At 38.6% G+C, this 131,731-nt stretch overlaps 4 protein-coding genes, 2 long non-coding RNA genes and 1 pseudogene across 10 annotated transcripts; 4 read left to right on the top strand and 3 right to left on the bottom strand.

Annotated features, from left to right (window-relative positions):
- Window positions 1-25,717: 25,717 nt before the first annotated feature.
- LOC113064932 (uncharacterized) lies at window positions 25,718-33,934 on the top strand. The gene is made up of 3 exons (XR_003278912.1): window positions 25,718-25,950; window positions 26,800-26,950; window positions 29,224-33,934. It is a non-coding gene; the product is annotated as an uncharacterized LOC113064932 (long non-coding RNA).
- A 154-nt stretch (window positions 33,935-34,088) lies between these two features.
- LOC113064931 (hepatocyte nuclear factor 6-like) lies at window positions 34,089-48,020 on the bottom strand. Its single transcript, XM_026235948.1, has 2 exons — window positions 46,633-48,020; window positions 34,089-35,904 (listed from the first exon to the last, which is right to left on the bottom strand). The coding sequence occupies exons 1-2, from the start codon at window positions 47,675-47,677 to the stop codon at window positions 35,600-35,602; spliced, it is 1,350 nt and encodes a 449-aa protein (XP_026091733.1). The 5' UTR covers window positions 47,678-48,020; the 3' UTR covers window positions 34,089-35,599.
- Window positions 48,021-66,814: 18,794 nt separating this feature from the next.
- On the bottom strand, window positions 66,815-68,071 carry LOC113064640 (hepatocyte nuclear factor 3-beta-like; annotated as a pseudogene).
- A 3,444-nt stretch (window positions 68,072-71,515) lies between these two features.
- Window positions 71,516-79,186, top strand: LOC113064930 (E3 SUMO-protein ligase PIAS4-like). The gene is made up of 11 exons (XM_026235947.1): window positions 71,516-71,620; window positions 73,014-73,395; window positions 73,502-73,586; window positions 74,048-74,089; window positions 74,178-74,268; window positions 74,856-74,984; window positions 75,092-75,197; window positions 75,460-75,533; window positions 75,626-75,786; window positions 75,861-76,012; window positions 76,120-79,186. Exons 1-11 carry the CDS (start codon window positions 71,567-71,569, stop codon window positions 76,386-76,388), a joined length of 1,545 nt encoding a protein of 514 aa, XP_026091732.1. The 5' UTR covers window positions 71,516-71,566; the 3' UTR covers window positions 76,389-79,186.
- Window positions 79,187-81,743: 2,557 nt separating this feature from the next.
- Window positions 81,744-89,255, top strand: LOC113064928 (dual specificity mitogen-activated protein kinase kinase 2-like). The gene is made up of 11 exons (XM_026235946.1): window positions 81,744-82,277; window positions 82,401-82,611; window positions 82,706-82,852; window positions 82,925-83,002; window positions 84,015-84,066; window positions 85,442-85,566; window positions 85,763-85,976; window positions 86,094-86,158; window positions 86,279-86,340; window positions 87,054-87,099; window positions 87,605-89,255. Exons 1-11 carry the CDS (start codon window positions 82,195-82,197, stop codon window positions 87,713-87,715), a joined length of 1,194 nt encoding a protein of 397 aa, XP_026091731.1. The 5' UTR covers window positions 81,744-82,194; the 3' UTR covers window positions 87,716-89,255.
- Window positions 89,256-89,912: 657 nt separating this feature from the next.
- Window positions 89,913-109,421, top strand: LOC113064927 (zinc finger and BTB domain-containing protein 7A-like). 5 transcript variants are annotated; one of them, XM_026235940.1, is made up of 4 exons: window positions 89,913-90,004; window positions 97,890-98,426; window positions 98,504-99,357; window positions 102,847-109,421. In XM_026235940.1, the coding sequence occupies exons 1-4, from the start codon at window positions 89,996-89,998 to the stop codon at window positions 103,292-103,294; spliced, it is 1,848 nt and encodes a 615-aa protein (XP_026091725.1). In that variant the 5' UTR covers window positions 89,913-89,995; the 3' UTR covers window positions 103,295-109,421. The 5 variants fall into 5 exon arrangements, with proteins under 5 accessions (XP_026091725.1, XP_026091730.1, XP_026091726.1 ...); XM_026235945.1 differs by lacking the exon at window positions 89,913-90,004 and adding an exon at window positions 90,559-90,710 and having other exon boundaries at window positions 97,894-98,426; XM_026235941.1 differs by lacking the exon at window positions 89,913-90,004 and adding an exon at window positions 90,560-90,710.
- On the bottom strand, window positions 104,015-109,937 carry LOC113064929 (uncharacterized). The gene is made up of 2 exons (XR_003278911.1): window positions 109,078-109,937; window positions 104,015-105,184 (listed from the first exon to the last, which is right to left on the bottom strand). It is a non-coding gene; the product is annotated as an uncharacterized LOC113064929 (long non-coding RNA).
- Window positions 109,938-131,731: the final 21,794 nt, after the last annotated feature.

Genomic DNA, 131,731 nt, shown 5'->3' with positions numbered 1-131,731 from the left:
ACGTTACTTTAAAAAAGTAATTAGTTATAGTTACTCACTACTTGTTCCAAAAAGTAACTGAGTTAGTAACTGAATTACTCTATAATAAAAGTAACTCGTTACCAGGGAAAGTAACTATTTGCGTTACTGTAATAAAAAAAGTTGCTATATGTCAGAGAATTTGTATTTTTTTTATTTTTTTCAGTTTTCACAAGTCAGTTGAAATGAGTAGAATAGACCGGTTTTCGTACATAACTTTCGATATTTATTGCACGTCAACAGACAGCAAGAGTTTTATTCTGCACTTCAAGTATTATCTTTGTAAGAAAAGTGTTTTTGGCCACTTGTAGATGCGTGTCACACATTACATGTACACATTACATGTACACATTACATGCACATTCTTGCCTTTGACCACAATGAATTTGAAGTAGCGCTTATATCTCCACCTTGAAAATGCCAACTTTTCATCGGATTGCTCCTGGCTCGCCATTTCTGCTACTGCTGTGAATCTCTGTGTAGCTGTTGTGTGTGTGTGTGTGTGTGTGTGTGTTTGGCGCCGCTGGCGCTGCCGTGTGTGCCGGCATGTGTGTAAAAACACTGGCTCTGATTGGCTACCATGAAACACATGACTCTGCCTTAGCCAATCATAATCGCTTATCTCGTCATTAAGGGGGGGGGGGGTGAAATGCTATTTCATGCATACTGAGTTTTTTATATTGTTAAAGAGTTGGATTCCCATGCTAAACATGGACAAAGTTTAAAAAATTAAGTTGTACGTTTGATGGAGTATTTCTGTTCCAAAAATACTTCTTCCGGTTTGTTACAAGAGTATGTGTCTGTGTGACGTTAAATGGAGCGGAATTTCCTTATATGGGTCCTGAGGGCACTTCTGCCGGAAGAGCGCGAGCTCCTGTAGAGCAGAGCGGAGCAGAGACAATAACGTCAAAGTGGCCGGAAGTCATTCATTTTCAATGTAAGCCGGTGTCGAGCAGCGGCGCGGCGCGACTTGGCCGTTGAGAGCGTCTAGCAGAGTTGAAATCTAGGCAACTTTATGGTAATGAGCTATGACGCGGTTGGGCAGCAACCAATCGAAACGTAGAAGTCAACCGCTTGAGAGGATTCCAGAGAATGCAGCTCTGACCACATTAGTTCCCAAGCACAATGGAGGACAGGTTGATTATTGCTGTTTCGCGTTTGCAATAATCTATGATGTGTCCCTTTTTGCGTACAGGGACATAAAAAATAAATTAAAAGTGATACGTGGACCAAGGTGTCTGAGATTGTTCAATTTAAGTAAAGGATCTTAATATTTCGTCCACAACAGTATTTAATGAGACTAATTTATAACGTCACCCCCCTTGTGGTTAGTCTGCACGAGATCAACAAGCTTGTTTGCTTTGCGGCCACTTTAAATACAAAATAAGCATTCGATTTACGTCAGAGCATCTGAGCGCTCTCGAATCTTTCTGCAGCGTCGTGAGCAGAGTGGCAAGAGCGATTTCTGACGCTCTCGACACCGGCGGTGTGAACGCACAGTCACTGATCAGAGTGAGAGCGTCGCGAAATGTCACAAAAGAAGTGTGTTTTTGGTTGCGAGGGCAAGACAACCCTGCACAGATTACCAAAAAAAAAAAAAAAAAACATTAAGGGACCAGTGGACTGAGTTTATTTTTACAGAGCATCGACGGAGTTGTGCAAGTGTTTTTGTTTGTTCCCTGCATTTCGAAGATGCTTGTTTTACAAACAAGGCCCAGTTTGACGCCAGATTTGCATATCGTTTATTTCTTAAGGATAATGCAATCCCAACGAAAAAGGGTCACGATCGTGTGTTGGAACCGCAGGCGGTGAGTAAAACTGCTTCAAATATCTCTGTGTTGTTAACTTAGCTATCGGTGCGTAAGCACATAAAGTAAACAACATGCGATGTTGTCATCAAACTGCACTTTCCACGTGTACACCTTAAAAAAAAAAAAAAAAAACATAAAGTGGAACTTAGTCATTTTCCAAAACCGCTAAGCAAATATATACAGTTTCAATACATACCACATACAGATGTCCTGCTGTAGTCATTGCTGCTGCTGCTCTTGTTCAATTTCAGCCTCAGGATCTGATTCTGGATCACAAATAAACGGCTGAATCTGACTGTAAGCCATGGTTTGTTTTGGATGATGTTTTTTTCCTCACGGTAATGTCACAACTTCCAAACGCTCTCAACGCAAAAGCCTACTCACGATCGTGATTCTTTAGGTCCGCCCACACGTCACGCCTCCAGACGCTCGTGTTTTTCCGGAAAAAATCAGCACAGACTATTTTTCTCTTATAAATATAATAAAACTAAAGACTTTTTGGAGATATGAAGGATGCAGTACTACTCTATAGGTACTCAAGATTAACTGGAGATTGAGTGAAAATGAGCATTTCAACCCCCCTTTAACCCACCTGCTCACTCGCTGTGTGAGCAAGGGGTGCGTTCGGATTGCATAGTTTATTAAATCAATGCATCGTAACGCACCGCATTTAACATTCAGTAACGTTAACGGCGTTGTAAAGAAGGGAAAAGTAATTAGTTAGATTACCCCGTTACTGAAAAAATAACGTCGTTACCTAACGCCGTTCTTTTAAACACCGTTATTCCAAACACTGCTGAGGTGTTATAGCGATCTACCATGAAACATTAAAGAGTAACAAAATGGTATTTATTGTTTGGATTCCTTACAATATGACAAAATTTGAAAGCTACTCTGTCTTGTCTGTCACTGTGTTGTCAGTGTTCTCTTTGCCAAAGTCCATTTACAGCAAGTCATGTCACTCGGCGGCCATCTTTGAAACGGGCATGCAAGTGCAGCTCCTATCTCCTATCTAAACATCACATTCCCCATGGACCGACACACCTAAGGGGCTGACAGAAGGTTTTTTTATTTGTTTGTTTGTTTTTTTGCCAAGGACCATCACGCAGGGACAGTGAGCAGCCAGTGGCCCATTGGTTTGTCTCCTATTGACAGTGTAAACATCCAGTCACAATGCACTATAGATGGTGCAATGAAGTATTTTGATCCACCTTTGTAAAGAACGCATCACCCGAACTTCTTCCTCGTCAACTTTTCCCATGTTTTCACAGCAGCTTTATCAAGAAAGAGGGCTCTAATTGAGGGGGGATTTTGGGGGTTGGCATCCCCAAGGTTGAAAAAAATGACAAAAAGCAGTAAAACCACCATCCCCTTTGGGTAAATAATGTGTATTATGCCAAACTTACTATGCAAATGAAATGTAAGATTATTAAATGAATGAAAGATAATGAATGATAGATAATTCATGAATACTGCAATTGGCCAATCATAGCTAGGTTCTGTAACAAGCTGTGCACAAGAAAAAATCTGTTTGCGTCATTTTTCGCACATTATTTTACGACAGAAAAGGTGTGATTTTTCCGTCATTAGAATTAAAAAATATCCCCCACATAATGTTATTGTGCTGTATGCGTTAAGGCTGATTTATACTTCTGTGTCAAACCTTCACTGTAGCCTACACATAGATACTCCTCCTTAACCGTTGCCTATGCCGTAGCCTGATGTGCACCTCTCCAAAAATCCTACAGTGCTTCAATTCTATGCGGACCTTAATCGCCGTGAGTAAGCCCACAAGTTGTGCTGGACCCGAGAGAGGAAAAAGAGGGGCTCTGTTCTCGCCTTAGCAGGAACACACCAAAAAACTGCTTGAAAGATGGAGTTTCGTTTTCAGGAGGTGATGTCCTGCAGTACAATTTCCTCGTCCCAAAGAGAGACAGCGGGCTCAGACCCATTCTAGATCTCAGTCATCTGAACAGCTCACTTTTGCACCGGTCGTTCAGGGTGATGTCAGTCAAAAAGATTCTCACGCATATTTCCCTGGTGGATTGGTTTTTGACCATGGATTAGAAAGATGCTTACTTTCCCATCCACATAGCTCCCTATTACAGAAGACTCCCCATTACAGATTCTTGAGATTTGGGGAGTGGGAGTGGCCTATCAGTATGCAGTCCTTCCGTTTGGAATCCACTGGGCCTGCTCCACATGCTGCCCCTCCAATTTTGGCTAAAAGCCTGAGTCCCATCCCACTCTTTTGGCGGTTAAAGAAATTTCCGGTCAGGGTGGACCACTGCTGTATCGAAGCTGTGGCCCCCTGGAAGACCACTCACCTGTTTCAGACAGGAGTGAGGATGGATGTGGCCTCCAGAAGGAAGGTGATCACAACGACGTGTCCAACTCAGGGTGGGGCGTGCTGTTGGAGGGCAATCTGGCATTTGGCTCTTGGACAGCTCAGCAGAGATGCCTATATACTGACTGACTGGAAACGTTTGTCGTCTCCTTAGCCCTAATATCCTTCTTTCCAGCCATTAAATGCCACCACGTCCTAGTTCATTCAGACAGCATGACAGTGGTGTCTTATATCATTATTAATGCTGTCCAGAAGGCAAAGGTCGACCTCTTTGCCTTGGAAGACAACTCTCATTGCCCAATATTTTTCTCAACACACGCTGGCCCACGACTGGCCCAGGGCTCGCCTGTATGTGTTTCCTCCTATCGCCCTGATTCCCCAGATCATCAGGTGAGTCAGAAATGCCAGAAATGGTCAGTATTCCTCAACTGGTGCTCTGCACGACAATTGGACCCATTTTCATGTGACGTGTCCTGCATGCTGACCTCTCTGCAAGAGTTGCTGGATAAGGGGTATGCCCCATCCACACATAAAGTATATGTGGCAGCCATCACAGCGAATCAATCTCTTGAGGCCGGCCATTCAATAGGCAGAAACGACTTGGTCGTTACATTTCTGAAGGGTGTGAGGAGACTGAATCCTTGGGACTTATCCATGGTCCTAGGGGCCCTAAAATGGCCCCCATTTAAGCCGCTCAGTTCAGATGACTTGCGGCCCTTATCGCTTAAAATGGGCCTTCTCCTTGCTTTGGCAACAGTTAAGTGAATGGGTGTCTGATAAGCGCTGTCAGTAAGAGCTTCATGCCTTGAGTTTGGGCTTAATCACTGCAAAGTCATTTTGAAACCGAGATACGGCTTTGGAGTGCTCTCTACTCCTTTAAGAGCGCAAGTAGTATCTCTATTGGTGCTCCCCACTGCACACGCTGAGCAGGGACCAAACACTTTTTTTTTCATTTTGTAATCGATAGATGATTATTGGTCTATAGTGTCTATAGAGATTATTGGTCTATAGAGTAAGTAGTAAGTAATTAAGGATAATTAATTAATTTTTTGAGTGATGTGAATACAAGGAACAAAGTCATAATTATGTGGGACTGCATGAACAAATCTGTACAGTCACTAACCTTTTGATCTGAGGCCTTCGGGCTTAAATCACTGGGGCAATACAGTCAACAAAATGAAGGAGGAGTTACAGTTAGAAATTTTTAGTGGGATTTTGGGGATTTTTGATGGTCCACTAAGCAAAAAACAAGTCTGATTAGAAAACCAACCTGAGTCAGAACTGAAGGCTTAATGATGCAATGCACTTAACCTTTTGCAATATGGTATACAAGGTTTGTTTAACAAACTGTAAATAATATTAGTCATGTTTATTATCAACCAAAAATGCAATAAAATATGCAAAATATGCAATGCCTTTTCATTGGCTACTTTCTCCTGTCAAATTCCAGAAGAGTTAATAAAAGAGACATGATGCTAACATACCATTATGAGACTAGTGGATTACAGGTTACATGTATGAAACTCTAATTTACCATTGTGAAAGGAAGATGATGTGATGTAAACCTGCTATGGACATTAAAGATGAAAGGCTTCAGTAAGCAGAAGAAGTGCTTTGTGAATCTCCACAGTGTTCATTTAATCCTTCATTTAACTAGATATTTAGTAATGTTTTACTACCTCGAATGCAAATACATTATTGCACTGCATACATACATATAGAAACAAATTTTGATTAGCGAGAAACAATAAAAAAATGGCTTGTGCATTGTGAAATGCAAAATATGAATTTGTCAACATCACATTATTTCAATAGCCTGATTTTATTATTTACAGTGGATTCAATCATGTTCCTCCACAAAAACATGTAGGCTTAGCCTAATCTCTGTGAGTAAAGGTTTTTAAATAACTAAATATTCATTGAGTCTTAAATGCATAATGTGGACTGAGTATTTACGCTAATGTTGGCATTATTCTTTTATTAAATGTCAGCTGCTAGTGGTGAGGCAAATCCGATGGAGACTTTATCTTAGGGTGCTTTCACACTAGCACTTTTGGTGCGCACCTGGGTTCGATTGATGTCAGAGTTCGGTTTGTTAGGATGATGTGAACGCTGTCTTCCGTACTCGGATGTGCACCCGCGAACAGTACCCGTGTCCGCTTAAAAACGGTGGCCTGGGGTACGCTTCATGTGAACTCTGGTACGGTTCGCTGCTTATGTGAACGCAATCGTACCAAATCGCGGAAGTGAACCACTTTTAATGACAAATTCTTTGAAAATATTTGATCTCGTTTATGTTCGCCTTCAACGTTCTTTAGAGCATTTTCAGTACATTCGTAAGACTGACGCAAGTGCCATTATGTACTGAAGCTTTATCAACAAAACGAACAGTTCAAAAACGTAATACATAAAAGTGCCGAGAGTAATGTTATGCATTTGCCACCTTCTCCAAGCAACAGGTAAACAGCTGCTGGCCTGATGACGCAAGCGAACCGCGGTTCGGACTCAAATATTATAATATGAACACAGTCCAGCGGGGGCAGGGGGAGCAACCGAACTCGGGTTCGGACCAAGTATGAAAGCCCCCTTAATTTCGTTATTGCCAAATACCCATCTTAATTTAAAATTTGTAAAAAAAAAAAAGACTTGTTTTTATTGGTGCGTTGGTCTATTTATAGGGTAAATGAGCCTATATATTTAGAGGGCTGAGATGTCAAGATGTCACAGAGGACTTTATTTTATTTCTTTTGGCTGGTTTTGGTCATCCCAAACATCTTCCATTTAAGGACTTTGGAGACCACTCTTAGAAACCTTAAGTGCAGCAGAAATTGTTTTGTAACCTTGGCCAGATTTGTGCCTTGCCACAATTCTGTCTCTGAGCTCTTCAGGCAGTTCATTTGACAAACTCACCTGAGCCATTAGTCAATGTCTTTGGGATCATTAGAAAATGACAGGTAGGTGAGTTTGATCAGGGTTGGAGCTGATCAAAAAAGATTTGAACAGCCCTGCATATGAGTGTCACAGCAAAGGGTCTGAGTACTTAGGACCATGTGATATTTAAGTTTTTCTTTTTTAATAAATCTGCAAAAGTGTCAAGAATTCAGTTTATTTCTGGCAATATGGGGTGCTGTGTGTACGTTAATGAGGAAAAAAAATGAACAAATGATTTTAGCAAATGGCTGCAATATAACAAAGAGTGAAACATTTAAGGGGGTAGGAGTACTTTCCATATATATATATATATATATATATATATATATATATATATATATATATATAGTATTTATTTATTTGTCACCAAAATATGTCAACGTCTATGTTATGTATATATTCAGATATATACACACACATAGAAGTTGACATAATAAAAAGGAGGAGTTACAGTCAGAAATTTTTAGTGGGATTTTGGGGATTTTTGATCGTCCGCTAAGTAGAAAACAGTCCGATTGGTTAGAAAACCAACCTGAGTCAGAACTGAAGGCTTAATGATGCGATGCATTAAATTTAACCTTTCGTTTGCAATGTGATATACATAGCTTGTTTAACAAACTGTAAATAATATAAACCATATTTATGTATGTATACATACACACACACACAGACACACACACACACACACACACACACACACATAAGCTGACAGCGCTCTCTATGTTGTCCTCTTTTTTATGACTTTTATAACGTCTTAACAGTGCACTTTGTGATTATTAATATTTAGTATTTTTCTTATAAAAATAGGATCACCAGTCAATATTTTAGATGCTCTATGCTGTAATTTTTTTTCCCTCATGATTTATGCTTAAATATTTTTGTTATAGACGTATACATTTTGTATAATTTTGAATTTCACATATGTATGTGTTTGATTTAGGACACTCTCCATTGTCTCATGTTTGAGGGGAAAATCTGAGGGAAATCCCTTTGGAATTGTGTTTATTTCTGTTTAGGGAAAGCACCTTTTTAGATATTGCTATTTCAAGCAAATTCTCTTCCAAAACTTGTTTACATTACACAAGATCATTTCATATGTACTCAAAAATAAAAAAATCTATGTATAATTTTTTTGATTCTTCAGTTTAATTAATTAAAATGAGCTAAAGTAACATGACTGCACATTTTGTAACCACTTAACTGACCCTTTGCAGGGAGTTTGATTGACAAGCAATTGACCAATCATAATGCCAAATCTGCCCTTTTTGTCCGAAAAACAAACCAGACAGGAGAGTGTCGCGTCTTTTAAATGAAGACTCTGGATTCAAACTGTATGAACGTGTTCACTTTACTTTCTTTAGGCAACGTTACACATACATAACACACGGGCGCTTCCTCGTCGCCTTCCTCGTGACATCATCAACCTCTCGCCAACCTAGAACACCATAGCAACAACACCACATCTCCCCTTTCTAGAGATCAAAGGGTAGACTACCTTTGTCTCAACAGACCTTAGAGGATTATTCTGCCTCTTTTGCTGGAAGGTCTGCTCCTATCTAACTCTTAAACAAACCAAGTAATTATAACATTTGTCTTCCTATTTCGAACATTTATTTTTTATTTTTTATGTACATTAAGTGGCAATGTATTTGTAACTATAATGCAGCAGTAAACCACACACGTTTACAGGTTCAACCTTGCAGGTTTCACGATCCGTCTCCCACACCTAGTTCTAGGTTGTGGCGAGTGGGGCGGGGCCGAGAGGCTTGGGAACGAGGAGTGAGGCCAGGTGTAGTGATTGGAGATGAGCTACACCTGAGCCCCACCGTCGGTATCGAGTCCCACGTCTCTCGGCCCCGCCCCACTCGCCACATAGGTGTAGACACCACATCAGGAATGTCCTGCTCCTCTGATTCCTGAGTGACAGGGTGCCACTCAGTGATTGTGTCCGAGGAGCGATCTTGTGTATCATTTTTATCATCCTTAGCTGACGCTTGCATAGGTACCAGATGGTAACGATTACGTCTCACAGTCCCATGTTGCGTATTCACAAGGTAAGACCGTTGAGCCAAGTGACTGGCCACAATCGTTCCTTATTCTTTAGCATCAGACACCCAGACTTCTTCCCCCGGCTGTAGTGTGCTGAGTTTTCTAGCTCTATGATGTTTATTGAAGCGCTCTGCATCTGCACTCTTTCTTTCCTTCTCCTTTCTGAAAATTGCATCAGTATCAGGAAGTGCTGGATCTAGCAATGATGAGAGTGTGGGCACAGTTGTTAGCAGCCTTCTTCCCATAAGAAGCTGTGCTGGGCTATACCCATTCTGCAAAGGAGTAGCACGATACGCTAGGAGAGCAAGGTAAGGGTCATCAGCTTTCTTGAAAAGAGCTTTTATTGTCTTGACTGCACGTTCAGCCTCTCCATTGTTCTGGGGGAACTTTGGGCTGCTAGTAACGTGGACAAATCCATAAGAAGCAGCAAAGGATGCAAATGAGTGCCCAGAGAATTGTGGCCCGTTCTCTGTAATTAGTGTCTCTGGAACTCCATGCCGTGCGAATATGGATTTCATGTGGACAATGACGTCAGTAGACCTACTGGGTGATAACTGAGCAATCTCCACATACCTGGAATAGTAATCCACCACTAGCAGGTACGTCTTAGTTCCCAGCATGAATAAATCAGCTCCTAACCTTTGCCAGGGTCTGTCTGGAAACTGAGTGGGCATGAGTGGTTCTTTTGGGTTTAGTCTCTCCTTGAGGCATGTCCTGCAGTTGAGCACCAATTCCTTCAGCTGATTACTTAACCCTGGCCACCATACTGATTGTCTTGCCCGCTCTCTGCATTTTACAAGTCCTAAATGCCCCTCATGCAACTTGCTAAGGACATCATTTCTCATAGCGGCTGGAATGACCAACCTCGTGCCTCTCAGCAACAGGTCGTCCTGCACAGTTAAGAGAGCCCGTTCTGCCCAGTAACGCTTCAGTATTGGATCTCTCCGGCTGTGCTCTGTCCACCCTTCAACACACAGTTTCATCACACTGGAGCATACCTTGTCATTCTTTAAGTCTTCTCTCAGCTGTCCCAGGTAGGTTGTGCTTGCTGGCAAATTCCCCATGATAGCGTCAACATAAATGTTAGTGTCCTCCAAAACTCTCTCTCTTCATGAAGCTCACACTGCTTTACCGGAGCACGTGACAGAGTGTCAGCTACCCACAAATCCTTTCCTGGCACGTGAACAATGGAGTAGGAGTAACACATCAGATGCATTTTGAACCTCTGGATACGAGGAGGGAGAGCATCCAGAGCTTGCAATCCTAAGAGACTCAGTAATGGCTTGTGGTCAGTTTCCAATGTGAAATGTTTGCCAATGACAAAGTCTTTGAATCTTTCGCATGCCCATGTGAGCCCCAAGGCTTCTTTCTCCACTTGCGCGTATCTCTGCTCAGTCTGAGAAAGAGATCTTGACGCATACGCTATTGGCTTCCAACCTTCTGGCCACCTTTGAAGTAGGACGGCTCCCAGTCCGTAGGACGAAGCATCCGCTGACACTTTACAGTCTCTATTCGCGTCATAGATGGCAAGAACAGGGGGGGATGACAGTACGTCTTTCAGAGCCTGGAACGCATTGGCTTGTTCAATGCCCCAAATCCAACAGTTCTTTTTCGACAGCAGGTCACGGAGAGCTTTGTCTTTATCCGCCAGTCGGGGAATAAACTTCCCAAGCTGATTTACCATCGCCAGGAAGCTTCGCAATTGACTCACATTTGAGGGCTCCGACATGTCCCTGATGGCTGCTGTTTTCATGGGGTCTGGGCTAATGCCATCACCAAAAATAATGTGCCCTAAAAAGTGTACTGTCCGCTTTGACAACTCACACTTCTCGACATTAAGGGTCATGCCTGCCTTTTGCATTTTCCTCAGTACTGCATGCAAATGGGTGTCATGTTCCTCCCTTGTTCTTCCCCACACCAGAACATCATCAATATGACACACCGTGCCTTCCAGTCCTTCAGTAACCTCTGTAGCCATTCTATTCTGGAAGTGTTCTGGCGCAGATGATATACCGAAGGGAAGCCGTTTGAAGAAGAAACGGCCAAATGGAGTTATGAACATTGTGTAGCGCGCAGAATCCTCTGACAATGGTATCTGCCAGAATCCCATATTGGCATCTAACTTACTGAAGATCTGTGCTCCAGCAAGCATTCCTAATGTCTGTTCAACTGATGGCAGGATGTATTTTTCCCGGCGAACTGACTCATTTAACTTGGAGAGGTCTACACATATCCGAACAGCACCTGACTTCTTTGGGACCACCACCATACCAGCACACCAGTCTGTTGGTTCCTCCACCCTGCTGATTACCCCCAAAATCTCCATACGGCTCAGCTCTTCTTTAACTTTACTCATTAAAGGTAACGGGATACGTCTTGGGGTTTTAAGAGAGAATGGAGAAGCCCCTGGTTTGAGCCTGATAACATATGGCTGTCGTACTTCCCCCAGACCGCTGCACAATTTTGGATAACTTGTCTTTAATATTTCCATATCAATGTTGTGCCACAAGCTCAAGCTTTGCAATAGCCGGTCTGCCCAGAAGTGCAGTGTGCAGATTTTTGATTATGTACACATCTTCCTCAAACTGTTTTTCACCTCTCTTCAACAGCAGACTAGCAACTTCCACAACATCTAAGGGATCTTGCCCTGGACCAAGTAATGGCCTCGTCGCATCCTTGAGGGTAGGTGGGTCTTTATTAAAAATCTCCTCAAACACCTCTACTGGAATGACAGTGACATCCGCGCCAGTATCAATCTTAAACGGCACACATTTGTGTCTAATGTTTAAGTTTACCATCCATGGTTCGCCAGTACCTGTGATGCTGCCAGGAAATATAGGGTCCCCCTCACACACTTCACGCACAGTTTTTGATGATGTGCACACCCGCTTGTAGTGCCCTTTTTTCCCACAGGAGTGACATTTTACGTCATTTGCTGGACAGTCACGTTTTGCGTGTGCTGGGGAGCTACCACACTTATGGCACTGGTTGCTATTCATCTTACTGGAGTGTACTATATGTGATTTCTGTTTAGGACCATTTCCTTTTTGGGGTCTCCCAACGTTATTCTTTCCTTTGTACACTCTGTCGACAGAGCCCGCATCTGCAGCCACAGTGTCTGTCACACTTCTCAGCGCAGCTTGCTGTCGTTTCACCTCCTCACTTTGCCGCGCCATTGCTATTGCTTTTTCCAAGGTCAGCTCATGATCCAGCTGCATACGCTCAGACAGCCGTTTGTCAGCCAACCCCACAACGAGCCGGTCCCGAATTAGCTCATCATGTAATGCTAAATAATTGCAATGTTCAGCCAGAGCATACAAAGCTGTCACAAATGAATCAACAGTCTCATTTTCCTCCTGTTTACGCATATTGAAACGTGCCCGTTCGTAAATTACATTTCTTCTCCCAACGAAATGTGCCTCAAAACCTGCTTTTACTGCGTCATACTTTGTTTTGTCAGCGTCTGCCAGTGGTAACCCACGGAGAATATCATCCGCCTCATCTCCCATGCAGTAAATGAAAGTATTCACCTGATTTTCATCCGAGTTTTCTTGCAGGTTGCTCGCCAATCGGAACCGTTCAAACCTCCGAATCCATTTTGCCCATTCTTGTGGTTTAGAGAAGTCGAACGGCTCAGGCGGCCGTATGCTGAAAGTAGCGCTCGGTCCCGCTGCTCTCGGTGCAGCGACCGCATTATCTCCGCCATCCATTTCAGCTCGCACGTTCTTCCCACGTCTCCGGGCTTCGCGAGCAAAACTCAATCAGGTAACACGTCAAACTACAGCACTTCTGACACCATGTCGCGTCTTTTAAATGAAGACTCTGGATTCAAACTGTATGAACGTGTTCACTTTACTTTCTTTAGGCAACGTTACACATACATAACACACGGGCGCTTCCTCGTCGCCTTCCTCGTGACATCATCAACCTCTCGCCAACCTAGAACACCATAGCAACAACACCACAGAGAGTAGGTAAACGTTGGACTTGAACTTGAAAAATGGGGTGTATGACGTCTTTCCTCAGTTGAAACAAGATACCTTCTGTTCATTCATGTTTATTTCGTGCTATAACTAGTAAAGAGGAAGAGATGATCAGTGCTGCTTTAACTGCGGTGCTCTGCTGGGAACGTTACTTTAAAAAAGTAATTAGTTATAGTTCCTCACTACTTTCAAAGTACTGAGTTAGTAACTGAATTACTCTATAATAAAAGTAACTCGTTACCAGGGAAAGTAACTATTTGCGTTACTGTAAAAAATAAAAGTTGCTATATGTCAGAGAATTTTTTTTTTTTTTTTCAGTTTTCACAAGTCAGTTGAAATGAGTAGAATAGACCGGTTTTCGTACATAACTTTCGATATTTATTGCACATCAACAGACAGCAAGAGTTTTATTCTGCAATTCAAGTATTATCTTTGTAAGAAAAGTGTTTTTGGCAACTTGTAGATGCGTGTCACACATTACATGTACACATTACATGCACATTCTTGCCTTTGACCACAATGAATTTGAAGTAGTGCTTATATCTCCACCTTGAAAGTGCCAACTTTTCATCGGATTGCTCCTAGCTCGCCATTTCTGCTGCTGCTGTGAATCTCTGTGTAGCTGTTGTGTGTGTGTGTTTGGCGCTGCCGTGTGTGCCGGCATGTGGCCGGAAGTCATTCATTTTCAATGTAAGCCGGCGTCGAGCAGCGGCGCGACTTGGCCGTTGAGAGCGTCGAGCAGAGTTGAAATCAAGGCAACTTTATGGTAATGAGCTATGACGCGGTTGGGCAGCAACCAATCGAAACGTAGAAGTTCACCTGCTTGAGAGGATTCCAGAGAACGCAGCTCTGACCACATTAGTTCCCAAGCACAATGGAGGACAGGTTGATTATTGTTTTTTCACGTTTGCAATAATCTATGATGTGTCCCTTTTTGCGTACAGGGACATAAAAAATAAAAGTGATACGTGGACCAAGGTGTCTGAGATTGTTCAATTTAAGTAAAGGATCTTAATATTTTGTCCATAACAATATTTAATGAGACTAATTTATAACGTCACCCCCCCGTTAACCCACCTGCTCACTCGCTGTGTGAGCAAGGGGTGCGTTCAGATTGCATAGTTTATTAAATCAATGCATAGTAACGCACCGCATTTAACGTTCAGTAACGTTAACGGCGTTGTAACGACGGGAAAAGTAATTAGTTAGATTACCCCGTTACTGAAAAAATAACGTCGTTACATAACGCCGTTCTTTTAAACGCCGTTATTCCAAACATTGCTGAGGTGTTATAGCGATCTACCATGAAACATTAAAGAGCAACAAAATGGTATTTATTGTTTGGATTCCTTACAATATGACAAAATTTGAAAGCTACTCTGTCTTGTCTGTCACTGTGTTGTCAGTGTTCTCTTTGCCAAAGTCCATTTACAGCAAGTCATGTCACTCAGCGGCCATCTTTGAAACGGGCATGCAAGTGCAGCTCCTAGCTCCTATCTAAACATCACATTCCCCGTGGACCAACACACCTGACAGAAGGTTTTTTTATTTGTTTGTTTGTTTTTTGCCAAGGACCATCACCCAGGGACAGTGAGCAGCCAGTGGCCCATTGGTTTGTCTCCTATTGACAGTGTAAACATCCAGTCACAATGCACTATAGATGGTGCAATGAAGTATTTTGCTCCACCTTTGTAAAGAACGCATCACCCGAACTTCTTCCTCGTCAACTTTTCCCATGTTTTCACAGCAGCTTTATCAAGAAAGAAGGCTCTAATTGAGGGGGGATTTTGGGGGTTGGCATCCCCAAGGTTGAAAAATATGACAAACAGCAGTAAAACCACCATCCCCTTTGGGTAAATAATGTGTATAATGCCAAACTTACTATGCAAATGAAATGTAAGAATATTAAATGAATGAAAGATAATGAATGATAGATAATTCATGAATACTGCAATTGGCCAATCATAGCTAGGTTCTGTAACAAGCTGTGCACAAGAAAAAATCTGTTTCCGTCATTTTTCGCACATTATTTTACGACAGAAAAGGTGTGATTTTTCCGTCATTAGAATTTAAAAATATCCCCCACATAATGTTATTGTGCTGTATGCGTTAAGGCTGATTTATACTTCTGTGTCAAACCTTCAATGTAGCCTACACATAGATACACCTCCTAAACCGTTGCCTATGCCGTAGCCTGATGTGCACCTCTCCAAAAATCCTACAGTGCTTCAATTCTATGCGGACCTTAATCGACGTGAGTCAGCCCACGAGTTGTGCTGGACCCGAGAGAGGAAAAAGAGTGGCTCTGTTCTCGCCTTAGCAGGAACACACCAAAAAACTGCTTGATAGATGGAGTTTCGTTTTCAGGAGGTGATGTCCTGCAGTACAATTTCCTCGTCCCAAAGAGAGACAGCGGGCTCAGACCCATTCTAGATCACAGTCATCTGAACAGCTCACTTTTGCACCGGTCGTTCAGGGTGATGTCAGTCAAAAAGATTCTCACGCATATTTCCCCAGTGGATTGGTTTTTGACCATGGATTAGAAAGATACTTACTTTCACATCCACATAGCTCCCCATTACAGAAGACTCCCCATTACAGATTCTTGAGATTTGGGGAGTGGGAGTGGCATATCAGTATGCAGTCCTTCCGTTTGGACTCCACTGGGCCTGCTCCACATGCTGCCCCTCCAATTTTGGCTAAAAGCCTGAGTCCCATCCCACTCTTTTGGCGGTTAAAGAAATTTCCGGTCAGGGTGGACCACTGCTGTATCGAAGCTGTGGCCCCCTGGAAGACCACTCACCTGTTTCAGACAGGAGTGAGGATGGATGTGGCCTCCAGAAGGAAGGTGATCACAACCGACGTGTCTAACTCAGGGTGGGGCGTGCTGTTGGAGGGCAATCTGGCATTTGGCTCTTGGACAGCTCAGCAGAGATGCCTATATATCAACTGACTGGAAACGTTTGTCGTCTCCTTAGCCCTTAATATCCTTCTTTCCAGCCATTAAATGCCACCACGTCCTAGTTCATTCAGACGGCATGACAGTGGTGTCTTATATCATTATTAATGCTGTCCAGAAGGCAAAGGTCGACCTCTTTGCCTTGGAAGACAACTCTCATTGCCCAATATTTTTCTCAACACACACTGGCCCACGACTGGCCCAGGGCTCGCCTGTATGTGTTTCCTCCTATCGCCCTGATACCCCAGATCATCAGGTGAGTCAGAAATGCCAGAAATGGTCAGTATTCCTCAACTGGTGCTCTGCACGACAATTGGACCCATTTTCATGTGACGTGTCCTGCATGCTGACCTCTCTGCAAGAGTTGCTGGATAAGGGGTGCGCCCCATCCACACTCAAAGTATATGTGGCAGCCATCACAGCGAAACAATCTCTTGAGGCCGGCCATTCAATAGGCAGAAACTACTTGGTCGTTAAATTTCTGAAGGGTGTGAAGAGACTGAATCCTCTTTGCCCACAGTCTGTTCTGAGTTGGGACTTATCCATGGTCCTAGGGGCCCTAAAATGGCCCCCATTTAAGCCACTCAGTTCAGATGACTTGCGGCCCTTATCGCTTAAAATGGGCCTTCTCCTTGCTTTGGCAACAGTTAAGTGAATGGGTGTCTTATAAGCGCTGTTAGTAAGAGTTTCATGCCTTGAGTTTGGGCTTAATCACTGCAAAGTTATTTTGAAACCGAGATACGGCTATGGAGTGCTCTCTACTCCTTTAAGAGCGCAAGTAGTATCTCTATTGGTGCTCCCCACTGCACACGCTGAGCAGGGACCAAACACTTTTTTTTTTCATTTTGTAATCGATTGATGATTATTGGTCTATAGTGTCTATAGAGATTATTGGTCTATATAGGAAGTAGTAAGTAATTAAGGATAATTAATTAATTTTTTTAGTGTGTGAATACAAGGAACAAAGTCATAATTATGTGGGACTGCATGAACAAATCTGTACAGTCACTAACCTTTTGATCTGAGGCCTTCGGGCTTAAATCACTGGGGCAATACAGTCAACAAAATGAAGGAGGAGTTACAGTTAGAAATTTTTAGTGGGATTTTGGGGATTTTTGATAGTCCACTAAGCAAAAAACAAGTCTGATTAGAAAACCAACCTGAGTCAGAACTGAAGGCTTAATGATGCAATGCGCTTAACCTTTTGCAATATGGTATACAAGGTTTGTTTAACAAACTGTAAATAATAAGTCACGTTTATTATCAACCAAAAATGCAATAAAATATGCAAAATATGCAATGCCTTTTCATTGGCTACTTTTTCTCCTGTCAAATTCCAGAAGAGTTAATAAAAGAGACATGATGCTAACATACCATTATGAGACTAGTGGATTACAGGTTACATGAATGAAACTCTAATTTACCATTGTGAAAGGAAGATGATGTGATGTAAACCTGCTATGGACATTAAAGATGAAAGGCTTCAGTAAGCAGAAGAAGTGCTTTGTGAATCTCCACAGTGTACATTTAATCCTTCATTTAACTAGATATTTAGTAATGTTTTACTACCTCTAATGCAAATACATTATTGCACTGCATACATACATATAGAAACAAATTTTGATTAGCGAGAAACAATAAAAAAAATGGCTTGTGCATTGTGAAATGCAAAATATGAATTTGTCAACATCACATTATTTCAATAGCCTGATTTTATTATTTTTAAAAACTGCAGTCTTAATTTCTTTCTTAATCACAATTGAACACAGATTTGTCAATGTCTATAATATATATTTAACATGGCATTTTATGTATCAGATTAGGGGCAGACAGATTTTGTGAAATATGGAAGAAGAAAGAGGTTGCTCCAAAAAATAATACATATCCTACTTGTAAGTGTTAACACATCTAAATAATCCAAGTAACATCTATATTCGGTATAAACTCTTGTTTTAGTTCACAAACAGTATGCAGAATTCTTTATCAACTGTGGGTCCAAAATGTGAATCATACACACATAATAAGCACAATATAGAAAATGAAACTTTTGAATGTCATGAGAGCTTGAACCATGTTCTTAACCCTTCAGATGATTTCTGTTGAGAAGTTCAGGTCAACGGCCGCTTTGATGAGTCGTCACACCGCACATCTTTCCGATGTTTCCACCGGAGCCGTTAATTATGCTGTACCTTTAAAACTTTTTTTTACATACATACTGACTTAATATAGAAGTCACTGAATAATATTTATTAAAAATATTGTTCCTAATGGGTTGTTACCATGGTGCAAAGATACAAAAACACCCCATAACCTTTCTTTCCCATAAGTTTCAGCGAGCATCAAACGATTTCTTAGTTCTTGTTGTGGTCACGCAGGTTTGAGGGTTTCATTTCCCTCACAGTGATAAAAGGTTTACACAGTTATATGTGCCAGACAGCTTATGTTTCCTATAATGTTGTTTTCGTGATGTCAGTTTGGATTCACACATATTATAGTATAGCAAATCATACTGGCAGATATGTCAACTTCCCTAAAGTGTTTCTTGTCAACTACTGTTATAAACTTTCATTTTGCAAACCACGCTGTTTCTTTGAAGACAAAAAAAATGACAAAACATTTCAGGATGGCGTACCTCCATTCATTTTCATTATTTTTATGAACAGCCCACAAATGAAATGATTATTATCATTTATAAAATTCAAAACGTTCAAATATTTCGGATGCTCACAAGCTTACATTAGGCATTGTTTACGAATACAAAGGAAACTTTTAGTCAATAAACTACTTTCTATCCACCAACCACCGTGGCACGGCATGTAACCACACACTGATGGCAAATTAAAACCAAGCTTGTCCTTCTGAATCATTTGTGTAGTTCCTAGTGGTTAGAGTACGGTTACTGGGGGAGTGAAAATATGCTGGTCTATACATCTTGTGTTTCATTCAGTACGCTTCTTTATTTGCTTTGGTTTATCGTAATTGTGCTCATCCCGAATGTTCTGTTTGTACATGGGTTTAGAAATTTGGCCGTTGATGTGGAATTAGACAGCTTTCATTAGTCACAGTCTCAACCAACACTATTTTCACCAACACAATGTTGTTCTTGCAGTGAACCACGCAGTCTTTGCTTTGTAGAAACTATTTGTTGGCAAGAGCATCTCCCTCTGGCCTTACCTTTTAACTGATTGATTTCAACTGATTCAACTGAATTGACTGATCCTTAACAAAGAATTTATTGTAAGTAAAATATACAGCAATGCCACACAAATATAACAACCTTAGACCGTATTTCAATTTAAACATCTGTTCTGGGAGTATTTGGTACAAAATTCAGTGAAAGGGTGGACTTGTCCGCCATCTTGATTGCGCAGTCTTGGTTGTAAAAACATCTGAGATTTAACTTTGAATCTGAGTTAATTTGTGCTACTTTTGCTCTGGTGCATGTCTGGTATAGCTTTTACAGTGGTTTCAGTGCTCAAGTAGAGCAACTAGGTCCACTTTACACCAACCCCAACCACACTGCAAAAATATTTGTCATTTCAATCAAACTGAGATAGATTTGAGATGTAACATGTTTGAAGAAAGATCATTATCAGTAAATCCATGCGTTATGACTGAGACCAAGCCTTATCCAATAATGGCTATGTAATGCAAATTGGTCTAATTGTAAGATTTGTAGACTTGATTTAGTAAATTGTAGAAATTCAATAGCCCCTTTCACACTGCACGTTGGACCCGGAAAATTGGGTCGCCTTCTGTGTGAACGCAAACACGTCCCGGGATTGATCCTGGGTTGGGGACCTAGTAACATTGCCGGGTTCAGTCCTGGAACGAGCTCTGTGTGAACGAAAGCCAGAGTTAATGGTGTAAAGGGTGTGTCGTAGTGATGACGCACGTTATCACGCAACTTTTTTACCAGGTGTTTTGAAGGCAGATCAACATTCGCAACAAAATAAAATATGTGCAAACTGTAATGAATCAGAGATCTGTTAGTTCCTCACTTTCCGCGCTGAAGCTGAGATCTTTCACCAGCTTAAGTGAAAGTTAACGTGCCTAGCCTTTTCGACTCGTACATTACACGTCACATCCTGATGTCATGTGTCTTTACAGGACCTTTACGGGTTGTGTGTGAATGCACGCACATATTCCAGGTAATCACTGGCAGTGTGAAAAGGGCAAAATCTAGCGACCCGGGAACAATTGCCGGGACACATTACCAGTGTATTTTCTGGAATTGCAGTGTGAAAGGGGCGATAAACATGATGACCTATTAATTTATTTAAAAATACATTAAAAAAGTGCAGTTTATACATGGAATGTTTTGAATACACTTATAGTTAGTAACGAGCATGTTTTTAATTTCTGTATTAATATATTTTTTTTTTATTGAGGATGCAGGGATGTCGGAGAGATACAACTGTCCTGATATCACAATAAAGTAAAATACAAAACAGTTTTAAGTAGTGTGGCATAATGTTTTATTATTATTGTTATTTTTTTTAAAAAATGCTTTGATTATTAATATTTGAAAAAAAAGAAAAAACATTTGACATTTAATTACAAGGCAAGGTTAGTTCAAGTTGAATGCCATGTGGTGCAACTGTATTAAAGGAAATGTTTAAAATTCAAAATTCTGCAGCAGAACGATGATATCTCGGATCATTACCTAATCTCATGTATACTCCATAAAGCTAACAACAATCTGTATTGTATAAAGAGCAATATAAATAAAGGTGACTTGACTTCATTTTGGATGTACCATTTAGATCCATAAATTAATAAATTGTTGCAGCTGTTTTTGTAGAGATGCCTTTCAGCATTGTACGTGTCTCGCTCAAGTCAATGATTTTAGTAGTAATGGGTCATTCTTGAATGATTAGATCATTTTGAACGAATCTTTAATGTGACTCGGGAAGAACAAGTCATGTCGGGGAGTGAGCTGCTCAGTACCGCATAAACAACATCCTATTGGTTCTGTACTGGAATTAGTTCCCCTGTTTTGAGTCTTTGGATTGTTCGAGTTGTTCGTTCATCACGTAACTGAGCCATAAGCTTAACCTATGCAGTCTGAGCCGGAAAGAGACTTAATAATAATAACCAACTCTTTAATACCTTAGTTGCAACATTCAGTGTTATGGAAAATAATTATTGATATATTGTTATAGGTTATATATTGCTATATATTTTGTAGTGTGATCAGTGTTTGTGTTAGTAGACGACGTGTTCATTTTACTGAACGAGATTCAAAGGTCCAAGTCTTAAAATGACCCAAACTTCCCATCACTAGATTTTAGAAAGTTAATCGCCAAGAGTTGGTTTTGCCTGCAGTGCCCCCACTGAACGGGAGAGTAACAGCAGAAGGTCTGAAGAAAGAAGAGGAGAAATGGTGGTATTATTAATTATATTATATTAATAATTAATGAGTAAGCAAACTCTTGTACCTCAGTTAAATGCCAAGTCATGTATGTTGCATTGTGGAATATAGTATTCCTCATTGTGTTTGTTCCTATATGCGCATTCAAGCAAATCTGGTCCAAGCATACAAAACATTTGTATACAGTGTTCACACTGCATATGGCAATATAATATTAATACTATTGTGAACACTTAGAATCATGCTCTTTCTATTAATTACAATATATCCCTCTGATTCAATAATAGCACATCCTTTATGCTGTTATGACAACAGTTGACTTAACTCCAGTTGGATGTTGGGAAAACAGATTGTTTTATTTTAACCTTGCTCTGTGATATATTTTCCAGTGATCATATAGGCTAGAAAAAAAAGTTAAATGAATTTCCAGCTAAAATATTTCAGAAAAATAACTTTCCGTGATCAGTGTATAAGTAGCCTAATCTTTTTCTGCTAATCTTTCATCCTTATTAAATATAGGAATGAATAGAACAAATATTCAGTTAAAGTTGAAATAACGTCTGTTTATAACTTTGAGAGAACACTGCCAGAACGTTAGCCAATGAGGAGTTTATCCTTAAACACAACATCCAGAAACAAACAGAAGTGCGAAAGAGACATGATTCAACAAATGCGCTAACATATCCATGAGACTCAAGGGCTGGGTGGCACAGGGAACTCCTGGAACTGTGATTTACCTGGATAAGACGCTGGGGAGAAGAGAACGGAAAAAGTGAGCCCTTTGGGATCTTCTATCAAGCAACAAAAAACATTAAGGAGGTGAAGTGGTTTGTAGGTGAAACTCCCAAGTATTCAACCATCAACCATCATTTTCATCAGTCCTGTGGCTGCAGATCTTTAGTATGTTTCCGCTGGGGGCGTTATGCTGTACGCAAGATACTTTTTTATTTATTTATTGATCAGTAGTTATGGAAGCACTCAACAACATTTGGTACCTTTGGGCTGCCACACATATGTTGATGTTTCCAGTGGAAGCCAGTTTTCTTCATTGTTTAACACTTTCCTATTGGGTTTTGTTTCCAGGACAACATGATGCGGAGCTACAAATACACTCTTCTGACCTTTTTGCCTCTTAACCTGTATGAACTGTTCCAGCAAGCAGCAAATCTTTCTTCCTACTTATTGTGGTCTTGCAGGTTCGTGGGTCTTGTTTCCAATTTCTGTTGCAGAAAGATTCACTCCAGTAATTCACATTTAAATGTCAAACCCAGTTATTTGAATCGCATATTTCTCCTATAAACACTGAACTCAAGAGACCAAATTGAACTCATGATGAATGAAACATGCTCTTTTGCAAATAGTAAGTCAAAAACAGTCATATCTAAAAAAAATGGCAAACACCCTGTTACAATAAATAAAATGAAAATCATAGAAACATCAGTTAGGTTGTATAGGGTAAATACTCATAAATCTCTTTTAACATTGGCAATGATATGCTTTATTCTTGACCCCATGTAGTCTACAGGTGCTGGTCATATAATTGAATATCATCCAAAGTTGATTTATTTCATTAATTCCATTCAAAAGGTGAAACTTGTATATTATATTCATTCATTACCCAGACTGATATATTTCAAATGTTTATTTCTTTTAATTTTGATGCTTATAGCTGAGAACTAAGGAAAATCCCAAATTCAGTAGCTCAAAAAATGTGAATATTACTTAAGACCAAAACAAAGAAAGGATTTTTAGAAATCTTGGCCAACTAAAAAGTATAAAAATGAAAAGTATGAGCATCTACAGCACTCAATACTTGGGGCTCCTTTTGCCTGAATTACTGCAGCAATGTGGCGTTGCATGGAGTTGATCAGTCTGTGGCACTTCTCAGGTGTTTTGAGAGCCCAGGTTGCTCTGATAGTGGCCTTCAGCTCTTCTGCATTGTTGGGTCTGGCATATTGCATCTTCCTCTTCACAATACCCTATAGATTTTTTATGGGGTTAAGGTCAGGCGAGTTTGCTGGCCAATTAAGAACAGGGATACCATGGTCCTTAAACCAGGTACTGGTAGCTTTGGCACTGTGTGCAGGTGCCAAGTCCTGTTGGAAAATGTAATCCGCATCTCCATAAAGTTGGTCAGCAGCAGGAAACATGACGTGCTCTAAAACTTCCTGGTATACGGCTGTGTTGGACCTCAGAAAACCTCAGAAAACACAGTGGACCAACACCTGCAGATGACATGGCACCAGAAACCATCACTGACTGTGGAAACTTTAAACTGGACCTCAAGCAACGTGGATTGTGTGCCTCTCCTTCTCTTCCTCCAGACTCTGGGACCCTGAATTTCCAAAAGGAAATGCAGAATTTACTTTCATCAGAGCACATAACTTTGGACCACTCAGCAGCAGTCCAGTCCTTTTTGAAGCGAGACGCTTTTGATGCTGTCTGTTGTTGAAGAGTGGCTTGACACAAGGAGTGCGACAGCTGAAACCCATGTCCTGCATATGTCTTTTTTATAGTGGTTTCTTGAAGCACTGACTCCAGCTGCAGTCCACTCTTTGTGAATCTCCCCCACATTTTTGAATGGGTTTTGTTTCACAATCCTCTCCAGGGTGCGGTTATACCTATTGCTTGTACACTTTTTTTCTATCACATCTTTTCCTTCCCTTCGCCTCCCTGTTAATGTGCTTGGACACAGAGCTCTGTGAACAGCCAGCCTCTTTTGCAATGACCTTTTGTGTCTTGCCCTCCTTGTGCAAGGTGTCAATGGTCGTCTTTTAGGACAACTGTCAATTCAGTCCCCATAATTGTATAGCCTACAGAACTAGACTGAGAGACCATTTAAAGGCTTTCCAGGTGTTTTGAGTTAATGGATTGATTAGAGTGTGGCACCAGGTGTCTTCAATATTGAACCTTTTCACAGTATTCTAATTTTCTCAGATACTGAATTTGGGATTTTCCTTAGTTGTCAGTTATAAACATCAAAATTTAAATGAATAAACATTTTAAATATATTAGTCTGTGTGTAATGAATAAATATACAAATTTAAATTTTTGACTGGAATTAGCTTAATAAATCAACTTTTTGATGATATTCTAATTATATGACCGGCACCTGTATATTGGAAATGGCATGATGAATTGGCTCCATAGTGCACAAGGTATAAAGTCAGTTTTTTTCCTGTAATCTGTCCATATTGTGCAAATGTGCTCATATTTTTATAATTACAAATATCCAAATGCCTGTAGGCTCTGAAGTATATTCTATGAAGATCATCTACAGTATATAAAACAGATCCACAGTTCTTCATAGAGTTTATGGGAAATAGTACAGAATGTTAAAAGTGATTTATTTTTTATTGTGTTTCTTTGTTTTAACAATAAATAATAGAATGATAATATATTCATATTCATTATTTATATAATCATTTGATATAAATGTGTCTGTTCATCTTATATTTAATATAAAAATTAAATATTTGTGTAGTGTTGTGTTTGTATATACTAATAACAGATTGAATTCACATTTATAAATATAGAATTATTTATTAATATAGAATTTATGTAGTTGTAGTGTGTGTGTTTTATATATATAATATATATATATATGTGTGTGTGTGTGTGTGTGTGTGTGTGTGTGTGTGTGTGTAGACGTTTGTGTAATTAATCAATTTAATGATATATATATATGTAAAATTGATAACATTTAATTTATGAAATCTATATAAAAGATATAAGTGGAAATGTATGCTGCTTCATGCATACATTCACTGTGTGTTCCTATAATTTCATACCATCCCTTTGATCTGCTTGTGCGTGGGTGTAAAGATGTGGCCACAGACTGTTATTCTTGTCATTCTCTCAACCAATGCATTTAAACTACTTTCACTTACATAGAAGTTTGAAGAACAGCAGTATCTCAGTTTTCGCCCATTTTCCCCTCACTCCCACATCTATCCGTCATGCTCCCTCTCAGGGCCGCCAACGCAGTGATGCACAAATTAACCAGCCCCAGTGTGACATTCTCACTCCTGAGGGGTGAACAATGCTGTCAGGGGCCTGGAGATGGTGGAGACCAAAGCTCAGGAACAAAACAAACATATATTCATAAAAATTTACAGAGAAACTCTCACATAAAAAGTCTTCCCCTCTTAAATCTCTCCATTCCAGATTCAGAACCGTTTAGTGGAAAGATGTGCATGTTGTAGACACTCTCCAGATTAATAAGGACCAGATCATAACTGTGAGTGTGTGCATCTGTGTTTCTAACCCAGCTACAGCAGTCAAAAATGTCATTATAAACAAATATTAAACCTTTTGGTCTCATTTTATGTCTCAACGTGGATCTATTATGTTATTTCTCCTAGCTTATGCTGACAGCGCTGAAGTTTCTTCTGTTGTTTATCCCAGGCAGATCTGCTCCTCCTTTGCAGCACTGAGCCACAAAGCCTTTGCTATGTAGAAACAGCAGACATCGATGGGTAAGAGCATCTCCCTCTGGACACACACTAGAACTGACTGACTAGCTTTCCCACAGCAGCTAAAAGCTACTTGCTGAACCACTCTGTAATATTCAAACAGTTCTATGAACTGGTGTGTTCTATAAATTTGTATTTTACGGTACACTCTTAGGAAAAATAGTTCTAAACAGTACCAGATTAGGATTCTGTGGCTTGTAACAATAGCAGATGCCTTTTAGGTGCCTCATAGAACATTTTTATAAAGGTTTTATATGGATAATGCATTTAGGATCTCTTTTACTGGAGAAGGATCCTTAACCGAACAGACCTGGTCACATTTACATGTTCTGTTAAACTTCAAAGAGGAAATGACATGATTGGTAGGAAACTGTTTACTATTTGAGACGTTTCATTTATAGACATTTTAAGAACGAAAATGTACCTGTTAAGAGTGTGTTGGCATTCTGTGTATAAATGGAGAGCTGAGATCCAGAAAATCAATAATGAGGAGGCTTCGACAGTTGCAGATTTGAAAAGCAAAAAGCCTTGAATAAAGAAGCCTAAACTCTAACACAAAGGAACATTTCAGCATAAAAGGATTCTTCGGGCTGATATGGTTCTAAATAGAAGCGTTCCAGTATAAAGAACCTCTAAACAACCACCTTTTTAAAGAGGGTGGTGAAACAAACACTGAAATATATTATATGTTGGTTGTGTCGTGGAAAACTAGCTTCAGTGCTAAAGTAGCATGTTTGCATTCTGCTGTTTGCAAAGAAACCAACTTGAAGTTTTGCGAGGCTCTGAGTGTAACTCATACTGAACTGAATGGGGAATCTCCATTTGACTCTCTTTCTCTTTCTCTTACATTAGGTATCTTGTAGTGGGAAGAACCAAAAGGTAACTTGCATTCTTTCAAGGGTGAGTTCCTTTGGAAAGGAGACCGCCACCTTCTGGACACAGGCCACCTGCTCCTCCGAGAAACTGTGCTGCGAAATAGCCTATGGACTGGCCATATACACAGGTAAATAAAATCTGTGCTAGTTGTTGCCTAACTGCTAATAGCCCTATCTATTTTTTTCAGATGGGCTTGTATGACACAAAATGTGATCATTGTTCATTGTTCTTTGACCATGAAAAGTTAGAAACTGTGGAAAACTGAAACAGAAGAAACTCAAGTGTACATGCTACTAAACAAAACTGTGTTGGTGGTAAGAGAGAGGAAAAAAGCATATAACTTTGCATCAACTATTATATAACTTAAAATGAACATGAATAGCATGATTAGTCGGTTTTTTTAACTGCATCGAATATGTGTAATCACTCCTTGACCATATATAACAATTAAAATCATAAGCAAATATTATACATAATCGGTTATAGTGACATTTGAATAATTATAGTAAAAAATCTTATTTTTACTAATTAAAAACTCATTTTAATTACCAAAAATATAACTGTGAAGACAAGTAAATAATCTTCATTCCTTTTTCTTATTTCGGCTAGTTTTGCGATTTTATTTACAATATATACATTTTGTTATGACAGTTTTTTATTTATTTTATTTGTGTATGTATGAATTTATCATAAATGTATTTTATTTTTTATTTAGAAGTGATTTTATTACAAATATGTACAAATATTATATATTTTTATTTTTAAATGTGTATATATTTTATTTTTTTATTAATTTTACTTTTTAATTTTACTTACTAGAGGTTACGCATATCCCAGATTTTAGTAAAAATAACCATATTTTATGTATCTGTTTAGTAAGTTTAGTATTTTATATTTAGTTTGACTTCCTGAGGTTGACACATCAAAATATTTTTTTGATTTTATGATGGAAACACATTTACTTAATAAATATCCTGATGCACAACAAAAAACTCAACACAACATAACATGACACAGTCATTTATAAGTAAGACAAAAGAGCCACATCTGATCACTATCAGCGACCTCATCAAAAGGACTATAAAGCACTCACCTCAGCCCCAGTTCTAGGTCAAATTGCTCTAAAAAAATTCTAGCTTGAAATTGTGAAAATAAACTGTGTTGGCTTCACTTACCACTGCCTCCTGTTATTATCCTGACAGCCACAGGCATCTTGGTTGCTGGAACTTTCCTTTTTATTAATGATCATTTCCACAAGTTTACTATTAAAGGGATAGTTCACCCAAAAGGAAAATTACCCCATTATTTACTCGTCCTCAAGCCATCCTAGGTGTATATGACTTTCTTCTTTCAGATGAATACAGTCAGAGTTATATTAAATAATGTCCTGGCTCTTCCAAGCTTTATATAATGGCAGTGAATGGGTGTTGAGATTTTGAAGTCTTATAAAGCGCATCCATCCATCATAGAAGTACTCCACACGGCTCTGGAGTTAATAAAAGGCCTCTTTTTTTAAATTTTTGGGTAAGCTATTCCTTTAAGTGATCATTTTGATCTCTTGAACACATGGAATGGAAATTATGCTTCATTCGCAAATCTTTTAAGCAATATTGTAATTTCACGCAGTTAAATTCAGAACTTTGGATGGAAACCTAATTTGTCACCGGAAATCAAAATCTATTTGACTCTAAAGTGATTAAAATGATTAATGATTAAATGGTTTGAACTATTTTTATGATTATATTAGTTTTTCAAAGTAATGTTATAGATTTAAAAAGTTATATTAAGGTTACTTTGAACTTATTAAATATTTTATAACTGAGAATATGAAAAGTTAATATTAAAAGATTAATCTTTTTTATAATTTAATTAAAATTATTCAATATTTAAATAAAAAATTCAATATTTTGTAACTGAGAATGAATTAGAAAGAGAAATATTATATTATATATATATTTAAAATGTTATAAAGGTTAATAATACTTTTTTTAAAGTTATAATTTAAAGTTTGAGACATAAAATGAGACCTAAAGGTTTAAAAATATATATTAACCTTATTTTTTTTTTTTTTATGTTTCAAAATGTTATGGATATTTAAATTATTTTGATTAAATATTTTATAATTTAGAATTAATGAATATAAACCTTATTTATAATTTATATATTTATAATATTATACAATAAAAAATAACATGGGAATCAAAATTTAAAAGCATCTATTTCCATGTTTTGCATGACCATGCAAACCTTTTTCATTTTCTGAATTTGAGAAATTATGTAGGCCACCAGGAGGGAGTGTTAAAATATTGTTTAAAAAAAAACAACAATAAAAAAAGGAATTTCAAGAAGATTCCCTTAATTTTGAGACTCTACTGATCAATCCGAATCTTGAATTTTCAGGAGCATCACCAAATGCTTACAGTACCCCTGAGGTTTGGCTGACCACAGGCATTGCTGTCCTTCCCTCAATAACCATACGGGCCTTAGATGTTGTACTTACAACCCCCAACAGACATAAGGTTGATCCCTACTTTCCTTACCACAAATCCTTTTGTCACAATTAGCATATAAGACGTTTTTTTTTTTTTTTGTTATGTATTATTTGTGCTTACCATATTTTCCCTTTGTATATGCATGCAGATCCACAGCTGGAATGAGTCTGTTGACCTGAAGTCTTTGTTTCAGAGAGGTAGCCTATAGCATCGTTCATCCCATGCAGTGTCCCAAGGGAAAGGTTTTGGAAAGTTAATCACCACAGGAGTTGAGCTTCTCTCTATGGTGCCCCCACAGGATAGGAGGGTTACAGCAGACGGTGTGAAGAAAGAATCTCCACAGGGTTCACGAATAGAATTGAATAGTGGTGATGTGTTATGCTAGCATCTTCAGTGTGTTTTTTTCATACACTGAAAATGTAATATAATTTCAATATATATTATTTTTCTTTTATTGCTGCAGTCAAATCCAGGCTAAATGAATAAACAGACAATAGCACGAAAATTTTCAACAATGGTTTTATTTTATTTCAAAACACGCAATTTACCCATATTACCTTTTTTTCTGTAACAGTTATTACTCCAATTTGTCTCCTTCTTGCACCGAATGAAAAGTGCTCAACGGGCTATCTGGCTCCCCCTGTTGGACAGGAAGAGGAATGAGGCTCTCCGCAATAACATGCCTTTTAACCTTTAACAGCTGCCTGAGAACAAGTTTGTGTGTGAATGTGAAGCTTCAGTGGGATATTAAAATTGGCAAAATTTTGTCCAGAAGATTTTAAACGCAGACAGGTGTTTTCTCCTTAATAGCTCCTGAACTAGAACTTGACATTGAACTTGAATACTAAAATTCATGAAAGGGAAATCCTTGCACCTATCAAATTTAGTCAGCAACAGCTTCAGAAACACCCACTGATTGTTTTTTATGGATTGTCTTTACCCTTGGATCAATCTTTGGTTTGGGTAGATGTGCTCTACAGAGAGTTTATGTGCATGTCATTGTTTACATTTAGAGCTTTTGACTTTGCACACACTCTTCAGTATATACTGTGTTTCAGTGTAAAGTAATCTGGGCTAATTTGCTCCACTGTTAAATTCCCTGCTTAAACACTTCAACCAGCACAAGATGTTAAGATAGGTTAGCTTATCATCTAGTTGGTCATTCAACCTGCCAAGTCCCCAAGAAATTTATAAAAACCAACAAACAAGATTTTCTAATCCCAGTCAAGTAAAGGCTGGTTACAGAAAGCAGGTAAAGTTTCAAGTATTCTGATGTATAATTGGTGCAGGTTTTCCTGAACATCATCCTGGTGACTAAAGTGGATTTTGAGCAACTGGAAAGAGCCTAAACCATGCAGTCACATCGATTAAGACTGAGGTAAAGGCTTTTCTTTTCTTTGTATTTTTGCATAGTTCTCTGTGCAAAGACGACCAGCCTCAGCAGCTCTTTATTGATTGGTTTGTGGTTATTAGAGAACCGTGTTAGTGCAAACGTTAGCACTTGTCTGCGCTAGCTCTTTTCAATTGGTCCAGCACTGTGGGAGTAGTTAGGTGAGAGAAAAAATGTAGCTAGATGCTAAAGTGAATATTAGTGTTAGCATCATGGTTACCATTAAACTATTACTTCTATTGTCCATTTTTGGTGGCTGAAATTTTGTGGAAGTTAAATCTTGAAAGAATGCATCTTTTCTATGTGTTACTATGAAATGCTACTTTAAGATTATCGGGGAATAGTTTTTGGAAAGTTAGCTAACGTAGCTCACCATAAGCACCACAGCAAGCTAAATAGGGCAGCTTCTTGCGACCACTGAGAGCCTCTTTCCTCCTTCCTTTCTCCTCATCTCCTCCTCCTCTCAGCCCGTCTTCTCTATATCATTTTTTCTCCTTGTTTTGAAACTGATTGTCTTCTACCATCACAAAGACACTTGGTTCTGATTGATTGACAGGTAACAGAAGAGGAAGAGCACAGTGTGACTAAGGGGGTTGGATTTGCAGACAGACCCTAAGAGAAACATGATGTACGTGATGCTGTTTTACAGTTGATGAGAGATCATGACTGGTAGGAGGGGTCTGTTGCAAAAAAAAACAAAAAAAAAACAAAACTGTCTGGTAGCATTCCTGTTTCACATGAAATGGTGTAAAACCCAATTCGAGAAACACGCCACATGTAAACAAATGTACACAAGATTACATTTAAGAAGAGGAGACGTGTGGGTCCATGACCAAGTTGAGTTGCCCAGGATACATGGTCATGCCCTACTTTAAAGAGTTATTTACATAAAAGAAATACAAGGAGGGCAGAGAGGGCTGTAACAATACATGCACACAACCAACGAAAAACAACAGTGACAGAAAATTCTACAAAACAAAGACCCCTCCAACACTTTTACCACCCTTCCCACCCATGTCCAACTTTCCCTGGGGTCTATTCATCCAAGTCACTCCCACCAAATTCCAGGTCGGCCCAGCTTTACTTTATACAGTATACAATAGTCATGCAGAAAAAGTGTCCCCACCACTTCAAATGGGAGGAGTTTGTCTTTTCATATTTTTTTTTTTTCATAATTAATGCTAGGAGCACTCAACACAATCAAGCTTTAAATAAAGAAAAAGGAAATGAACATAGTTTAGTTTAAATAACGCTTAAATTGAAATGATTAGAAACTTGATGCATACATTGAAAATTCAGTGTACTGTGATTTCGCTCTTTTCTGTCGTCGTCTTTCAATTTTTGTTGTTGTTGCTTTCTTCCACTCTCAAATCCTTTTCCTTTCTGTCATATCTAAACATTCAAATGTCTTTCTTTTATAAATAATTATTTACCGCAATCAAACTAAATCATAATAGTTGTAATAATGATAAACAATTGGCAAATGAGTAAACCAAAAAACCAAACACCAACAAAAACAATTTAACAGTATAAAGCTTCAAGTCACAAGTTCAAAAACTAACTATTATTAGTCTTAGTAGTGTTAGTGTACTCATTGTAATTAGCATTAGTTTAATCTGCATTACATAAAATTTACACAAAACATTTGAGGTATTTCAGAATCAATTGTCAACACCTTCCTGCCAAGTCCGTGTGGTTTCCAATGGGAGAAATATAAGAGGGAACTGGTTCAGTGTTTCTCTTAAAATGACCTCTTCTCCTGAATCACTTGCATTATTTAAATCGTTGATAATCAAATTGTAAAAAACAGGCTTTTATTCTAAACTTGTTCTGGACTAAAATATTAGCTTAAGAGAACCAAATTGCTCAGATTAAAATCCTGTCTGGTATTTTAGAAGTTGATTTATGATATATCTTGATTTAAATTAGACAGTTATCCTGAAAATCGGCCAAATGTGGGTACAGTACCTCGGCATATTAAGTGAAATCAGGGTGAATGTTTAAACACTGTGAGATATTTGCGAATATCTGCCAGTGCAAATAAAATAATCTGGCCTCACTCTCAAGACAGGCATAATGCAAAATAAAGCTGGCCGTTTTTAAAGTGCTCTCAGCACAAATAATTGCAGTTAAGTGACTGGAAAAACGATAAATAAAATTAGCATTATAAAGTGCTGTAACACCAGTGTATATCAAACGATAAAATCGCCCCTTGCTTCCATGTCTGTATGCCTGCCTACTGTACATTTGTATATTAAAGCGATTGTGCAAGGTTCCGTTCACACAGAACGCGTTAAAAACGCGAGACTATGCGCTTAGGAATGGAAAATAGCGCATGGTCTCCAGACGCGTTTTTAAAACTAGGCACGGGCCTTAAATCGCGCCGATCCCGCGCGAGACACTGAAAATGGCGCCAAGCGTGAATCAACGGTCAAAACGTCAGTGTAGCGCGTCTTTACTTAGAAAAACGAAGAAAAAACGCGTTCTGTGTATAACCTGACCAAGTGTGTGTGCTTCAGTTTGTGTATATCAGAGCAGTCCCACCCGTTGTTGAAGGAAAAAGGCACTCAACTCAATCTGCATAGCAGCCGCTTCCCTCAGTGCGGTGCTATACAGTCTGACTGCACTTATATGTCACTTTGTATGTGAAAATTCATTTGTATGTGTTTACAGCTGTAACAGCTTTGGTTATGCTATTGGGCTTTTGGTGTTTGGTGTGTATTCCTCCCTTTGGCAGCACAGGACTGGCAGGTCGAAGAATCTTTGGTATCAGTGGCTGTTTCACAAACCACCCAGCTCAGTGAGGTAGCCACACTGGTTCTCACTACAAACAAAAGGTCAGTTTTATCAGCTAATGTACATATAGATGCCCAGTGATTTGTGTAGCACAAATCTGCTCTCCAGGCCCACATGGAATCTATGGACAAAATTTATGTGAAAGATTTTTGCACAGAATTCGAATGCCAGTCATTTACAAAATTCTGCACATCTGCTGGCCACTGAATGTTCATTTATTAAAAACTTGGCTAATTTGATTATGCTTTCAGCTACACATTGCACCATGTTTGAATTTAATTCCGCTGATTTTTCTCCTGAAATTTTTGCAGATTCCATCTGGGCCTGCTTATAGATCAATCCTCAAGAGCATCGTCACATTAATAGTGCCCACTTTTATCTGTCCAGCAAGTCCTGCAACATTTCCAGTAATGCTACTGTTGCATTCAAACACACTAAAAAAAGACTCCTCTTCGATTTTTAACATCTCGCCACGGAGGTAAGGTTGTGCCCTTGCTTCACACCCATTCGGCAGGGTCTTTCAAGGATTTTGGGTAGAATTCTTTTTTTTTTCTCTCTCTTTAACAGAGCCAAGAGAGAGAAATATCTTTTTCACAGTCAGTGAAAGTTCCTTCCGTTATGACCTGTGGTAGTTCACATGCAATGCAGAGATGTCCAACTGCAGTCCTCCCAAGCTTGGTTATTCTTTTAGAAAGTCCTTTTTTTTTGTTTTCTTTTTTTTTTTTAATGAATTTTTCAAATGATCAACAAGGTGCCTTACATATGCACAGATCACAAGTTTAATAAGAAATAGAAATATTTTGTATCAATTACCCGCTTTAATATTATGAAGAGAAAGCAAGTGGGAGTGAAATCAAACGAAAAATAGGGGTTAACGAGGAGGAGAAACTGTTGCTGTAGAGATATATTTTTGTGTTTCTGTTGTGTTACTGTAGAGATATTTCTACATTTTTATTTGGTTTAATCATACTAGCTGTACTGAATCATTTAAAGCATTGATTATTTTCATTATTTTGTTTTAAAAAAGATTCTGATTCTTTTTTAAAAGATGATTGTTGGTTGCTATGGCACATAATGCCGGTTTGGGAGTGGACTCTGGCTGAGAGTATGTGAACATTTATATTATATTAAGGCAAACATTATTGGCACTAGATTAGATGTAACATTTTGGACTTTGTTTACCCCTTTTCTACTTTGCAGGATAAACAAAATATTTGAAATGTCAGTCAGATTTCAGTTGCGTGTGGACGTAGCATTTTGTAACAAATATTTCCATACGTGTTTAAAATGTGCCTCGTTGTGTTAGGTTGTACCTGTCTTGACATTAGGCCTATTGTGTATCTATACGGAATAAAAACTATTCTATTCGTAGTTGAAATATCATAGGTGGCAGTCTGCCAAGATCAGAAATGGTGCACCGTTTGCTAAAAATGGTCCAGTATTTTGTCCCCCGACTGAAGGCTTTTGTCAGCTGGTTTGCTTGTTGCATTATGGACAGTTTGGATCATAAGGACACAAGTTAACCACAAGTGCCATGAAACATCTCAGTCCAGCCCTCCATTTCCATCTGTGCAAAATAAACCTCATGGAGAGCCGTGCTGGGCGAATATGTGAGTCCTTGTTGTGGGAGCTCGTTCCATTTCACCTTCAGTAGAGGTCGACGTCCTTTGCTTTTCTGTCTGTATTGATTAGTCTCTCAATTCATTAGCTTAGCATATGATCTGAGAGCCTCAGTGAAACAACTGGCCATTAGGGAATTGTGCCGGCGTGGGCATGAGAGTGATGATGCAGGTGGTGGCTTTGTTTGACAACCTTGCTTGAGTAACAAGCCTTCTGTGCTGTGAAAAGTGCTCGTTTGTCCTCAACCGCACGAACAGACCATTTCAGCTCACTTCGTTGTGGTTTATGTTAATATAACGTGCTGCTTTTCCATATGGAGATGTTTGGCTTGATTTAATAACAGTCCTAAAGTAAAAGGATGCATTTAACGTGAAACATCGCCATTTTTTGGCAACAGTGGGATTGATTGGCACGCAGCGGGTGACTGTGAGGTTGGACTGATCCAGTCTCAGCCACCCAGGGGAAGAGGGATTTATATTTAAGCTTTGGAGAAGGTGGTGGCCGAGGTGCCTGGCTGGCCGGGACTGGCTACATGGCCATGGTGGTGTTCCTCATGCCAGCGGTCGACGCAGCGGCGACGTGCATTCATGAAGAAGTTGCTGACGGTGCTAAGTTCCAGGCCAAGCTGCTGTGAGATGGTCACCTGCATTTCCTTCGAGGGCCGCTTGTTCTCCTTGAAAATGGCGATGAGTGTGCGGCGCTGCAAGTCAGTGAATACCAAGCGCTGCTTCTTGGGTACCATGTTGCGTTCCTTGTGCTGCTCCTGTTCCTTACGTTTGCAAGCTGTGGGGATCGGGAGGATGAACAAGAAAGATCAGAGAAAGGGAAGTAGACAAAGAAAACAGAAAAGAAAAAAATTCATTAGTCTTGTGTTTCCACTGCATACTGAAGTACCCTGTTTCAGAACAAATTCCACTGATGAACGGATTTGCAGGGAGTCGAAATTTTCAGACTCTACTGTTTGGCTGTGGATTAATAGTGATTTAAGACAAATCCATTCTATGTCCCCAGAGGTCAAAAATCATCCCTTTAAAGAGAGCAGACAGAGCAGGCCAACGGTGAGTACCTCAGCCTGGTCGTTGGAGACACTGCTGTTTGATTCAATATTAATGCACTTTGGGCTCACAGTGGGAGAGCGAGGGACTGGTATACAAAAGTAAGGGTCTTTGTGTGTGTGTGTGTGTGTATGTGTGAGAGAGAGAGAGAGAGAGAGAGAGAGAGAAGGAAAAGAAAGAGAAATAAAAAAGAGGAAAGACGTAAGGGGGGGGGGGGTATTGACTCATCCTATTTTAGTGTATATGCGTCTGTTTTTGGAGGTGGGGTTGTCCGCAGAGACTTTGGTCTGAATGCCCCTCCAGCAGGTCTGTAGTCTGCGACTTCAAACAGAGGCCACTTGAGGGCACGGACCTAAGAGAGGCAGAGTATTTTCAAACTGCCTTTTACTCACACCTCCCTCTATATGTTTCTGTCCTGGCAATGCAGAGAGAGAGAGAGAGAGAGAGAGAGATTCTGGCTGCCTACTTGAGGGCAAGTAAACACTGGGAGTGTTAGGAAACATGAGAATGCCAAGAAAGGCTTTGGTTCGTTTCAACTCACCAGTTAAAATAATTGTATAATGTAGAAATGCAATCAAATGCCTTTTCCCCCAGATATATCTAAATATAGCAAACAAACATTTAATATTTATTTTTACACTATTTATATGTTTTATTATTGGTTTGTTTTCCAACGCACTCACAGACCTTTTGCTTCTCTCTGCGTTTTTGTGAATGGATCATTCATTTCTTAGCCTGTTAAAGCAGTAGCTCTTTGCGTATTACTCTGTCTTTAACTGTCTGTGTGGGTTTGTGGAGTGACTGGAGCCAAACTGTGGTGCCATGTATCTAATTACACTGAGCTGAGACCCATTGATCACTTCACCTCTCACAGTCAAATCTGTTTACTACAGGCGTCTAACTGCCTGGACCGCATCCATCATATTCAGATTCCAATATCAGCCACTATGCGTTTGCACACACAAGCGTGCAGGCAGGTGCGCACACACTATTAAATGCATTGTACACTTGAAGTTAGATGGTTCTCACTACAGAACACTAGATCCAGGGGGCATGGTTGGATCCAGATCCAATTCCTCTCACCTTACATATACCTTAACCTACCTGTCTCCACCCCCTGGTGCCTAAACGCACCCATCTCCACCGCTTAACCTAACAATCCCCACCCCCTGATCCCTAAACCCACCCATCACCACCCTTACACCTACCCATCTCCATCCCTAAACCTTCCTGTCTCCACCCCCTGATCCCTAAACCCACCCATCTCCACCCTTACACCTACCCATCTCCACCCCTAAACCTACCCATCTCCACCCCCTAGATGTGGATCAAACCACACCCACTGGATATTGTGTTTTTCTGTGAGGGGCTACTGCTTGAAGTGTAGGCCTCTACCGTTTAAATGTTGACGGTCCTTTAACGTGTCTGTAATATTTGTTTTCGCATGACATTACTCCTAAATGTGTCTCTGAGCGCTGGGTCTTAAGTGAATGATGCAGCTTTAAAGCCTTTCAAATTGTAATGCGTCGTCTTGTGTTGCTCGACTGAAATAACCACGCCTGAAAAAAGCAGACCTCAGCCTATCTGACTGACGTAGACGACCTTCCAGCAAAATTTACAGTAGCCTTTTGTTTTTGAACGTCATTTGCCTTTTGACAGTGGTTTTCAGTACTCAAGCACTACAGATTTTTTTACATTTATATCCAACAAACCTAGGCAGTGTTTGGTGTTCAAATCTACCAGCAGATGTCGCTGACGCTATTCCCTGGTGTAAACGGTTTACAGGCGTAAGATTTTGTAATCGATATTGATCGATCGGTTGGGAAGGGGGCCCTGATTACTGAACCAAGCTCGGCGTAGAAAAGGAAAAAAATCGATAGCAGCAGACTTTAGAGCTACTGTGAGCAGAGAGTGGGACAGAAGCAGAAATATAATGTAGGCTACAGAAAATAATGAATATATAAATAAAATAAGTCAATGAGTGACAAAAAAAAATGAATTTAAATATTCGGATGGGATTTTGACAGTTTCTACTCGCTTATTTGCACGTTTGAATTTCACAAATTAGAAATAAAACAAGACTGACTGTAGGCTTTCTTTCTTTCTTTTCTTTCTTTCTTTCGATCTATAAAGATTCAGTAAGATCAATGATACAGCCTACTAGCAGAATTTTGTTCTTCTGCCAATGATTAGCTATACAACATTATAAAAACTTCATTTTAAATTTGTTATTTGGATTTATTACACAAAATATTGAAGTGGTTAGGTACACCTGGCAGGTAAACAGCAGGTTACAGGTCGTTGCACAAAATAGGATTTTCAAGATTTTAACATTCTGTCATACAAAGGAATGCATTTAAATATTAATAAATTGTGTTGTGCACTGTCCAGTTAAATGTAACAATATATGTTGTGATATAGCTGTCTTTAAAAAATTTACATTTGACGGTAATAGGGTTGACAGGTTTACGGTTTAATTTCGTTTAGCCATTGCTAGACTTGTACTCAAGGTCAGTATGTTTATTAGAATAATTTAAATCTTATATTTGTGAATAGGCCTATCAGTTTTTAAATAATAAGTAGTTAATTGTACAATTTCATGATAATAGAGTTGACTACTGACCAAATATTACAAAGCGATAAAATGAGAAGAACCTTGCATTTTCCTACGCGTATAGGATGAAATTGTACATTATTTGATAATGATAATAGTAAGAAAAATGCGAAAAAAATATGATTTATTTATTTTGTATAATACAAAAAGTAGTCTACTTAAGTTTTTCATTGTTTACACATAAAAGGAACACGCTTTTCGTGAAATGACTTAAGATATCCATGGCAAATATCTAAAATGGTTAAGTAAAAACAGTTTCCGAACTTTAAGGCTGTTTCCTATGTTCTTTAGCGGGGCAATTTCTGACTTGCCTTGCACACCAGCGGGTAAACCTTTGGTGTTCAATACCGGTCGATAAATCCGTAAATAATTCGTTTTTGAAATTCATTTCATCTAATTAATTATTGTTCCATGAAAATTGTTCTGGTAATGAGCCAGAAACTATGGTAGGCCTGCCTTGTACCAGTGGGACTCAGTCTCCAATTCGAAATAATACCAGTTTAATAACACTGCGTGCTGTGCAGTGTGGAGAATGACAAATGAGGACACACTCCAGTATGATTCTGAATAATTACTAAAAAACACAGCTACACGAGTCCAGAAAAACTCCTTTATGTATGGCCTATGATAGTGTTAATTCGTCTGTGGGACATATGCCAACCGCAGGTGCGTCTTTAAATTATTTTTTATTTACCGCAAATGTATGCCTAACGCCTATTTGTTGTTTGTTTTTTAATGAGACTTTATCTATTCGGATATGCTCAAGTGCGTTTTTTTAACGAGAGCACTTAGATGTAAGAATTTTTAATATTTATTTTCTTTTTTTTATGGCACAATGGATTATAATGTTCATCATGTTCATTCATATGATTAGAATAGCCTATATATGTTTGTATATTATAAAAAATTAAGTCTAAAATAGGCTTAATTGAATAATTGAAAAAAATAAATAAATAACGAAATATGAAAACAGGCCTTGATGCGTCCGTTTCGTTTTTTGCCAAATAGTTTTATTATTTATTTATTTATTTATTTATTTGCTAGAATAGTTGTGTTAATGGGTGAGCTCTTCTTGGAAACGAGATTGTGCTTAAGGCAGTCTCAATACTCGACTAAAATTCAGTGTAATGCAATAAGGAAAGATCAGTATGCTAATGTTCAGGTAATTTGAAATAACAGCTCAACCTGTTAAGAAACTCGGTTATTTACTGAAGCCAAGACATTATCGTAAATCATTAGGCCTGAACTTAAGTCGGAATCATTGCGTTGACGAAGAGGATATTAAGGACATTATTTAAACAATGAAAATCTAAGCCACATTTATGAAATGTTACAATCTGCGACACAAATATGTCGTTTAGTACACATTAAGCGTATTGTCGGTGTGCGGATTATGGCCCACAGTGATTAATAGGAGGGCTATTTCTATGTTGGTCGACATTACTTCCAATACCGATCCAGTGGAACGAAGTCGATCAAGGTTCTGTTGCTATGGAAACTTTTGTGACTGGAAATTTAAAGTTATATTAAAAGAACAACAGACTTTTTTACATTTGTTGCTTAAATGGCCTTAATTGTTGCTCTCTGAGTGCAGTGTTTAAACCAGCAAACCATGTACCTTTTAGATGATTATCAGTCTTATATGTTCCAAGCTTATGATATGAATTGTTGCCATATAATAAATTATTGATATTGAAGAATACAGTGTGTCTTTTTAAGCTACAGTGATGTATTCCATCAAAGGCAGTCATATTAGGATTTCACTTAAAGGCCGATGGCAGGTTCTTGTCCTTTGAGGGTTAAATGTGGGTTCATCATCATATCTAATTGGAACTATATTATAACCAAAATCCAAGGGTTCAGTCCAAGGGTTCACAACTTCATAAATAGAAATAAATAAGTAAATGGTGTCTTCTGTGAAAGCTGGAGGTGTATGTGAACTCTCTTGGATTTCAAGTGGGAGGACTGAGGGAGTGCAAGGATCGATGACAGGCCGCGGCACGCAGCCGACCAGTCTGCCTAGGATCGATGCATAGAGTGTGGCTGAGCTGAAATTGGGAGCGGAGTGGCTCCCATAGAGGCCTATTCAACGGTGGTTAAAAAGTCAGTGTGTCATGAAATTGCCCTTGTAATATGAATTGCTTTCATCAGCAACTGGGGTGTGTTTCGACATGAGTATGCTTGTGTACAGTCTAAATATATTTAACATCAGTGCAATCAGAGAAATAAGCATGGAAATCTGAATTCATAATGGATAATTTGTTGGAAGTTGTGGTTTGTGAAACACTAATGTAAACCGCTGATACGTGGGGTTAGTATGTTGTGAGGCTTGTTGTCACACTGGAATGTTACTAATGAGGTTACACCTTTTTCTGCTTTTTTCCAGCTCTCTTTGTCAATGGCTGACTAAACAAGCACATGACTTTTAAAAGTTTCTCACCTTTAAAACAACTCGCTTGTAGGCTACCATTTCTTTAGGACTTATCATGGATTGAATTTATCTTTCTCTCTGATTTGATTTATTGGCTGTCCGCTGGTTTTATCAGCTTGGTGCTAATCATCTCAAAGGTCGATGTTTTGACACAGGCTGATTCTGCTGAATTAGCCGTGAAGGAGGGTGGTGGGCAAGTTAAAGGGCCGAACCTATGAGTAAACTACTTTACAAGTTAGTACTCAAACCTTTTGTTTTAAGAACTAAGCATTTCTTACTCATCTCATTGATTTTGACAGGATCATAACACAGAACTATTGTGGTGAGATCAATAACTGAACAGTCTAATAAAACTGTTGTTTAAGTTAAACATCCTCTATTGGCATATCGACACATTGGCATGTGTTTAGTTGTAAAGACTTCTTGACCTGCAATTACAGTGAAGTGAGTATAAGAGGTCTGAAGGGTTGAGGGACCAAACACCCACCACAAAGTCTGGAAAGAACATTTAAAACCTCTGAAAATACCACAGGATTGATCAATAGGATTCATTTCTTGTGTGGACTCAAGCGGTCATTGAACACACACAGCTACACTGTACAGAAAAAGAAATTCCTTTTTTTTCTTTTGTACTGGTGATCTGATCTAGAGAACATGTAACATAAAAAAAAAAAAATTAATGTCAAAAGAACCACAGCACAAAAAATTATTGCAGGGAATCTAAGAAGGTGGTCATTTGCGTAACCTAAAGGACCATTATTACAATCTTTATTTGTAAGATTAACTTCAAAGAATATTTTAAAATGTTGACAAACTAAAACTCTCAATGATGGTATTTCACTAAATTGTGTTGGGCTCTGGGTTTCACATCTGTTACAAGTTGGATTTATTGACTAATTTAGCATGTTATGGGCTCAATGCATCTGTAAATGGTGTAATGCCACACTAATGGAGTCACTGCATTGTTAAATGGCCCTTGATGCCTCAAGATGTGTCAGTGACCAGCCAGTCTCTCAGACTCTGGAGGGAACATGTGGTTTCTGACCAGTTGAATGTTATTTTTTAATGTATTACAGGGCTAGGTGTTGTTGTTTTTGCCAATAAAAGGCTGTGCATCTATATGTAAAAAAAAAACAAAAAACAAAAAAAACAATAATGTGCATATATACATATAAGTACTTAAGATTTTTTGGGGGGGATTATGTTTTATTAGTTTGCCTTTATGATGGACAGTTGATGTATTGCATTGTCTAATTGTAAATGGAAATTAATTTTAATTATGTTGCACAAGCAAGATTTATATGAGTTCTTTAATATGAAGCGAACAAATAAAGTACTCTAATAGGGAATGTAAGAAAAATAACATTTGTGCTTATAGACCTAGCTTTTTTAGGTCACTCTTGGATGAATAAGACAGAAAGTGAAGTTTACTACATGCCCAAGTGCTTTGTGCGTGACTCAATCGAGTTGGAGGCGTTGTTCTATAATATCAGCAAAGATAAAATTATTAAATCCCCCTCTTGGTATGATTTAGTGGTGACGCAATGCAATTTAACCCTTTGATGCTCTTCTCCTAGGCGGCACGGTCTCTTAGCAATTTGATTTAAAGGTCACTCTCTCCTATCGATCCATTTTGGCGTGCGAGCACAGAGATTGATCATGAAAATCTAAGCTCGCGGAGACAGTAGGCTACTTCACGCATTATGGAGCAACAATGTTAGATCTTATAGTGGCGCGTACTACATATGTTGGGAATACTCTGTCCTCAATCATTTTAAAGAACAGGAGTAAGGAGCTGGATTAAGATATTACACAAGATACTCTATGTTGACTGTCATAATGGCATTTACTGTTGCAAATAAGGTAACATTACGATGTAAAGTAGAATAAATATCTGTCATGTGGACTTCAATCTAAATATAAATGCAATAACGCCAATATCTCTCGCAATAATGGGTATGCGCGAATCCACATTGTTTGCAAATAATACATTATTATATTATTGTGTTTTTTTAGATATACAAATACGCAGAGTAGATTTTTGAGCAGCGTTTAAGTAACAACAAAAGTTGTGTTTACCGATAAGTCAGAATTCACTAAATCGACGCCTACGAAGAAAAGTAGCTTTCGCTTGCTGAGGTTACCATAGCAACAGTCCGCATTTCGAGCCCTTTCCCTTTGAAGTGCAACGTCAGTACAAAATTTTTACTATTCACGCGTTTTTTTTTTACACCAAACATACCTTTTATGATTTTTAAATAGATGACCTTTTGCTAGAACAAATTGGTTTCACGCAAGACGAACCTCAACAGAACATTAGATATGAAAAATACCTTTAAAAGTCGACTCCCTGTAATCATTAAAGTACGCGCATAATGGAGGAAACCCCTATCTTTAAAATTAGAATAAGGCAGTAGGCCAAAGGGGGAGGGGACGAAAGTGAAGTTTCTCCCATTTGGTTCAACTCAAGCTACTGAAACAGCAAATCAAGCAATGGAAATCAATACAAATGCACTGCTTGTTATATAGACCCAAACTATAATGCGAGACCCTTTAAGTCACATATGACATTTATACAAACCGTGGGTCTAAAGATCGTGGAATGATCTTGGTCACGGAATTTGCCTGACAGTAAAAGATTATATTCGAACACCCTGAAATAATAATATTTTAAAACGGCTTCCATGCATCTGTTTACCAAACAGGTGACTGCATCTTCATTTTTCACTTCTGGCTCTATCAATTATTAAGGTTAACATCGATCATTTTCTTGGCCTGCAAAAACCCGTCTCCCCTGAAAATGCCTCTATTCGCTAATCCTAAATCAATTGCGTCCATCCTCGTGGGCTGGGAACTGGAGGCGAGACTGGAAGTCATTTTGATGAGGAGGAGGAGGATGTTGAGTGAAAAGCAAACACTTCACTTCAAAGTGTTAAAGTTTGTATATTAACATGTCCTAACATGTTTGTATATATAACAATCCTAAATGGATTGATTGCGCTCAATTTCATGCGCGATAGCAATTCTTATCCGTATAGGCTGGGCCACAGAAATGATCAAGTGGTGGGTACACCTCCCATGGATGCTATGAAAGCAATTTAGTGAACAGGCTCTAAATTAAATTTAGTAAAAAAAAGCTAATTTACCATCTTGTGGTGCATTGCATATATATATATATATATATATATATATATATATATATATATATATATATATATATATATATATATATATACATATATATATATATATAATATGACTTTAGTCTTTAATATTGTTTTTATCATTTCCTTTCTTGCAACCATGACTATGTATGATGCAAAGTAAAATCTACATCATTCCTCCTAAACAAAACAGTTGGTAAATCCAGAGTCCAATGGGAGAGAGTGCTGAGCCGGTATAATTGATAGATGTACTGGCTATCTTTATTGATCGCTGTATTGATTGGGCCAAACACATTGAGATGGAGTGTGGAATACAGCACAGATGCTGAGACGAATTGTTTTTAATCTTTAATACAATTTTTAAACATTGCGCATTGCGCAGTATTTGAGGGTTGCGATTTTTCTGTCAGATTTACGCGTGACGTCTGATATGCCATATATATATATATATATATATATATATATATATATATATATATATATATATATATATATATATATGAGTGCTTATTTCACACATATACATACACACACACACACACACACACACATATATATATATATATATATATATATATATATATATATATATATATATATATATATACACTAAAATAAGCTCTCTTTTTTATTTTTTTACAGTATAGGCTAGTTAAAAACAAAGGACGCTTCAGCGCCCCAGAAGAACACTACCAAATGATCCCACAGACACGGGCATTTTCACATTAGCCAAGCAGTGCCACGGCATTGATTTTTGTGACTGTGATGAATTTGGAATAGTAATTTGAATTTATTGATTGATGTAGTGAACGAGTATTCCCAGACTCTGAAACACAACCCCCAACTTCTATATGCGCTCAGTGCATAATGGCTCGTTTAAATGCACTTGCTTTTGTTATTTGCATACTATAGTAATTCCTCATTGAGCTGAATTCACGATCCAGGACGTGTAATGGCTTTTATTTTATAAAAGTTATTATTTTATTTATTTTAAATTTACAGTTTTAACAATAGTTAATACAAACAATAGTAAGTCTACTAAAAGCTACGATGTTAATTGTAAATTATATATATATATATACACACATAATATGTTTGTGTTTGTGTGTGTATGCAGTATCACACTTTAAAGTGCTTGTGTAATGTGAAATACATAGAGTTTAAGTTACTACCTGTAGCATAGAGTTTGTCTTCCGTTTAGGGTAACTTGCTTTTAATAGGGTGTTGAAGAAAAAAATCTCGTTGCCCAATTAGCTTTAACGGCAACGGCACTTAAGTGGACAATTGAATAGCGTTTAAATCTTTATTTACCTGAACAACTTTAAATGCGCAAAGGAACCATTTAAATTCCATTAAGTGCTTTTCAACGGGGCATTGACTGGAACTAAAATATGCCACTATATCCTGGTTAATTGAACCCACAACTGAAATACGACGTGTGGTGATAGGTCTGGATGGGTCAGCGGTCTCTGCCAACCATTATCAAAGGTAATTTTCATTATGCACACCTTTTTTTTAATTACTTTTAACAAACTTAATTTTCAGTAAACACATTTTAAGGTTAAAACTTCACATTAGTCTGCTCTGTTTTAGTTTGAATTAAAAGGAAAATTAATTGTGCTGAGTAGCTATGGTGGTGCAAAACTAATTTTGTTAGTGTCTTGACTTGGAATCAATGATTAAGAAATAAATATTTAGAAAAATATTTCTATAAAATAATCTTTTTTTTCTTTAAGAGTACTGAGCTGCAAGTCACTTAATGATATACCTTAGGCATTTCAACAAACCTAAACACCTGCAACAGGCCACAGATGGATATGCTAAGTAAAAATAATTTACACCGGCCTGCCTCCGGTTTAAATAAAATAAAAAATTAGAATAACTTGATCGTAATAATTATGCACCTTTATTTGCTCAGCAAATATATTATCAACAAATATAGTTAAATTTAATAATTTTAGATGTCCCTAAAAATACTTATTTTTGTTAATTGAAGGATAGCCTACACGGCTTGTTTGCTTTATAAATGTTTAAATCATAATCGTCTGTTATTTTATTGTCTTTCTGAATAGGAACAGATGCCTTTCGATTAACTCTGAGAAATCAAGAACAACTATAGTGTACCACTACAGTGCATTGATTGCATTATTGAAGAGTATGGAAGGAGATAAGAGTAAAATATATAGATTAGTATGATTGTTTTGATTTCCTCTTTTGCACGAGGAAACTTCAGTAACATTCACTCACCTGCAAGCCTAAGGGCCGACATGCGCTGAAACTCGGGTTCCTGCAGCCACTTCCACATCCGTCTGAACGTCTCCCGACCTGACTTGAGTTTACTCCAGGGTTTGGGATTCCGCAGGAGGTCTGAGAGAGTGCCTTGAGAGCGACACAAGATCCTCTGGGCAAAGATGGCCTGTGGGATGCTGTACCGCTTTAACTCCGCCGTTATTCGCTGAGCTACCTCTTTAGTGTTGATCTCCTCTAGCTGTCCTGACCCACTACCTTGTCCGCCGCCACCTGCTGCCTGCCTATCCCGCTCCGAAAGCACCGACCCGTTCGCCTGAGAGTGTGAGTGACTGTGGTGGTGGTTGATGCCGTTGAGAGAAGACATGATGCCCGCCCCATGGCCCCCTAAACCCCGCGCCAGGTGCTCTTCTCCCCGACCGAGCATCGCAGCATGGGACTCGAAGCCTCCCGTGGAAATCATCTTATCGTTCCCCAGGTGAGTCGGACCGTACGCGTTCAGAGTCTGTTGAGAGTTGTGCAAAGACCCAAGGCCGTTGGAAAGAGGCGATAAAGGTTGTCCCATCCCGGACAAGTCTTTGGAGTAGTGGCCGTATAGGTTGCTCATGGACGCGAGGCCCCGGTCATCTCGCATCAGCGTGAAGCTGCCGCTGACGTTCCCGGCGGCGAGACGCTGGTGCGCGGGGTGGTGATGAGCGTGAGGGTGCGGGTGGTGGTGAAATTTCTCTGAGACGTTGGATATGGGTGGCAAATGGTGCTGTAGCGGCGTCAGGGTCGTGTAAGTGCTGCTCAGACTCATGCTCGAATCGCACGACATGGTCATCGCTTGATGGAGAGGACCGGACAGCGAATGGTCCGTGCGATACTCCCCGGCCCCGTCCAGTATCGAGGCCATGCTGGACACCATCGCTGACCTCCCGTGCGATGACACCAAGTTCCTATGTGTCGCTGACTGTCGCGCGTGAGGAGAGTTCATCAAGTCCCCCGTTTGATGGGAGTGTGGCACGCCGTGCAGATTCCCAATGTTTTCCATTGTAAGTTCCATTGTTGAAAGACACTGTTTTCCCTCTCTCTCTCTCTCTCTCTCTTTCCTTTCTCTCTCACACTCTCCTTTCCAATAAATTTTAAACGATCTCAAAGCCGCGCGCCATTGATCCCCGAGATCTTCAGTGTTAGTCAATCCAGCATTTCACCACGCACATGTACGTACGCCTGGTGTCTAAACGCTTGTATCTGTCGCTGTGGCGCGCGTCTTACTACTGACAGTCGAAGCTGACCGAGTGAGAGTGTTTGCCTCGTGACCGCGCAAATATATTAAGATGTGCTGTGCCTGTTTGCACGGGTGCGCGCACCGCACAGAATAAAGGTTCTTCGGTGATTCCTATAGGTTCAGCAAATAGCCTTTTCTTTCTATTCAGAAAAAAATGTTTATTTATGGATTTTGGGGTAATTTTATAAATAAATACATTTATATATCTATAAATGTTTCATTATACAAGTTCTTCAGCCTATTGGTTTTCTGGTGTGTTTCAAGCAGGCTATAGTTGTTTTCTAAAGAATAAAAATATCCTAGTGAAACTTCATCAACATGTAAAAGCCTTTTTAAAGGGTGTACACTCACTCTGCTTCACACTAGGGCTGACGTCACCAATACTTCTAATATTGGTTATTCACTTCTCACAATTCGTCCCTCTGATGTAGTTAAGAGGCTGAATTCGAGTCTTTTACTTTCATGGGGTGACACCTGCACACTTGGACACTAGTGTTATTGTGAATTATTGGGGATTCCTTTATGGACATGATTCATCGGTTTCTCCTGATAAAGTTGCTTAACTTGGCGCCAGCGCGCGACATCTTAATGGTTAAATATTAATGGATTTCCCAAACCCAAAGTAGATAAGATAGTCAAATTCCTTTTGGACGACATGACATCACATGGGGTTAATCATATCATGTGTGTTAAACGTTTGAAAGTTTCACAAATGTAATTATCTGAACAAATAGCTATTTGCAGTTTTATTAGTCTTTATGTTGTGGCAGAAACGTATGTGATTTAACTATCGGCACCTTGAATAGCAGAAACAAAATGAACTTATAAAAACAGAAAGAAAAAAAAGGAAAAGGTCAGATTTCATATTCACTCAAGTTTAGGCTGCATACACTTCCATTAGACAAGTTTTGAGGAGATATTTCTGTTACCATGATGCTGCATGGATGATGACAACATGGAAATGTATCACATTCCTTTTTTTACTTAGTTGTTCCATTTACATACAGGCCTAGCTTTGTGATTCACTAGACTTGAGCATGTAGCCTATGTCTTTTCAGCCATTTAAATACTATAGGCCTGTTCCGTTTATAAAAACACATTCGGTTACTGCAAAAGTCGTGGGCTTTTGAAAATATACAGCCTATATATTTAATTGTTTCTTATTTTCGATATAATAGTTAACACTGCTAAAATTAATTTGATTAAATGGATACGACAATGCTTAGTTGTTATTGTTTTCCCCCCGACGATAACTTCCGGTTTACGCCTGTGATTAAATGCACTCAGTCATAGATCAATAAATTGATTATTCAAAATGGATTGGGCAATAAATGTAATATACGCCTATTTTCTCCCTCTCTTTCTTTCTCTCTCTAAGAATGGACTCGCAAAAGTAGAATCCCTATTGTCATTGACTATCATAGCATCACTCATTTATTTGACCATATTTATTGGCACCAATAAATAAAACGGAAGAAAAACATCGACATAGGCCTATTTTCGGTCGAATTTCATTGAATCTTATCGCTGGTTGAGGAACAGCAAAATAGTTATATGTGTGTGTGTATACTAGAACCAAAACAACACTGCAACTAAATAAACGACTTTTATTAGTTTAACTTAGCTTAACTTCACTAGCTTCATTGCAAATATCCAGATAGACTGCTGTTTTATTATTGATTCTTGCAATCAGTGTTATTTAAAATAAATTTGGCCTCTCACAAATGCTGCAGCCTTGCAGATTTTTACTCATGATGCCTTCGCTATTTCTATTCTCATAAACTTAGAATGTGCTTTTATGTAAGCAGCTAGTTGGTATCTGACCATATGCAACATAATCCTTAATTTCAATGTTCATTGCATGCTATTTTTGGAGGCTATATTAATTCCAAACATCTAAATTAACTCAAGGGTCAATGATAGTATGGTATGTGGTGCCCGTTCATAGGCCTGCACGACAAAAAGGGTTCAGATATTTCTGGCTCATATATCAGGACACAACCACAATTGATTATTGCATTGATTTGTTCCTTGCTATTTACAAAATCATGCTCTGCTATGACAACATAATTGAATGCGGTTTAATGTAGAGATGAACGGTAACAGCTGATGCGTTTCCTAGTAAAAACATCGTACAGTCAGTATTATAATAAGTTTCCTGTATATCGTTACATTTAAGATACTGACAAAGTATACAATAGCCTATGGTATAAGCATAAGGTAAATAAGGCTGTAATAATAAAGTTAGGAAAAAATGTCTATGTGGGGTTATCAGATTTAATTATACAAACGTGCCATACACATGGTGAGTGAGAATGAGCTACTTTTGATCATTTGATTCAAACTTTTTTCTTTATAAATATAAGGGGGAAAAGTATTTCAGTAAGTGGACTATTTAAACTGTAAAAATGGTTTGACCAAATGCTGCACCTAGAAACACATTTGCCTTTGTTTTAAAATTACACGTTTTTATACTGTTTTTCTAATTGTAATTATTTGTGTGGGACTGCGTAGGTTGAGAGGTTGCTCATACTGCATATTTAAAATCTACCCAACAGATATGTAATTCTTTAGGGGATAAAGTTTTGCACTACTCTATAATAACAGTGTTTTGATTTTCTGAATAATGTCTAGGAGCCTATAATGTAACATTGTACTTGCTGCATAAATTATTAGAGAGCAGACCCTGATTTAATTTTCGCTCGAATATTCAAATGAGCTAGACGTACCCTGTGGCTCACATAGTATGAAATATTAAAGCTGTCGATATCCAAATAGAGACTAGGAAAAGCCATAGAGACTCAATATTTTATTTTGCATTTCTAAGGGTGTGAGTCTACAAACACAATTGCTTAATAATAAGTGTGTCCACTGGTTGCATTATAATGATGCATCTGTACATTTCATATCATAAAATCAACAAAAGCAATTTACACATTACATTTATGATGGAAAATTTGGTCAGAAATAAACTCTTGAAAATTAGTTATCACGGCCATAATGGCAAATTATTGTGATATTATTTTAAATTGCAGTAAGCCTTCCAATAATCATGACTATTTTTTTTTTTAAATCGAATGACACCTATATTCAAAGAACACACTTAACAAATAAAAGTACAACAGAAATGTTTACTCTCCGAACTTCAAACGAACACTTTATTTTTTTCTGGAAGTTTTTTATTTATTTATTTATTTTATAATAAATTTCTTTAAATGAATTATGTGTATTGAATCAATTTATTTCCTTAAGTTTTGCATTTCAAACCTGTCATTCGATTGGGAAGCTGTTCATTTAATAGTGTGTACTGCTGATTAAATGGCTTCTGTTTAGTGTGCTTTAAAGGTTTAGGTAATCTTTCTATGGGTTTGATCAGTTTCTGTTACAAAGTGTGACAAAGATAGACTCAAATTTGCTTGACTGCATTATTATTATCACTTAGCTGATCGATCACACCCTAAAGTAAATTTACTTGAATCGGTTTATTGGCAGAATTCAAGCAGTCCTGCTGAAACTGACCACTGCAGCATGGAGAAATTTAGTTTCTTATCGGACAATAAAGTCTTCAAGATTTGGCTCTGTAATACCTCAAATCACTCCATCTTAAAACTTTGTTTTAAAAAATAATTGACGTTTTGATAGAATCATCGTTGAGGAAACACTTATATTACCTTAATACTTAAAACATGGAGCACAAAAGTAGAACTCAATGACAAAATATTTAGTTGCAATGTCGTTTTAACTTAAATTATAAACAAGTTCTTTGGAACGTCATATTTTCTTGTAGTTTTATTTATTCTTAAAAAGATTATAATTTCTGTCCGAACAACTATTGCATTGCATACGATATAGATATCACATATCTCTTGACATGATATATTCAGAAGCTGAATATATCGAATACATTATTTCAAATAAAAAAAACTATAGATTTTGCAGAATATATTAATAATTAGCTGTTTAGATAGGCTATATGAAAGTTCTTGTTTTTTGGAAATATATAGATTTCTATGTCTTTAAACCACCAAAACAAATGTTTTTGTAAAGAATTATAAATGAACATTTTTAAACGAACGTTAAATACATTCTGCGGTAAGGTGAGTCTGTGAAGTCTCTCTTGCGATGATAAGAATATCCTCTTCTCAGACTGAGCCCTGCTCTGCACGTGGAACGGATTTTCAGTGTGTTCCGTGTATTTAGAGACCTGTGTATTTGAAAATGCTCTGAGAAAGAGGGCATGTGATCTATGGCTCTGGTCTCTGATCGATATATCCGCATTCTGATCGATTAGTATGGCAGAAATCTCAGGGACCCATATAAAGATTTCCATCAGAAAAACACTCCATTTCAGCCAAACGCGGCATTTAAAACCGTTTGTTATCAAACTTATATAGCCTATTTGAATCCACATTTTAGAAATGTGCTTTCTTTAACTATGTTTGTAATCATTTAAATAATGAATAATAAATATACTAAATAGTTTAGTTTAGAGTATTTATAAAAACATTATTTATAGGCTATCTTACGTTTTGCTTTTACTGAGTTTCAGCTCCGAAAAGTCTGTTGTGGGCCAAATCCTCATCATAAGATCACTATTATAAGACTTCACGCACTCTTATTTTTTTGAATAAAATAGGTCACTTTACACTCACTTTGTGTTTTCCATATTAACAGAAATAAACTATTATTATTTTGTTATTGTTTTATTTCGCTTGTTCTTTTCCCATTAATATGGCTATATTATTTTAATATATAATATATAGGCTAGCTGCACACTGAATAATACAGATTCTAAAACACCCATGTCTTTGCTTTCTCAGTCTCACGGATAGCCAGCATCATTTAAATATGATCGATTTGCCTATCGATTATTGTAGGCTGTTTCACAGATGTCATATACTTTCCTTTTTTATCTGACCTCTAATTTTTCCGAATGAAAACTATTTTTACATTGTCCTAAGTCTGTAAACGCTGCAAGAAAAAAAGTAGTTCATATGCAACAAGTCTTTATGGTTGCACTGTATATTAATATTTAGGCTATATTTTATTTCCAGTAATTTTTCAGTTTTGCCACAGTAAGGTGTGTTGACAAATAATGTAATGTAATTTTGTATTAGACTTTTGCAACTGCTAAGGCCATGAAAAGAAACATCTTCAAGCGCAATTTATCTAATTTGATGGACGGTTGTAGCTCACTGAGTAAATGTCGACAATCCACAACACCACGCAATGGTGTCAAACACCTCAGCTCACTGCTTTTCACCTTAGTAGGTCTGTTTTAGTAACGATGAACTCTTCAACCAGAATTAATAATTAGGAAATTATAATTTTTATTGGCTATCATCAGTAATCGATCCTTAAAGTTAAATTAATTGAAACTGATAACCGCGATTGAAAATGTTTTAGTATTGATTGTTTATTAATATTTCACTTCTTGTCTGCACTTAAGATTTAAAATTACATTTTGCAGTCTCCATGCACCTGTTTGCGTTAGAAATGTAGGTAGTCTAACTTTGAAACAAGCTTGCTTTAACTATTTCATAATTTATAAATAAATATCCAAATTGAATTTCGGATCAACAAAAGCCGTAGGCCTATATATAAAAACAACAACACGTAGGCCTATATAGTTTTGTGGTTTTAAAATAATCCTATTCAATTATGCAAAGTCAACATACTGTATGTGTTGTGAATTGTTTTCATTTATAGCATGTAATTGCTATATTACTGCTGGTAGAGCAGTGAGTTTACAGTCATCAATATATGTGTAGCTACGTGTGTGTATGCGCGCACCTTCGGCTTTCAGTACAAGGCTTTAGAGAGAAATAGAGAGGGAAAAAACATTCCCAGCCTCCACAGCCGAGAAAGCACCGGTTGCTAGGCGACAGGCGAAGAAGAGATGGATTGAAAAGGCATACTCGATCAATTCCGGTGAGAGTGAGGGGGGAAAGGAGAGAGTGACCCAGAGAAAGAGAGGGGGAGAAATTGCGGCCAAATTCATACTGCAATCTTTAAGCTGTCTCCGTACTCCGTTAGCTACCTGCCGCCGCTAAAAACATTTACCGCCTCCATTTTCTGACTGACCTTAAAACTGTCCGTGCACCTGCCTCGAATAGGTTCCAACTGAGTTTTTTTTTTTTTTTTTTACGTGCAATTCACAATTCTCATCCCGATTGGTCAGGTCCACACAGATGCCCGCTCCACCCCGCCGCACGCGCGCACGCGCTCACACCCGCAGTGTGTCTGCACAGAGCAGTGTTGAGTGTATCGACTCTGTATTGATCCTTCCACTCACCTCCCTGCAGTCAGCTCTTGTCCTACATAGCAGGGCCTGTCTGATTTCTCCATTAATGGCCCTTATCCAGCGCCAATCTTTATTTAAACTGAAAAGTAGGAATCAGCACCCTCCACCCCTACCCGTTGTCCAGTCCTTTTCTTTCTTTCTTTCTTTCTTTCTTTCTTTCTTTCTTTCTTTCTTTCTTTCTTTCTTTCTTTCTTTCTTTCTTATTGCTTTTTTTGCGTTTTAGATTGCTCTAAATGTTTTTTTTTCCGGCGGTTGCATTGAAATAGTTAAGGTCGAAGCGGTTTGCATGAGTTGAAAAGCGATGACTTTCCTTATCCTTATCTTCCTCATGCAGAAACAAGCCATAAGCAATAAGACACTGGTTTCTATCTGTCCTGGCACACACAATTGGGATTAATTGATCTCCTAATACCGCAGATAAATCAATGTCTTCACCCACTCCCTTTATTTGTCCAATCATAGCAGGTGTCATTGGATCAACGGACCTCTTTAGCCAATAGGAGGTGGACTGAGCGCTGATTGACAGCGCTCAACGTTGGAAGTAATCAATCAAATTGGCATTGGCAAGGGAGTTATATGGACTTAGCGCCCAAAATACTCTTCCTTGACACAAGCTGTTGGCCTACCGGCAAATTATATGAAAACATGTAGGAAAATGTATAGCCTAAAGACATACAATGTTAGACCAAATCAAAATGTTAAAAATAAAAAGTAGAGATTTCACCTGGTGTGGTTTTGAAGTGTTACATGAAAGGAAAAGCTGTTAGAAATTGTGTTTTTCTTGGTATTATTAAAGGCCAATATTTGGCTGAATCTTTTTTGGATAGTTAACACAGAATAAAAAATTGTCATTTCACACCCACATGTAGTTCCATCCACTTCGTTCTTTTTCAGAACACCAAAGAAGATATTTGAAGAAGTTTTAGTTTTGCTTATATGTTGTAAGTCAATGGGGTCCAAAAGTTTCATGCTCCAAAAAAGAACATGGGGTATCAAAGAAAAAAAAAAAAAAAAAAAAAATTCTAACTGTAGGCCATATAAATTTACTGTGTCATCCTTCTGTGTTATTAATAAATTCATAAATATAAATTCTCAATCTTGCTCCTAGACCCCTATCATTTCTGTTCCTGGCCTATTTATCAGCATTAATATATGTAAATATATATTTTCAACATTTAGTTTTGCTTGGTTTTCATTGGCATCAATTTATATAGCCCATCTACCCCAAGGTCTGCACATCAACATGTACATACTGTGTATAATAGAGCTGTGCCCTGCATGATGTCCCAGTGACCCTCAAAGCTGACCAGCCGAAATCTCCAGTTTCTATTCTAGGGATCTTCTAGATGCTCTCTATCTCTTTGTTTTGCATCCTTTATTTTTTCCATTTCAGATTCCCTTCGTTTACCACAGTCATGATTTATCCAAACATTTTGTATCAAACACGGCTAAAAATATTCCCTTTCTTTCTCTAAATATTGATTTTGCCTGTAGCATTGTCTGTGCTGTGTGTGAGTGAGTGAGTCTTTGGATGTGTTTTATGGGGGTAAGGAAGGGGGTGCCGACATTAAAGCAGAAAAGTGTGTTAAAATACAGTGTTTTTTCCATTTTTAATAAAATCCTTGAATCGCCAGACACCACACAGTCATCTTCATCAGCTTTGCTCCTCATGGCGTCCTCAATTCCTTGGAGTGATTTGACATGTGCTGAACTTTTACCAGACAATCCCATTCAAGTACACCATGAATTTAGCAAGTTAGTCATTTGCAAAAGCATATAATTTTTCTGCAACAATCGCAGGCTCTTTTGTCGTCAGGGCATAATGGAAATGGAGGGAACTGATCAATAGGTTATTGATTTTCATTGGATGCAGTTGGGGGAATTGAGAGAAAGCGAACGAGGTATAAAGAGAAAAGTGGTGGGGGCTGACTGTGAAATGCAGGTTTTTGAAATCTTCTCTTTAGAAGATGAATGCTTCTACTGGAAGCAGGTGATCTTGTTTGTTTCCTCATGCTTGCCTGTTTTGAAACCGCTCTGTTGCATTGTGGGATTGCCTGACTCACAGGACATAGTTTGCCTACTTAAACCGTGTTGCCAAAACAATCTGTTGGGTCTGCTGGGGCACCATGTCAAAGTCTACCAATATGAAATAATTTTTACATTTACATTTAGTCATTTAGTCAACAAAAGCGCAATGATACAAAGTGCTGTAACAAGTCTCCGTTAGCTTAACACAGTACACGTAGCAAGTTTTTTTTTTAATAATATAATAATAAAAAATCTGATAGAATAGAAAAACAATAGAGAAAGCTAGTGTTAGAGGTGTTTTTGCCTTTGTTAATTGTTTAATAAATGAAAAGAAAACAGAATGGAAAAAGATTAGAAAGCTAGTGTTAGTTTTTTTTTGTTGTTGTTTAAGAAAACAAGCAGCAAATAAATAGAGTGCAAGTCTAAAAGGGACAAGTGTTTTTTTTTTTTTTTTTAAGAATAGAATAAGAATAGTGAGTGCTAAAGTTAAAGGGTCAAATAAAGATGGAAGATATGTGTTTTTATATTCTTGAAGATGGCTAAGGACTCAGCTGCTTGGATTGAGTTGGGCAGGTCATTCCACCAGGAGGGACCATTTCATTTAAAAGTCCGTAAAAGTGATTTTGTGTTTCTTTGGGATGGCACAATCAAGCGATGTTCAGAGGGCACATAAATCTGAAGTAATTAATTTAGGTAAAAGGGTGCAGAGCCAGTGGTGGTTTTATAAGTAAACATTACTGAATCAAGGTGTGACGTGCATTCTTTTTGGCTCATTAAAGATGTATCTTGTTGCTGTGTGAAGCATGTTCCCGAAAGAAATGGCCTGATCTTCTTGATGTTGAATAAAGCAAATCTGCAGGACCGGACACTTTTAGAAATTTGGTCTGATAAACTCAGCTGACCATCAATCATAGCTCCAAGGTTTCTGTCTGTTTTTGAAGGAATTATGGTTGATGTGCTGGATGGTAAAATGTTTTCTGTCTTGGCAAGGTTGAGTTGAAGTTGATGGTCCTTAATCAAGGAAGAAATGTCTGTTAGACAAGCTGAGATGCGAGCAGCTATCATCAGATCATCAGGATGGAATGAGAGGTAGAGTTGAGTGTCATCAGCATAGCAGTGGTATGAAAAGCCATGTTTCTGAATGACAGAACCTTCTGATGCCACAGACAGAGAAGAGAAGTGGTCCAAGAACTGAGCCCTGAGGCATCCCAGTAGTTAGATGTTACGGCTTGGATACCTCACCTCTCCAAAAGACTTTGAAGGACCTATCTGATAGGTAAGACTCAACCCACTGGAGTGCCGGGTTTCTGAGATGCCCTTTGCCAGTAGGGTTGATAGTAGGATCTGGTTATTAACTGTGTCAAAAGCAGCGGACAGATCCAGCAAGATAAGTATTGAAGATTTGGAATACACTTTTGCAAATCTTAGGGATTCAACAACTGAGAGCAAGGCCGTCTCGGATGAATGTCCACTTCTGAAACCAGACTGGTTGCTGTCAAGGAGGTTGTCTTGTGTGAGAAAGGTAGAGACTTGGTTGAACACAGTTCAAGAGTTTTTGCAATGAAAGAAAGAAAGGAAACCAGTCTATAGTTTGCTAAAAGAGATGGGTTAAGAGTGGGTTTCTTAAGTAGTGGGGTTATACAATCCTGTCTAAATGTTGAGGGAAAAACACTAGTGTGAAGGTATATGTTAATGATGTGAGAGTTAGTGTAGGTACAACTGCAGGAGAAATGGGTTGAAGGAGATGACACGGCATAGGATAAAGCGGACAAGAAGTAGGATTATTAGAAAGGATGAGTTTGGAGACTTCTGCCTCAGAAAGTGAAGAGGATGTGAATGAGTTATGTATGATGGTAAGATGTGCTTGACAGATTGTGGTGTGGAAAATTGTGCTCTGATGTTTTTAATTTTATTATTAAAAACGTGGCAAAGTCGTCAGCTAATAGAGTTGATGCAGGAAGGGGTAGGGGAGGATAGAGGAGTGAGGAAAATGTTTTAAAAACCATGCGAGTGAGATAAATTGTTAATTTTGTTATGGTAGTATGTCCTTTTAGTAGTGGACACATTAGCACAGAAGGAAGAGAGGAGTGACTGATACACATTAAGTCAGTAGGATTTCTGGATTTGCGCTTGGATCTTTCATGGAGAACATCAGATAACCAGGGGGCATCAAAATATGCTAACAGTTTAGGGGGAAGGCAGTGAAGATGATCATAGGAGAGCATAGCTTATGTCCAAAGATGACATGTGAAGGTGTATGTGTTGTGTCAGGAACCATGTTGAGGTTAAGAGTGAGGACGAAATGATCTTAGGTGTGCAGTGGAGTAACCAGTACATGATCAGTGGAGCGTCAGTTTTTGCTTGGAATTGCTCTGTTTAATTCTTCATTCTTCTTTCTAGACCATTAAAGGGTCGAATCGTCCACAAAGGAACATTCACTAGCTCTTATGTTGTTTTCAACCTGTATGAATTACTACACAAAATAAGTTATTCTGAAAAATGCCTCTTTTTTTTTTTCTTCGTACAATAGGGTCAATGGTGTCCAATGTTGTTTTGGACCCCACTGACTTTCTTTTTATGGACAAAACAGTCCTTTAATGTCTTTTGTTTTCCACATAAGAAAGAAATTCATACAGGCTTTGAACAACACGAGGGTGTGTAAATGTAGAGACGATATTCATTTTTATGTAAATATCCTTTTAAGTATTCTTTTAGTCTAACTCGTTGTAGGAAATGTGTCCGCCTCACCAACTAACTCAAAAAAATCATAAACACCTAAAATATAAAATCACAATCATTATTACACCTTTATCTCCGCATTTGATGGGGAGTTCCAACTGATTTTTCCTTGACTGCACTTTGCAGTGTTTGGGGTGCAGGCTATGTTATCTGAGCCGGTATCGCAGGCGGATGTGTGGTGATACGTGTGTATGGCGTGTTAATGCGTGAAGCTGGACTTGCATTGATCTCTGCACAGGATGTCAAACATTTTAGCAGCGATCTCGTCCTTGTTATTGCTCTCCACCGCCAGGCTGTTAATGCATAAAAAATCATTTGTCCCAATGTTTTCCTCCCCATCTCAATTGGACGCCCAGAGCAACAGAAGAATACCTCGTTGTTGTACTCCACAAGCACTCCTCCCCCTCCCTTCTTTCTGTTCTCCTCATCCCTCATCCTTCCAATTTTGTGTCCATCTATCTTTATGACACCTGGTTTCATCTCCTTAATGTTTCCGGACTTGACAGTCTCCCTGGTCAAAAATTCTTAATTAAGCCTGCTGTGTGTATTTGCAGTTAGGCAAACTGCAACCTAACAGGGCTAATAAAAACATTTTTGAGAGAGGGAAAGCGAAGGAACCGAGCGAAGGTGTCGAGAACCGTCATCCACACCCCAACAACCCTATCTGTTCCTTCCTCTCTTTATCACTGTCAACCATTCCCTGCATCCTCGGATTTTCTACATCACAGCCCAGAGGAAGAAGGATTGATAAATATTGCGGGTCTACTTTTGCAGGTCTTTAATCTCGCTCCCTTTTTTGTTTTGGCCTGCGGGCCTCATCGATTAAAACATTGAATCAAAAATCCTGGAGACATAGATATGAAAGTTTTGTTTGCAAGCTTTTCACTCCTCCACGGTTGGTACTTACCCAGTCATTAGTCTCAGGTCGAGGAAGGGGGTTTCTTCAAATAAGCGTCCAGGACGTAGCCAGTATAGCTTTGCTGAAGTACTTGCTAAAAGATGAAGGTACCAGTATCTCAGTATATTAAAATGTTTTGGGCTCCAGCTACTCACCTAGAAGGCCATAGATGTTGACCTTTCAGAATAACTGGCTACATGGATCCGTAAATGCCACATTATCTCCAATGATATTTGACACATTAATTCCTTGTATCGCTTTTCAAAGCTTTCAAATTATTTTTGTCATAACCTTGAAAGACCACATTCTTTGAAGAAATTACACTGAAAAAAAAGGTTTCGATCCATTTAACTTGGCACAATAATTCATGCTATTTCTCCTCAATTGAATCTTTATTTTCTTCATCAGTAATTGAAAGTGGCCAGAAAACTTAGTGACATTTCATTCTTTCAACCTAAAACAAATTACATAATTTTGTTTTTAATTTGACAGAATTAGTTATTCGTTTTAGTCTGTGACTTGTTTTAAATATACATGTTTTAGAATATTTGTATTTTAGAAAACTGCTAGAGGAAAGCATGTAGTGTGAATCACAGCTGTACATGAGCTGACACCTTGTTGTCCATATACCCATCACTTCTCTGAAGTGTGAGAAATCCATTTCTGTAGCATCAGAGCTTTCTATGAGAGACCACCGGGCTCCTCACACCACTAGTAATAGTGTATGAGATCCATACCTTCAGCTGAACACCCCGTGGTATTGCTCGCTCATGTGAGAGAGTCGGCTTTGGCTGTTACGGTCACAGCTTTCTCGACAGAGTGAGGAAGAACAAGAAACAGAGGTGTCACAGTGTCATATCGCAATGTCTAGGAAAAAGGGCTCTTGTGTGCCACGGCATGTCGTATTGCCATCGTGTTGAATGTGTGTGTGATTGCATGAGCCTCTTTAGTTGAGGGCACTGCAGCTAATCAGCCAAGAGGTCCTGTAGGGTGTTAGTCCTTGTGTTGGAGAGTCCTTCTTTCCTCTACAAGAGTCTTGACATCTCTTAACCTCTTAACCTGTTTCCCAGTTCATTCTTACCGTAATGGTGAACTGTTGTTGGTTAACTCTTCAGGCTGTGCAAAAGTGCCTTATTTTTAACAGCACAGTCCTTCGGTGTCATGTTTGCCAGTTATTTTACCTGTATGAAAGCAAAACAATATTTTGATTTGCTATAACATTGTTTTTATTTATTATTTTATGTAAATAAAAAAAGCTTACTTCTGCATTGCAGAATAATGTTGATATTAAAATGTTTGGTATTTCACGTAATTATTATTATTATTAAAACTTTGTTTGGGAAAGCTATGCATACTTTGTTAGACAAATGTATTACTTGTTAAAAAGAATAAATAAAAACGATCAAAAATTAACCAAATGGAAACTGGGATAACAGACAACCACCGAATAACAATAGCAATAAACACAGCCGTTTTAATTAGATGGAGAGAATGATGAACAGGAAGTGGAAGGAAGGAAGTGAAGTGTCTATAAGTGGGGTCAGGAGCTTAGGGTTAGTGCTCCTCTTAAAATTCCTTTTAAGAGTCCTTCAGAGATCTTATGTAATAGCAGTGGATTGACCTGAGGTTGTTAACCTGTATATGAGGGATGCTTCCTTTGAATATATATTTGACCTATGGTAATGAGAATGTAGAAATGCTGGTCAAGTTAAAGCTCTTTCTATGTCTTTTAGCGTGCAATAGAAATTCACCGTATTCACCAATTTACATAAAATATGATATAAATATTAAGTTTTAAAGTATAAATAATTGCATAACTGCTAAAATGTAATCAGTTATTAAACAGCAAAAAAAAAAAAAAAATTATTTCATGTTTTTGAAATGTTTTCAAATGTTTTTGTTTCTAAATCATCTGTTTTTATTCAAGTAAAAAAAAAATCATATGACTAAATGAGCCTATCTATATTAGATTCAGCTGTTGTTTGCTATCTTTCACCTAAAATGTGTAGATGATGTTATGAAATGTTGAACTTATATATCATTATTTACTGTACCTCAAAAGGTGTTTTCAGATCATATCTAACAGTATTAAATTTAAAACAAAAAAGAGCAAGTAATACTAAGCAATACTAAAGCACAACATAAATTGCACTGCTGCCTTGCACTGTCATTGCTTTTATAATTAATTACAGCTGTAATAGGTGCAACAATGACACTGTAATGCAAAATAATTCAGAATATTCTTTAATAACTGTATTAACAGCAGATACCTGCATTAAATACTAACCATCGCCCAGGAACCTGGTGTCTTTGTTAGGGATACATCATTCTTTCTTCTCCTCCGGATCTACAAGCACTCAGCGTCCACCTTCACCTCTGCACCCCCTTTATCCTCCTCTATCTCTTTCTCTCCATCTTCTCTTAACTCATCTTCCCCCATCCTACCCTTCTATCAGTCCACGACCATTACGCTCATGAATCAATATTGACGACCCATCATTCGAAGGATGAATTACGGGACTGTGGATGGCTATTGTCATGTGACTGCCAGGTTTTACATTATGTTTCGGCCATTTAGTTCACGCCATTAATGCACGCCGACTTGAAATGAAGTCCTTTCAGTGTGAGGCTGAGGAAGGAGACGCATTACTATCTTTAAAAGCACTTCATTGCCGTTACTCTTCAACTGATAAAGAATGAGGTGTGAAAGAACTGAATAGGCCAGTTGGTGATACAAAGCAGATATCGTAGCTCTTAACAAGAAGTTTCATACAAACACTCACCCACAGGGAATATGATCGATGCTACGGTATCTGCATTCATGCATTCATCCTCCACACATTGTGAGTAATCAAATGCTCACAATGTTCAAATGAGATTTGTTTATTTGTAGGAAATAAAGGACAGTCTTCTAGTTGGATTTTCTGCAGAATTGAGGGAAAGTCTAAAAATGAAAAAATATGTGGGCTGGTAAGAGAGCCAATCACAGAAGTGCCTCCATCGCCCTCTGGCCACTCCTGACCTCTTGACCCTGGCCATGACCCCTTAGGCCAAAGGTTACCCTTAGGGGTCAAAAAGGATCGCTGGCAGGCAGAACCAAATGTTTTCACCATGGAAACCACTGGAGATAGATGAAGATAGGGAGGTAGAGGTGCTTGCAGAGGTCCTCTTTGTTTCATTGTCCTGTGGTTTTGTTGGTTTGGGACCCGCCTGCTGGACAAAATAGTGGGGTTGAGGTTGAAAACTAAATCAGAAGGTCATTCGTTGCTGTTATAGGTTATAGGTTGCTGCTATAGGTAAATAACAAGAACAAAAAAGTGCAGCAAAACGAACCTCTTTTTGGTAAAGCTGACACCAGAAGACTCGAAGTCAAACATATCCGCGACCACATTTCAGGTAAAAATAAGGTGAAGAAATGAATCCTGTGAGTAAAGGTAAGTGAGATTATTGTGCCCCCTAGTGGTTAGATTGTGTATAGATTGCTACAATAGTCTTCTCACATTTCTCCTGTCTTCCTCCACTAAAACTAGGCTAGGTGCCAACAACAGCACACACAAAGATACTTTCACCACAACTGTTATCTTTACATTTACATTTACATATAATCATTTAGCTGACGCTTTTATCCAAAGCGACTTGAAAACAATAGAAGCAGTCAGGTCAACAAGAGAACAACCAACAGTATACAAGTGCCATGACAAGTCTCAGTTAGTCTAGTACAGAACGCATTGCCAGGTGTTTATATATATATATATATATATATATATATATATGAAAGACAAGAAAATTCCTAGTATTAGTTGGTTAAGTGCTAGCGAAAAAGGTGAGTCTTCAGATGTTTCTTGAAAATGAGTAAAGACTGAGCTGTACGAATTGAGATTGGCACAGTCCAGGAAAAGGTCCGTGAGAGTGATTTTGAACCTCTTTGGGATGACACCACAAGGCGTAATTCACTTGCAGAGCGCACTGGAGGGCACATAAGATTTAACCAGTGAGTTTAGGTAAGTTGGTGCCGTGCCAGTGGTCGTCTTTTAGTCAAGCATCAGCACCTTGAATTTGATGTGAGCGGGCTACTGGTAGCCAGTGCTACCTCATGAGGAGAGGAGTAACGTGAGCTTTTTTTGGCTCAATGAAGACAACCCTCGCTGCTGCAATCTGGATCAATTGCAGAGGATTGACAGTACATGCAGGAAGGCCTGGCAGGAGAGCATTACAATAGTCCAGTCTGGAGAGAACAAGAGCTTGGACAATAAGTTGGGTTGCTTGTTCAATCAAGAAGGGTCTAATCTTCCTAATGTTGTATAAGGCAAATCTGCAGGACCGGGTCGTTGTAGCAATATGGTCTGTGAAGCTTAACTGATGCTCCATCACAAATCCTAGGTTTCTAGCTGTCCTGGAAGGAGTTATGGCTGACGAGCCCAGCTGTATAGAGAAGTTGTGATGAATCAATGGGTTAGCTGGAACCACCAGGAGTTCTGTCTTAGTAAGGTTAAGCTGAAGGTGATGGCCGTTCATCCAGCTAAGGTCACTCAGACAGGCTGAAATGCGAGCAGCTACCGTCGGGTCATCTGGTTGGAATGAGAAGAAGAGTTGGGTGTCATCAGCGTAGCAGTGATAAGAAAAGCCATGCCTCTGAATGACAGATCCTAATGACGTCATGTAGATTAAGAAGAAAAGTTGTCCAAGTACTGAGCCTTGAGGAACCCCAGTAGCAAGTTGTTGTGTTAGAAACATCACCCCTCCAAGACACACTGAAGGATCTATCGGAGAGGTAGGCCTTAACCCACAGGAGTGCGGTTCCAGAGATGCCCATCTTTCTGAGGGTGGACAGGAGAATCTGGTGATTAACGGTGTCAAAAGCAGCAGACTTGTCAAGCTACGTTTTCCCAACAATGATGTTTGTCAACATTCTGTTGTAATAAGTCTGGTATCCAAAAAAATAAATAAATAAGGGCATCAACACACCAAACACTGCTTCACAGCTTAATGCAGTTGAGGCTTTTTATTCCAATGAGAAAATGAAGTCAGTAACACATGCACATGGGCCTTTATCAGAGATACAGTGTGTTGAGATGGGAATCAAACTGTGACAGCATTTGCACTGTAAACTTCATTGCCATTATGGTGAAATGCAATCATTATAGCAATGATGATTTATCTTAATCATTTGTCAATACCGATTTGAAAAAGAGCAATGAAAACAGACTGATATTCACTCAAATCTTTGTGCATGTGTATAAAGTGGATGAAGAGAGAGAGAGAGAGAGAGAGTGCAAACTGCAACCTGTTCAAAAGCTTTTTTCTTATAAGCATAAGGCACACATATGCAAGAGAATTAATGTCCTAAAGCTGTCAAAGTGTCGATTCATGGGAATCACGCAAATTAATGCAACGAAAAGAAAGATTTTGTTCAGTAAATTTAATTAGATGGCTTTGTAAGGGTGATAATTGCTTACAACTTAGCTTTTTTGGCTAGGTTCCCACTCCTTTCTTCTATAATTATGCCTTAAAAACAATCATGCCTGTGTTTTTCTTTGTTGACAAAAAATATTCTCATGGTATTTTTCCAGTAAAATATATAAAACCTTGATTTATAAATATAATAAATATATAATTGTATTAAATAATCGACAATTTATGACAAGTTTAAATAATATTAAAAACAAATCTAAATATTTGAATATTATATACATTTATAAGTTCTACATTTAATACATAAATATTTGTATTCTATATTTAAATATTATAATCTGTCAATATTTTATATATGTATGTATATGTATGTATGTATTTACAGCAACTTTCAGATAAATGTGCATACATTTTTTTCCAAGTGGGTCAGGGTTATATGAATGGCTACATACATAGTGTCTTCATTTCATCTTTTCGAAAGTGAAGTGGAACAAGACTGCTGTCTTCCTTATGCTGGTAGGAGTCAGAGACTGATTTTCAGAGGTGTCAAAAAGAATGTAAACTGAAATCATATTTTAGCCACTAATTATTCTGTCCAGATGACTCACATTAGCTCATGAGTGGCCACAGCCTTGAGGAATCTGTTCACTTTTTTAAACTATGGGCAAGGTTTTCCCAAAGAGATGCTTGCATGTTAACACACCAGGTGAGAAATTAATTGCAGTCTAAGATTTCACACTTTTTCTATATCTGTAACTCTCTGGTATTGTTCATTTGGGAGTCAAACTTGTGTTGTTCATGGTCAAAATTGACCTGACACCTCAAATGTCACTTTTTTCATTTTCATTTAAATTATATTGTTGTTATATTATAGTGTTCATGTAGCTCGACTGGTAGAGCGTTGCGTTAGCAAGCAAGCAAGCTAGTGCAAGGTTGGGGGTTCGATTCCCCGGGAACTCATAGGTAAGAATTGATAGCCTGAATGCACTGTAAGTCACTTTTTTTTAAATAAAAGCATCTGCTAAATGCATACATTTAATATATATATATATATATATATATATATATATATATATATATATATATATATATATATATATATATATATATATATATATATATACATACACACAAAATTATTTTAATTTATTTTTTTGAGAGAGAAATTTGTGGTACAATTTAATAATAATGCAATAATTATGATAAAAAAAATCCATTAAAATAATATAAAAACAATTATTTTCTAATATATTTCTATTAGTTTTTAATTATGGCAGTATTTCATATTAAAATAGACACAATGCCTTTAAAATCATTGGTATTAATATTATTATTATTATTATTTAGAAATCAACATTTTGCCACAATATTCCAAGTACTCAACCTGGACTGTTCCTTTAAGAGAAAAAAGTGTAAAAAAAAAAATGTAGATGTCCTCAACAATTTCGCACACAAGCTGGCTTACAAAGTATGTACAATTAAAATTCCAGCATTTGAACAACATGAAGAAATAATTTGATGGTAGATCCGGTCATATCAATCCATGAAGCGATGTCCTATGGTGTGTCTTAAGTGCAGCCCAGTTCTAGTACACTCTGGAAGATAAACAAATCAATGGATGTGCCGGTGGACAACACCAGCACAGTGTTCGTATCAGGCTGAGGCTTTGGTAATGCATGAGTAGCATGAAGGGCAGCTGCCCAGTGACTCTGCGGATCCTTATCCGGGCCCGTCGCCTGTGGTTGTCCCCATTAGAGAAGTCTTGAAAGTTGTCTGGATGAATAGCCCAGAAATGTCCCTTGCCATTGTCACTGCGACTGGCTTTGATGAAGCATTCATTCAAACAGAGATTGTGTCTGACACTGTTTCTCCAGTTCTTGTCCCGTTTAAAGAGAACCTAAATTATGACTGACCTGAAAGTAAAATATTTTGATTTCAAGGGAAACTCTACCCCAAAATGAAAATTTTGTCATTAATCACTTACACCATGTTGTTCCAAACCCATAAAAGCTTTATTCGTCTTCGGAACACAATTTAAGATATTTTGGATGAAAACCAGGAGGCTTATGACTATTGCATAGACTGCCAAATAAATTACACTGTAAAGGTCCAGAAAAGTATGAAGAGCAACAATTTGTCTCCTCTGTGTCAGGCAGCATACACTCTTCTGTGTCAGCCATGCCACATGCACACCTGACCAAAATTTTGACGTCATGATTCTGAAATTTACTTTAAATCAAAACTTTTGGTTTTACAGATAAAAATCTTTGTCAAATTGTGAGAATCAAAATGGAATTGTAAAATCTGTGGTTTGACAGATAAAGATCCAAATATAAGGCTCTGACAGATTGAAAATTCATGATATTTGTTTTGGTTTGTGTGTGTGTGTTTCATGAAGGTACAATGCCTTGCTTTTGAAATAAGGATAGTGATCCATAATCCATTTGTAAATATCACAGCAGGAGCTTCTTTTCATGTGAATCCAGGATGGCCATGGAAATGAGGGCAATGTAGGACTGCGCTGGCTTCTCGTCCATTCCTTCACTCTTAAGATTGGCCTTCTTGTGTTCTTCTTCACATCAGTTTTCTTCATTTTCAAGGTCCTCTGATTTTTCACTATTCTGTTCTGAGAGTGTTTCATTAACTGTGCATTGAAGACCTTCAGATGGGGATCCATTGTCCTCTGGTTCTGCTCTCTCATTGTTGCATCCCTTATTATACAACAGATATTCAATGGTGAATGGAAGCCCCAGTTTTCTTGACTGCTGCAGCATGCATTGTCCTCCATTTCTGTATTGTTCAGTTTTGGAATCTATCTCTTAGTGGGTTTTTTGGATCCAACTTTATAACATTTTGTCCTGGTTTGACTTTCTTTGTCTATCCTCGTGTGTTACGACTTTTCAAGAAGTGCTTGCAAAGATTATTCCAACAAACGATTAATTTCATAACAGATGTAACGTCAGTCTCTGAGGCATGTATGAATCGAGTAAAATGCATTCGTTAGGTTCTGTGTTTGTTCGATTAGCCACCCATTCGAAAAAACAACAGCACCACCAGTTGCGAATCTTCCTAGAAAGACTAGAAGGACTTCTCTCATAATAACCAGATTGTTAATGAGCACTTAATTTAAATACTCTGCATATTTAACCACGCAATTAGAAGCAAAGTGGGGTATAAGAGAGTTGGAGGCAGGGGGTCTAATTGAGGGGGATTATTTTTATTAAACCAAGCAAACCTTTTAATTATGAGAGATTACACAGATTAAAGGGTTAGTTCACCCAAAAATCTAAATTATGTCATTAATAACTCATCCTCGTGTCGTTCCAAACCAGTAAGACCTACGTTCATCTTCGGAACACAGTTTAAGATATTTTAGATTTAGTCCGAGAGCTCTCAGTCCCTCCATTGAAACTGTGTGTACGGTATACTGTCCATGTCCAGAAAGGTAAGAAAAACATCATCAAAGTAGTCCATGTGACATCAGAGGGTCCGTTAGAATTTTTTGAAGCATTGAAAATACATTTTGGTCCAACAATAGCAGAAACTACAACTTTATTCATCATTGTCTTCTCTTCTGTGTCTGTTGTGAGAGAGTTCAAAACAAAGCATTTAGTGATATCCGGTTCGTGAACGAATCATTCGATGTAACCGGATCTTTTTGAACCAGTTCACCATATCGAACTGAATCGTTTTAAACGGTTCACGTCTCCAATACGCATTAATCCACAAATGACTTAAGCTTTTTTAATGTGGCTGACACTCCCTCTGAGTTCAAACAAACCAATATCCCAGAGTAATTCATTTACTCAAACAGTACACTGACTGAACTCGTTCTTGAGTATATATAGTGTTCCTGTAGCTCTATTGGTAGAGCATTGCGTTATCAAGCGCAAGGTTGAGGGTTTGATTTCCCGGGAATACATGATAGGTAAGAATTGATAGCCTGAATGCACTGTAAGTTGCTTTGGATAAAAGTGTCTGCTAAATGCATAAATTTTATATAAATGTGCTGGAATCAAGGTTTAATTAAATGTTTTTTTTTATATATATATTTTTTTTATACACATACAAATAAAGAAGACTCAAAGAGCTACACAGCTATTGGTTTTTCTTTTCAATGTATAATTTGTACGTGCCATTAACATATTTCTAACCCATAAAGACAATGTAGCTGACTGTTAATGTCAAGGTTATTCCAGAAAAATTTAATTATTTTATAAAGAAATATAAATGTTATATATTAATTTTATATCACTGTTTATTTTTTGAATGCTATTTCGGATTACATTTTGCTATAATTTGTTTCTTTAAATATATTTACATCTTCCATTTTGAATACTTGTTGCTTCTCTTCATCTTTTATGTCTTATTAAAGAATGTCTTCATCATAATAAAAATAAACAGAATACTCTTTTTTATTTAAATGGGGTCGCTTTAACAGTGTTGTAAAAACAACTTAACCACTGATTTCTAGTTGTGTCCTCTTTTGGAAGAAAAAAGAAAGTATTTTTGCTTTCGCAATGAAACAGCGTCTCCGCGACATGGCAGTGGCAGCAAGAATCAGTTACGTCTTCTTTCTTTGCGTAAACATTTGGGGCGTGTTATGCAAATCTTCCATAGACATGTGAGGCCGTGTTAAAATTAGGTGTTTTAGGGGGTTGTGGACAAGTCTTAACTTTTAAATAGAATATCTCTTTGGGTTTGGGACTTTAGTCTTTCCAACTTTAGGGATCTTATCTATTCACAAATTAGCTTGTAACATTCCCAAGAGAAAGGAAAACTTGAAATTTGCATCATATGACCTCTTTAAGTGTATGCACAATTCTTCTGGAAACAAAGAGCTATGGAAATATGTTGAAATTTGCTAAATTCAACCGAACAGATATTATAAAATGTTAAATTACAATTAATAGTTAATAATTAATAGTTAACCTGATTTTGTTACTTCATTGTTAGCTTGTGGTTGAGCAGATTGGATCATTTGATTGTCATCCTAAATTAGTTAATCTGTAAATTTCCTTAGTTGTTTTCCACTTCTTGAAACTTCAAACCATTTTAAAGAGACTTTTTGTAAAGACTTTTAGAGGTAAAGCATTGTTAGACTGGAGTGCCATCTTCTGCCAAAACAGGGAAGTTAACATGTGGTTTCCTCAAAGAAAGTGTTCCACCAATAATTAAAATCCTGTCATCTTTTAATGAGCTTTATGATGTTAAAAACAACTTTCTTTCTTCAGCGAAACACACAAACACAGACAGACACACACAAATATAGATGTAAACATACTCAGTCACAATTGACTTTCGTTGTTTGTTTTTCTATAAAATGAAAGTGAAAGGAATAAACCTGTAATTATACACACCTTCCCCATTTGTGTTTCCACAAAAGAAAGAATGTAATAGGAATTTGGAGCAACATGAGGGTGAATAAGTAAGGCTCAACTTGCTTATGAGATTTCAGTATGATTTGAGTATACATATCTGTACAGTTCCACCATGATAACGCTATTATTCTTGTTTTAATATAAGTATATTATACTCAACTTTGCTTGTTAAAGGAACAGTGTACCAGTATATTTCCAATTTTGCCTTTGATGCTTTATTTTTACCTCAGAAAATTGACCTCAAACATTTTCTGCGTCCCCTCCCCCACCACATATAATAAAGAAAAACCCGGGTTGGAGTTTCCTGAGGATTGTGGATTCAGCTTCTTGTGGATTTTCCAGATGGGTTTACCCAACTGTCCTCAGTGAACAAATGTGTTCGTTGTATTACACTGAAAAGCACACTGTTAATGCGTGTGGATATGTGTGATAGTTGTTTTAGTGTGTGTTGTCATTTTATGACTGAAATTACACAAAGCATTCAGACCTCAATATCATGGTTTTTACAACTCATGAAGTGGATTCTGCCGCACGGAATGGATCGAACGGAGCCATGCGCTCCTTTTCCACTTGTCGCGGGAAACCCACCTCTCGCATCACATCTGAATGCAAAACGCAATGTGCTTTCGCTCTCACGCCAGACTATTAAAGTGGGCAAATCAGACTGTGAAGTTCAAGCCACGATGGGTAGGTTTACAAGCACCAGAGGCCTATCAGAAAAGGTAGACCTTGCTTTAAGTTCTCTTTTTTTGCACCGCACTGTCCCTTTTAAAGCTCGCCGTCACGCCTCTTCGCAAACGACCCCGCCTAGTTATGGACAACCCGCAGTGCTGATTGGACACCGGCGGCGGTCAACGAACGCCTTCCCGGCTTCTCATTGGCCAGCCGTTGCCTTTCGCTTCATGCTCTCGCGGGGCTGCTCTGCGAAGATGGCGGCCGAACTGGTAGAAGCGATGGTGAGTAGATGAGATTTTTTTTAAAATAGTGAAAGTAAAAGGAGCCAGGCGAGTTCGAAGCGGTGTTTATTCAAACAACTTAAGTTAAATTTCATACTGTCGTATTTGGTGCTCATTCAGGACTTGTGGCAGTCTGTAAAGTGCGTTGGTAATATGTATAAGTGTGTATGTCAATGGTTTTGTCTCAAAACCAAATGAGCTGTTTATATATTCAGCATATTTTGGCGCGATCTAACGTTAGATTCGAATTTTTGAAGGTTCTGAATGTGCATTTGATGTCCGAAACGCAGTTTGGTTAGACAGCTCACCAGGCTTTGAGACCAAAGCTAGTGTTTGTGTGCGCGCGCGCGAGGGCGCGCTGCCTGTGGTATGAATGATTAGACTGCACAATACAAAATAACAAAACAGTCTTTGCCTTTTCAAACCACACGTGCATTTCATCCATGTATCTCTAAACATCAACACACTTCCACACTTTTTGAAGTGCTGTAGGTTAGTGTAGGTGTATAGTCACTTGCACAAATGATGCATGTGGGTTTCTTGAAAAGATAAATAATTTTAATTTGTGCAAGACCGTTTTACTATTGAATAGCAGCAGCTGATCGCAGCCATGCTGATATTCAGTAGTCCAGCATGATTACGAACATGCTTGTTTTACCTGATTTGCAGAACTGCTTTTTGTGTAGTGTTTATATGGAGGGTGTCATTGGCCTGCAGAGGTTCAGTCATAGTAAACTGGAGACTGAGGTCATTTTGAAGCTTGAGGATTGTCTTGGCATTGAATTTTGAAAGTCAACACAATATAAACAACTTTTGAAAAGTATTGTGTATTTTTAGTTGTTATGAAATTTTAGTAGATGCTTATATTTTAATCAACTTTATGTACACCTAATATAGAGAAGATTAATATTTATTGTGAAAGTTACGTACGATTTACGTATTTACGTACATTTTGATTTATGGCTGCTAATGTGTCTGTTTAGGCTGGGATTAGTAATCACATTTTTTTTTACAGAGAAGTGTTTTAATCTCTTTTACAACAAATTGCGAACAAAACTGGCCAACCAATAATGGACCGAGTACTCTGCGGAGCAACAGTGAATAGCAAATGAAGAACACAGACTTGGCAGTCCTGTATTTGATGATTATTGACAGAATTTTCTGTGACGAGCGGTTAAGAAACAAAGTTGCGCAAAAGTCTGCTTTTCTATCAAATGAAAACTGGAAGGTATTTTAAAGACCAACATTTGAGCTGATGTGAACAGGTCCCTGGTTCTTGATTTGTTCTCTTTTGGAAATCGAACCGACAACAATTTGGTTGACAACCCAGATATTGAATTCTTTGTTGCATTTCCCCATTTCTCATTCTCATGGGCTGTTTTTGTCTCCCCAGAACATGGTGAAGAGTTTCCGTGTGTCTGATCTGCAGTCGCTGCTGGCCTCGATGGGCCGCAGCAAAAGTGGGTTGAAGCAGGATTTAGTTGGAAGAGCTCTTCGGCTTGTGCAGACCGAATACAGTCCGGAGCTTCTAAAGAATGTGCGACAGCTCTATGAGACACGGTTCCCCAAATCCACGGCCTGGCTTGGAGCTCGACGACCTGAGTCTGTGCCCGTAACCTATCCTGCCCTTAACTCCTCGCCTAGAGGCACGGCCCAGGGCACAGACTACCTCAACAGCATCCCCAAACCAGCTCCGCCTCCTGTGGCAGAAGTCAAATTGGTGCCCCTACCATTCTACCACAACCTAGAAACACTGCTGCCACCCACAGAACTAAGTGAGTCCCCTTATTATGATTAAATAATAACCCAATTATAAAAGGTGTGTATAGCCAACAAGGAAGCCATTAAGTGAGCTAATTATGTTTTTGTCACTCTTTGCAGTCGCACAGAACAGCGAGAAGCTGCAAGAAAGTCAATGTGTTTTTGAATTAACAACAAGTCAAGTGGAACAGATCCGGAATTCCAGGTAAGAAAAGTCACATTACTAACTGGTGGCTTTATTTAGCAATCAATCAATGACCAATAACAGAGCTGATGTTTAGGAAACAGGGTGTACACACTAGAGCTGTAATCCGAACCCAAGCTGACAGGTTTCGGCAAAAGCCCGACAAGTACATTTTGATTGACAGCTTTGTAAAAGCCAGAACTCGTTTACAGCCCGACATTATTCAAATGTGCGCACACATACAGCTCTTTTGCCTTTTGTCAAGAATGTAGTAGTAAGAATGCCCAACTTTCAAATTTCAATGCAGCTTCCCATGGTTTTTTATTAATTATTTTGGCAACACTTATTTTTAGGTAATTGTGGTATTTCTAGATTATTTACTAGAAAAAAAGTCTAAACATTAATTTAAACTCTCAAAATACAAAAGAATATTAAGCATCTTCGATTGTTTACTTATAACATTTTTTCTTACACATACACAGTGAACTTCGCCCAGGGATGAAATCAGTTCAAGTTGTTCTCAGGTACGCCATTCAGCTAAATCATGTCTGTACATCAAGTTTTGGAGTCAGAGATGCATTTATTGCATGCTAACATATCCTGTTCTTCTAGAATCTGCTACACAGACTCTATCGGTGTTCAGGAGGACCAGTATCCTCCCAATATTGCTGTGAAAGTCAATCAGTCCTACTGTCATGTACCGGTAAGTGTTGTGCATTCGATTAGACTGAAAGAACAGGGAGTGTGTTGGTTTCACCCCTCATGATGATCGGAAATCTAAATTGCTTTATATAAATAACTTTTTAAGCATTTTCTTAGCATTAGGGCTGCACGATATTGGGAAAAAATGACATTGCGATATTTTATTTTTCTCTCTGTCTCTCTCGCGCGCGCTCTGTCCTGTTAAACTTGCATGTGTTTTTCAGTCTTGTCAATGATAAACTTTCACTCTATGATGGTTAAGCTGTGCAATTAATCCGCGAATCACATTCGTCAAGGGCCGGGGAGCAGCTGGCCCGTACAGTTAATGAATAACAGATCAACTACGACAGCCTACATCCCACATCCTGCGATGTGGCGATCGTGGATTCGTACATCGCGATATCGATGCTTAAATGACACCTCGTGTAGCCCTACTTAGCATCATATAAGCAAGACACCAGCCTTATTTGAATAATTATACATTTTCTGAACGCGTCTGTTGTGTTTTAAAACGTTCTCTTAGAATATTGTATAACTTGCTGCTGTAAATTATTAATTCACTTATGTACATTACTATTTTTTGTTCAGGGTTACTATCCCTCCAATAAACCGGGTGTTGAGCCACGGCGGCCCTGTCGACCCGTCAACATCACGCCCTGGTTACACCTCTCCACAGTCACTAACAGAGTCACCATCACATGGGGCAACTTTGGAAAGGTACAGAGACTTCATACGAAGGGCTGTTTTCTTCTATCTGTATTTGTCAATGAGCATGTTAGATGAAGATGAGAGTGTTGTTACTGACCGCTGTGTTTCGGATGCAGCGGTACTCGGTGGCTGTGTACCTGGTGAGGGTGTTCACATCTGGAGAGCTCTTCAACCAGCTGAAGCATTGCTCAGTCGAGAGTGCTGATCGTTGTCGCGAACGCAGTAAGTTTCTCACCTTGGGCAAACACATTGCGTGATCAGTGGTTACAGTTGAAAAACTGGAAGTGTGCTGTATGGAACAGTAACAAAAAAAAGATTGCAATAATGTATTGCAATATTACTATATTTTTACTTAAATAAATGCAGCCTTAGCCTTTAGCCTTTTTCTTTCAAAAACATTGACAGTCTTTAGAACAGTTGTGTGTGTAAATAAATACTTAACATCAATATTATACTGAAACATTTTTTGTTTGTATGCACACAGTTCAGGACAAGTTGCGCTTTGATCCTGAGAGTGAGATTGCCACTACGGGACTGCGAGTGTCCCTCATCTGTCCTGTAAGTGTCCTGTTTTTGTCTTCTGTGTTGACTCTTAGCTGTGGAGCCATCATAGCAATGTTGTAGATCTAATAAGTGTCTTTTCAATGCAGCTGGTAAAGATGAGGCTTGGAGTGCCATGTCGAGTGCTCACCTGTGCCCATCTTCAGTGTTTTGACGCTGTCTTTTTCCTGCAAATGAATGAAAAGAAACCCACGTGGACCTGCCCCGTATGTGATAAACCCGCTCCCTTTGAGCTTCTAACAATTGATGGGTAAGCACAGTTGATAAACTCCTCGCTTCTCGCAGGCTCAGGCAGTAAAACTCACCAAACGTGACCCATTTCAGGTTGCTGTCTGAGATCCTTAAAGAGACGCCGGAGGATGTGGAGGAGATTGAATATTTAACTGACGGCTCATGGAGGCCAATCAGGGATGACAAAGAGAAGGAAAGAGAGCGGGAAAACAGCCGCACACCCGACTGTCCTGTGGTGGATATATGTAAGAAGGTTTCTTCCTTCTGAAATGTCCTTTTCAACACGTTTGTCTCGCATTATATTATATTTGAGCAAAAAGAAATATTTAATAGGAAATAACTCTCATCCAAGGTGTTCCTGAGGTGAACGGTCACTCCCCAGCACACAGCGGCACAAACCAGACCGGGAAGTCTGGATCGGGTGGTGCATCGGCAGGATCCGGCAGCATCAGCGCCGGGTCGGGAGGCGGAGCCGTGGTGGATCTGACTCTGGATGACTCTTCGGAGGAAGAAGGAGGGGGCGGGGCTGAGGACAGCGAGGACACGGATGACAGCCAGGACAGCCCCGCCCCTAAAAGGGGCAGATATGATTATGACAAAGACCTGGTCACCGCATACTGAGACTGGCAGGACACTAAGACTTGTTTGGTTGGGGGGTGTAGATGGGATCAGAGCCTTGGAAAATCAAGAAACATGTCCCCGTGTCCTCTCCCAAATGCATACACACATGCACTCACACAGACATGTACACTCATGCGCTGATGACCTCTGGAGCAGTCGGGCATCACATTGACAAACTTGTAGATGCCCCGTAAAGCCATTCCCAATCATTCACTGCAACTTAATACTGTATTCTCCCTTTAAAGACCATGGAAGAGTAACACCATCTTCAGTTCTACTCTATCGTCCTCGATTTCCTCGCCGCTTTGTGTTCTGACAGGTTTAAACATCCTGGGCTTTTAAGAGCTTGCCAGTTTTAGTTTTATTTGGAGCGGTTCAGGCCTTCGAAACATTGTGAGACAAGCCACAGTATCTCAAAAACGTTCATTCCCTTGGGTCGAGATCATACAACCTTTTACAATCTATTCAGAGGCATTTTCGGTTGGTCCTCCACATAAAATGTGTATGTTAGCTGTTTGTTTTACTGTGATTTGGAGACATTTCTGACAAATTTCCACCTCTCTCAAATATATATATATATATATTTTTTTTTTTTGTCCACAGAAGTTGACAAGCTACCTCAGTCTAACAGCGAACTTAACTAGACCAGAGGGTTATTAAAAGGGTGTTAAATCCCTTATTTGAATTTTTTTTTTTGGTGTAGTTTTGTTTTCAGTCCCTTTTGTTTTTCAAGTGCAACAACACTGGAGAGGCAACATGCATTGCTCTTTATTTTGTGCTTGCCCATTTAGACATCATATTAAAAACAATTCTGACTCGAGCAATGAGTTTTCCGCTCCAATCTGTCACTCAACTAGTCTGTACTACTGACTGGATGTAGTGCGCAAATCGACACTCAGTTCAGAAAGAATTTTGACACCAATGGTCATTTTGAGATGCTTGTAAACGAGTAAATATTGTATGATAGCTAATGCAATAATGATAATGTATAATGTCTGATCATTTAATAGAAAATTGCAGGTCTCAATGTCATTTACTGCTTTCAGTCGTTTTAGTCCTAATTACACAAAGGCAGAATATTAAATCAGGTTGAGGAGAGGACAAAGAGTTGTTTTTGTTTTCTTCTAGACGTGTCTGTAGTAAATTATGTTTATTTAGCAGGGGAGGTGACGTTATTGGCTAAATTAAAAGTTACCTAAACTGAAAACCTGAAACTTTTTTCAGTTGACTTCACTTTACAATTGAATTTTTTTTTTCTTTTTTTTTTTTTTTTTTTTTTGGACGAATGGCTGATTGGTTTGAGCCCATTGTTTGGAGGTTGTTTGTGTTCATTACAGCCGGTTGAGGAGGTGTTGACATTTGTGTAATGTTTTGTTGACTTTGTGACAGGAGTGAATCCTAAAAATGTTCCTTTATTTCTTGTCAGAATGAGTATTTATTGATTTAACAGTTTTTGCCTCTTTTATTTGAATTAATTTTGCATTTCGCAGCAATTTCATGAATTTCCAGCATGTTGCTTTCTTTGTGGTGGTAGATAACGCTGTGTCCTCTCACGGCCTGCTGTTGAACACGCACATTCAGCCATTTGCAACAGTCCGAACATAAGGGGCTTAGTCAGGACTATGCAGACTTGACCTAAACCTCGGCAGATTTAGACTCCCGCTAAATGACCAAACACAAATGGCACATCCAGATGGCTGATCTGTTGAGGAGGACTCAGGGATGAACGTGTTCTTCTTGTCTTGACATTTTCTTCTTAGTTAAACTTGACACTCGAACCAGGTTCTAGCATCATGTACAATATTACCCTCATCATCAGGTCACGTAAGGCAGTCTAGGTTTCTGATCTGGAAATTAAGATCTATTTTTTGTTGTCCTCTAAGGCTTCAGAGAAAATCGCTGTACTCTCTAGTGGTAATTTTAAAGTTTATTTTAATGAATTTTTTTCCCAACTAATCCTGAATTCTAACTTGAATACTCAGTACTGTATCCTATCTGTATTTGGGAATTTCTCAACATAAGAATATTGCCATGAAGGGTTAAATTACTTGTAAATTTAGATTCGTCAGCATGGTCTTCCATCTTCTCTACATGACAGTCCAATTTAATTCCCCCTTTATATATATATATAATTTTTTTTTTTTTTTGTTTTGTTTAAAGAGTAATCAGTGCTGCAGTTGACGGTTTTCACATAATAAGCCCTTAATGTAGTATGTTCCCCTAAATTTGCCACATTTTTGTGATTCTTCACATTTAATTACGGTAAGGAACTTCTTAGACTTCTATCTTTAGATTCCTAGAACAAGGTATTAGATGTGGATAAAATGCAAATTTGCTTATAATGAAAAGATAAATGGATGGTGATTGATCACAGTATATTTCCAGCTCAGAGGTATAGATGGCCTCTGTGTAGCCAGGTGAGGTTGAAGTGGTTTTTTGGGGGGAATGGAGGCATCCCATCTTATTACAGTGCTTAAGACAGCATGGGCAGTGGCTTGCAGTTCTTGATGTAAATGTTTTGTTTGTGTCTTTTATATGTTCATATTAAAAGCCAATAAAAAATATTTGATCAAGTTTTGAATTTCCTCCAGTGAGCAGGCAAAAACACATTTGTTATCGGCTACTCTCAACCCTTCCTGAGGATTTAAAATGCACATCCTTGACCTTCTATGAAGTAATCAAAGTGGGATTTGACAATAGGAGCCACTCATTTGTCCCTGTCTGAACTGAAATCGAACTGTAAAAGCTCTAACCCATGTCAATTATGTGTGCAATTAATTAAACGGATTTAAAATAAATGTCTTTCCAGTGATTTTTAAATCTTGGATTTAATGCCATTGATTACTTAAAGAACGTGTTTCACAAGTACACCAATGTACAATAAAATGCCCCCCCCCCCCCCAGATTACCATAACTACAGTTAATTTTAATATTTATAAGTACTTGTTATTTGGTAACTTGATACCATATTAGTGTACCAAGTTATTTGCATTGGCTTTAAAAAAGCTTTGCTACTTTTAAATTATCACTACCTTTTCAGATATGAATATTTTACTGTAGTATGGTATAAAATCAGGCATAGCTGGGTACTGATTACAAAATTAAGTAATTGTAATTAGATTAAATTACATTTTAAAATACCTGTAATCACATTTGAATGTTCTTGGTTGGTTAATGGTCACATGACATACAGGTAAACAAATATATTTCCCATTTTAATAAGTGTATTATTTTAACTTGTTATTTTGAAATTATTTATTTAAAATTTACATTATTGTGATTTAAATAAATTATTTTATTATTATTATTAAACTTACAAACCTTTCATGAATCCCAGTTTGGAAAAAAACATTGACGTAATGTTTAATGTAGGATACTTCATGTTGTTAATAATAACAAATGAAATATATTTTATTTTTCTTTGTATTTTTTATCAATATGGTACAATATGATTCCTATTTAAATCAATGTGATAAAAAAAAGTAATCTAAAAGTAATATAAAAGTATTACCTGAAACGTGTAAAGGATTACGTTATTAACTACAATTTTTGTCACGTAATTTGAAATCAGTAAATTGACGGACTACAATTTGTCAGTAATCTACCCACCGGCGGCGCCAGGGGGGGTCTTGGGGGGTCTCAAGACCCTGCCAAAAAATGCCTTGACCCCCCATTTGACCCCCCAGCCTCTTCCTGATTAAAAAATATATATATTCGGGATAAAGATCCAAAAATGTTTCTCTTCAAACTACGCAGAACAATAATAAATAATAATTATTTCGACATTTTTACTCATACACTGAACCGAGAACCGTTTCTGTCGGACGCGTCCGATTCGAGAACCGATGAGCTGATGATAACTGCGCATGCGTGATTCAGCGTGAAGCAGACTGACACAGAGCGCATCTGAACCGAACTGATTCTTTTGGTGATTGATTCTGAACTGATTCTTTGCTAATGTTATAAGCGCGGGTAACCCAAAGGCTTGAATGAAGGGCAATCATCGCCAATGACGGCATTACATCGAGCGCAAAAGAACCGGTGAACCATTTTTTTTTTCAGCTGGTTTATTTGAACGAATTGTCCGAAAGAACCGGTTCACTTGAGCACCTGCTCCTTTGCCCCTTAAGTGCCCTTTTGTCAAAGCAAAATTTCCTCAATTTTTTTTGTAATAACATACACTTTTGTGAATGCCTGCCCACGCCCAATCATAATATTAGTACAATTTATTAATAATAATTTAGCCGTAAATAAAATGACCAACATGATGACAGTTCACCTGACTACGACCTCATCCAACCGGGAAGATTCCTCATGCTGCACGCGCATTTTTTAATTGTTAGAGGATATTTTCAACATCGTGGCAGCTGGTAAGTGGTGTTTCATTCTCAGCGAAGTGATTTTGGTGTTTATTTACTTATTATTATTTTACAAGAACGATGTGATGTGAGAACATGCAGATATGTTGCTGTGTGTAGCCTGTAGTGTAGAAGAAACACTAACGTTAGCTGTTTGAGGGAGAAAAGTTTCACAGGCATCGAGGGGTCTGGTCTTTTTTATGTTATTTGAATAAACTTTTATTATATTACAGTACTTATTTATTTTTAACACGTAAAAATAATTATCACAACACTGGTAAGGCTTATTCAGATTTTCTCATTCTCTGAACTATCATTATAAAAATAAAAACAATTCAGAAATGAATTAAAATATAATTATATTTTAAATGTGATGCAAATATTTTTTCTACAAAAGCAACAGTGTTTACAACAGCAAGACCACTTTAGCCTGTAAACTCAATAATATCTATCTGGAAATAAATGTAAAAAATATCAATGTCAATAAAAATGCATAATATACCTGACATGAAAGTGCTGTGTGAAGGATATGAATAACAAATGTAGCCTGTCATTTGTTTACATTGCAAAGGTGTTTTTGTTGTTTAGTAGCAGAAATATGCAGTTATTAGCCATGTCCATTGTATTTTTTGTTGGTTTTCATGAGACCCCCCTTGAAAAGACCAGGACCCCCCATTGCCCCCCCAATCAAAATTGTCTGGAGCCGCCACTGAATCTACCCAGCTTTGTTGTCAAGCTATTGTTAGTCAACATCACATCTTACCAGGGTTTATGAAGAAAGCTCATACAGCAGAAAATCAAGTATTACATTACAACAAATGTGACACGAGATGCGAAAATATTTCAGAAATGTGGCGGTAACTTCTCCTCGTGAATGTGACGGTTACTCAGTTCACCTCTAGATGTCGTTCTTACTCAAATAAGCGTTCATCTTTTTGTCAAAGCTCGCGAGAACTGGAGCACTCTGACGAAAGATCTCGCGAGAGCATCTGAACGCTTCCTCTTGGTTGGATAGTGGCTTCCTGGCCGGACTTTTTTCTCCCCTCCTTTTTTTTCTTGGGGGAAATTTCAACTTCTGTTTTCGCGGGTCTTCCAGGCCAAAAAAATCTCGGACAGCGTTTCGGTCGCTCTGCTGTTTCGCGAACGACAAGGCCTGACTTGTCTTTTGCCGCCTTTTGTCTATGGGAGCGCTCGCGAGCCGGAGGCCGAGTCGAAGAGACATTCCAGCGATGAAATAAATTTCATGTTGTGCACTTTTGCGCCTTTGACACTCGCTCTTTCTACTTGACATCGAAATATTATGTGGTATAGCTTCTGGAAGCATGTCAGGGTGTTGAAATTAAGTGCTTACGAATCTCAAAAACTTTAGAAAGGCTTTGTGTAGCAAGTTGAAGGATTGGATGTCACCAGAGACAACCTGGTCTCACTGAAATAGATAACTGACAGGTATGGCACCAAAAAGAAGACCGGTCCCCTTGATTATAACTCCCACAGGAGAAGGACAGTCAACCACCATAGATGCAGCAGCAGAGTACGTATATAACGTTAGTTTGCTACATCTGACCCTTGTTTGGCTTACCTTCCTGCATACTTCTGTCTTTCCTGCATAAGTAACGTTATGTCATACCTGGTCCTGTTTTTCCCCTCTCTTTAGGGCCAACCTGGAGGCCTTGCAGAGGAAGTTAGGGGAGTTAGACTTAGACGAACAGCAGAGGAAGCGTCTTGAGGCTTTCCTCACCCAGAAAGCCCAAGTGGGCGAGCTCAAAGATGAAGATTTTGACCCCATATGTGAACTCGGTGCAGGTAACGGCGGGGTGGTTCATAAAGTCCGTCACAAACCTTCAAGACTGGTCATGGCCAGGAAGGTAAGCGTTCAATGGACTCGTGCTCCTGCTGCTAGTTTGCTCATGGAAGGTAATGCATTCTGTTCAAAGCCTGAGCTTTCTGTGTTTTCCACAGCTTATTCATTTGGAAATCAAACCAGCCATCAGGAACCAGATTATACGAGAGCTGCAGGTCCTACATGAGTGCAACTCGCCATACATTGTAGGGTTTTACGGCGCCTTTTACAGCGATGGAGAAATCAGCATCTGTATGGAGCACATGGTGGGGGCAATGTTGTTGTTTAAGGTTTATAGCGAAAGTGTTACAGCACACCTGACATGTTTTTATCTGCAGGATGGAGGTTCTTTGGATCAAGTGCTGAAGGAAGCCAGAAGAATCCCGGAAGAAATTTTGGGCAAAGTTAGCATAGCTGTAAGTATTATCATCCTTCTCAAATTTATTTTAAAAAAGTTTAAAGATTGATGAAAAATCAACTGTACTGACACAGGGGAAATGTTAGGGTGCTACTTCTAGTTGAGGTTTGGAATGTGTTGACACTCAAACTCTGTTTTTGGCTGGGACTTTTGTTCAAAGTGTATTTGAGGTATGCATATTATCATTAGATATGTTCTCCTAAATTTGCTGCTTTTAACTAAATACTGGTGCGATTGCTGATCAAAACAAATCTGCTGTGAACAATATTCTTGTTATTATGCATGATTCACAAGTATTTTTTAAGTTACATTTGTTTTGTGCAGATGACCGTTATAGTTATGAACTTACTTACCTTACCTGTTAGTTACCCTGTATGATCCTTCACCAATTTGGCTATAAAGTGATTTCATAAGACCAACTGGTCATTCAGTCTTGTCACTTTGAAAGTATTTCTAATAAAATTATCCATCTAGGTTGACTTTAATTAGAAGAATTAAGTTCTTTGTGATAGAAAAAAACAACAACTATAGGAATCCATTAAATCAAAAGTACATGAAACGTCTATAGGAATCAATTAAATGAAAATTACAGAGGGCAACCTGCTATTCTTCTTGTCTAAATGCAGAATCCAAAAAATAGTACACAACCTCCTTTTAAACATGTCTGGCACTGTTATGCACAGACCGCAAAATAATAAAGCTGTGACCACACCCACAGATGTGCAAACACCCTTTCAAGTCAGAGTCACCAAAACATGCACATTTTTCAACACGGATTTAACCTTAGCCTTCCAAATGAATAGGGTTGAACTTCTGTTTCACATTTATTCATGACAAAACGCAAACAATTTAGCACAAAGTCCAAACAAAGGTGCAGAGATCTGTTTATGTGTGTCCATACTGTTTATTGCACGTGTGAGCGAATGCATCTCAGCTTTCAGTAATCACAAAGCAGATACCACATACAGATAAACACTAATGATGATATCTATCTAACTCTCTTTCCACAGGTACTCAGAGGTCTGGCATATCTTCGGGAGAAACACCAAATAATGCACAGAGGTACACACAGAGCATCATTCCTTGTTAATATCTTAGAAAATGTATGTGTGCATAAGCATGCTGGATGGCAGCAGGAAGTACCCCATAATGCAGCTATTGAAATCACATAAGAAGCTTAAAAAATATTATTATAGATAGTTTTCAAAGGTTTTTACTGAAACTAACCAGAGACCTTCATGCAACTGCAAACTTGAGATTAAATGAAGCGAAGCAGTTTCCCACAGACTTGCGCTCAGTTTGTGGCAGCACTTCACCTGGGGAAAATGTAGGCTATATAAAGAAAAGCAAACAGGATTATTGAAAATGCACACTCATTCTCTTCCAGCAGGAGGCACTTTAGGAGCGGCAAAAATAGCGGTTTCCCCAGTAACGGCTGTAATCAAAGCAGCACTCTGCTCATGAACACTAGTTTATCAGGCATGGTAGGAAGGATTAAATGAAAATGACAAACTTTTCTAAACACAGTCGGGGCTTATTTCAAAGATGCATTAATATAAAACACTGTGCTGCGTTTTGACTTTGAAACGTACAGAGCTCATATTTATACAACGAAGTCAAAGCATTTTGGAAAATCTGTTTGTGGTGGTCAGTGTTAATATTGTGGTGAGCCACCATTAAAAAAAAAAAAAAAAAATCAATGTATGGGAAACACTGGAAAGATATTGCAAAAATTATTAATAAAATAATTTCAATGCCAAATGTCAAGCTTCTATAATGAAATGTAAAATGCACTTGCAATTTTTTACAAGTACATCACAAGCTACCATACAAAAAAGCTTCAGTGTGGCATAACCAACATTTGAGCAGTAATACAATGTCTGAAGATGTAAAGTATCAGATTCTCTGTCGAGTTGTATGAGGGTCTGAAGGAGCCACACTGGGTTTAAAGGGTTAGACAGGGAGGGTCAGGCCTGTAGTTGTGCTGTTGTGGTAGGGAGCGCTCGCCTGCTTGTGAGGAGCTGTCGAGGAGCCCAGCTGGTAATTACAGCCTCTCGGATGTGATTACATGGCAGCCACACCCTGCAACCCCCTCTCTTTTTTTCCCTTTCCCACTCTCCCCCCTCTGTCCACTCCCAGTGGGTGTTAGGGCTGAAGCAGGGCCCATCATGTGTGGAATCGTTGCATGTCTGCACTGTTATTTACTCCTCTTGCCCTGTGTTTAAGAGGAGGGAAGTGGAAAGTGGATTGCATGTCTGTCCTTTCTGCTGCGACGGTGTTGTCAGAGATAGCTTTGCAGTAGAGCATCTTGCAAAATGTTTTTGATGGGCATGCCGGAAAAAAAGGCCTTTGAACAGGGATGAAAATCCAGGTGGTGCCGCTGGGATTTGGACCCTGGCCATCCATCTTACATGGTCTTTCTCTCTGGTTCCTACAGACGTTAAGCCCTCTAACATCCTGGTGAACTCGCGCGGCGAGATCAAACTGTGCGACTTTGGAGTGAGTGGCCAACTCATCGACTCTATGGCCAACTCCTTCGTTGGAACACGGTCGTACATGTCGGTGAGTCACCCTCCCACTTCCCTCCCCAACCCCACAGTCCTTCACGTTCCAAGTCCTGTGCCGGTGCCCAGGATTCTTCCCTGTGGAGAGGAGGAAGTCGCTGCCAGGTTTTAGCCCACTCCTCCTGGCCACCTGCAGGGTGCGGCGCCCCACCCTAGTACAGCTTTGACTTGCTCTATGCTCTCTGCCTTGACAGCCGGAGAGACTCCAGGGCACACACTATTCAGTTCAGTCGGATGTGTGGAGCATGGGCCTATCACTAGTTGAGCTGGCTATTGGGCGCTACCCCATCCCCCCTCCCGATGCCAAGGAACTCGAGGCCATATTTGGCCGGCCAGTGATGGACACAAGTGGGGCAGAAGGCCACAGCATGTCTCCAAGATCCAGGCCTCCAGGACGACCGGTTAGCGGTAAGACGTGGTTTAATTTCCCTAAACATTAGCATTGGTTTTATGCACATTTGATCTTCTCTATATTCTGCACAATATGCGTGTTTTATTTGAGTCTTGCGAATTGTTTTCCCCCAGGACACGGAATGGACAGCAGGCCAGCCATGGCTATATTTGAGCTACTGGACTACATTGTCAATGAGGTCAGAGAATTTGCTTAGCGTGCAACTTGCTTCTTTTTTGCTTCTTATAGTATTTTTCTGTAGCAGTTTCACTTCAGTTTCACCCCTTTTTCTGCTCCCCATCTGTCTCTACATCTGCAGCCACCTCCCAAGCTGCCTCATGGCGTCTTCACCACAGATTTTGAGGAGTTTGTGAAGAACTGGTGAGCTCCTGCTTGTTACCGCTGGTGTTTTTATTGTACTTCAGTGATGAACAAAACGGCATCCGAGCTATGGCAAAGTTGGACCATGATAAAAGGGCCATAGTACAGGGGTGTTCATTCTAGCTCTCGAGGGCTAACCTGCCCCAACACACATAATTCAGACTTATTGCTCTTCTTCTTAGTAACTGTTAGGTGCATTTTAAAAATGTTTTCCCGACAAATCCTGGACTCCTGTTCAAAATGATGAATTAATATAATGGCATCTAAAAAAACAACAACAGTAAGCCCTTGATACTGTTGTCATTCTGTTTTGGAAGATGACAGCTTTGAGGGGAATTCTGGAATTCTTTGAACCAATGAGAGGACAGTTACCTAACATGTGACTTGTTTTAACAATTTTGGTCCATTTAGAAACTTTGCCGTGTGCAAGCGAACCGCACCAAGAATAAAAAGCACCACTGAAACAATTGTAATCCCTGTTTAAGAACAAAGCATTTGATCTACAGGTGTGAAAGCAACCTAAGACTATGCAAAGTAGCTTGATTATGCAAAAAACTGATTAAAACAGTGAATGTAATAGTAATTACTGTACTGTCAATAAAGGCTATAATACAAAACCCTCAATACCTCCCTCTAGATTTCTGGCTTAATGTTTTATTGATTTCAGAATTTAATTTTGTCTTACTGATGATTTTTTTGTGTGTTTTTCACAGCCTCATTAAGAACCCTGCTGACAGAGCTGACCTTAAGATGCTGACGGTACGTACATTTCCCTGTAAGGTATCAGATATATTAAAATTGTAGTTTTTATCACAACATCTAGACAGTGGAAGAACATGATAGAACTTAAAGAGTGAGAGCTGTTTGGAGTGACATAGCACTTTGCAATAAGAATCATTAGTTAACATTAGTTAACTACTTAAGATGAATAAATACTGTTATAAAATTATTGTTCATTGTTTATTCATGGTAGTTAATACATAATTGTAAAGTGTTACCAACATATCCAGTGTGTCAGGTTTTAGCCATGTTAGGACAGCAATTAGCTGTAGTAACTTGAATTTATAGTTTTGACAGTAGATTCTCAGTAATATCATGATGCATTGTAGAATATCATGCATTGCAAAAAACAATACTTGTAGGGATAAATTGATATATAAATAGTGAGAATAAAGGCACAATGTACTGCAAATAAAATTAAAATCTACTGCGTGGCACCAAAACCTGCTCATGGTGTAATTGATCATGTGATGTTCATTTACAGAGCCACACGTTCATCAAGCGGGCCGAGGTTGAGGAGGTGGATTTTGCTGGATGGTTGTGTAAAACCATGGGCCTCCACCAGCCAAGCACACCCACTCATAGTGCTGAATGAACGCTGGCACCCAGTGTAGTCACCCATGCCATCCTTGTCCTCCGCTTTACTTCTCTCCTTCCTGCCCTCACAGGCCTGTATGCTTGTAAGCCTCTGAGACACCGCTGTGCACTCTTTTGCTGTTCTCTGCTTGCTCTTCCCTTCCACTGCGGTGCATTCTGGGGCATTGTTTTATGAGAGCCCCTGGTGTTGGAACACAGTGATTTGAATGAATATGGAGAGTAGAGTCACTTAAGTGGAGTGGCTGTATTTTTAATAACTACATTATTCAGGAATGTCTAAATTAGTAAAGATCAGCAAGGTTTTGTTTGTGTAACTGCTATTTCACTAGTTTTATGATGTGTCTGTTTTCTTTTCATGGTTGGTTTATTAATTCATTATAATATGTTTTCTTTCTTTTTTTTTTTTTTTTTAAGCGCTATTCTTTGGCATTTATATGGATAGCTTGGTTCAATGGCAAGCATTTAATTGAGAATCAACTGCCATTTGCATCTGAAAAAGAAAAGAAAGAAAGCCAAAGAGAGCTACTGTGGATCATAGAGGTTGGTTTATTACAAAGATGATTAAAAATGCACGATGGCCAAATCAGCAACGCTCGAGTGCATACGTACAGGTGTTAAGCTTGTGCATTGCAGGTAGCACTACTAGTGCATGGTCAAGTAATCCATCATGTCAACCAATGGACATACTGTAAGTTTGCACACATTAGCAGAAAGAAAAATGTTAAATTAGAGTTCCTGTATCAGATGCCCTTTGTCCTACTTGCAGTGCCAGTGGAAAAGATTGAACATTTAGTATTCATTAATATTATTAGTATTCCCCTTTTTTTTTTATACAAATCTTCATTTTTCAACTTAAAATCATCTTTAAAAGAGTATATTTGGGAAGAATTATTGTTTATAAATTATGATTCAATGTTCTTTTTATTTTTATGAAACCTGAAATCTTTTGATTTAGACATCAAGTTTGAATGCAACCAGGGTTGTACCTAGTGCAGTGGTTTTACAATAAGCCCAATGAATTTAAACACATCAAAGCTATTTCAACCAAGACCACAACCAGTACACTATTAGTCTGGTCTTCAGTCGCATATAAAATGCAAAGTAACGTCTCAGGCCACCATGTACAGTGCTATGCAGATCAAATGAACCTCAGCAGATATTGCTGTATTAGTAGGTCTTATAAATACACGGGTGTTAAAGATGGGCATTGTGAAGTGTGGCTAAAGCCCACTTGCTCTAAATAGCTTTGTTTTTCTCTCTCTCTTTCTCTAGTACTTCTCAGTAACATTGAAACTATTACACACTGGCATTCAGCTCCGACCAAGTGAATGCGTCACCACTCTTATGTGTACAAAATATATGTACAGTCCAAATGGTACTGGTTTCAGTCTTAAAATAGCATTTTATTTTATTATTATTTTTTTGTTTGTTTGTTTGATTTTGACTAGTTTAGAGAAGAGGATATAAGTCATTTTATTACCAAATGGAATGTGTTGAATACAGTTCTAATATAAAAATAAAACTTATTTGTGAATGATTATTTGGCTGTAGTTGTTGTCAGTCTTAAGTTTAGATAATGTTTAAAGATTGTATTGCATTGTACTATATTTAATGTATATTGTTAAATAATAAGAGTGAACATTTCTTTTCTTAATTAAAAACATGAGACACATAGAGATCTAGATAAAAATAGCTGTTAATGTTTGGTATATTTTAGCACACCGTAATAACATCCAGTACCGGGAGATACTTATGTTTTATTAATGCTATATAATGTATTATTATTATTATTATTGCCAAAATTAAGCCAATGGTAATACAGCTAACATACTTTGCACATGTGAAAATATGGCATGTTTTGAAAAAAAAATATATATGTTTTTTAGTCCAGTGCTTCAAGGAATATGCATTTATTAATTTGAAATGCAGTTGTGCACCTTTACAGGTTTTTTTAAATTATAAGTCAATTTTAAGTGTCCCAATGATACCGCCCTCGACGTCTGGTGTGTGTTCATTCATCATGCTTGTCTCCTACATAATACTTCAGCATTAAAGCACAACTCGTTGTCATACATAATTACGCTCCTATGCGTCCACTCCCTGCTTTACAGGAGAGTACTCGATTGTACAGTCACTCTCAGAGAGGTCATATACGGCTCCTCCTGTTTTTGAAAACTTTCAGTCCAGCAGCAGGTTAGCAGGTGAACGGGTCTCTTGAGCGGTGGAGGATAATCCATGTCTGTCCTGCTGGTCAACTGCATTCATTGCTTCTCTCAGCATGATTTTGGTGAGTATGGAAAATCACAGTACGCATTTAGTTGGTTACTTTTTTTTTTTCACCGTTCATATTGTTTTGGTAGGTTTGGTTGCTACATATAAGGGAAGAATACCTGTCAAAAAGGTGAAGTGAATAGTGTTGTGGGGAGGGGGACATTGGCACTGCTGGCAGACCCTGAGTGTCCTGGAATGTGCCATGGCTTGTTCTGGGGTGGGACTCCATGACCTCAGGCGATGGGATGGGTGGGTGCGACTGCATTCGCACACACGGGAGAAAGAAGGACGGTTAACTCTCATTATTTGGCAAACACGCTCACCCAAAGTATACGTGCACTACCCCTGCAAACAAATACAGGCCAATTATACCAGCGATATCCTTGTGAACTCAACTGTTGTGGTAATGTCATGAGTGATGATGGTCACTGTGACATGATAACAGCCTTTTATTGTATTCCCCAGAGAGAAACAGATGAGAGCAGCATGGGGGAATGGTGTTTCTTTAAGAGAGAGGGAGAGCAAGAGAGAGAGAGAGAAAGGGAGGGACCTTTTTGCCCTCCAGAAACCAGGAAGGGAATTGAGTTGATCTGCTAGTGCTTTGGTTAGCGCATACAGAGCTTTGAACAGCAGGGATAGCTAAGAGAGAGAGAGCTCCACAGAGGAGGAGAGAAGAAGAGTAAAGAGCTAACCCATAACAAGCACCGCCACGGCCATCGCAGGTGAGCTCATTTCCCCCTGCTTGTCCCCTGTGTCGTCTGCCCAGGGCCTATCGACTGAAGGGAGCAAGGCTGAGGAGGAAGGAATGAGGGAGGGGGACAGAGAGGAGAGAAAGAGAGAGTATGTGTGTAGGTAGGAGGGGGCTCCTGTGCCAGTGAGGAACTATTCCTATTTTTCTTTGGTATTCCAAATAACTGCTTTGGTACACCTTCGGTTCACTGGCATTGCTTTGATAAATTTTTTTTCCTGTAGTTACAGTTGTTAACTTTTTTGTTGTTATTTTGGAGGCAGATCTCAAGGGGTGTTAAGACAAGTGTACAACGTAAAAGGAAGAAACCAAAAATAATTCCATAGGACAAGGTACAGTGCTAAGCACGGGGGTCCTCTTTTTTTATACCTTTGTTGTCATTCTTGAAGAAACAAACTCTGATAACTTGGGCACACACACCTTTGTTTTTTTTTCTTCGGTCTAAAATTGTGTTTACACTGGTTACTGTTATGATGGAATATTTTAGGTTAAAAAAAGGTCTAATTTGGGTCAAGAATGCTGAATATGTCAGAAAATGTAGTGTGATTAATATAAATGTAATGTACTGAAGTTCTACAGAGTTGTGTTTGGATCACTGTGTCTGTTTTTATATGTACAAAGCTTGGCACTGCTCGTTGGCTGGTCTTTACTTTTAATACCTGGCATCCTGCTAGCAGCACACAGTAGTGTATAATTCAGCTCTGAATGCTTACGTTGAAGCAAGCTCTCAGATGTGGGGGTGGCAAGAGCTAACAGTTTGGGACTTGTAGTCCTTAGCAGTGGCCTAGAAGCAGGTGAAGTCATACTTAAGGACTGCGCTTCCCAGAGTGCCTTGCCCTTGGCCATTCAGGAAAGGGAACAGCCGGTAGCCTATCCTAGTGGGGAGGTGTGGTGATTGAGTAGCCGGCAAGCCTATCGCAGAGGGGGAAGTGAAGCCAGAGCAGTGGGCTGAAAATAGAGTGGGGGAGTTGGTAGGTGTCTGCCTGAGTGGGATCAGGCAAGGGCTTGCCTGTGTAACTAGGGCTACTCGGAAGTTTCCTGTCTGCAGTTGCTCCGGACCAGAGCCCTGCCCAGGCACGCAGGCAGGCAGGCAGAGGGAGACTGAGCTGACCCACAGGGAAACAAAATTCTGGCCGGCCGGTAAGAGCTCCAAATGCACTCTCACTCTCTCTGGTGTCTGAGACGGGAAAGGCAAGCTAGAAGAGAAATAGTGGAATATTTAAAGGGGAAAGAGAGGGACTTGGCTTGATTAAGTTCAGAGCGCTTGACCCACTTGCAGATGGCATAGAGATGGAAAACGGAGGCCTGCTGTATTAAGGTATGACTTGGTGAGCTTCTGTGCAGCGAGTTTCACTTTCCAAGCACTTTCTTAACTGAATGATGTCTTTGTTTTGTTTTCTTAATTTTGTTTGATCTGACTGTTCAACATTGTAATTTAACTAATAAAATATTTTCAAGCAGATTCATTTAAGTTTTGGTCACAAAAGGTTGTTGACTGTGGGTTTAACACTTTGGCATCTCCGGTGGACTCTGGTGAAATTGTTTCAAATAAAGTGAAATTCACATCAAAGACATCCTGCTCATTGAAATCTCTAAGAACCTTGGACTTCTCTTGGCAGATCCCTTGTAGGCCTCTCTGCCCCCTCATTCTTTTAATAGTTGTGCCATAAGGCACATCAACATCATCTCCCTTAGCAAGGGTCTTTAACAGGGTATCATGACTTGTCAAATTAGAAGACTACATGTTTGTCCTGGACTCAAAGGAAGCTTCAGTCTCTTTCGTTCTCTCTCTCTTTTTTTTTATTCAAAGATGTATGCAGATCATTTCCAACCCATACTTGTTCAACTCGTTTTCACTAGTGCGGGTATAGGGAGGATGCAAGGGGTATTTTTATTCACAGATGACGCCCACTGTCTGAATAATGCACAGACAAGGCTCCTTGTCTCACTGGGGTGAGGTCGATCTTTATTGTCTTTGCTTGTTTAAGTGGCAAAGAGATTCTTACCCACCATAAACCAGTTAACCCTGTGTATAGTTAAATTACCTGACAGGGTCGTTTCAGGTAAGTATTTATAGCAGGAAATCTATGTGTGTAACTTCGTGCTGATACACATCATCCTATGTTTTTTCTTTTGATCTACGTAAAGTGTGTAGTTCTGATTTCTTTGTCGTTTATGTTTACGTCTGTGAAATTTTAGATTTTTTAGCTTTTTAGAAAATGACCAAATATTAGTTTTGTTTGCCTTTGTGTTTATTTAAAGTTTCAGTGACTAGACACCCAGTGTGAATCAGTTAGGGCTGAAGGCAGTAGAAGTTACTAGCTACTGCTCGACCAAAAAGTATAATTCTAATGCTAAAGTCATCTTTTAGCTCTTACAAAACACTTTGAATTGGCTCTCTAAACAAGGTTTAGTTTTATTACTTCTGGGGGACAGTGGACATTTGTGATACATTTTTGAGGTGATCAAATTAAAGACTGATGTTGGGAGAAGGGCTGCTGCAAGCTAGCGTCACTATCTGTAATCAGAGAGCTTATCTCATTATTCTCTCATTGCACTCTTTAAAAGGCCTTCTTCCACTTGTTCTTATCTGCTGAGAGTCTGTCGACATGATGAGTGAGGCCGGCTTCTTGGTTTCCTTGACAGTAATGTGGAATCCAATTGCTTTATGCTCTCGCCCCCATTCGCTATTGTGGAACTCGACCTCCAGCAGGTGGAGGAGTCCTTGACATACTTGCCTTAGTGCGATCGTTCAGAGATGTGCTGGGAGATGGAGCTGAAAAAGAAAATCCTGGGTGGGTTGTCATGTCTTTTTGCCTCCTCAGCAGAGGCAGAAAAGGGAAGTGGAAGCTGTGGTGGACTGGTGGTGGATTGTGCAGTAAAGTGTCTGGGAGAGCTGGTCATCTGATAACAGAACGGGTTCTGTTACACCATCACCAGAGTCACGCAGGAAGTCTTCTTCCGCTCAACTGGCCAGGCTGCCGCAGCAACAGAAGAGCTCAAGACATGCACTTTTGCCTGAGCGCAAGGGCACTGGAAGGGCTGGTGTTGCGCTGCCGCCATTACTCAATTTTGTTTATGTTTCATTTGTTGGGTTTCTCGCTCTTTCCTTATTTCCTGACCCAGCCACAGTTTGTCCAAAAGAGTCTGAAGTCGTGGGCAGCTCAAAGAACGATGCAGGGAGTTAGGCATGGAAAAGTTTGGTCAAACTATGAGGGGGCGTCGTGGCATTTTCAGACGTGAGCTTCATTCTTACATGGAATTCTAACAAAGATACTGCTGGTCTAGAAAGCTTGTATGCGTGTTGTTGCTTTTGAAGCTGGGTTTCTTGCCTTATCTGCTCTATATCTGATATACTTCTGTAACTAAGACCTTTAATATCTCACCATAAAGAGTAGGCAGTTTGCTTGTACTATTGACCCTATGACATAAGATCGATTTATTTATTTTTTCTTCCTTAAAGGAGGACGTAATTTTCCAGCAACGAAATGTAAAGGTACCAGCAACTAAAGTGAAATTAAATAAAAAAATTGCACTAGTGTGCACTTGTTTCAAGCAGCCTCACCCAATACCTTTTGGGGGGCATTGTGAATACAAGTCTAGATTTTTGGCAGTCTACTGACATATCTTCAGTGAAACGGCCCAGCACTACAACTCCAGTTTTATCAGTTGTTCACCCACTTCCTGCATGCTCTCTTTGCGACCAATCATGCTTTTCTAACCAATGCTGGCAGGAGTGACTCATTTGCAGGGCCTTGCTCAAAATCCTGTTCTTCTTGGAACCAGTCAGCCCCTCTCTATACTGTTTACGATTATCCGGTAATATCCTCTCTGCCTTGACCTTGAACCCTGTCAACCTAGTGTAGTGACTCCACTTCCCTCCCTCATGAGGCAGGAGGAGCTAACACACGCTAGATTGTACATACATACTGAGTGGACATGCATGTCAGAGGGATGCCCTAAGTCACATGTTTGTCATTAATCCTCTCAAAAGATTCTTTCGAAGGACTCCAAAGCTCTCGTGAAATACACAGGTGTGACTGGCGAAGAAAGACATCGAAGTGTTCTGCAAAACACTGCTGCTTGTTTTGGTTTATGTGATTAAGTCAGTTTGTGTTCCTGAAATGTGTGGCGTGGGCTTGCCTAAGATGTTTCATTTTGTGGTGATAGTTTTCGGTTCATATAATGAGCAAGTAAATTTAATGTTTGGTGTCCTTTGCTAGCATTTTTTTAAGAGTTAGTTGAGGAAAGTAGCAGCTGTATTCTAAGAACTTAATCACCAAACACATTAAATACCCATGATACAATTTGATTGACAGTTGTTACCTCATGATCCTTATAAAAAAGATTTTACTGTTTGGCGGTGTTATTTTCCACTGATTACACAATTCTGAACTATTTCTAAACTAGTTATACTGTCACCTTTCATACCAATAGTTGATGTGCTAGTTAAACTTCTAAACTGGTTTATTTTATACTTGCCCAGATGAATTATAACAATTCAAATACTCGTTAAGACAGTTTGTCTGAAATCTATTTTCGATAGCCTCACTTCACTTTGGCTGGGAGGGGCTGTTGGGGGAGGGTGGGGGCTGTGGAGGGATGAGCATTCGCAGTAACTTGTGGTTTGACTTGCAAAGTAGTTGAGGCCTGTGCGTGCGGCCAGCAGAAGAGGTCTGAAATGAGACGTTGGGGCCATTTCATGGCCCCTGTCACCCATAGCCATGAATAAGTGATGAAGAATGTTGGGAGCCCTGAGAAGGTGTCAGGATCAGGTTTGTTTGCACTGTTTCCTCTTTCTTTCAGCTTTGCCTTGGGTTTATTCAGGGACAGAGATGCTGCTTAACTGGTGCGTTGCTAACACCCACAAGCTGAAGTGCAGAGAGATGACTTTTGGTTTTGTGTCCCTTCTAAGAAACTCCCTTATGATAGCAAAACTACTCTTACTCTCTTTCTCGGAAAGGTTTTTTTTTTTATTTCATAGGTTTCTTTCCAGTTGTGGCACAGGTTCTTTGTGCATCAAGGTAAATTGTCTGACCCAATAAAAAAAATTGTCCCCTGTATGTTTTTTTTTTTATGGACAAACTATCCCTTAAACATAATGTTTGAGTCAAACATGTGTCCTTGATTAATTAGGAACCATAACAGGAAAAAAATATTGTCTAACCCAACATCTAGCCGGGCTTAGACCTTAACTTATTCAAATTCTCTGCAATAAAACAATGTGTCAGAATGCTACTGTTAGTCAAGTAGATGGACAGTGGGGGGGTTATCAGAGCGATAACAGAAAACCACAGAGAAAAGTGTGTGGTGTCAAAGCTTGCCCTACAGGTGCCCGTCATTTAGCTCACAGGTGATGAGAGAGACAGAGAGAAGGGCTTAAGCCATTGGCTTATGGGCATTACCATCTAACTTAAACAAGTCAAGATGTGGTCCAGTGGGGGACTATTATTGGAATGCCTTCACTAAAGTGTGCTATATAGAATTGTGTATTGCATATATGTCCTATATTATTGTATTTTCATCATGTTCAGACCCTAAACTGAAAAAAATGAAAAAAACTGAATACAAAAGGTGAGCCTGAATGTCATCCACATAATTAATGCAAGACAGGTAGTGGGGGTCAGATTTGCTGCTGTGTTTTACCTTCCCACTACCTCTCAATTGCTTCACCAATAGTGACCTGACTTGGTGCCAGCTCTCAAGGTGTGGAGGAAGGCAGCTTTTTTCAAGCATGAGAGCGAGCGAGCAAGCAGCCAGGTTGAGCAGGTCTTGCATACATACCAAGGGGCTTGATCTGAAGGAATGTCATTTGAATGAATTGTTCTTATTGAGTATAGTTCCCCTGTGGCCTCACCCCCTGCTGGGTAACTCCGGCAGATGGAGGGGCGGGGGGTAGTTAGGCTGTTGGGTGTTCACGTGTGAGCATGTTTGCCAATGTACAAATCGAGAAAGGTTGCCTATCAAATCCCCACACCCCCCACCCTCTAATGAACTGTGGTTGATCATTTTAATCTCCCCCCACACGTGATCAAGGGGACAGGCCTTTCCTGAAACTTGGCACACAGTGCTGGGTGGGGTAACCGGCTCAGACCGGATTGACAACCTCCTATTTAATACTGTTCCCTTGCAGCCCTGCGTGTGTCCTACTACTCTTCTTTCTCTAGTGGATTTTTTTTTTTCCACTCGAGCCTTTAACCGGCAACCCCCCCTTCCACAGAAGCCAACTGACACGCAATTCAGTGCACATGGTGCCCAGCCCTACTGTATGTGCCATACACTCCCCACCCCAGCAAAGCTACACAGTACATATTCTCCTCTTTCACTGCCATCATGACAGCAGGCTTGCTACCCTCTGACATGCTGCTACATTTGAATTCAGTTAACACCCTAAACTGATTGCTGTAAACAAGAAAGTTGTTTAGATTGTTTTTAAAAGTCAGATTAAAGTCTCAATTCCCATAAATTGAAATCAAACAGCATATTTTGGATCGCATCAGAAGATGTACATAACCTAGATTGTTTTGATTGTTATAAAGACCACTTTAAAGCAAAATTGTTTTGCACCATCAGTGCGCAGCAATTAAATAAGGTTAGGCAAACTTTTTTTAATAGTAAAAAAGAAACCGAGAAGGTGAACTGAACTAAAAGTTATGTTTTCTGTAATAGTACTTAAAACAAACCTTTCATCATATGCATAACTGATACCTTTTCTTCATTTTAATAATTACACCAATTCCCTATGGACTTTAAAATAAGTCTTGCAACCAGTACATTGTGCATTTACAGACATGGCTAGTTGTCATAATGTCCTTTTATAAATTGATGCTTTCATCTGTGGTTTGCATAATCTTGACCAGTGGTCTTATAGTAGCAACTATCTATTAGCCTCTCTGCTTCATTTGCATACAGGGCTTGGTCATTATAGCCTGGATGGAAATGCAAAGAGAAGGGACAACATAAATATGGTCTAAATATAAGGTGTCTAAAGTGTATTAAGCAGCAGCATGAATTGAGCTCTTCAGGTCATTTGTAGTAGGACTTTGAGGTATTTTTATGTACATTAATTTGCCTCAATTTTGTATTAATTATATTTCTTTCCCACTTTGTCACTTTATGATTAGTAACTGTTATTGTACCTCAAAATTCTTAGACAGGCAGACGGACAGACGGCAGGACGGACGAACGGGTGGCGGCTGCGATTGGCGGCTCGGCGGCAGGCTGGTGGAAAATGTCGTCGGGAGCAGGTGGGCGGGGAAGACGTGAGGGGAGGGCCTGTGGGGGTGCAGGCGAGGTAGAGGAAGGACCAGTGGGCATCCCCTTCCCCGAGCACAGTGCTGACCTGCTGGGCAGTCTCAATCGCCAACGGCTAAGTGGGCTACTGTGTGATGTGCTAATAGTGGCTCAAGAGAGAGAATTCCCTGCCCACCGCTCCGTGTTGGCTTCCTGCAGCACCTACTTCCACAAGCTTTTCACCTCGGGCATGGCTGCTGACCGCCAGAAAGTTTATGCGCTGGACTTTGTGCGGCCTGAGGCACTGGCCGCCCTTTTGGACTTTGCCTACACGGCCACACTCACAGTCAGCCGCAACAGTGTGGTTGACATCTTAAGCGCCGCCCGTGTGCTGGAGATCTCACCCGTTCAAGACGTCTGCACACACTTGCTGGACACCAAAGTGCTCTCCCCGCCGGTGGGTAACGTGTGTTTTTTTTCAACAATTTAATGTTTTGGAGAGATATGATGATGTAGTTGCATTTCTTTTGGCAGGCGGGTAGTGAGCAAGAAGAAGAACAGGAAGAGGAGGAACTAGGAAAGAATGGAAAAGAGCAGAGCATCCGGCTGCGTGCCCGTGAGTACTTGGAGTTCTTCCAGAGGGGGGCGCATTGGGATAGCAGCTGCAGCACGCCAGAGCTCAGGGACCTGCCTGCACACCTGCACTTTAGCCATCGCAATGGTGCTGACAGCAATGGCACACCCATCGGCCCTGCTGACTACTACTCCTCACTGGCCCAAGCCCTATCACGGCCACCTCGTGAACGCGAAGACGAGATTGTGGATGAGGAGTGCCAGGATGGACCTTCAGTTCTAGCTCGAGGGAAAGGTGCACAGGCTGTGATGTCCATTTATGCGCCAACTCAGAATGGACATTACTACCTCCATCAGACAGAGCCCAAATCAGAGATAAAGGTGGAGGGGACAGGTGAGTGTGAGCCTGAACAAGGCCCAGCCAGTGCTTTGCTACAACAGATGATGGACTCCTTGGAGCGGAAAAGGGAACTGGCCACAAAAGGTGGTGGAGGTGAGGAGGATGGACCGGAGGGTGAAGAGCCGGATGTGGAGTTTTACTTGAAGTACTTTAACAGTGTGCAGCAGGAGGAAGCCACCAGTGCCCCCATGTCTCCAAGTTTGCTACCACTGTGGTCAGTAAGGGGCAACGGAGGTGGAAATCAAGCGACTGGAGGGGGAAACAGCAGTGAGAGGAAGATGCGGTCTAAGGCCTTTCAGAAGTGCCCTATCTGCTCCAAGGTCATCCAAGGCGCAGGCAAGCTTCCACGCCACATCCGTACACACACAGGAGAAAAGCCCTACGAGTGCGCCATCTGCAAAGTGCGATTCACCAGGTAAGCCTTTCTTTTTTTGTCATTTCGGGAAACATTTGAGTTCAATTTGTATTTTGTACATACACTGCAGCATCTTGTGTGCTATCATATTTAAATGGTCAGGTACTCAATACACTAACAAGAACAGAGTCAGCCATAAAGTTTTTTTATGTTGACAGAAAGGCTGTATGACAAAGTCCTGGAATTTTAACAAGGTGGGTCCAATAAAAGTGGGTTGTGGTAGCACAGCCTGGTCTACTGTTATCAGGGATGAGGCCGTTATAAAACTCTCCATACTGATATTGAAAGGGATTACAGAATGGTGGCCTATCTACGTCAGTTAGTCAGCTGAACTTGTGACCCTGTGTGTTACGTTGATTTTTGCCCCTGGCTCATACAGCCCCTCTCTCAGACAATTGGCTGATGAAAAATACTTTGCACTATAATGCTGAATGTCTGTTGGCAAGTTGCTAGCATGGCTTACCCTGCACTTAAGGGCATGACCTATTCCATGAAACCATCACCTTAATGAATTAATCAGGAGACATGCATTGGAAATAGCTGCTATGTCAAAAATATCCAGTAACCTATTTGCATAGCGATGGATGTAAATTTGCCACCTATTGGGAAGGGGTACTGTAATCTTAATCCTGTTTGATCAGGGTTAAGAGTGCGCTTCACTCACACTGAAATAAATCAATCCTATCTTCTAAATAATTCATCTCTCTGTGCTCCACTCTGTTACATTGTGTGTGTGTGTGTGAGAGAGAGAGAAAACACATTTTCTCACAGGCGTGCATGTATAATTGTGCTCATAAGTTTACATACCCCTTGAAGAATATTCAAAATGTTAATAATTTTCACAAAAAAAGAGATATTATGAAAATCGCATGTTTTTTTATTTTATTTAGTACTTTCATGAATAGGCTATTTAAAATAACAAATGTTTATATATAGTTCAAAAGACAAAATAATAACTTTTTAATAAATTTATAAAAGTGACCCCATTCAAAAGTTTACATTTATACTGTGTGTCATTTCCTGGATAATCTACAACTGTTTTTTGATAGGTGTTCATGAGTCCCTTGTTAGTCCTGAACAGTTCAACTGCCTGTTGTTTTTCAGAAAAATCATCCAGCTCCTGCAAATTCCATTGTTTTCCAGCATCTTATGCATTTTGACCACCTTACAGCAGTGACTGTATGATTTTCAGATCCATCTATTCAAACTGGGGACAGTTGAGGGACTCTAACTCAACTATTAAAAAATGAGAAAATATTCACTGATGCTCAAGAAAGGAAACACAATGCAAACTACATGATGATCATGTGTAAATGTTTCTTATTTTGATTAGAGATCATATTTTTTTCGTTTTGTACTGCATTTCAGAAGCTACATAATTACATATGTTTCCCAGAAGACAAAATAAAAATCAAATAAAAAAAATATGAATCATGTTGCCTTCTTGACCATCAGTAAATGTTTTCACATTTTGTAATTATTATGTATGAGTCTCTCAATTGTCCTCAGTTTGAAAAGATGGATCTCAAAATCATAGAGTCACTGTTTGAAAGGGTTCCGATATGATGCTGGAAAACCAAAAAAATTCACAGGAGCTGGAGGATTTTTTGGAAGAACAGCAGGCAGTTGAACTGAAGGGCCTCATGAACAACTAACACAAAACATAAAAACATCATGGATCATCCAGGAAATGACACACAGTATTAAGATTTAAGGGTATGTAAACTTTTGAATGGAGTAATTTTTGCACATTTGGTTATTATTTTGTCTTGTGGAGTATCTATAAACATTTGTTATGTGAAATGGCTTATTTAAGACGGTACTAAATAAAAACATAACATGCGATTTTCAGGATCCTTCTTATTTTGTGAAAATTCTGAACATCTTGCATATTCTGAAATGTAAACTATGTAAACTTATGTGCACAACTGTATATATCCGTATTTTGGTGAACGTATGTCAAAGTGGAAATTATGAGTGAAAGAATCTCCAGATATATTCAGAAATGTTTAATTACACAAGTAGGCAATAACGTGTGCACATTTCTGTGTTTACATTCTCGGGTGTGTGTCTGTCCATGGACGCGTGTGAGTGTGTATGTGTGTTCGGTAAGCCTCCAGTATTCTGGACGGGTCAACCACCCTAGTTTGTTTAGGTGTACTCTGCCCTGGTCACAAGCTTAGGGGGAGGGACGGAGAAGGGTAAGCTGAGAACAGAGTCTTAAGAGGGCCTTGTATTTGATACCACATTATAGCTCCCTTTATTGGTGCAAAACAATACACTTTGACAGTACGCTGTGTCTTGTTGAAGAAAGCCTACACTTTAGCCGTTCAGACCAGTTTGCCTTAGGTGGGGTGTCAGAAGTCAGACGTCAGAAATGTGTATACTGACCAACACAAAGGTTAGTTTTGTTAGATAAACATTTATAAACTATAAAGTGCAAAATTAGGTTATATAATTATTGTATTTTATACTTTGTTAATGGTGCTTTGAAGTGGTTGGAGGACAATTGAGGAAAGACATTAAAAGTTAAACCACATTCTTCCAAACCTGTTCCTCAACCAAGCACACCTTTTGATTTTCGATCTTACACTGGTTTCTTCACATAAACTAAAATCTGTCCTCAGTTGAACTAACTGAAGATTCAAAAATTTTGCTCTTATAAAAGGCTCACCATTTTAAAGTGGCTATTTTGGGAAGCTTAGGGCCCACTATGCCTCTGAAGTAAACATTGAGCCCTTCAATGCCTCAAAAAGAAATTATGTTGATAAAGCTGTGAACTTTATGGCTCTTTTTCTCATTTGTCTTTGGGTGCTTTCAGCAGAGAAGAATGATAAATTAATTTAAATGTACTCTTAAAAGTAAAGATACAGAGGTCAGACTCCTTTTGTGATTACATGTTGCCCTTGATGTTCAAGAACAGACAGATATATGTATTTACATCCTTATATTTTTGTGTTTATATGTAGTTATATGTGTACATGTTTGCCTTTGCTAATGAGGCTAGTGTGGCTAACCTTACCTGCGTGTCTTGTAATTTTAACAAAGGCAGTAGTTAGTGGCTCACTCCACTGCCATAAATGTTTTTTTTTTGGCACATCGAGTTATTTGGGAGTGGGCATTTTAAGGAATTAGAAGTTTATAAAGTGTATTAGGCATGTATTTATGTATCATTTTGTTAATTTTCTAACCTTGAATTCCTGTTGAGTCTGTCTTGTTAATTCGGTTGCACTTTATTTTAGAGTATGTGTACCAACCTGAAATTTCAGTGTACTTACCTAAGAAAGTACTGGATGATATAAGGTAATTACAGGGGTTGGGGGTAGGTTTAGGAGTAGGTTCAGGGTTCATAACGCAGTTATTGTAATTACTATAACACGCACATAGTACGTGCAGAACAGGAATGTAAAATAAAGTGCTACTGTTCATTTAATTCACACAAACCCAAGGGTAACGGCTCATCATAAGATTTTGTATGCTCTTTTTCAGGCAGGACAAGCTAAAGGTTCACATGCGCAAGCATACAGGAGAGAAGCCTTACCTGTGTACTCAGTGTGGTGCCGCCTTTGCCCACAACTACGACCTGAAGAATCACATGCGTGTGCACACGGGCTTGCGCCCCTACCAGTGCTCCAGCTGTTTTAAAACCTTCGTGCGCTCGGACCACCTCCACCGTCATCTCAAGAAAGACGGCTGCAACGGCATCCCTTCCCGTCGAGGCCGCAAGCCACGCATACGAGATACTGAGCTCCCGGAAGGTCCTATGGAACTTCATGGCCCAGAAGCAGACATTGAGAGAGGTCGGCGGCATCCGGACAGGGGCACTGGAACATCAGTCATGGAGGAAAATCACGGTAGTCACACGCACAGTCCGGCTGCTGATGGGGAAGGTAGTGAAGATTTGACCTCGGGACTAAGGAACTCTGTAACATCATGAATCAAACTTCATCAGAGAGGGCTTAACTCAAAAACAAGAGGAAGAATGAAACAGAAAAAAAAGAAAAGAAAAAAAAAACTTAAAACTACATGGTCCTCTTTAAAAAAACAAATCAGGGTGGCACGCAAATCTAACCTTCTAGTTTCTTTTTCCTCCTTTTTTAGCTTCTGCATTCCACATAGTGACCACCAAGTTACTGGTTGGTTGGAAGAGCGAAGAGCACTTAAAATCACTCACCCGTGCTGTCACCATCTTTCTGGGTCTTTTTCTTTGTGTTTTTGTAACATAATGGCATAGCCATGTGCGTACGAGAAAAAGCTACTATGCAGATTAAACAAGCTCCTCATCTCTGGGTTGCATCTACAAGGCCTTGTCTTAAAAAGTAAGGTGTCAAACACCAGGCTGACTGCTGCTTCAACAGGTTAGCTTTGAATGCTCTAAGATGTGATCAACGCAACCAATAGATCTCTTTTTCTAATGCAATGAGCAACATGTACATACACTATAGAAAAATTTATTGTCTAAAATTGCAATATATGCAATATTCTGATGCAGCACCTTTTTTCTAAATGGTCCAGAAAGAATTGGACAGGGGTTTGATTTAAAGTGTTACTTTCTCTATAAAATGTTTTTTGAGAGTTTATCTTTTCGCTGTGTTCTCTACAAGGGGAGATTTTGTTAATTTGTTTCTGGCAGAGAGAGGGTAAGACAAGGTATGAGGTCCTGTGTTTCTAAAGCACTACCTTCATCTGATCGCCATTGGGCACAAACATGTTAAATCTAACCAGGCCTGCTTTTCCTTATTACCAGTCTTTCGTTATATTCTCTCTGATTTTGGGGATTGTCTTAATATTTTGTCATTTGATTTTTTTCTTGTCCTTTGAGTTGACTATTTTGGGTACTTGACACTTTATATTTGTATGCGTGTGTGTATATTAGGTTGTAATCTTATGAGACCCTTTATTAGACATATATTGTGGATAGATAGGGTAACATCTTCCTTCAGCTTCACTCCAGGTTTCTCACTGCATTAAGTTTGCAGGGGGAAATATGCTGTTTGATGTTTAAGAGCATTATAATTGAGAAACCCATTTTTTCCTAATGTGCATTTGATGGAACCCAGAAGTTTCAGTCCAAAGTATGAATTGTGATAAATGTGCTTCATTTCGAGACTTTCTGTTGGAGAGTGAAACTGTGTGCAACAGATGAGTGAGGGCACTGTTATACAAACGGCTGGTGAACAACTTAAGCAGGGAATTTTTTATTTGTTTGTTTGTTTTAGCGACAGAAGGAGAGATTAAGAGTGAAAACCTTTTTTTATGCATTTGCACAGCTTTACTAAAGATATCCAACATGGATAAAGAAATATCTATTTAAAAAGGCAGTTTAGGTTGGGGAGACACAAAGAGCTTATTTAATTTCTTTTACCAAGGGACCACAGAAAAAGAAATCTGAAACAACCTGAGTGATAAGATGAGCAATAAATTAGTGTCCAATTCCAAATAAGCACTCAGCTGTAGTAGAGTAAGAAGGAGGGAGTTTTTAGTGTGTGAAATGTGAGCATCATTAATGAATGCAATGTATATAGATACAAAATGGGATCAGTTATAAAAACTATCGCTTTTCTCACAATGCAAATGACTGGCTGAAGTTTTGGGAAAAAAAAAGTGTCCTGAAAACGGCGACCTTTATTTTAAAGTAATATATGCTTCCTTGTGCTGGTGAAAAAGGGTGCAGCAACATCCTATGGCTACATCAGAGCAGGATGACTCACTGAGAGGGGCCTGGAGCATCAGCAGGCACTTTGTGGGCACGTTGAGACAGGCTCTCCCCAAAATCCAGCAGAGTGGGTGCTTTGGTTAAGTCAGGACTCTCATTTAAATAAGGCATCTGTGAGGACAAGAGAAAAGGTGGAGCCGATGAAATGGCACATTTGAAAGAAACATCCTTGGCGCATGCTTTCTAAAAGCAGAATGTGATCCTTGCTAAATCTTTAAAGTGGATCTCAGTGTGTACAATGGCTGTGGTTACAGCTGTGGATGCACAGTTTTGATTCATGGTGAATTAGAAGATTTAATTTTGTGGCACCATTCCTTCTGCAGTGCTGTACCATTTATCGGCCTTTTGCACCTTAAGAAAGAAGCAAGATTTGAATGCACTTTGTTACTGAGAAGGGCACTTTCAAGTCAAAAGGAACATATATATATATATATATATATATATATATATATATATATATATATATAATATGAAAGAATAATGATTAATTGCACTTAAAGCTGATTGAAAAGTTATTTTGTCTTCATACAGAAGAGCGTAAGGTGTGGCAGCATCTACAGGGATTTATGACAATTATCTACAACCACATACTCCTCCTGTTTAGTTTCTGTCAGTGCATTGTGATATGCTGTGTTTCGCTGGTCAAGTGTAGTGCTCACTTTAAATTTGTTGTTGAAGGCCACACCCTAAGCAACGCAATACACTTTTGTGTGACTGGACGACCCGGCTGAATTAATCCTTCTGGAAATTCCAGTGTGTGATCTTTAGTTTTTCACACGCCAAACAGTTAATAATACAACACATGCCTGCAAGGGTGTGTGGTAGCACATTGACCTAGACCATCTCTTATCAACGGTTTCACTCAATGCCTGTGTTCATCCCATACGAAGTTCACAGTAGCTTTTAGATTTGTTTGTATGTATTTGTATCCGGGATGTATTTGTACTTATGCCACGACCCAAATTTATTCTCCCTCGTTATAGAAGCAGAAGTTAGAGGTAAAATTGTTGCAGAAAAGCCTACTTGAGTTCCCTTTCTGTCTATTGTTTTTTTTTTTTTATATATTGAGTGTGCGAGTTTAAAACTTGCAATTCTTTTATTTGTTTTATTGTAAAATGTATTGCTGCAGCTTGTTTGTTTTCTAGCAAAGATTGTGCTAGCTGTGTTTGTGGAGTTTAGGGTTAAATGGTGGTGGGTGGGAAGGGAAGGGAGGTACAAAGCCTGATAGCACTGGAAATGGTGCTTTAGCTAAAAAAAAAAAGAGTTTTTGCACTAAAAGTCACTCATGTCCTTGTCCTTGGGGGAAGGGGGCTGGAGAACCGGGCAAGGCCTTTGAGTTTCTGTGAACAGAGTCTGTTTAATCTCCACTTCACTTCTTTATACTTACATCTGCAATTAACTCTTTGAAAACCAAAGATGGGAAAGACTAGGAAGACTATTCTTGGCCATTAGAAGAAAGAGGTGAATCTTACATTTTCAACAACAGCATAAACAAAACCATTTCCTAGATGAGTGTAGGTCATGAATCCAAAGCAACTTGAACAGAAATAAGCAGCTTGAGGAAAGACACCGTATTCATGGAATGGCTTATTTCCAATGGTTAACAGGATCAAACCCTAAGCATCTGTGTCTGTGTAGCAGTTTGGTGGAGTTATTAGAGGTCTTTGTGAGTTCGCACAGACTCATTGGCTTGATCTGGAGGTCCAAAAAGAGTCAGGAGAAGAGTCTTGAAGCTTGACACATGGAGAAGGATTTTGGAGAGAATGTGCCTTAACTTAAAAGGAGATTGGGAGGATTGTTTAAAAGATGGCTTCCATTCCAGCTTCAGAAACGATTCTTAAATAGTTGTTGGTTGAAATCTATGTTCTATTGTGGACATTTCTTAGAACCAAAAGGTTGCATAAGATCTTTGTCCAGAGATTGTCTAATACACCTCAATTTCTAATTACAACTAGTTAAAATTTTCTCCAGGTAAAAAGTTGATTGCAGTGAGGAGATTCTGTCTTCTTCCATTTAGCGCTGTTTATTGCTTCCGCGCCAATCTTGACTCCACTGACAGACACTACAGCGAGAACATGTCTCAAAAACATTTCCATGACTTTAAGAGCACGATGTATGTAATATCCAAACATTAATCTATTTGTGTCTTTATTTGTTTAATTTATTGGACAAGGATGTCAAAAAAACATTAAAGATTACAATGATAGTGATAACCGTGATAATCATGGAGTATAACCTTACAATTTTAGATGTTCTGGCTGGGCCGAAGCACAACTAGCTGAGGATGACATAATTCATGGCTAGATTTGCAGAGTTGTTCTCACCTGATCCTCTGCTGTTTGATGCCCAGCTGGCATGTTGCACAAGGAGCGGTTCATGGGCGGTGGGTACTAGTTTGCACAGGTTGGGGAGGGTGGGTAGCATTTTTGTGCAGTTTGGGCAGAGGAACTATGTCTTACAAGGGGAGTTTGGAGAGCCTTGTCAGGTATTGCTGTGCCATTCTGTATACCTAAGGAATTTATAGCCATCTACGACTTTGACTGCATCAGCTGGTTATGTTTCACTGATCGAGGAGATGTTCTGGAGAGCAGATGTCAGAGTTTGTGGTGGGAGGCAGGGGGATTTGGGGATTATGGGCCATTGTTTATGCTTCTCAGGTTAAATAATCACTGCAGTCCATGTCCATTTTTGTTGTTTGGTTTAAGCTCAAATTTTGCCTTCTGTGTAATCAAAGCTTTATTGTACTGAGAGTACAACCGAATATATATTAAAGAGTTATGAAGATGATATCGAAAAGCCAACAACCCATGTGACCACAACACCCTCAGTTTTGTTTTGTCTAATAATTGTACATTATTTTATGGTGTAGAAAAACACCTTTTTTTTTTTTTTACATTTTAACATTCTAGAATGGTGAGTGTTGTAATGTCTCAGAATGAGGCCAAGACAGCAGTGAATTGTGGGATTGAGACATTAAGTCTGAGGTCTTCAACAAGTCAAGGATGCATTCCATCACTTCCTCTTAATAGCTGTTAGAACGAACAGATGTAGGTAGATGGAAAAGAGGTGGTTTCTTAAGTCTTAAAGTACTTTCTTAAAGGTTTTTCTCTTTTCATCTACCCAGAATGTGCAGGGAAGAATGTGTGTTGAGCTTCAAAAAGCCATCAAGCTGATAGCAGTTCTGTGATTGTAACAAAAAAGCACTTTGCGAAAGGCCATCCAGAATATTGTGTGCTGTCTCCTTTGATTATTACTGTTGTTGTTATTGTTGTTTTTTTCATCTTGTTAATGCAATTTTTTTGTTATCTCATTGTGGGTGTTATGACTTATTTAAATGCAAAAACTACATGAAAAGAAAAGAAACTTGAACATGTGATATATTTGGGTTGAAGTCCATTTGAACTGCCGCCCCGTACCACACACATCTCTGGAAAACACACGAAACAAGGAATGCATATGTTCAAGTTGTCATACATGTTTTCTTTTAACAGTTTTGTACCTTTAAACCCAAATCTCATTACAAAGGACTTCACATTTGCTTAAAGGACATTTCTTCCTGGGTTTTCATTGTTCTGCCATATGCTTCATAGACAAATACAGAATTTATAAGAGAGTAAATCTAGGTTATTGGTATTGTTAGGGCATAACTATGCCAAACAATGTCCACTAAAAGGCTGCAGATATGCAACTTGCAACCCTGTCCAACGCAGTCAGGTTTGTTCAATTATACAACTTTCCGGCGTACGGACAAAATATGATATCTCTAAGTACTTTCCTTCTCTGTTGTTAGACAGTAAAATATTTTCCATAATGTTTTTGCATAAAGTTTAAGAGTTTATAAGGGACTCACTATATACTCTATTCCGAGCTAACATCTCTTCACATTTCTTGCATCAAATCTATATGCTTAATTCATTATGTGGGTATTCAGCTGAATGGACACAACCTCTGCACAGAAAACAATAATACATTTTCAGGCTTTGGGGGCACTTTTGAACACTTACGTTGACTTTGGGGCGGCAGAAAATTTCCAATGTCTCAGGCTTGGACAGCAGAACCCCCTTTTTTTCGTTAATTCTGTAGTTCCTTTCCATTGTCTGTCAGTGTGTGTTGAAGCTATTGAGATGTACAGGAGAATTTGGGAGAATTTGCACTTTTGGCGATGAAAAGAATTTGTATTGTATATGAGACCACTAAATCTACATCGTCTAAATCATACAATTCCATGTTGTTTTCCATTTTCATTTTATTCTTTTTCTGTTTCATTTTATTTTTACAAAATATATCCAAAAATGTCTGACCTTTTAAGAAATAAGACATTTCTATTAAAAACAGAATGTTTACAACTTCCCTGTCTTTGTATGCCATATTTTTTTCAAAAGGAACAAGTATTTAATACAGGTTTAATATGTCTATGGATATGTATATGATTGAAATGAAAAGGAAGCTGTCTTAACCCTGCTGGAATAACACTTTTTAAAACTTGTCAGTTTCGTAAGATGGTCTTCCAGCCTGGCCAAACTGAAATTTAGTTAAGAGGCCAGCTGAAAAGTGCCCAAAATCCCTATAAAACTCAGCCAAATGACTAGCCTTACCAGACTGAAAGACCAATGGTTGAAAAGTTTTTTTCTTTCTTTCATTATTTTTTTCTCAGTTGTATATGTAAGTTTTTTGCAATTTCAGAGTAAACAAAATTGTACTTTATCTTTTTTCTTGGATCTTTTGTTTAAACTATGATCTTGAACTTAATAGTGACACCTATCAGTGTGGATGCAACATCACACAAAAACCTAAGTTTTAGCTTGCCGAGGCTGTATTTTCAGACATATTGGTTTTAATTATTCCTGAAATTAAAGTGTCTGATAATAGGGAGGTTACCGAGATAAAGTTAGCACTATTTGGCAGGTCATGTGATCTCAACTTGCCATTCCCCATAAGATTACTCTTACACGGAGTAAAAAGCTTGCTTCTAACACGAGCCTCAGTGGTTTGAAACATATTAGGCTATATTTTCATACATCAAGGATTCATTTGATTATATAACTGGTGTACAAATGAAATATAACACTTGCAAATATACTGTTCTTTTGAATACATTTTGGCTACGGTCAAATCATACCATTCTGTAAGCTGGTAGCTGGTTTAAAGTGGTCAATATCTGGTAAAAGCATCTTGGTCCACAACAAGATGGTGGTCCTACTAGTTTAAGAAGAAAATGCTAGTTTATAGAAGCTGGTAGCTGGTCAGCCAGCTAATAACTATTGGAGACAAGATAAGTACCAGCTCAGACCAACTATAAGCCACTCTATTTACAAAAGTTTACCAAAGCTGAAAGGATTCTATACAACAGTGAACAATGCAGGCTAATTAACCATCATTTCGCGCCAATTCTGAAAATAGGTAGCGATCTGACGACAAATTTGTGAAATCGGTAGAGAAGGATAATGTGGTGGTGACACTTTAAGATAATCGCTAATACTTGTAATGTTGTATTTAATTTTAAATAAACACTTACCTGCGATGTCATGTAGCCTTTCATGTAACCTCTTAACATCTATTTCTGTGTACCTCAGGCCAACGGACAGCGTGCTCTGAGACGGCGGTAAAAAAGAGTGTCAATGTAGTTCATTACATCACCACAAGATGTCACTAGACCAACTGTTCTCCAGCCACAATCTCTTCAAGATGTCCCTTGTGATTTGGGGTGTACTGTATATCCAAATTATCATCATTGGTATTTGTGTATAGTGAGTTTTATTTACAGTAGGGCTGGTTAAAATAACTATTATTGTATAAATAATTAAGTATAAATTAATCTGATTTTGAACTGAGGCAAATCTTACAGACTGGGTCATTTCTGTTATGCAGCATATTTTTATATGTCTAAATATTTTGAAAGAAATATTACTAACGATTAAATTATATGAATGTTATTTTTATTAGAATATCAAATTAGAAATGAGCAAGGAGTTAAATTTTAAATAATTTCACTACATTGGTTTTTTAGCATATCCCTGGGTGCTATGCACTACTTTCTTTACTTCTAGTACAACATCAAAACTGGTAGTTTATTAAAGAAATATTGTATTTTTTCTCCCTTTTACCTAACTGAAATGTAAAAAAAAAAAAAAAATCAAGGCATTACTGTTAAACTGGTAATCAGTTCAGATGTTTTTCTTTTTTCTTTTGTCAACATTCTTTCCTAATATGAATGGCATGTGGGTCTGACAACAATTGTGTCAGACTTTATAAGGTGTTATAATGTAAATATGTGAATACATTTTCCCTCCTCTCAGGTAAAGTGCTTATTTGAAACTATGGGTATAGTGTCCTCCTCCTCCTAATGTCCCAGACACAACAGAAACAGGACGAAAAAAGAGAATTGAGGGGTGATAAATTATTAAGCAGAACAGAGCAGGCAAAGGGTTACATTGTTTTTCTCACTCAGGGGTGTTTTTTTATGTCCGAACAGATTGAGTTGGAAACAGAATCACTGGGATCAAAGAAAACCCTGAAGCAGCCTGTTACATTTTTTAAACATATCAGCGGGCACTTTGTATTCTCTCTCTCTCTTTTTTCCTTGCAGTGTGTGAGTCAGTGAGAGAGATTTCACGCTATGACAGGACTATATAAAACCCCTGCAGATTTCCCAACAATGAACTCCAGGAGGGCCATCTCGAAGAGATAAATATGTCTTAATCAGTTTCATTGACAGCCTATTATTACTGACAGTCAAATGACATTAAAATCACACTTGAATTGGTTGAAATAGATCATTACTCAAGTACACTTGCCACCACATTGGTTATTTAAATAAAGAAAAAGCTCATAGTATCACTCTAGTCTCTTTTCGAGTACAGATTAGTCGGTGACTATTCCATATGTTAATAATTTGGTGTCGCTCAAGTCAACTCCATCCCCCCTTCATATGTTGATTAGGGACCTTGACCTTTAACCCCTGAACCTCACATCCCATATCAAACGTGCCCCCCAACCCCGTCCCACACACAGAACGCTTTCAGCCCCAAAGCCTTGCCTCTGGACATCTCTCAGTCCCTGGAGACTAAGAAGCGAGGTACCTTTAAACCACTGCGGCAAAAATCCCCACCAAAACTCTGCAGTCATTAATATGCAAAAATGCAAATGAGTGGGTAATTAAGAGCTGGAGCTCTCTGGAGGCTCTTTGATTGCTAATGAATTCTAATCTGCAAAGAAGGGGGGAGGGGAACGAGAAGAAAAGGATTAAAGAATCAGACAAAAAAAGAGGAAAATATTAAAAAGTCGCTCCTATATGTAATCATATAATCCTTTATGGAAATTATAAAGATCTAATTTCCTATCCAGAATCACACAACAAAACTAAAGTGTACAGGACATCCGATGATTACAACCAAACGTTCGCTAGAAATGCTAACAACTGGCCCAGAGTGGAATTATACGAGCCAATCCAGAACCCTGACATTCCAAAGGTGCTTTGGAAGACGTTCTAAACAATAAACAGGATACTGTAGGGCTATGCTGTACGTCCTCGAAAAAGACATCTTGTTTTACGGTATATCGTGGCGAAGGTGAGTTCCTGATAAAGACGGCGACAGAGAGAATGTCAGAGAGGTCAGGTAGCATGACTGTCTGCATGGCAGCACCAGCTGTGTTGTGGAGAGGAGATGTTATTTCATCACTTTTGCAAGCGAAAACACCCCCCACTCACACTCCCTCACTGTGTCTCGCTCACACAGGCACACACAAACATGCTGTTATTGTTACTGAAGTAGTCCCACGGCACCCCTCCACCCTCCTCATCCATCTCTCCTTTCTTTTGCTCTTTACTTCACATTCTGCACCTCCTTGTTAGTTAACTTCACCAAAATGTGATTAAAAAAAAATCGCCTAAAGGAATGATGACTATTCTGTTACTATTTACTTATCCTCATGTCATTCCAAGCCTGGATGAAGTGTAGTGGAACACAAAAGGAAAGATTTAGAATGTTGAAGAAACCATTCTTTTGAATGAATCGGTTGGTTCGGTTAACAAAACCAGTCTGAAGGATCCGTCCATGAATCAGATTCGTTTTCGCATTCAACCAACTGACTCGATCCGTTCACTGCGGTTAAAGGGGTCATTTGATGCAATTTAATTTTTTCCTTTCTCTTTGGAGTGTTACAAGCTCTTGGTGCATAAATAAGATCTGTGAAGTTGCAGAGACTAAAGTCTGAAACCCTAAGAGATATTCTTTATAAAAGTTAAGAATTGTCCACGTCCTCCTAAAATGCCTAATTTAAACACACCCCCACATCTACATCACTGTGTGGGAAGATTTGCATAAGCCGTCCAAATGTTCATGCAAAGAAAGAAGGCGTAACTTTTATTCTTGTTGTATTTTTGTTGCCGCCATGTTGTGGAGGAGACGCTGTGTTTCGTTATCATAGCAAAATTTGGCAGAGCTTGTAAAAACAAATTATAAGTCATTATAATTAGTAATTATGTCCCCAAAGAATGCAACAAATGCCTTCTTTGTGATGGGTTTTATTGTTTTTGTCTCATCGCGGTGGGAGATGGCTTCGCAGTATGGTGAGGGGTGTAACATTTCTGTCACACGCTTGAGGTATTCGTCCAATCACAATGCACTGGATAGCCAACCAGTGTACACTTCGCTTTTCAGAACGATGAGCTTAGTAAAAATCAACACATTTCAGAAAGGCAGGGCATAGAGGAGGAACAATAATGTACATTATGTGGAAAATAGTTTAGTTTTTTCCCCCTTAAACTGCATAAACACATTTCATTACTCTAAATACAAAAAATAATGTTGTTTTTAGAAACGTCATATGACGATAATATTTCAGTATGATTCTTTCACAAATCTATCGTATGAGTCGGATAGCTGTGGAATATATTGCACAGTTCTTGTGAACTACTTTTATGGTGCCCAGTGGAAGCTTAAAAACTCCAGTCATTGTAATTTTATTTCACTTAAGTTGTGATCAGAATTAGTTATTTTGTGTAAGAAGAAGAAGAAGATATTCATTACGGATTTAGAACGACATGAATGTGAGTAAATGAGATGCAAATTAGCTTATGCTATACTCTCTATATGCAATACATATTTTCCAGTTTTGACTGGGATAATCTTTCTTTTGTACTGTCCCTATACAAATAAATTTATAAATAAAATAAATAAATATTAGTTATAATTTTTGTCTGAACTATCCCTTTAACGAAGGCCTAAGTGCCCCCTCACAGAAACATATATGCATACTATTCTATTATTTACAACATATTTAAGTTTCAAAAGATAATTGACTAAATGTGGATGTGTATACAAACAGACTTACTTTGGATTGCGCAAGGGTTAATGAACTTATACTGCATCTCGCTCCATGTCACGTTAAGTTAGCGCTTGAGCGACCGCGCGTCTGTGTGGCGGGAAGCTGGAGGGCTTGGGGTTTGTAAACAGGAAGTCTACGTTACACTCACTGTACCTGATGCGTGGGTGAAAGAACAGGGGCAGCCCGAGCAAAATGTGCAACGCTGGGATCCAAAAATGGCAGGTGTGTCAGAGATAGGGGAACACATGATATAATCTTACGAGACCCTTGAGAGATTAAGTGTGAAATGGTTGGGAAAACGAAAAAATACCGAGGGCAACCACATTGCCTATTTTTTTTTTTTTTCAGTTCTCAAACCTGTCAAGAACATAACTGGATATTATTTCACATGAATAAAAAAAAAATATATATACAAATAAAAAAAATTATAAACTGATATTTTAGATTTTGTAATATTATTCTGATTATTATTTTGTCTTAAATTAACCCACACTTTTATCAGCATAAGGCACACTTACTATATTACAATAATTATCTAATTATTAATTATCTAATGTAATTATTATTGACAATTATAGACATTACAGACAAACTCGGTTATAAAACTTACACATTACATTAGTGACAATATGGGACTGTTCATAATTGTCACAAAAATAATTAAATAATAATCAAACATAAGATAAATTATTTATTAGGATTTGTTTTGTTTTTTTAATGTAGCCTGCAAGAAATGCTGATATTAAACTGTTTTGGAAACCATTTGTGAAAAAATGTGCTTTATTGTTACAAAAATGTTGGCATGATAATAATTAATAATCAAAAAATTGTCTAAATCATAATTATATACAATTGATATATTTTCGTCTTTTGATTTTGGGATAAAATGTAACCTTTTCTGACATTTAAGAAACAACTTGTGAGAAATGGACTTAACGGTCATAAAAAATAATGTAAAAAAACAAATTAATAACCAAAAATAGACTAAATAAAATTTTAAATAAGGGTATGAAATATATAGACATTGTCTTTCTTTTTTTTCTTTTTTTTAATGCAGATTTTTTGTTTCTGACATGGTCAGGTGTCTGCTCTGGTCTCATCTACCCAAGGCATTTGGTAAGCATTGGTATCACTACTAATCTACATGCTGGGTGGATGGTCCTTCTTCCAGGGTGCTGTAAAGGTGGTGCCTTCATTTTAGTGTCCGTTGACGGGCCTCCAGTTGAACAAAGTCAGCGGGGGTCAGTTTACCATGTGCAGGGCAAGCCAAACAGATAGATACTTCATGTCTCATACTGCATCTCTCCTCCCCTCCGACTCAGATAGTCCCAGAACATGGGCAAAGGGCCAAAGACATCAATCTGTGAAGTAGAGTTTCAGAAAAAAATGTTTCCATGTGGCTACACATGATTTTTAGAGACCGCATATTCACTGCTGTATTTCAAAGACTTCAAATAAATCTAGATTCTTGTTCGAGAATGAAAGGCTTCAGCTGGTGATTGTCACTGTTTGAATTGATGGGGGTTGGTGAGGCTTTGGGGTTGTGGAGCTTGGCCTAGTTTCATGTCTGATCACTACCGTATGCACCAAAGATCTCGCCCTCCACTGCAGGTAGTCAACGAGTGCAGCACAGCGCACCCCAAACATCTGTGTGATACAGCAGCCATGGAGGAGTATCTTTGAAGAGCTCAGATGGCTTTTAGTGATGTGGAAAGAGAGAAGTAAATCAGAGATTAGAGGGTTCGGCGAGGAGGATGAATGCATGAAAAGGTTAGGGGTTCATACTGTGCAGTGCTGTAGAGCAAACAGATAAAAGGTGGGTTCTATGCTCAGATGACCTGGAAATGGAAAACTGTGAAGATGCACACGGTGAGAAGCTTCAACCGACAGCAGGTGCTCTGTTCCGTAGAATGGTTTGGTTTCCCACTGATTGCATTTTGAGATATTTTTGTTCAGTATTTTTAAACATAACCGAAACATACATTCTGCCATTCTCATTACCATAATTAATCCAGCTATAGTTTTACTTCTGAGCTTTGTCATTATTCTTATGATTGTTATTAGATTCTCATTACTGTACTACATTAACTTAAAATAATTAATTTATTAATTAACATTAGTATAGAAAATGAACAGCAAAAAATATACAATTTAAAAATACTATTGAAATAATAAAATTTTATGGTAATGGTAATGAACAACAAATCAAACAAGCAACAACTATACAAAGAAATATATTTTTTATTTATTATTATAATTTTTTTTATAATGCTAATGAGAATTGTGTAAGAATTTGATGTTGCACTGCGAATAATCTTATTTCTGATATATTTGTTTTCATTTTTTTTATTATTTACATATATTTTGACTATTAGACATAATTTCTTGTCTCTTTCTTTTGATTTTAAGGTGAAATTTGTTAACCCGGCCCACATTTGTATAAAAATTTTACATGAATAAATAAATAAAATAAATACTTTTGCACAAGTTTACTTATTTTATGATTATTAAGATTTTGTAACATCGAGACATGATTCTTTTTTTATTAAACCCTCACCATCTTTTTTATTTTTAATTTTTTTCTATTAAGCCTTCACATTCATTAGATTCAAGCAACACTTATTACATAAAATAATAGAAATTATTATTGACAATAACGGGGAAAAACGAATTCTCAAAAACTCAACTTTCATTTTGGGGTCATTTGGAGTATGGGAAAGAAAATTGTGCCTAAACTACAAAATATAATGTCTCAAAAATAATAATAAAAAAAAAGAAAATCATTTTATAAAATGTATAAGATATTTTTTCTTTTGATTTAAATGCTTATTTCTATGCTAATTACAGTTTTGAATATGTAAATTGCGTCTTGACAATGGAAAACCATCTAAACGCCCCCAAACAAGCGTTTTTGTTTGGAAAAGTGGTTCATCAGAGCATACGGAAAACACATGAAAATAATACTTACGCTCTATTAAACCAAATAAATACACGCTGTCATGAATAATTTCCATATACCAATTTAATGATAATTGCATGGTAATTTCATTGTATGCTTTAAAGTGAGTAGTGTAATATTATGCCAAGGAAATGTTACAATTGCAAAACAATAGTCTTTATTCAGACTTTCTACATAGATAAATATTTGATACGCTCACACAATTGTATGAATGATTAGCAGAAACGTGTGAAACATATGCTAATTTTACTTCTACATCTGGCGTTAATTACAGACAGAGGGCGGAGGATGGCTGGAAGGAGGATTCAGCAGAGTCTCTTAGATAATGAATCCTACCAAGCATGGATACAAGATATTATACTAAACCATCATGGATTTTTTGTGTAAATCTGTCACATTTCACAGACACTTTCTGAATTGCCCTCGCCATTTTCCTGTTTGCTATGTTACGACTGCTTCGATGACAATTCCAGTGTCCATCAAAGTGATATCTCAATCAAGAAATTTACATATCTTTTTGTCTTAGATTGCCTGAACGTCTTTCCGAGCAACAATGCGTCTTTCCTTCAAGATTTTTTTCCTTTTGTCTGTTTTAACCCTCCTTTCTGCATGCATGCTCTCCATGTCAGACCCAGTTGTTACAAACTACTAGGCGATCTTACAAACTCGCTAATTTCGCTTTTGAAATCCCACTGTTCACTGCAAACCACAATCTGACTTATAGGGTGGGGTCATTTGACTTTGCTTGGAAAATTGGTTAAACTATATGACATATAGCCTATATATGTAATGCATGATCAAATTTTATATGCGGTGCTATCTCTGCGCAAGTAAAGGTATGTGTAACCCAGCTGTATTCCTTTGGCTTATAGATCCATTGTCCATCATATAGGACCCTTGGGGCTAATTATTACAATTTACTATGCCTTTTGTTATTCAAGAGAGATCCATGATATTATTTCCTCATTTTGCTTATTCTCTGCAGTGGAGGTCTTAAATAGTTCAGTTTTCTGCTTTGATTTCGCTAATTTGTCCACTTTTTCACTCAATAAAATGTGTGGTTACTTAAAAAAAAATTCAATTAATTATTGTTGTTATCATTATTAATGAGCTTTTTTAAACCACACCCTTCTCAGCTGTTGAGTCTCCAAAAATTAACTAAATAATTGGTTTTATGTATTCAGTATTGGAATTTAAGCGCCTTCGTGACATTTTCTGTGATCTTCACCAATATTTAGACTCCTCTTCTTGGTTCGGTTGACCTCATTTCCTCCTTTTATTTTCTTTCTGTTTGTTCCCTTCTGTAGGATTGGTGTGTACAGTTGAGTGGAGCATTGACTTGTACCTCTTTATCTGTTGTTTCCTGCCATCATCCCTCTCTCTTCTTCTGGCCATGCTGTAAGGCCTCTCCTCCCATCCCCCCACTACACGCTCTGTTATGATCCCTGTATTCTGTGATCCCATGCTCCTCTCCCCCCTCACTAGACCAGCTCTATGAATCAGCCACAGGGAGAGACGGAAACGATTCTGTGGTTGTGGTGAGATTTATGACTGAAACTACATGCTCAGTAGGGCAAAATATTTGGTGTGATTAGCAATGTAGACTTCACTTTTGCTTTGGTTCCACACACTAGCCAAGTACTTTAAACACATGCATTTTAAAAATAAGTGCTTTCTTGTTAAATTACATTTTGCATGTGATGGTTGTAGTGTAATGGTTAAAGATTTATGCAAATTTGCCAAGTTAGTTGGTAGTGACATGTTTTACATATAGGCTATTCTTATGATAGCCACTGAATAATACTGCTCAAGAATTTTAAATATAACACAATAAAAGTTGTGTTATTTATGTATTTTATTTGTACAAAAATGTAATTAATTACTTTTAACAGTCACTCACATCAGGCAAATATATATATATATATATATATATATATATATATATATATATATATATGTGTGTGTGTGTGTGTGTGTGTGTGTGTGTGTGTACATAATTTTCTTATTAGAACAATAAAGGCAGATGTTACTACTTACCTTAGCAAAGTCTTACCTTGAGAACAAATATAACAAATATATTAAAGTCTGTTTGAATGTATTAAAATAAATAAAAAAATAATAATATTCCTAACCTTTCTGCGTCCAACTATGAATACTCTTACGAGCGTTTTTAACCAAAGTAGCGACACAACGAGCGGGCGTCGACATTAACCAGACTAACAAAATGTTGTCACGCAGGCTGCGCTCTAGCCCCTTCACTCAGCCTCACTGAACACACAATGTCGTCATGAAAGGGGCGGTTCTGGAGGGAATATACTTGAGGCCATTGGACATTCCATCTGCCTGTCACTTTCTGTCGCCTTTCTATTGGCTACTAGCATGCGGGTTTATCTCGCAATCTCTTGCTGCTCTCGTATAAATGCCGCTTACTTTTCTACCATCAACGTCCGCCGGATATCATAGTTCCTATTATCAACTCATTTCCCCTTAAACTACACTTAGTAAATCATGTCTGATAAATGATTAACAGCCATTCTGCGCGTCCTGACCAATCCGTGTTTTTTTTTTTCATCGGTAGACCTTGTCGAAAAAACCCTTGACTCCCCTGGGCACATGAAACTGGACACCCGAGCTTTCGAGGCCCCTCTTTTCCACGCGGAGGAATACATTGTTGCTGCTCACAATGTGGATGGAGGTGGTCAAGATGTCTACTAGAAGAAAGAATTAACCTCAATTGTAACAACATAAAGGAAGTCGTGGCACGGGATTGTTTGGATACAGACCTGCAACACTGTATTTATGACGTTGGTGTTTTTGTAGGAGGATGTTAAAGGAGTAAAAACACACATGGTTGCTCCTCTCCGCTTTTAATGCGCCGTGCTTCAAATTCTTTCAAGTTTTATTGTTTTTCCCTACGAGATTCAACCTTTCTTTTTGACTGTTGGATGTAAAACAACCGATAAACAGAGGTAAAGCTTTTTGGCTTTTGTTCGTGTTTTACTGGGTTACTAAGATGAATTATTTTAGTCTCGTATTAACCTCATAAAAATCACATACTTGCATATTGAAGTTCCATTTAGCAAGTTTTATAGATGTGTGCTTATGAAAGTGGGGGGATGCATTTTTTTCTTCATTTAGAGGCTGTAGTGGAAAGTCCTGCCCAGTTTTGTGCTGGTGGTCTTTAACCCAGTTCTATCCTAAAAGAAGTGACTCCTTTGTCCTTTTATCAAAGCAAGGATTAGTTTTGTGGGGAGCTTCTGAGTTTAAGTGACTATAAGAGCGAGCTGTCAGTGCACATGTAATTTACAAATAACTAATGCCTGAAAGTTACTTTAATCGGTTAGACTTGTTCAAATCCTACTTAACTTAAGCACAGTAGTGAAGCGTGTTGTATTCAGGTTTGCTTTTCATAAAAAAAATATCTTTGGTTAATTCACTTACTTTTTTGAATATTTTTTTTTGGCAGGAAATTCCTCGCCCCAATCACCCCCCCCCCTCAAATCGCGAGTCTCTTGGGGAAAAGTTGACTATTTGTCGCGGTACTTTTATTAACTTTTGATTAATCCCCAGCCAATCTTTATACATTTGTCTCACAATACATGAATAATTGAGATTGTCGGCTCGATGGCTGGTTAATATTAATAATAATGCCACCCTTATCAAAAGTACGTGCTCGCGATCGCTGTGGCCTATTTGTTTTCGACATGGTTAAGCTATCGGAATACAATAAGTTTACAACTGAGAAGAAATATTGACATTGTTCATGTCTGGATGAAGCTTACACAAAGAAAGGGCTGTGACTGAACTCTAGTTTAAAAGTGTTTGCACATTCAGCGATTGAGGTGGGTTTTAAAATAGACATTCGCGGGATATTTTACGCATTTTTATTGATAACGTGGATTTTGTTCGGGTAACGTTAGCCTACATTAAACTGGTGGTTAGTGCTAACACTGTTGCGCTCTCTCTTACAAACCACAAATGGCTGCAGTGATACAGGACTAAAGATACTATTTACCTTTTAACTACGAAATACGTTTTAAAACTCGTGTTTGGCTTTGTTTTTGGTGTCACCTTTTTAATTTATCTTTGTAGTAGGCCTGTGTGTGTGTGAGAGAGAGAGACATGGAGACCTTTACCGTTAGGGATGGAAATCGTAAAGAATTAAACGATTCTGCTTCAGTTCCTCTCATACTTATTTCTTGGCGATTTTAATAATTTATAAAATAACATTTGGAAAAAAAAAACATTTACAGCCCTATCGGCATATTTTTGTGGTAAATTATACGACATTTTCAGATTTCAGCAGAACCAACATAACAAATCATAAGTAGCCTAAATGTAGGTCTACATCTCTCGCATAGGTGTTATTTACAGACTTTCAGAGCTGTCATGAATGCATCATGAAACTGTCTCTAATTTTAATGCAAATGGAAAACGAACATAAAGGTGATAACCGGTTTCATTCATTATTTATATAGAATGTAGGCCTACCTACATGATGTGCAGGCCTTATCTTATTTGCATGTTGTCATACTAACAACCAGTCATTAATTATGCTTATGTAAATAATTGGTTTATTTCACATTCCACGATAAATAACTAGTGAATAAGATTAATTAATTAACAGCTCCGAGTGTTTTCGATCCACTATACACTATTAGGTTCATAAGAATCATTCGTTCGGAAATCGAATTTCACTGGTGGGATTTTTTTTTTTGTGAATCACTTAAAAGAATCGACTCCTAGAGTCACTCGTTCAGGAATCGGATTAGACTGGTCGCTATGTATTTTTTTTAATGCCCTAGATAAAATGAACAATAGGAAATGCTGTCAGATCACCGTGATCTTCATGATCAAAAAGTGCTAAATGTATTGTACATCATAAATAATTTTTAAATATAAAAAGAACCGACTTTTGATTCCAAACTCTAATATGTTATCATATGGCCTTCACCTCATTCGACAATTAGGGCTGTTTATATCAGTTACAATCGCTCAGTGTCTCTCGTATTTGGGATCTTTGTCACATTTTACATATCAATATGCTAGTATACTGAGTAAAATATATATTTTTACCTGTGGTTTGGCTTTGTTTTAGTTGGCAAAGGCTTGAGGGGGATTTGGGCTTTGTTACTATCTTTCTTGTCTTAATTATTAAAGGGACCACATTCTTTATGTTTCCATTTAGCTGTTTTTGTTTGGGAGTGTGAATAATATGGGCTTTCAAGGTGTGAAAACACTTTTTTTTAGCCATTGGCTTGTAATGGTATTATAATCAGACCACTAAAGAGAAACTAATGGTTAATACCCGTTTGCTTCCAACAGCATACAGGACCCCTTAAGATGTTTCTGAGAAAAAAAAAAGTTTATCATTTACCAATATTTTTACATTTCATTGTATTTTAGCAAAGAAAGGGCAACTTTTAAAAGATTTTACTGCAGTTGGTGGTTGTATAAAATGTTTCCGCCTTGTTGGATGGTCTCCTTTTATGCAAATGAACTGGCCAGATAACTATAAAACATAAACAGAACAGAGATGTACAATAAGTTAAGAACATTGATTTGCATGTTCCATGTACTGATATCATGATTTCATGGAAACGTATTGACTGGTGATTGCATTTAGTTTCCTTGCTGTGCTGATGTTGCATAACACAACACAATTATTAATAAGATTGGCAGACGTTATAGAAGGACTGGCTCGTTCAAAACAAACAAAATGTTTGTCTTGTAATGCTTTTTTGGTTGTTTCATTGTAACACAAGAAAAATTTTATTCTGTAAAACATACAGGATGTCTTTGGCCAAATTAATTACCAGGGATGTTTTAGATTTACGATTAAAATCTTGGCCAAAGATAATAACTTGGCACTGGTTGTTTGTGAAATCTCCTAAAGCGATTCATAGTAAGTTAATAAAAATAAGTCTCATTTTTCATTTGAGACAAGGAAATACTGGTAATATACTAAGAGATATGTGTATTATAAGAACAATACATTTTCATTTATATCTACAATGGGCCCTCTTCACATATCCCAGTTTCTCAGCAGTGGAAATCATCATAGTTGGGTTAACTTGAAAAGCATTCCCATTTGCTCAAATAGCAAAAGAAAAACTCCAATAAAAGAAAATAAATTGAGAGAGACAGATAACATCAGTCAGAAGAGAGAACGATGGTCAAATTTACCGTCCCTCCCATAAAAGCTGCATTAGAAATACCATAACATTAGCGTTGACTGTATGTTTTTTTTTTTAATTTACATTTTTTTTTATGTACAAAGGTGATATAATACAAAGAATAGTGTTATAAATTTACATACATAAAAAAAAAACATATATAAAAACCTTCTAGGATTTATGATGCTGATCATCAGAGTCTTCTAAAGGGCTGGGTATAGTTTGAATTTGATCAATTCTGATTCCGATTCTGCTAATTGAATCAGATTCTTTTTTCCGATTCCCAGCATCGATTCCAATGTGATTTAAAAAATGATAGCAAACATTCATCACGTGTCTCTTATTTCCAAACCATGTATTGGAGCTGAATGCCATGAATAAAAATCAACAGGCTACAAAAAAACTGAACTCTTTAAGTTTGTGTGCAAAATAAACCTGCATGATTCAGGATCAGTTTTTTCTTTTTTCTTTTCCCCAGTGGAAGTTGTGGTTCTCTAATGATTCTGAAGAAAAAAACATTAAACAACTAAACAAAATTACATGTTAATTCTGAATTAATGATTTAATGACTCACTCAAGATTTACTTGTTTCATTACTGGATGAATCAAAGTTCTTAAACGAATCTCTTGTATGATTTAAAGACAAATACATTTTAACAGCCCCTTTTCGACACCTACCGGCAATGTAATCGATAAATCTTCATTTGAAGTGTCAATTTACTTTCAAAAGATAATTTACTCTATTTTAATCGCTACCATACACCTCGTACACACAGTTTATATAACTATAAACTTTTATTACAGTACTTCTGTGATTTAAATGCTTGAAACACAGAAATAATGATACTGTGTGCCTGGAAAGACTGAAGCTGTTTCATTCATGACAGATGACAGCTGCTCTCTTTAGGTCAATGGCAGCTCGAACTAGGGCTGGTCCGAATACCATTTTTTGAGCTTTGAAGCTTCAGTAGTAATCAACACCGAATGTTTGAAACTTTGGAGGGAGGGGGCTGAACATATTCTACACCGGATGCGAGCATCGTGTCACAATACAACAGAACCTATTATGCAGTCTACACTGGATGCGGCGCGGTGCGGAGTGACAAATTCCTGACAGTAAACTGCTGTTGCGTTCTATTTATGATGCACTGACACAAATTTCAAATGATTTACAACAGTTGCTTTGTTGCATCCAGTGAAGACAGACTTTAGCTGGCGTGGCGGGGCATGGCACGATAAGTGTAGCGTCCGGTGTAGACAGGGATCTTTGTGTGTCTGTCTGTTTGTATTTTTACTATGTCGAGAACCATTCATCCAATCGACTGGGTTAAATGCACAGCATGAATTCTGAGTACCATACTCCGCTATATGTCACATCACTTTTCTCACTCAATTTAAAGTGCTCCCACACAGCTGAGATCTTCGGCATTTTATATTCTCTTCCAGATGAACTGAATCATGAACCGTTTCGCAGGGGTTGCCAGGTGTTCGAGGAAAAGAAAGAAAAAAGAATATTTGAATCTCAAAATTGAAAATTGAATCTCAACCTATCTAATGATATTCAAATAATTTTATATTCAGGTCCAGCCTTAGCGCGAATGCAGATTTAAATGTTCAAATCACACTGGTTTGTTTGTACATTGCACGGAGGAACCAAGTGATCACAACATTGATCACACACGTCAACAGTTGAGAAATGAAAAAGACGAATCATTGCAATTTAGGAATAGAATAACGTTGGTGTTTGAATCATGGTTGCGATCTTTAACTATCTACTAAATTAAAGTTGGTGGTGACACCTCTCTTGCAACATGTTTAGCTATAACAGATATTATACTTAGATTTTTTGGCTTATGGTCGCAAATGTAGCCAAACTTTGGAGCGCTTAGATTATCGAGCAAGGTCCTGGCAGATCGCTAGGTCCGGTCCTCACAGATTAAGAAAAAAAGTGCATAGGAATCGATAGGTTGAATCGAAATTTTAATTTGACAACAAGTATCTGATTTCTGACCTTAAAATATCTGACTCTGGAATCGGAATCGATTTTTTGATTCCCAACCCTAGTCTTGTGAAACGGTTCCATTCCATATGAGGACACTCGACTTTCATTACTGCTTTTCTCATTCACCTGGTCTTTAGACAGCTCACCCCAGCTGTGTCTCTCTCTGGTTTTCTCCTGCAGGGTTCTTTAAAGACAGAGGGTTATGAACGAGCCTCACCAGAGAATGGCTACAGTGGGAACAGATAAAGAACTCAGTGACCTGTTGGATTTCAGTGCGGTAAGGAAGAGAGTATGGAGTCTTTGTTATTAGTCTGGACAAAAACTCTCTCTCTTTAAAGAATCGCTTTATGATTCCATATTCACTTCAACTAAATCTGACCTTGTTGTCCGAGGATAGCTGTTGTTCTTCGTGCCACTTCAGACTGATCGAATCTCTTGTCACAATGCCTGCTGTATTGTTGGTGGCTATAAGCATTGTAATGAATCTTTAAGTCATGTGCAGTCTCCAATTATGTTCTGAGAAGTGTGGTTTGCCATTTGAAACCTCTCCAGCATAATAACCATCACTCAATCCTCTCTTATCCTTATCCTTGCATTTATTATTCTCATTTCACCTGTTGTTAAAATCTGTTGTTATTCTTGGCGGTCATGCTATCCTAAATAGCATTAAAAAATATGGAATATAAAAATGTTAATCGCTTGATTCATTGAATGACTCGACCATGCTTAATTTATTGCATTGGAAAATTGCCATCTACTGAAGCAGCGAATCTATTAAGACGATACATTGATAATCAGACGTGCCAGACCAAATGCATTATGATCTCACATCTAATTACAAATTGTTAATGGTTTAGCTACTCCCTCATATCGCATTCATTTTCCAGCCTTAAACCTTTGTCAAAAACTAAAGGATTTGCATATTATACATTTTGGTATCTTCTATCTTATGGTGTAAAAGGTGTTTCACATTGTGAAAAATGTCTCCCACACCAGAAAGTCCCTCTCATGCACCATGCAATGCCAGCACTGTTGCTGCTTATTGGTTTCTCTTTGCACTTCAAAAACAAAGAGACATCATCCATCCATGTAAACGTCCTCTTCTGTCCTTTCTGTGAAACCCTGAATTCTTTGTAGTATAAGACAAGATGCATCTTCAAAGAGGCATACTACTTTGTGAGAAAGGGTTTCTTTCAGATCGAACCATTTTAGTGGGTTATATCCGCCAAAATTGACATGACCTTTAGCATTAAACTTTTGAACAAGCTAAGCTTGACGTCACATAGCGTGAATGCCCAATAATGCTGAAAAATCACTGTCTGTGGGCACCTGTTGATGTGAGTTTTTCAGGATATGCTACATTGCTAGAACTTCTGCTTCTTATTTTTCTGCCTTAGATGTTTGCACCCCCTGTGGCTAATGGGAAGAACAGACCAACCACACTTGCTAGCAGTCAATTTAGTGGTTCAGGTAAGTCTAAACACATGCCTTTTCTCGTTTAGAGAGAAATGTCACATATTGCTTAAATTTGCCATATTTGTGCATTTGATAAGTTTAAAGCGGTGTTCTTTATAGCATTGGAGATGTTTGGGCCAGTTGCTAAGTGCTCATTCCTCTCAACAGAAGAAGAGGACATGCTGCTGCTTGTTTTCCTAAACCCCCTCTTTTATTAATTCACCGTAGTATATCCAGAGTCAAAGCTCGGGGCAGTTTGGATCACTTTGAACTGGTTGTTCAGTTGAAGCACCTATTGCACAAACTTGTACATCGTAAAAACTTTGTTAGGTCAAGAGGAGTGACTGATTTGGATTGGATTGCCGTTCATAATCAAGTTTGTGTCCAGAACATTTTAACAGCCTGTGTTGTTCCTGTGGCTCAGTGATAGAGCATTGTGTTAGCAGCGTAAAAGGTTGTGGGTTCAATTCCCAGGGAACACACATACTGGTAAAAAAAATAAAATTGTATAGCCTGAATGCACTGTAAGTTGCTTTGGATAAAAGTGTCTGCTAAATGCATAAATGTAAATATAAACACCCTAAAACATCTCTTTGTCATCTAAAAAGTGTTGTTGTTTTTTTGCTTTGTTTGTATGTTGCACTTACGTTATAACCAGTTGCATATCACACTCACAAAAGTGTTATTTTTGCGACCATTGTTGGCTTGTGTTGCTCCAGTTAAGATTGTTTCAGAAGCTGTCAAAGGCATGAACGTTCGGTGCATTTCTCTTCAAGTCTTTTCAGTCTGTCTGTCTGTCTCCCAATCGACACTCCAAACATTAGCCTTGAATAAGAACAATCTGAGAACAAAGCCTTAAATAAAGGCCAAATGATTCCCCCACCCCACTGAGTAAAACACTCCTCCCCCCACACAAGAAAACACTTTCTCTGCCTGCCAACTGACAGGAAATAGACCCTCTCTGAAACAAAGCTCTCTCATACCTCCCACCACCCCGCAGGAGGCCCGCATGAAAACAGCAAAAGAAACCCTGTGAAAGATCACCAGCTTCACTCTCGGTCTGTGGCGGCCCAAAGTGCCAAATTACATAGCAGGGCCAAGCTAATAATGTCTCAGTTTGAGATTTTTATTGCAAGAGCTACCTGACACCGAGGTGACCCCGACTGTTAAATCTGTCACTTGTGAGATGCTTCTAGAAGGTCTCCACATAAGTCAACATAAGCCTCACCCTGTGAACTCGGTATAACAGGGGGTATGACATGTACTTGACATGTAGAGGTCCAAGGGACAGTTTCTCAGCATTATTCATTTAAACTCTTAAAGGAATTATGAGTTCAGAATATCTTAAGCTCTGTTGGCATCGTTTGTGAACACATTCTCAATGATCACAAAAATTAATTTTGTGCTCAACTCATTTTTTATATTTATTATTTGCAATTTATCCAATTAGTCTCATGTTAAAACGGATGTCTTGTAGCTGTAAATTCAAACCTTGTATCTTAACATTTATTGTATTGCCTTTTAAAGAATTAAGGGATAAAGGAAATTTTATTTTCTGTGCTAACATGTCACAAATGCTATTGAAAGAGCTTGACATTTAATGAACCTATATTGAACATTCCTTGAAGATCATAAAAAGTATTGCAAATGAACCAAAGCTGTGATCTTGACCTATTTGCATGGACTGGATTGCTTTTCAATTTTAAACCAATGGTCAGGAGTTAAACTTCGACTGTCCTCTACTATTCAATCTGACCATTCAGAAAGTAAGGATATGTTTAGAGAATGCATTGGCCTTCAGACGTGCATCTGTTCCTAAAGACAAAAGTGCTCGGGAGGGTGATAATTGCATTAAGCCATCTCCTCCTCCTCCTTGGGCATAGCCATGGTGTTTGTGGGATTGTTTGCATGGGAGGACTTCACCAGGCGTTCTCTCGCTCACCTCCACAGCTGCCTAACACGTCACCCACTGAGGACAAGGTTAGGACAGGGCATAGCCCATTTCCCCCCTTGTCAAACCCAGCACATTAAAGCCCCTTTCACATTGAAATTCCGGATTACTACACAGGTAATGTGTCCCGGCAATTGTTCCCGGATCGTTAGATTTGGTTCATTCACACTGCCAGTGATTTCCTGGAATATCTGCATGCCATTCACACACAAACCGTTAAGGTCCCATGTGACATCATGACGTGAAGTGTAATTTACGAGTCAAAAACGGCAGGCACGTTTACTTTCACTAAGGCCCCGTCCACATGGAGACGCGTTTCTGTGAATACGCACAAATTTTTTATCGGATAAGTGTTTTGTCCACACGCATTCGGCGTTTCGTAAGGTGAAACCGCAATTTTTTTAAACGCGGGTCCCAAAGTGGATAAATTTGAAAACCCGTCCTTGCGTTTTCGTCTGGAGGGCTAATCCGTATATTTTCAGAAACGATGACGGTCATCAGCCCACGTCTCCCCCCTAGTCAGACACCTCTAAGTCACGTAACAGCAACAAAAACATGAACAAACACTGAACGATTGTCTTTTTATTAACTAACATTAACACAAATTAATAAATGTATTATTCCATGTTCGATTGTGTACCACGCGCAAGGTTTATGAGCATAGTCCAAGTCTTCTTCTCTGTTTTTAGTGTTCTCTGTGTCAGAATTACAGCGCCACATACTGGTCTGCCATGTATACTACATCATTTTGCGGTTTCATGTGGACGCGAATATTTCTTGAGACGAGGAAAAAAAAGATCGGATTTGGGTAAGCTCTTCTCCGTGTGGACGGGGCCTTAAGCTTGCGAAGAATCTCAGCTTTAGCGTGGATAGTGAGGAGCTAACTGATCTCTGCTTCATTACAGTTCGCACATATTTTTTTACTTGCAAACGTTGATCTGCCTTCAAAACACCCGGTAAAAAGAGTATCACGATACGTGCATCATCACTGACACACACTTTTACGCCATTAGTTCCGGCTTTTGAATCAATCCCGGGATGTGTTTGTGTTCACACAGAAGACAATCCGGCAATTTTCCGGGACCAATGAGCAGTGTGAATGGGCTCTACACACACACACACACAACACCTCAAGCCATTATTGGCTTTACTTTTCGATATCTGCTGCCATCTGAACTTGAATAATGGCATGCTGTGAGCTGATGTATTTGAAGGACTGTATAAAGGAAATGATCTTTCCTTAACGCAAGGAAATGGAATCAGTCCTGCTTGGACTGAAATGTCAGATTTGTCTTTGTAGAATTACATTTTGATGATTCCAGCAAATAAGTGGCCAATAACTCAAAAAAAAAAAAAAAAAAAAAAATATATATATATACATAACAAATTTGTCAGAAAATCAACAGTTTAGTTTGCTAAAATGGTCATTCATAAAAAAAAAAAAAAAAAAAAACATTCTACCATTATAACAGTCTGACAGATCCAAACCATTCCTCATGTTAAACATCTTATCTGGTCCTTCTGTGTCTGAATCTGTAGCTCTGCCACTCATTTTCCCCCATAAGATGCTTCTGCCAGGGAGATTCTTTCACTCACTCAGTCAGTGCCCACTTCATTTCCCATGCTGCCTGCGTGGGCTCCATAGATCACGGCTGTCAGTGTGGATGTCGCTATTTGCTCTGCTTTGTTAGCTTCATCACTCATGCTCAGCCTTCAGTGGCCGCTCTGGCTGAGACCCCTCTTCTCTCACACATTTTTAATTAGACATAAAAAAAAAAATGCAAAAGGAGAATATGAATATTCATAAACCAACTGCATTAATATGCACAATCATGCAAATCAGCATGCAATTAAGCCATGTGTCTTTGGAGAGCTTTGCATTAAGGCATAAGACAGGAGGCAGAGGGAATGCTTTATGAGGAATTTCTGCTCCAGTACACTTTAAAATGTTGCAGCAATATTTTAGAATATCCATTTTTCTACATATAAAGCATATTGAGGGCTATGAGGAGAACCTTTAACACTCTGTATCATGTATGTCTTTAACTGAGACTTGTGTTGTCCCTATGGGTGTCCACTCCCAAATGTAAAATGACGCTAATTACACAATTCTTTGATCAGCCTGTTTTTGTTCTGCTTGCCGTGATACCCCCCCCAACTTGGTTTAATGAGATCCAGTGACCGAATGAATGCTCCCTTTATGGCCAGCAATGTTGAGACTTGCTAAATGACATGGATATTAGTGTGGTGTGATGGTTTGGATGAGATTCAGAGGATGTCTATCAAATACAGAACCACCCACCAAACGTCCAAAGGCCTTAATGCATGAAAAGAGAAATTAAAATGGGCCTTGATGTGAAGGTTTAGTGCATGTCAAAATCGAAGTATTGCTCTGACAGTGTGTGATCACTTGCTTTGTAGGTATGGAAGAGCGTAGTAGTCCCTGGGCTGCTGGAGAGCAGAACAGTCCCTCTTTTAACCAGGTAGAGGTAGACCCAGTGCCTTGTTTGCGGTCTAAAGGTGTTGTTGGGACATGTTTTATAGTTTTGACCTGCTTCTGTCTTGATTTTCCCAGAACTATGGAGAAGGCTCACACTACAATGAACACGATGGACTATCTTTCCCATTCCTTGGCACAGGAGTTAGTGGTGAGATTTACCAATTTTTGGTCGTTGATCTCAAAGCTGCCGATGTAGAAACTGCCCCATGGGTTGCCCTGGAAGTTGCTTAGGTAGTCGAGCCCTCTTTGGCCTCAGCAAGTGGATTCACTCTTAAACTCCATGTTCTG

Source organism: Carassius auratus, chromosome 47, assembly GCF_003368295.1.
Source record: "Carassius auratus strain Wakin chromosome 47, ASM336829v1, whole genome shotgun sequence".
Taxonomy (NCBI): domain Eukaryota; kingdom Metazoa; phylum Chordata; class Actinopteri; order Cypriniformes; family Cyprinidae; genus Carassius; species Carassius auratus.
The sequence above is the reverse complement of the archived record's forward strand: the minus strand, read 5'-3'. Positions and strand labels throughout refer to the sequence as shown.

Excerpts from the sequence above, each read along its gene's own strand:
- LOC113064930 (XM_026235947.1), top strand. The coding sequence starts at position 71,567 with ATGCTCTCGCGGGGCTGCTCTGCGAAGATGGCGGCCGAACTGGTAGAA. Across the intron at positions 73,396-73,501 it reads GCTGCCACCCACAGAACTAA|TCGCACAGAACAGCGAGAAG; the intron begins GTGAGTCCCCTT and ends CACTCTTTGCAG. Across the intron at positions 74,985-75,091 it reads CATGGGGCAACTTTGGAAAG|CGGTACTCGGTGGCTGTGTA; the intron begins GTACAGAGACTT and ends TTTCGGATGCAG.
- LOC113064928 (XM_026235946.1), top strand. The coding sequence starts at position 82,195 with ATGGCACCAAAAAGAAGACCGGTCCCCTTGATTATAACTCCCACAGGA. Across the intron at positions 85,977-86,093 it reads TCCAGGACGACCGGTTAGCG|GACACGGAATGGACAGCAGG; the intron begins GTAAGACGTGGT and ends GTTTTCCCCCAG. Across the intron at positions 87,100-87,604 it reads CTGACCTTAAGATGCTGACG|AGCCACACGTTCATCAAGCG; the intron begins GTACGTACATTT and ends GTTCATTTACAG.
- LOC113064927 (XM_026235940.1), top strand. Across the intron at positions 98,427-98,503 it reads CCAAAGTGCTCTCCCCGCCG|GCGGGTAGTGAGCAAGAAGA; the intron begins GTGGGTAACGTG and ends TTCTTTTGGCAG. Across the intron at positions 99,358-102,846 it reads TGCAAAGTGCGATTCACCAG|GCAGGACAAGCTAAAGGTTC; the intron begins GTAAGCCTTTCT and ends GCTCTTTTTCAG.
- LOC113064931 (XM_026235948.1), bottom strand. The coding sequence starts at position 47,677 with ATGGAACTTACAATGGAAAACATTGGGAATCTGCACGGCGTGCCACAC. Across the intron at positions 35,905-46,632 it reads GTCGGCCCTTAGGCTTGCAG|CTTGCAAACGTAAGGAACAG; the intron begins GTGAGTGAATGT and ends CGATCCCCACAG.